Raw genomic sequence first — 123,249 nt, forward strand, 5'->3', positions numbered from 1 at the left:
CCTCAGTGCCATATATGCCCCCTCAGTGCCTCCCCAGTACCATATATGCCCCCTCAGTGCCCCCCAGTGCCATCTATGCCCCCTCAGTGCCCCCCAGTGCCATATATGCCCTCAGTGCCCCCCAGTGCCATATATGCCCCCTCAGTGCCATATATGCCCCCTCAGTGCCCCCCGCAGTGCCATATATGCCCCCTCAGTGCCATATATGACCCCTCTGTGCCCCCCCAGTGCCATATATGCCCCCTCAGTGCCCCCAGTGCCATATATGCCCCCTCAGTGCCATATATGCCCCTCAGTGCCACCCCAGTGCCATATATGCCCCCTCAGGCCATATATGCCCCCTCAGTGCCCCCCCCCCCCCGTTCCATATATGCCCCCTCAGTGCCCCCCCAGTGCCATATATGCATACCTCCCGCAGTGTCCCGCGATGGGGGGGGGCAGTTGGGAGGCTCCTACAGTCACTGCTCTGCATAGCAGAGCAGTAGTGAATAGACGCTGTGCGCATGCGCACAGCGTCTATTCAGCGCAGACAGTGGGAGAGAGGGCATGCCAGCAGCTCACAGAGCGCTGGGCATGCCCCCTCAGTGACGAAACGGGGGCGTGGCCAGCGATCGCGGGTCCTCCGCGAAGCCACGCCTCCTTTTCATAGGACACGCCCCCGACACGCCGGAGACTCAGAGGGACACAGGAGAGGCGCACGGTGTGCCCTCCGTGTCCCTACTTCACAGCGGGGGGCTAGTGACAACAGATTGACATGCGGACGTTCGTCCGCATGTCAATCTGCTCTAAATCAGTGGCGGCGCCCCCGCAGCCCCTCGCCCCCAAGCCACCGCGAGGGCTGCGGGGGCAGTAGTTACGCCACTGATGGCATGTATCATGGATGGGATATGTCATATAATTAGATGGCCAGAGAGTATACCAAACGGAGACCACAGCTATGGGGCCCATTTATCATAGATTGCATATTGAATGCGATATGGGTGAGATCTTACAGCACAGGATCGCATTGCAATCTGCAATCCTATTGGGTTAATGTATCACCCAGAACCCGCAGGGGATTTGCGGGCTGCCGGGGCAAACGCAGCATTTCTAAAGGGGTGTTTCTACAGGCAATCTGCAATCTCCCACTCTGCGGAACATTGCAGCGAGTGTGGGAGTCTGGGGGAGCAGTAGAAGAACTTCGTACCGACCCTGGACATTAATGTACACATTATACACTCGATACTGTATGGAATACAGCATTAATACATAAACAATATAGGTCTATAGTATAGGCTGTATCAAACATATTTAACTAATATAAATAAAATAAGTGGTCAGGAAAAGTTCAAGTATCCCATAATGAATAAATACACGAACATAATACAACCAGTAGGAGACAGAACTGCGCTTTCTTTTTTTAATTCAATAATTTTTATTATAAGTTTTGCAAGGTAGACATATAAATCCACACAAAGAAACCCGTACAGTAGCAAATATGTTGTGACAGAGAAGGTACACATGTACAATAAACAAAGAGGATCGACACCCATACACAAAAATAGTCATACTATACACGTCAGGATATATAAATTGCCCATATACAGTAAATAGATAGGCTCAATGCGGCAGGGTGGCACCCATAAGCAAATGCCATAGATCATTCAAAAGGATAATCACACTATATGCAACACATATTGGGGGTCATTCCGACCCGTTCGCACGCAGCGGTTCTTCGCTGCGGTACGAACGGGTCTGGAATGCACATGCACGGCGTGCGCATTGCGCACCCGCGTCGTTGCTCGGCAACAGATGTCGCCAGGCAATGACGCTGACAGAGAAGAAAGCGGTCGCAGCGGCGACAGCAAGGAGATGGACAGCAAGAGGGCATTCCGGGGCGTCAACTTACCGTTTGCTGCCATTTTCAGGGAGTGGTAGGTAAAACGCAGGCGTGTCCAGGCAAACGGAGGGCGGAGGTGTGACGTCAAAGCCAGCCCCATCATCGCTGGATCAGTCGCACAGGGTAAGTATGTCCAGGGCTGGTCTTGTTTTGAGTGAAACTTTTTTAGCATAGCAGGGCTGCACAAGCGTTCGCAGCCCTGCTATGCTAAAATACACTCCCCCATAGGCGGAGATTAGTTGATCGCACCAGCAGAAAAAAGTTGCTTGGTGCGATCAACTCGGAATGAGGGCCACTGACAGGTATTAAATCACCCAAAGCCGCCATTCGGGTTCACTGTATAAGGATATGAAAGTATAGTATAAATTGCTTCAAGAGAAAGGGAATACACTGTACACTTGCCAAACCCGAATAGATGGATTGCATATTCAAAAAGAAAGAAGCAACAAATATAAGATTATCAAAAGCTGACCTAGGATAAGTCGTCAATCCCTGTATCTGCCCAAAATCAACACCAACCTAAACAAAATAAAACAAGATAAAATATAACACCCAAAGCAAATCAGCCCACACACCTCACCCTATATGACCTACCCCCAACTTAGGTATACTTGGATCCCTAACAAACCCCCACTAACTATCTAGTGTAGTAGCCTACCCAACCCCTTTCTCCCTACTACACTAGTAAACCCGAACTAACTACACCCTCCCCATAATTTCCATCATGGATTTACATTTATGGAAGTCTTTCCACCTCTAATCACGGTGACCGGTAATTATCCAACTGCCGAACTGTGCTGCTTAATATTGTGTCCTCAGTGGGACTAGTGGACTTACCTGGGTACTTATTCAGGAACAGACACCAATCGGTCTGATTACAAAAAGATTTTTGTGAGAACTGTAAAAAAGGTGCATTTTCTCTATTGTCACCTGACATATGAGGAGAGAATTGTCTTTTAAGTGTTTTTTAAATGTTTTTTTAACTTAATAAATTGTTATATTATTATTATTATTATTATCATTATCAGTATATCTATCCAATCACTTCATTTTAGTGCAGCTACACCCTACAAATTTGCATTTTCTCGGGAGTGACTCTCTTGTTTCTTTGCTTGGTGCAGCGATTTCATATTGAGCGTCTGTTTCTTCTTGATAAGAAGTTCTTTACAGGAAGGGAGGGTTAGGTTGCGGGAAGTAAGGGTTATGGGTAGGATAAGGAGTAGGGTTAGTCTAGTTGCTCCAACCTATCGGTATAATGGCAATTGGAATACTGCTGTTGATATTCTGACCATTGACATCCTAACTGACGGTGTTCCGTACCCAACCCTGTGCAGGGGCAGGGGCTCAGGAAGGAGCCTGTCATTGCCATGTGTTTACGGACCTCTATCAATCTACAGCCATCTACATCTATACGGCACACTAAGGGGCTGTTAAGACACTGACAGAAAGTCCGTGGGCTGAGGGTCTGGAAAATATTGCTCTTGTCCCGGGAGCTTTTGTAACTGCCGCAGTCTGGTCGTATACGTTGGGGGCCTGTATGAACGCCAGGACCTCTGACGCGAAAACTAGAGTGGGCACCGAAGAAATTCGACTGGCCCTGCTCCCATAACTACAATCCATCCAGCCTGGGCACCCGACATCACATCACCCGACAGGCTGCTGACAGGCGGAGGATCGCCGGTGGCCCTGTGTTGGACGGAAGCTATGGGACTGCTCGTCGCCTTCGGGGAGCCTGTAAGTAAGATCCCTCCTCCCCTCCGCATCCTTAGGAGCTACCTGCTCGCTTACCCGTGGCCCGGATCCCCTGTGGAGGCTGCTGCAGGACTTTACCAAATCTCCGCTCTGGGTCCTGCTGCCCGGAGGTGTTGTGGTATAGGATTGCGGGCGGTGATTGCGGACATGTGGTGGTCACTGCCACTGGTGGGCCCAGGCTCATAGTCTGGTCTGGATGCCTGCGGACTTCACTGGCCTACTGATCTTTGGCTTGCTTGCCTGGGTGGGGGCAGTCGTGGTTGCCTATCATCGGAGACCAATTTAAATATAACTATCCACCACAGCCTATACTCACCTGGAAAGACTCTCTGGCGGGCTCCAGCAAACGGGAGAACTCAGGACCGCTGCTACAGGTGAATCGGGCTGTGGAAGGATGGGACATTGGGGGTCATTCCGACCCAATAGCTCGCTGCAGTTTGTTGCAGTGCATCAATCGGGTCAGAACTGCGCATGCGCCGGCACCACAGTGCGCCGGCGCATGGCAGTCGTCATTGCCTAGCGATCGCCTCTGAGACAGAGGCGGTCGCTGGGAAGGAGCGGGCTGGACGGCGGCATTAAGCCGCCGTTTAGGGGGAGCGGTCTGGCCAATGCAGGCATGGCCGGACCGTTGGGGGGGCGGGTTGCGGTGGCTGCGTGATGTTTCATGCGTCCAGCGGCAGTGGCGAACAACTCCTGGCCAGCCGCAGGAGCTGCGCTGGCCGAAAGTTACTCCAAAAATACAAAAGCATCGCTGCTGTGCGATGCTTTTGTATTTGTGCGGGGGGGGGGGGGGGGGGCACTGACATGCGGGCGGACTAGCCCTGTGCTGGGCGTCCCCCTGCATGTCAGGGAAGATGATCGTAGCTATGCTAAATTTACATTTAAAATGACACCCATACTCGGGCCAGTCCGTGCTGGCAGAGAGTGGGGGAGAGGAGACTGAAGGGGAGAGACTCTGTCAAGATTATTTACCTGTGCTCTGGAACTTTTTTTACAGTGTACACTGGCGCATATCTGAACCGGTGGTGAGAGATACATAGAGAGACAGGGGAAGAGCAAGCGGGACCACGTCAAAGTTTTGGACACTGTGGGGCAGATGTATTAAGCCTGGAGACGGCATAAGGAAGTGATAAACCATTGATAAGTGCAAGGTGATAAACGCACCAGCCAATCAGCTCCTAATTGTTAATTTACATATTGGAGCTGATTGGCTGGTGCGTTTATCACCTTGCACTTATTACTGGTTTATCACTTCCTTATGCATGTTCAAGGTTAATACAAATGCCCCAGTATTCTGAGACTGACTGGCAGTGCATGTGGACACGTGGTATTTCACAAAAGGGCACGGGACCTGGTTGTTCTAAAGAAGGGACTCTAAGGCTATATGTACCTCTAAACCACCGTACCAAGAGACATTACTGATAATCAAACCTCAGGTGTTTCTCTGACTATATTTATGTGCTGAGTCGGTAACTATAACCATATGAACCAAAAAATGACCTATATACTAACTGTTTTCATTTTTTCTAACTGATCTAATATTCCTTTGTACTACAATATCTGTTTAGTTTAAAGATATTAACATCAGGCGTACGCTTCTTATTTTACTGCAAACGTATAATACTGTAGCAAGTTTCCTTATACAATAGGCTTGAGGAGCCATCTTGTGGTGGTTTATGGCAATGCCTTTGATATTTCTGAACTAAAAGTTCTTGTTCAGCTCATTAGCTATTTTATCAGATGTGAAACTCTGTCTGAATTACATAAGCATAGCAGACTCTAACAGCATAATTTTGCATATAATTACTAGAGAGCCCATATTGTGGTGACTTTTGTTCTCACTATTGAAGTTTTTGACCGTTTCCTCCTGTTTGGCTATTTGATAATATTGCAAGGAGAGTACCTCCCCCCCTCCCCCCCAAGTATTAATGATGAACGTCACCACACAGATGCTCGTTTGCGCACATAGAAGGCTTGTACAGCCATTTTGTGCTGGTTTCAGATATTATCACTGTCATTTCCAACTTTATGCACCTGTTTAGCCTACCATTAATATTGTCAGGAGTGTAATAATTTTTTCTCTCTGAACCACGTGTATATTGATGTGCACAGAAGTGACTTCTTCCATATGACAGTACTGTGTGGCCATTTTGAGGTAGCTTCTGCTATTACAACAGATATCCATACACCCTGCCATAATATTACACTGTTATACTTACAAACTTGAGGGAAGTTCGTTCCCTATTGTTGACTATAGATGTGATTGCCCTGATTTGTTTAGGATTACTTATCTCTACTTCATATTTCAAATATTGTTGTTTATAGGCGTAGAGTGATCTCATGATCAGTTAATTATACCTGGGTCTTGAATTATTATATATTGACGATAACATCTAACTAGCTGAAATTCTCAGTTATTCCATAACCTACAGTACATACTGTGATCTCTCCTGATGCTGGGGGTGACGCACCCATAATTTAGTGGTTAATCTTTTTCTTAAAGGGTATTAGAGACACTTTTTTGTTAATTTAAACACAGCCAACAACAATTGTACATTAGCTTCGATAAGACCTAACAACGGTAGACTGAGGTGTAAAGTAAATATTCCCTTAGTGTGGTCCATACTAGAGTATGGACAGATTATTGGAGAGGCACGCATCATCCAGTAACTCCCTTACACCGGCTGATTCCAATATGGTTAGAAACAGACATAAATCTACAGCATATGTTACACCACCCTCCCCTCCACTATTCCCAATAGAGGGTACGGCAGGGGAAAGAATGGCAACTTCTTCTCACACACCACTAATACCTACCCCAGAGGATAATGCCAAAGTGACGATTCAGATGCTGATGCCCTTACTAGACGAAACATTTGAGGACCTTCATACTAGACTGGAAACTTCACTCACGAAAATTGACTCTAATATGTCCAGAATAGTCAAATTGGAACAACGCCTCAGTGATAATGAGGACTTGGCCCATGCCTTACAGGCGATTGTTGATCAAAAGGACCAAACTATTCAATCATTAGTAGCCAAAATGGACGATTTGGATAACAGGGATTTTCGCAGTAATCTCCGATTTGTAGGTATACCAGAGTCAGTAAGAGGTCCTCAACTGGTAGAATTCATAAGTGTACGCATTCTACAGGTGTTAGGGATACATGATGCTGCTGCCATTCCTCAAGTCGAAAGGGCACATAGGTTAGGCCCAGAAAGACTGGATCAGTCGGCTTGACCTAGGCCTGCCATAGCCAAGTTCTTGGACTTTAGGGCTAAATAAAAAATACAAACAGCCTATCGCACTGCCCAATGCCTTACTATGGATGGACAGAAGATCTTGATATTTCAGGATTTTTCTATTTTGGTGCCACAAAAAAGAAAAGAGTTTTCAGAGGTGTGCAGAATACTAGTGGAGCGTAATACACGCGTTGGTGTACTCTGCTAAACTACGAATTATGGAAAATGGACATCCTGTATACTTTATGGATCCGAAACAGGCCAAAGAACACCTACGTAGGGAAATGGCTCACTTTCCAGAACGTTCTGATGAATGATTTCTCTACCTAGGGGTATAGGGGACTAGGGAATATGATAATTCACCATAAGCAGCTTATTAACCACACTTGATTAGAAGTGATAAAATCGATCCTAGGTCCCCAGGATTTCCTAAAATAGCTATGAGGAAGAGTGTTATATTAAAATTAGCTGATTTTGGCATACTAATGGTCTCACACGAGTCGGTGACTTCCTTGACTCTAGAAAAAAGCCACTCACTTTCATGGACGCGTCAGCCAAATACGACATTAACCCTAACCATGGCTTCTTCTTCTTTCAAGCTTCACATTATATACACACTCAGTCCTCTCTCATCTTGGCTCATCAGATTATGTTAACAGTTTAGACACGCTTCTACGCTCTGGGACATGTTCCATCTCATCCTATATGCCCGTATTCGTATAGAACACTTCCCCACTACTGATTTGCCCCAAATACAGACATGGTATTCTCACATTCCCTCTATGTCCCCAGAAGCCATAATAGACAGTTTCACAACCTCCCTCAAGCTCATCCCAGCAAGTCTATACCAGGAAATGTCCTACAAAATATTACACAGAGCTTACATCTCTCCGAAGAGGAGTCATCTGATGGGCTTATCTGACTCTGCAAAATGCCTGAAGTGCTCTGCGCCAGTCGCGGATCTCATGCATTGTTTTTGGCACTGTCCCCACGTTCAGACGTTTTGGACTGAACTGCAGACATATGGTGCCTCCGAGTTGGGTTTGCACTTCCGATGCACTGCCCCTTGGGCTCTTTTTGGTCATACCTTGGATCAACCTGACCTCTCTCCCCAGGACACAAAATTGATAGTGATTCTCTCAGCGGTAGTCAGAAAAGCCATTCTTCAACAATGGATCTCTGACAACCCTCCCACACTACCGTTAGCTACCTCTAGACTCCTCTTCCTATTCACAATGGACTGGCTAGAAACGTCCATGAATAAGGAACTACTAACTCCCACACTGTTTAAATGTTGGGGGCGATTTATAAATAGATTACCCACCCTGACTAAACTGGCGGTTAAACAAAGTTTTCAAAGCACCACGTGGTATGGACATCAACTCTTATCTGATGGCCCTCCCATATCCCTCCCATAACTATGTAATTCTCTCCACTTTTCTGATATTCTGGCTTTCCTCTTCCTAGTGCTACATCTTGTACTGCTACCTCTCCTGGCCCTCTCTATCCCTCCCTTCCTCATCCTCTCTACGATTCTCCGCTGCCTACATAACCTCTCTTGCTTGATTGGTATCTCCATGGATGGGTCGGCGGTCTCCTCACCCTGGCAGGTATTGTTTTTCTTTTTGTTTTTGTTTTTATTTTGGTTTGTTCTGTATTTGTTTTGTTCTCCCTTCTCCTAGGTCTGTTTTTTTTGTCTTATTTACTCCTAGTTACACGTTCCCCATCGGGGAGAACGTATTGATATGTTATTTGGTTTGTACTGTTTACAACTTTATTTTATATCGAATTGATGATAGTCAATTTTGAGGCTTGACTTTTCCAAGATCTGTATTATACTGTCATTTACAGTTTTTCATGTTTTGTACTAAAAATGTAAAAATGAGGTATTGTCCTAGACCCTGACACCTACGTGACTTACGGGTCTTGGACCTTATTGTTCCATATTTTTGAATGGGTGTTGAACTTATTTCTGACGCTGATTGTAATATTCTCTGAACCTCAATAAATTATATATTGAAAAAAAAAAAGATTAGCTGATTTACTTGGCTTTGTTTTTTCATGTTGTAACTGAGTACTGTTTTAGATTTGTTTGTTGATGGCTTAAAATCCATCTATTAAGTGGCTCTTTGCTCCCGTTTTCTAAAAATTATTTGTAAGAAGAATAGCAGAGAGTTTAACAAATGTACAGAGCACCCAAATGATGTTGTTGGGGTCCTCAGATATGATTGATGGGTTAAACTCACTACATGTTACTTACAAAAAAAAAAGAAACACAAAATCAATAATATTTTACTAACATCTATGTTATATTCATTGTATCTATTAGTTCACATTTGCAAGTCTTACTCATTTCATGCTTTCAATCGCTTGTCTCTATATGTTCATTTTCGTGTTGTGGCAAACACGTTATTGTTCTAAATGTATGTCTGATCCCATGAGACTGATGTGTCACTCCGCAGTTGCCTCAATCCATGTGTGTACATGCACAGGTAGCAGGTTAGGCCTTCGGTTCCTCCACACTTTAACCCAGTGTTTTTCAACCACTGTGCCGTGGCACACTAGTGTGCCCTGAGCAGTATCCAGGTGTGCCGCCATAGAAACACAGCCAGGCCCGTCAGTGTTTTGCCGCTACCGAGGCCCTGGAACGATCAATACTGGTGGGTTTAGTGGTTGCAGAGCCAGTTCTTATTTTGGACCCGGGCAGTGTTGGGCTCTTCTGGCTTTCTCAGATGTGGCTCAGGCATTACCTATGGAGAAGCTGCGACATGACATCCTAGGACATGCAACTACACCATGTATCACCATTATATTTGAATGTGCCTTGGCAATATATAGATCTTGTTCAGTGTGCCGCGAGTTGTAAAGGGTTGAAAATCTCTGCTTTAACCTAATCTCTTAGAATGTCACTGGTCTCAACAACCCAATTAAATGGAAGATAGTGGCGCATTTGAGGAGATTGAGACCCGACATTGCCCTATTACAAGAGACGCATTGGGTGAAAGATGATAATTCGACTCTCAGGGCACGTTGGATCGGGGGATGTGTTACGGCCTCCTATAGAACTAAGTCTAGAGGAGTAGCCATCATATTTTGTAAGGATTTACGATATAACATATTGGATACGGTTGCTGTGTGGCGTAATGTGAATTATGGCTCATACTGTGCGGCATAATGTAAATACGGCTAATACTATGTGGCATAATGTGACTTTGGCTCATACTGTGTGGCATAATGTGAATTTGGCTCATACTGTGTGGCAAAATGGGAATTTGTATAATTATCTGTTGCATAATGTCAATTTTGGCTCATACTATGCGGAGGAATGTAAATTCGGCTCATACTTTGTGGTGTAATGTGAATTTGGCTTATTCTCTATGACATAATGTAAATTCAGCTCATACTGTGTGGCGTAATGTGATGTGGGGTCTGTTTTGTGTATTGCCATGTGGCCCCACCCTCCACATGACAGGCAGCCTACTGCATAGATACAAGACTGACGTTTAAACGCCACACAAGCATTTTTCTCAAGGTGCAGAAGCACTAAAAACGACAAAACAAACAAACATTTTCATATATATATTGTAACACAGGTACTGAAATAAGGACTCGCAGGCAGGTTTTCCTGATTACAACCACAGTGTCTTTACTGGCATCAGACACTGTAGAACAGCATACTCTCCCTTGGGTCTGGTCACAGAGGTACATACATAAAATAAAGCAACAAACATAAAAGGTCCTAGCATTTCCTGTGCTCAATAGCTATTCTGCTGCAGTGGCTGCAGCCACACATGCCATGCTCAACTGGCACAGGCAATGGTGGTCATTCCGAGTTGATCGCTCGCTGCCGATTTTCGCAGCGCAGCGATCAAGTGAAAAAATGGCAATTTTGCGCATGCGCATGGTACGCAGCGCGCATGTGCTAAGTACTTTCACACAAAACTTTGTAGATTTACACAATCTCGAGCGACGTTTTTCATTGCTTGAGTGATCGTAGTGTGATTGACAGGAAGTGGGTGTTTCTGGGCGGAAACTGGCCATTTTCAGGGAGTGTGCTAAAAAATGCAGGCGTGCCAGGTAAAAACGCAGGAGTGGCTGGAGAAACGGGGGAGTGGCTGGCCGAACGCAGGTGGTGTTTGTGACGTCAAACCAGGAACTAAACGGACTGAGGTGATCGCAGTCTAGTAGTAGGTCTGGAGCTACTCAGAAACTGCAGGGAATTATTTCGTAGCAGTTCTGCTAATCTTTCGTTCGCTATTCTGCTAAGCTAAGATACACTCCCAGAGGGCGGCGCCCTAGCGTTTGCAATGCTGATAAAAGCAGCTAGCGAGCGAACAACTCGGAATGAGGGCCAATGTCCACAGTCCCTGGCTCTATAAACTGATCCCTGCTCACTGTCCCCTAATAGGCATCAGCGCCCAGTGCAGTGTGGGTTTGGGATTTTTAAACCCCCTCTTCTGCAGCTGACTTCCTGTTGTCTCTGGGTGAGTTATAAATCCCGGACCTCCGTTTCTCCAGCTGCAGCTGTGCAGAATGTGCAGGTCTTGTTTTCTACTCTTCCTAGGAAGGAGCTGATTCCATCAGAATGTGGACAATTCTGGTGAGACACAAGACCTCTAACCACAATATATATATATTAGGGTTGACATATATTTGGAGAGCAGCGGGTTACCTGTGGTCAGGCTTGGACTGGCTCACAGGGGTACAGGGGAAACCACCGGTGGGCCCCACTGCCTGGGGCCCCACCTCTTGTGCTAAGGATCAGGTTCTAGACTGTGCACTTGAATTATACATTATACATGTTACCTTATACTGGACTATGGTGTATTTTCTACAGTGCATTGCTGTTATTAATCTGGTACATTATCATGCATGCAGCAGCTGAATTTTCTGTATATATTTATGAAGGGGCCCAGGCGTTGCACTCTCTTATGGTTAGTCAAACCAATAAGGTGGCAGGCCACACCCCCTCTGCAGACTGGCCACACCCATAAACATGGACACTTAACACTGCATTTCCCCGGTGTGCCCTACATGTCCCAGTCCGACACTGCCTGTGGTGATTTTAGACCAGTTATGTGTCCCTCTCCCAGCTGTTGGATCTCGTTGCAGAGAGTGATAGCTGATAGCCCTCTCCCAGCTGTTGGATCTCGTTGCAGAGAGTGATGCCAGTTACCGCCAGTGCAAAAATTCTTAATAATGTTTTTGTGTTACGGAATACTGGTTATAATTCAGGGATTACATAGAAAGGGCAAATGGGATAAATCAATTATTTCAGTGTCTTCCATCAGGTTTTATAAAACCGCAGCCGGATCTGTGCACCTGCAGATAAAGATTTATCAAACGGTTCTGCTGAACCAAGAGGTGGTGGACGCAAGTCAGCTGTGATTGGTTCTGCATTATTGTTAGCGGAAATACATGCGCGTTTTCATCTGTGGGCAGAGATGTGTGCATTTCCGAGACCCGACTGACCGCATCCGTATGCATGGTTTGATACCTATCATCATTAGCAGCGCCCACTTACATCAGCCCTATCCTAGGCACAAAAAGGGGCTGAAAGCAGGAAACCCTGCACAGGCCACAATTCTATCTCCGTACCATCACTGAACTTAGGCTAGATACAGCACATTTACACGCCCAGATACAGCGCCCAGATACAGCGCATTTACACGCCTTCAGTTGCAAATTGTCACAGTCGCGTACCTTTGGTTCCAGACTGTCTGCAGAGCAAACACGCAAATTATCAATTGCAAGTGGATTTGCATTCAACTCTTCATTGGCCCCTCAGTGTTAACAAACAGAAGTGAAATGCAGTGGTCGTCAGTCATATAATTATAGCACAACGCAACAAGCCTTCTTTCTATGTTAATGTACCAGAATGCCTTCTGATTAGAGATATGCGCCGGACCATTTTTTGTTGGCTTTGGATTTTACTCTGATTCGTCGTCCGGCTTTGGATTTGCCAAACCACCGTAACTGTTTTAGGATTTTAATTTGGATTTATATTTTTCTAAAGTGTACAAAAAAAAGCTAAAATCTCATAATTTGGGCATTTTCTTGTTCCTAGAGTATTGTTAACATCAATAACATAAATTTCCAGTAATTTTCAGTCAATTTTGACCACCTGACAGCTCACAATATTGTTTTCACCAATATTGGCCAAAGGCTGCAGTGGCTGGCTGGTTACTAAGTGACAGAGCAGCGGCACAAACACACGCCAGTTTATAGCACATGTATGAAACATTGCCACACACTGCGCGGATCAAAGCGTACTAGAGTAAAGCGCACCAACCAGTACAAACAATAGATATATACGTGTATGATACACTGCGGTCTAACCGGCAGTTTCACAGAAAAATAATAGTATAGTACACTGGGGTATAGCACAAAAATAAATATACATATTTTTTCCAATTTCATTTGTGGCTTACATTTTTTCCCCTGGATGGACAACACAGCACCCCTGGGGATGACCAACTACAGTGTCACACAATGCGGTCTGACCACCAGTGTCACAGAAAAATGATAGTATAATACACTGGGGTATAGCACAAAAATAATATATATATATATATATATATATATATATATATATATTCCAATTCCATTTGTGGCTTTAATGTTTTTTTTTTACACTGGGGTCGCATACCTAGTGTGTCAGAGCACCCATGGATGGACAATACAGCACTCTTGGGGACAGGCCACCTACAGTGTCACACAAAACGTGCATGATACACTGCGGTCTGACTGGCAGTATCACTGTAAAATAATAGTATAGTACACTGGGGTATAGCACAAAAATAAATATACATATTTTTTCCAATTTCATTTGTGGCTTACATTTTTTCCCCTGGATGGACAACACAGCACCCCTGGGGATGACCAACTACAGTGTCACACAATGCGGTCTGACCACCAGTGTCACAGAAAAATGATAGTATAATACACTGGGGTATAGCACAAAAATAATATATATATATATATATACAAACAAATATAGAAAACCACAGCACTCGCCACCCCAGAAGCGGGGTGCAGTGTCTGCACTCACCACTCATAGGGTGGGGTGCATGCAGCCCATGGCCACCTACCCAAATACATACAAAATAGAGAATTCAGCACTCACCATAGCAAGCTCACTTGTCCTCACAACATCAATAAATAAATGATGGGGGTTTAGTTGGTGGATTGGCCAATGCACGGAAGCCCGCATACCGATTTTCAAGGTACCCCACCTTCATGCAGGTCCTACACTATCACAAAGCCTAAAGAATTAAAACCTGGCAACTGTATCACATATAATATAACTGCAAATATGCCCACTAGGTTTAATGTATGCCTGCCACATATTTATTGATGTTGTGAGGACAAGTGAGCTTGCTATGGTGAGTGCTGAATTCTCTATTTTGTATATATATATATATATATATATATATATATATTCCAATTCCATTTGTGGCTTTAATGTTTTTTTTTTACACTGGGGTCGCATACCTAGTGTGTCAGAGCACCCATGGATGGACAATACAGCACTCTTGGGGACAGGCCACCTACAGTGTCACACAAAACGTGCATGATACACTGCGGTCTGACTGGCAGTATCACTGTAAAATAATAGTATAGTACACTTGAGTATAGCACAAAAATAATAATCATTTTTTTCTTCAAAATTCTATTTGTGGCTTTCATTTCATTTTACAAAGGGGTCGCACCCATAGTTTGACAGAGCACCCCTGGATGGACAACACACTAGGGACGGACCACCTACAGTGTCACACAATACGTGTATAATACACTGCGGTCTGACCGGCAGTGTCACAGAAAAATGATAGTATAGTACACTGGGGTTTAGCACAAAAATAAATATATATTTCGTTTTTTCCAATTCTAGTAGTGTCTTTTATTTATTTTTTTACACTGGGATCGCACCCCTAGTTTGACAGAGAACCCCTGGATGCACAACACACGCCTGGGGATGGGCCACCTACAGTGTCACACAATACGCGTGTGATACACTGCGGTCTGACTGGCAGTTTCATAGAATATAGGAGGTCATTCGTAGCTGTGCTAAATTTAGCACAGCTACGACCGTATACTCAGACATGCGGGGGGACGCCCAGCACAGGGCTAGTCCGCCCCGCATGTCAGTGCCAGCGCCTCCGCACAAATACAAAAGCATCACACACAGGCGATGCCTTTGTATTTTAGGAGTAACTCCCGGCCAGTGCAGCTCCTGTGGCTGGCCGGGAGTTGCTCGTCGCTCCCGCTGGCCGCAGCGGCTGCGTGACACATCACGCAGCCGCCGCGGCCCGCCCCCTCAACGGTCCGGCCACTCCTGTGTTGGCCGGACCGCTCCCCCTAAACGGCGGCTTAACGCCGTTGTTCTGCCCCCTCCCGTCTCTGTCTCTGTCTCAGAGGCGATCGTTGGTAACGAAAGCTGCCATGCGCCGGCATAGTACACTGGGATATAGCACAAAAATAAACATATTATTATTATTTATTTATTTTTGTCCAATTCTATTTGTGGCTTTATTTTGTTTTTTACACTGGGCTCGCACCACTAGTTTGACAGAGCACCCCTGGATGCACAACACACCCCTGGAGACGGACCACGTACTGTGTCACACAATACGTGTATCAGGGCCGTAACTAGTAGTGTGCCAGGGATGCCTGGCACACAGCACATATGCACTGTCGGCGCAGGACCACTGGCAATACTTGCTCGGCCATGCCGCCGCATTGTGGGGTCTCACACATACCCGCCCACCGTGAAGTTCACCATCACCGCTCAGCATTGCCCGGCTACCTCTTCTCACATAGGTAGCTGGGCAACGCTGAAGCTCCTCCACCCCCCTCCCGGCTCCACCCCTCTGCATCTTCTGGGAGAGGTGACATCTCTCCCAACCCGCCCCCAACCCACCCACAGTGCCCTGCACTGCGAAGAGCCGCAGCATTAGGGCGGGAAGGAGAAGAGGTCTGCCGGCTGGTGGAAGCTGCTGCCCCAGAGCCAATCGGAAGTATAACACTCTCTCTCTCTCTTTCTCCCTCCCTGGTTTTATAAATGGGGGCTTTGCCTGCTGTAATGAATAAAAGGGGGCTGTACCTGGCATAATGTGTAAAAGGGGGCCCTGCACCTCGTGTTGGCACCCAACTGAGCAATGCAAGTGTCGCTTCGTTCGGGCATGTATAGCCGCCGGCACTGACGTTACTGTTATGCTGCTCTGACATTTTGACCTTGCATCTTGGTAAAACGGGTTGGGGCTGTAATGCCGGCGGTTGAGATCCCGGAGGTCAGCATCCCGACCACCGGATCCCGGCCGCCAGAATGCCAGCGGGGGCAAGTGCAACGGAGACCCTTGCAGGCTCGCTGCGCTCGCCACAGGTTCTATTCCTACTCTATGGGTGTCGTGGACACCCACGAGTGTGAATAGCCCATTTTTGCCGGCATTGTAAGCGGTTGGGATTCTGGCGTTGGTATCCTGACCGCCGGGATCCCGACCGCTGGTAAAGTCACTACATCCTGGTAAAACCATGTTGTACTGCAGGTGGGAGAGATTTAAAATATTCAGAGACACTTGAGATGAAGTCTATGGGGTGTATTCAATTCTAGTCGAAACTGCCGTCTTGTCGGAAAGACAGCAGTTTCGGACTATTTTAGGTCAGAAGGGGTTCCGACCTATTCAATCGGGCTTCATTTTGTCCAACAAGTCTGGAAATCCGTCTTGTCGGAAACCTGTCGGAAAGCACCTGGTTTGGCAGCTTAAGCCGCGGATCTACATGTATTGTCAGAAGCGCGGCCAAACCCGACAGGTTTTGGCAGAGCCGGCCCTAACCAATATGATGCCCTAGGTACGATTTTAGCTAGTTGCCCCTAGCACCGCCGCCAGTTCCACCACTGGCCCTGCACCCTTTCCCAGCACCATCACCCCTCACCCACAGCAGTCCTCATTTTGGTGTTCCTACCCAATATATTTTAAATAGGAACAGTGTGCACATTTTGCGCACAGCCCAAAAAGGTTTGTATTTTTGCTAGGAAGGGGCATGGCCACACAGTAGTACAACTTTATTCACATTTTATCATGCGATAGTGTCCCTTACTCACATTACATCACACAGTAGTACCACTTTACCTTATAAACGTTATTCCTCACAGTAATACCCCTTATTCACATTACATTACATTGAATTGCTCCTCATTCACATTACACCACACCATATTGCTCTTTATTTACATTAGACCTTATACACATAATGCCACACAGTAATGTCCCTTACACATGACACAAATTATTAATGTCCTTATAAACATAATGCGCCTTACACATTATGCCAACCTTTATTAATTCCCTTATACACACAATGTCCCTTGCACATATGCCGCACATTCTTAATGCCCTTATACACATAATGATACACATAGTGCCCATTACACATTTGCGGCACATTATTAATGCATTTTATACACATGACACACATAATGCCCCTTACACATATGCAGAACACTACTGCACAACCAACCCACCCGCACACAGCACTCACATGGCTGCTAACACTGTGACCTCTGCCTGAGCTTGGATACAGATGTGCCCTCATACATCCTGCCTCTATACGCCATGCAGCAAGAAATGCCTGGAGTGAGTCAGCTGGCAGTTCTGCTAAAGTCGGGAGCCTTTTTTTGATGAAAATGCATCTTAATTGCATTACTATGTGGCTAGGATGCATAAGCAGCTTCTCCTGATTAAAATGATATGCGGTATGACTTTATTCGACTGTGCGACTGTGACTGTATCTGTATGCGAATTGCTACGTTACAGTGATTTCCAGGAATACACTGTAACGTAGAATTTGTATGCAGATACAGCTGCAGTCACACACAGAATATAGGCATGCCGCATATCATTTTAATCAGCAGAAGCTGCTTTTGCTCCTAGGCATAACAAATGCCCTAGGCATTTGCCTAGTTTTCCTATGCCTAGGGCCGGCTCTGGGTTTTCGGCCCCGTTTCCGACAATGTCAATCCGACTTTATAACAAGTCGGATTGGCGGGGGGACGTGGCTTGGCTGCCGAGCTGAATGGAAGCAGCTTGGGAGAGCTCCGGGACAAGTGTTGGAGTGCTGCTGCGGAGCCAAGGGACGAGTTCATCGTGCCCCTGCAGTTTGCAGATCACCCCTTCCATAGACGCCGTGGCCAAGAACTCCCTGTCTACTCGGGACAGTTACCACGACCCGGCGTGTGCCTCCCTCCGGTCTGTCTGTCTGAGGTCGTGCCAGCGGACCTCCTCTCCGCTCACCGACGGCTGCCTCTGACTGGCTGGGAGTCCCTGACCGCCGGCTTTGGAAGTTCTGCAAACGCCACCACGAGCACCCGCGAGGTGAGCTACCCGCACCACACCACGGTAATTATCAGCGGAACGCCTGGACACTGGTGCTCTGGTTGCTTCTCCCCTCTCCATGACAGGGCTCCCAGACCTACTTCATCTCACTGGTGCCCAGCACGTCTTTTTGTTTTCCAGCTCCATTGTGAAGAACGGCCAATAGTGCTTTATCAGATCCTTTCTGACAATGCTTGTTGGAAAGGAACCGACTTGAATTGAATATACCCCTAAATCTCAGTGTAAAAATAAAGCTGTCCAGCATCTGTGGGCTACATCCAACTAGTGCTTGGTTCCTGATGCCTGCCCTGTATTATAGTCTACAATCAAAGCTAACCAGAGGTGGCTGCAGTCCCTGGACTGCAGCGCCTCCTACCTGGTACTGTGTATATTACAGTCTCCTTTTTTATTTTAGAAGAGAGCCTTCAGCATAGTATTTGTGCCATCATTGTGCAGCTAGATACTGCATGCTCCATTACACCATGAACCCAGATACCCAGCAATTTGTCTATTCTCCTAATGCCCAATAAGCCCCTACCGCCAAAACTTTATATAGCCCTCATATTCTGGGATATTACATATCCTGATATTATTCAGCTTGCATCGCAATCGCGATGCAAACGCATTCCTTGGCTTCTGTGAGTGTGCATGCGCAGGTTCCGTTCTCTGCGTGCGCAAGCCGAGAAATGCGTTAGCACTGCAGTGATGCGAACGCCTCTGCCTGATTGACAGTCAGAAGTGTTTGCGGGGCAGGGAAGTGGTGTTGCGGGGGCAGGGCATTGGAAACAGGGGCGGGTCCAGCCCATTTCCAGGGCAGCCGCGTGATGTCACATGCAGCTGCTGTGACAGGAAACATGACCGCTCTGGGCCTGCCTTTACCAGACAGGGGCCTTCCCTTATTTTGTGGGGACAGCGATGCGATCGCAGTTGAATTGCTATCGCATCGCTGGTGGCCATTAGCATGCTGGGTGGCTTTGCCCTGTGCTGGGTTGCCCACAGCATGCGAGTAATGGCAGTAGTAGAATCTGCTACTGGAGCTGAATAGGGTCCATAACTAGCCATATTCCATCAATAGTTCTCAATGTCTGCGTGTCACATGCGATCACGTGCTCCACGATTCCCTTACATGCTCTCAATCCCTGTCACAAAATGCTCCCAAACGCCACTCCGGCCTCCCATTTGCAATAAAATGCCCCCAAATGCCACTCTGGCCTGGCCTCCGATTTACCATAAAATTCCTCTAAATGCCATTCCGGCCTCCAATTTACCATAAAATACTCTCAAATGCCATTCCGGCCTCCAATTTGCCATAAAATGCCCTCAAATGTCATTCCGCTCTCCCATTTGCCACAAAATGTCCCCAAATGCCACTCTGGCCTACGATTTGCCATAAAATTCCTCCAAATACCATTCCAGCCTCCCATTTGCCATACAATGACCTCAAACGTCACTCTGGTTTCTCATTTACCATAAAATGCCTCCAAATGCCACTCCAGCCTCCTATTTGTCACAAAATGCTCCCATTAACCCTAAAATAATTTCCCACATACTCAGATCAGATATCACATGTAGTCGAAAACTCCTTTCAGTAGATCCTATTTAACTTAAACTACCCACTTCCAGCACATGTCACTCGGCTCCTGACCGCCTACTAATAATATTGCAACCCATGCAGAACTGTTAAGGTGGCCATACATTGTTACGATTAGGCATCCTTACGATTTCCCCCGCTGCTCTCCCGGCAGCTCCAGGAGTACGATATAGTTAAGTCAGAAAAAGTACCTAAAGATCTATCATAGGACCGGTGAATCACCGCTACCCAGATCACCGGATTTTGGGGGTAATTCAGACCTGATCGTAGATGTGCTAAATTTAGCACATCTACGGTCTGTTTCTCTGACATGCGGGAGGACGCCCAGCACAGTGCTAGCTCAGCCCACGTCAGGCCCCCCACCCCCACACACAGGTACAAAAGCATCACATGGCGGCGATGCTTTTATACCTGACAAGTAGCTCCTTGGCAGTGCAGCTCCTGTGCACTGGCAGGGAGAAAACCGCCACGTCCTGGGTCGCAGCGGCTGCGTGTGACGTCACGCAGCCGCCACGGCCCGCCACCCCAATGGTCCACACACGCCTCCGTTGTCCGGACCGCGCCTCGCCAATGGCGTTCTAACACCGTTGGCACACCCCCTCCTGCCACGCAACCGCCTCTGTCAATCAGGCAGAGGCGATCGCACCAGTGAGATGCTTTCGCATTTCGCTGGCTACACATGCGCAGTGTGCCTGCGCATAGTAATTCAGACTGCGATCACTGCCGCAGCAGCGATGCAGTCTCAATTACCCCCCTTATGTGCAGCACATGAGATCAGGGATCCAGCATACGACCCACAGGATCGCGCATCGGATTGTCATTGTTAGTGAAATGCAAACAAACGATTTGCACTTTCACTAACGACATATCGGTCCAATATATATGTATTATGCATGTCAGCCCAATGGTCTTTCTGGTGTGTGGAGGGGGCTTTAGTCCTTCCATAGAACACAACAGGTGTTGCCTGCAGGTATTGTAGTCCTATTACAATAAGACTACACACAGGGGGTAATTCAGACCTGATCGTAGCAGCAAATTTGTGAGCAGTTGGGCAAAACCATGTGCACTGCAGGGAGGGGGGGGGGGGGGCAGATATAACGTGCAGAGAGAGTTAAATTTGGGTGGGTTATATTGTTTCTGTGCAGGGTAAATACTGGCTGCTTTATTTTTACACTGCAATTTATATTTCAGTTTGAACACACCCCACCCAAATCTAACTCTCTCTGCACATGTTATATCTGCCTCCCCTGCAGTGCACATGGTTTTGCCCAACTGCTAACAAATTTGCTGCTTTGATCAGCTCTGAATTATCCCCCCCCCCCCCGACTCTCCATCTTTCACACACCCATCTTACCACCCCCATTATTCCCAGCATGTGCACCCTACCATGCCATCTCCTCTATGATATAGTAGGGGACATCTCCTATATGGGGTATCCTAGGCAACATTTCCCCACACTTTATTTTTCTCCTGTTACCAGGAGTCTATTCCTATCATCGTGCCTGAAAATTCATTATCACTGAGGTTCAGTATTTGCCACAGAAGAGAGAAGAGTGCACTGCACTCACTCTTCATCTGATTCCGTCTGCTGCCTGACGTACGTGCCTTGTGTATGGGGAAGCCAGCTATATGGACGCTAATGGGCATCCACTGTGTGTGATAATATACAAATGTTGCAGGAGGAGTCCTGTGTAAATAGATGCCTCCTGACAGCTTCTGTGATCAGCTGCTGTGTCCGAGGACCCAGCATCGGATCATCTGCGGGAACATCGGTCAACTGAATAACCGTTGCTGATGCCAGATTAGCTGCATAAATAGACGCAGCCACTGACTTCGGCATGCCCAGAAAATGTATCAGACACACCCCTGTTTTCCTGGACCGCTTCATAGGCAAATGCGGGAGTGGGGTGGTGGGGGGGTGGGTGGGTGGGGTTTCCGGTTGCCCGGAAACCCCCCTGCTCTTGGCAAGTGGATCAAATTATGACAATAGCAATGGTATTTAATACAATTACTAGAACTGCCGTCACATAATGCAGTTTAGGGAACAGAGCAATCAGTGTTCAGGACCAGAGAGTAGCTACCAAAAAGAAAAGACAGGAGCCTTACCATGAGGTGGGAGAATGTGTGCTTAGAAAGACAAGTACTGGTTCTGTTATTGTTGTGTATTTCTTTATTATGGGATGTTGAACCTTTTCCTGACCACTTATCTAATTTATATTATTTAAATATGTTTTATACAGCCTATACTATAGACCATCTATACTGTTAGATATTAATACTGTATTCCATACAGTATCCAGTGTATAAAAAGACCAATGTTTACATTAATGTCCGGGGTCGTTACTAGGTTCTTCCACCACTCCCCCAGACACCCGCACATTTGGAAACTCCCCCTATAGAAATCCTGTGTTTGTCACTGCGCTTGCTGCCACCGCCCCTTCCCTGAACCCAAAATGGGTGCGGTATGTCACCCATACTTCGGCATAGGGGGCACTGAGACCATCATCACATTCACTGATCAGCAACTGCACAGTACAGATCCTACACACACCTTCGGATCAGACAGGGCTTAGATTAAGGGATCGCTGGTGGACACTCACGGGACACCTATGGTCAGTCACCGGTTATTTTTTAGCAATGCTCAATTTGCCAACATACAGTACTGTAGATTGATATTTTCTTCTCAGTGTGATAACCCGAATAAGAGTAAAAGTGTTACATGGACAGTTCATGAAATAACGACACCACATATTATTTTTGTTATTTTTTTTAATCTATAAAAATTATGAAATGTAAAAATAGATTTGTACAAAGCTTTTTTTGACAAAAAACATGAGATCATTGTTAACACCCCAAAATGGCTCTTTCACACGCAGTTTACATACAGACAGTCCAAAACTTGTACCATTTTTGTACATGTAAAAACAATCTTACAAAAACTAATAAAAACATAATTAAAACATAAATCATTGTTTGAGCTCTTTTTGAAACATCCTAACAGCAAACGTACTTCACAGCCGATGAATAATAAATAACTTGGAAATAACTTGAAGACCTTTTAGCTGAATACGCCACTAGCTACAGTAATTGTGACTCAGTATTAACGTGCTATATACTCACATTATCAGTCACCATGGCAACGCAACTTAATTAGCGCTCATTATATGACAGACATCACATACCCACACACAAAGGAATGTAAGTTCTGGGTTAGAACCAGCGGGTGAGACATAATATTCCCTGTAACGCCTCAGGAGTAAGAGCACTTTCTCAGACAAGCGATCACACTTAAATACTTCCTAACTTTCATTTTCGTACCAAAACTCTGGATACAAAAATATAAATATCTAAAAAATAAAACAACACCTTCTATTTACCTGTGTAATCTGTAACCTGTGCTTGTGTGAAAACTTTCTTCTCTGCTACATTTCAAAATCTATGTGGTACCAAAGTTAATAAGGGGTATCGGTAATTAATAGTAACTTTGTACCGTCCCATGTGATCCATCACTATAGGTGGGGAGGGGGTCAGCAGCCGTACTTGTGTACTAGCCTCTAATAGAAAAAAAATATTATTTCCCATTATTATTTTGTAAGTTCGTAATTGTCCATTGATTATATTTTTATTTTAAAATTATTAAGGAAGAACTCCGCTCACAATGGGTGAGCGTTCCTCCCTGTAAACCCTATAACTTATTTTACTTTTGTTGCTGGAACTAAATGCCCTTCTCTAATGGCGTGTACACACGGTGCGATGCCTGTACAGCCCGACATGGGGCCTAATTCAGACCTGATCTCTAGCAGGCGATTTTTGCACCGCTGCGATCAGATAGTCGCCGCCTACAGGGGGAGTGTATTTTAGCTGTGCAAGTGTGCGATCGCATTAGCAGAGCTGTACAAACAGATCTTGTGCAGTCTCTGCGCAGCCCAGGACTTACTCAGCCGCAGCGATCACTTCAGCCTGTCCAGGACCGGAATTGACGTCAGACACCCGCCCTGCAAACGCTTGGACATGCCTGAGTTTTTCCATACACTCCCAGAAAACGGTCAGTTGCCACCCACAAACGCCTTCTTCCTGTCAATCTCTTTGCGAACGCCCGTGCAAATGGATCCTTTGCACAAACCCATCGCTGAGCTGCGATCCACATTATACCCGTGCGACGTGCCTGCGCATTGCGGTGCATATGCATGTGCAGTTTAGACCTGATCGCCCGCTGTATGAGAATGCAGCCTAGCGATCAGGTCTGAATTATCCCCATTGACTATTCGATGTGGCTGGAGCCCGGCCTCACCGATATAGTCTATGTTGGGCTGCCTGCACAGTCTATTTTTCATTGCAATGCCGATCCCGCAAGACCGCGCATCGGCATCGCAAGGACTGTACACACAGTGCTATATTTTCTTCCGATTTTGACTATATAGTCAAAATTGTAAGAAAAAACGCACCATGTGTACACATCTAAAGACTAACAACAGCCAGAGGCTGACATATAATAGGACAGGTGCAGCCAATACTGACCTGAGCAACTGTATGAAGTTTAATGGGTGGCAACACTCTATGGCCAGCATATGAAGAGAACTGGTGTGATTCCGCTCCGGTCATAGGAAGTAGCAAGGAAGATATTAGTCGACGAGGAACATTTGACTAGTATTGAGACCCACTGTTTCCATTAGGTTCATTGGTTGTGCACCATGAAGTCAGTAATGGATTACTGGGTAGACTCAATGCACACTATTGCTGGTTTCAGATCGCAAATGCCGGATCCCACCCGGTAAGAGAAACGTGTCCTTACCGGGTGGGATCCGGCATTTGCACTCCTTTGCTGGCTTTCCGACCCGGCAATATACCGGGTCGGTTGCCATAGCAGCGGGGGGGGCGCGGCAGCAGCAGGGGCGGGGGTGGAGGCGGCGCCGGGAGATGAGCTCATCTCCTGCGCCGCCTCTGCCTATGCTGTGAATGGGAGCCGTGTCGCATCGGAACGGCTCCCATTCACACTGCACCTGACCCGGTATTCAACCCGGTAATAACCCTTCTTTTTTACCGGGTTAAATTACCGGGTCAGGCGACCCGCTAATTCAACAAAGGACCTTTCACATCGCACACTGACCCGTTTCGACACGGCAATATGCCGTGTCGATACCGGGTTATTTGTGCGATGTGAAAGGGGCATAACAGTGCAGGTTTTTGTGATATCCAGGCTACAGCACAGATGGATAAGTCAAAGTAAATGAGGTACTAATTAAGTCACCTGTGCGCAAGCATGGATATCACTAAAACCTGGACTGCCAGTGTGCCTTGAGAACCGAGGTTGGGAATGCCTGCTCTATGGGGTCTATGTACTATGCCTTGGAGAGAGATAAAGTGGAAAGAGATAACGTTCCAGCCAATCAGCTCCTCACTGCAATGTTACAGGTTGTGTTTGAAAAATGACAGTTAGGAGGTTGATGGGGCAACTTCTCCACTGGCTCACTTCTCCACTCTTATCACTGCTTAGTAAATGTCCCCCTAAAAGTCAAGAGAAGGGAATCCAAAAGGGCGCTACCACCTGGCACAGTTTTCCTTAGAGAATAATGTGTATGATGTTCAGATTTCATGTGTATACAGGAAATCTGCAATTAATAGGGAGCACATTATTATCTGTACATGGAATCAGGCCAAGAGGATGAATCACAGACATCATTTGAGTGACGGACAAAATAAATGCTATGTAGATGTCTCCATACTAGAAAAGACAGGATCCCCGCAGATTCCGCTGTGAGCTGAGATCCATCGTAAGCGACCGGCACATACGCCTGCTGGTTACTTTCAGTTCCTTGGCTGCCTCTAGTGCTCGATTCAATGGCCAGCTGAGGTCCTCCAGCTCTAAGAGGTCTGGTTTAGGGGGAGACGTCACAGTATACGGAGGTCGCTGCTCAGCTACGTTATATCCCATGGGAACATAGAGACTGGGTGAGGTGCCATATCTAGGAGGAGAGGTAGAGAACCTAAATACAGTATGCATGCATGAAATACGTAGGAAAATACAATCACTTCTAACTTTTATGATTAGATCGGATAAGACAGAAGAAAAGAACAATTATTGTTAGCCCTCTATGTAACTATAAACACATTCAAGATGGAAAACTCACATTACTGGAGGGCTGTAAGGGACAAGGGGGGTCTGAATATAGCCCACGGGAGGAGGCACAATTCTGTGCCTGCACTGCAAGTGCCTCCTGCGCTGGTGGTGTGGACGGCTGTCTCCGTGAGACATTCCTGTAAAGACAAAATGTAGTCAGACGCAGATCTCATCCTGAAGACATAAATGCACTAGGTAGGGGGCTGCTTGTCAGGATCTGCAGTGGATGTTCTCAGTCCAGCAACCTTTGACTCATGCATGGAAACTTGAGTGGGTTCAGCAAGTTCTGACTGAGCTAATGGGAGGGCCTAGGAGAATGGGGGAGGAGTGTTCCTTATAACCTCGGATTGGGGCAGGCATGTACTGTACTACGGGCCCGATTCGGTATGAATCGCTGAAGTGCGAAAATCGGTCTTGGCCACTGCGCGCATGTGCGAGGACTGAAGCGAAGTCCTGGAGGGAGGCAGGAATGAGGTGTGTCCGGACCATTTGTGGGGCAGGCCGCAGCGGCTGTGTGACATCGCATGCAGCCTTAACATGGCGGATAGCCGTCTGCCTTCGCTGTCTTGTGATGCGCTCGTTGTTTGTGTGTGGGGAGGCAGGACCAGGCATGCGAGGCGGACCTCCCTTGTGCTGGGCGTCACCCCGCATGTTTGAGTAAAGGGTTGTAGGGAGTGTGTCTCTGGAAATGAATGTGATCCTGCAGCATATAATACCCTCACCATTTCTTGGTGTATTATCAGAGTCATTGTTCCCATGGCAAAGAGGACAGGCTGGATGTATTGGAAGAGCGTTTTCATCCTTCCCTGATGTTTTCATGGACACTGCAGAGCACAGGAGTTATGGAATATGTTATTACAGGTTACATAGATAAAAAGGCATCCTATCATATTCTAACAAGGGCCCAAAACGAGGGCCACATCTGCACCCGCACTCAGCAGTGCTTCTTTAACTAATTTCTCCCGTTCACTCACTCATCACCAGCACTAAGGGGGAGATTTATCAAAGCTTGGAGAGAGAACGTATGAACCAATCAGCCCCTAACTGTCAATTTTTCAAACACAAGGGGGGTAATTCCAAGTTGATCGCAGCAGGAAATGTTTTAAGCAGTTGGGCAAAACCATGTGCAATGCAGGGGGGGCAGATATAACATGTGCAGAGAGAGTTAGATTTGGGTGGGTTATTTTGTTTCTGTGCAGGGTAAATACTGGCTGCTTTATTTTTACACTGCAATTTAGATTGCAGATTGAACTCACCACACCCAAATCTAACTCTCTCTGCACATGTTATATCTGCTCCTCCTGCAGTGCACATGGGGGGTCATTCCGAGTTGATCGCTCGTTATTTTTTTTTCCGCAACGGAGCGATTAGTCGCTAATGCGCATGCGCAATGTCCGCAGTGCGACTGCGCCAAGTAAATTTGCTATGCAGTTAGGTAATTTACTCACGGCATTACGAGTTTTTTTCTTCGTTCTGGTGATCGTAATGTGATTGACAGGAAATGGGTGTTTCTGGGAGGAAACTGGCCGTTTTATGGGTGTGTGAAAAAACGCTGACGTTTCTGGGAAAAAACGCGGGAGTGGCTGGAGAAACAGAGGAGTGTCTGGGCGAACGCTGGGTGTGTTTGTGACGTCAAACCAGGAACGACAAGCACTGAACTGATCGCACTGGTAGAGTAAGTCTCGAGCTACTCAGAAACTGCACAGAGAAGTATTTTCGCAATATTGCGAATCTTTCGGTCGCAATTTTGATAAGCTAAGATTCACTCCCAGTAGGCGGCGGCTTAGCGTGTGCAATGCTGCTAAAAGCAGCTTGCGAGCGAACAACTCGGAATGAGGGCCATGGTTTTGCCCAACTGCTAACACTGGCCCTCATTCCGAGTTGTTCGCTCGCTAGCTGCTTTTAGCAGCATTGCACACGCTAAGCCGCCGCCCTCTGGGAGTGAATCTTAGCTTAGCAGAATTGCGAACGAAAGATTAGCAGAATTGCGAATAGACACTTCTTAGCAGTTTCTGAGTAGCTCCACACTTACTCGGCATCTGCGAATAGTTCAGTGCTTGTCGTTCCTGGTTTGACGTCACAAACACACCCAGCGTTCGCCCAGACACTCCCCCGTTTCTCCAGCCACTCCCGCGTTTTTCCCAGAAACGCCAGCGTTTTTTCGCACACGCCCATAAAACGGCCAGTTTCCGCCCAGAAACACCCACTTCCTGTCAATCACACTCCGATCACCAGAACGAAGAAAAATCCTCGTTATGCCGTGAGTAAAATACCTAACTTTTGTGTAAAATAACTAACCGCATGCGCTCAGCGAACCTTGCGCATGCGCAGTAAGCGACTAATCGCAATATAGCGAAAATCGGCAACGAGCGAACAACTCGGAATGACCCCCATAGTTCCTGCTGCGATCAACTCAGAACTACCCCCAAGGACTGGAAGTGACAGTAGTCACTGGCACCTATCACAGTATCCTGTGGCAAATGCTTTAATTAGGATGCACAGTTTGCACGCAAGTCGACGTCATCTACAGCTGCATTGCAGGCCTGATTCAGATGGGGTTGGAGTTGCTATCGCTGCTGCTTCTGTGTAAGCACTAACATGGTAATGCAGCAGGGGGCGTCACGCCTCCTTCTGCATTACTGATCCCACATGCGTCCACGGACACAGTATCGGATCTTCCCCGGCAACCACTGGGCGGCTTGCAGCATTCATGGGGGTGCGCAAGCTGCCCGTCATAGAGGCCAGGAAATCTCTGTGCAACCATGGAGATCCCTGGCCTCTTCCCTCCCCCTAAACGGCGGCTATACGCCTCCATTTTCGCAAACCGAGCCCGTCGCCGCCCCCTACCCGCCCCCAAACGGCATCAGACTGTCAATCACTGACAGTCTGATGCCATTCCTGCATCCTGTGTTACAGAACCCATGTGCAGAACAGGTCCTACCGAACATCAGTACTTTGTGCACCTCCGACCACACCTGAATCAGGACCTGGGTGCAGGAGCTAAACACGGATATCTGCCTGCATGCTGCCGAGTGGTACACATCTATGTGACTGCACCGGCCCTACACATATGCTTGGTTACATAGCAGTAATCATTATCACTGCACACTTGCGTTAGCCCTATCCTTAGTACACAAGATCCATCAGAAAGACCTGGGGCCTGCCAGAGGACTATCCTAAGAGAAGGTAGAAATGTGCAGTACTCTGGACCTGGTTTAAATAGGGGTGCTCCCAGAGTTAATTGGATCATCAGATCATGTGAGCGCAGCTTCTGAAATCTAGTTGAACTGGGAAAATCACATTACAGAATCCAATATGGCCGCACCCATGCAGCCATACTGTTTATTTACCACAGTGACACAGGACTCGGGAGTGCCACAGGAAGCCAAAAGGGGCATAGATGGCTGTGAGATGACACAGCAGGACCAGGTAGTAGGGTTTAGGCCTTGCTGTGTGACAGACAGGCCTGCAACACTCAGGATCATGAGATGGACAATCGCTCAACTAGTTGTCAGCGTTTCATGTGGACTGCATGCGACTCTGAATCAGGCCCAGTAAGGTGTAATAATTACCCCACAACCATCCTTCCACCTGTATCTTACTGTAGTTTTCCTCTAACTAATTTATAGACAGTAAGCCTGCATACGGTTTGTCATTGTATGGACCAGGGGACATTCTCATACCAGCACTCTCTCTCTCAGCTTCCTGACACCTCTGACAGAGCGGGACGGTGACATGTTGAGCGCGGCTTGGGGAAGGGTATCCTGGAAGTTGGTATCGTGACCCTAAAAATAAAAAACATGGATAGATTAGATAAAGACTGACATTTAGGGTGCTATGAGATAGGTTCCAAGATAAAGGACCACATGCGCATTTGGCAAGTCTGCCACTAAATATGAACAGACAATCAGTTATAAGGCTGGTATTGCCTCATAACTGACTAACGATTTCAGTTTAGCGATTAACTAAATCATGCTGATTTCTTACTCGCAGAGCCGATTGCAGAACCCCCGTTATCCCAATAGCTCACCTGTGTATGCCCCCCGGACTCCTCTTCCACCCTGTGCAACTCGCTGAGCAGGATCGCGGCCACGTGACACGGAGGTGCCCATCAGGTCCTCTGTGCGGACAAAGAAGAACACTAAGCTCAGTTTCTACCCTGGACCAGATCAGCTGCAGCTGACAGTGACCCTGAGACACTTACCCACTCTTGGTTCCTTTGTAGCAGCCTCGCGCCTAGATATAGGAGAACCCAGGCCATGGGCAGCGTGACCAGCTTTCCCTTCATGTCGTTTCCTGCAAACAATCAACAATGTTTGTCATCAAGCCTATATGCTCATCATGCCTATATGGTCACCATGCCTATATGGTCACCATGCCTATATGGTCACCATGCCTACACAGTCACCATGCCTATACAGTCACCATGCCTATATGGTCACCATGCCTATACGGTCACCATGCCTATATGGTCACCATGCCTACACGGTCACCATGCCTACACAGTCACCATGCCTATATGGTCACCATGCCTATACAGTCACCATGCCTATACAGTCACCATGCCTATATGGTCACCTTGCCTATACAGTCACCATGCCTATATGGTCACCATGCCTACACAGTCACCATGCCTACACAGTCACCATGCTTATACAGTCACCATGCCTACACAGTAACCATGCCTATACAGTCACCATGCCTATATGGTCACCTTGCCTATACAGTCACCATGCCTATATGGTCACCTTGCCTATACGGTCACCATGCCTATATGGTCACCATGCCTATACAGTCACCATGCCTATATGGTCACCTTGCCTATACAGTCACCATGCCTATACGGTCACCATGCCTACACAGTCACCATGCCTATACAGTCACCATGCCTATACAGTCACCATGCCTATACAGTCACCATGCCTACACAGTCACCATGTCTATATGGTCACCATGCCTATACAGTCACCATGCCTACACAGTCACCATGCCTATATGGTCACCTTGCCTATACAGTCACCTTGCCTATACAGTCACCATGCCTATATGGTCACCATGCCTACACAGTCACCATGCCTACACAGTCACCATGCCTACACAGTCACCATGCCTATACAGTCACCATGCCTATATGGTCACCATGCCTACACAGTCACCATGCCTACACAGTCACCATGCCTATATGGTCACCTTGCCTATACGGTCACCATACCTATATGGTCACCTTGCCTATACAGTCACCATGCCTATATGGTCACCTTGCCTATACAGTCACCATGCCTATATGGTCACCTTGCCTATACAGTCACCATGCCTATATGGTCACCTTGCCTATACGGTCACCATGCCTATATGGTCACCATGCCTACACAGTCACCATGCCTACACAGTCACCATGCCTATATGATCACCATGCCTATATGATCACCATGCCTACACAGTCACCATGCCTACACAGTCACCATGCCTATATGGTCACCTTGCCTATACGGTCACCATGCCTATATGGTCACCATGCCTATATGGTCACCATGCCTACACAGTCACCATGCCTATACAGTCACCATGCCTATACAGTCACCATGCCTACACAGTCACCATGCCTATACGGTCACCATGCCTATACGGTCACCATGCCTATATGGTCACCATGCCTATACAGTCACCATGCCTACACAGTCACCATGCCTATATGGTCACCATGCCTATACAGTCACCATGCCTATATGGTCACCTTGCCTATACAGTCACCATGCCTATATGGTCACCATGCCTACACAGTCACCATGCCTACACAGTCACCATGCTTATACAGTCACCATGCCTACACAGTCACCATGCCTACACAGTAACCATGCCTATACAGTCACCATGCCTATATGGTCACCTTGCCTATACAGTCACCATGCCTATATGGTCACCTTGCCTATACGGTCACCTTGCCTGTATGGTCACCATGCCTATACAGTCACCATGCCTATATGGTCACCTTGCCTATACAGTCACCATGCCTATATGGTCACCATGCCTATATGGTCACCATGCCTATACAGTCACCATGCCTATACGGTCACCATGCCTATATGGTCACCATGCCTATACAGTCACCATGCCTACACAGTCACCATGCCTATATGGTCACCATGCCTATACAGTCACCATGCCTATACGGTCACCATGCCTATATGGTCACCATGCCTATACAGTCACCATGCCTACACAGTCACCATGCCTATATGGTCACCATGCCTATACAGTCACCATGCCTATATGGTCACCTTGCCTATACAGTCACCATGCCTATATGGTCACCATGCCTACACAGTCACCATGCCTACACAGTCACCATGCTTATACAGTCACCATGCCTACACAGTCACCATGCCTACACAGTAACCATGCCTATACAGTCACCATGCCTATATGGTCACCTTGCCTATACAGTCACCATGCCTATATGGTCACCTTGCCTATACGGTCACCTTGCCTGTACGGTCACCATGCCTATACAGTCACCATGCCTATATGGTCACCTTGCCTATACAGTCACCATGCCTATATGGTCACCATGCCTATATGGTCACCATGCCTATACAGTCACCATGCCTATACGGTCACCATGCCTATATGGTCACCATGCCTATACAGTCACCATGCCTATATGGTCACCATGCCTACACAGTCACCATGCCTACACAGTCACCATGCCTATATGGTCACCATGCCTAAACAGTCACCATGCCTATACAGTCACCATGCCTATACAGTCACCATGCCTACACAGTCTGAGTCACCATGCCTATACAGTCACCATGCCTATATGGTCACCATGCTTATACAGTCACCATGCCTATACAGTCACCATGCCTATACAGTCACCATGCCTATATGGTCACCATGCCTATACAGTCACCATGCCTACAGAGTCACCATGCCTACACAGTCACCATGCCTATACAGTCACCATGCCTACACAGTCACCATGCCTATACAGTCACCATGCCTACACAGTCACCATGCCTACACAGTCACCATGCCTACACAGTCACCATGCCTATATGGTCACCATGCCTATACAGTCACCATGCCTACACAGTCACCATGCCTTTACAGTCACCATGCCTATATGGTCACCTTGCCTATACAGTCACCGTGCCTATATGGTCACCTTGCCTATACAGTCACCATGCCTATATGGTCACCATGCCTACACAGTCACCATGCCTACACAGTCACCATGCCTATACAGTCACCATGTCTATATGGTCACCTAGTTTATACAGTCACCATGCCTATATGGTCACCATGCCTACACAGTCACCATGCCTACACAGTCACCATGCCTATACAGTCACCATGGCTACACAGTCACCATGCCTACACGGTCACCATGCCTATACGGTCACCATGCCTATACGGTCACCATGCCTATATGGTCACCATGCCTATACAGTCACCATGCCTATATGGTCACCATGCCTACACAGTCACCATGCCTACACAGTCACCATGCCTATATGGTCACCATGCCTAAACAGTCAGCATGCCTATACAGTCACCATGCCTACACAGTCTGAGTCACCATGCCTATACAGTCACCATGCCTATACAGTCACCATGCCTATATGGTCACCATGCCTATACAGTCACCATGCCTACACAGTCACCATGCCTACACAGTCACCATGCCTATACAGTCACCATGCCTATACAGTCGCCATGCCTACACAGTCACCATGCCTACACAGTCACCATGCCTATACAGTCACCATGCCTTCACAGTCACCATGCCTTCACAGTCACCATGCCTACACAGTCACCATGCCTATATGGTCACCATGCCTATACAGTCACCATGCCTACACAGTCACCCTGCCTATACAGTCGCCATGCCTATACAGTCACCATGCCTATATGGTCACCTTGCCTATACAGTCACCATGCCTATATGGTCACCTTGCCTATACAGTCACCATGCCTATATGGTCACCATGCCTACACAGTCACCATGCCTATACAGTCACCATGCCTATACAGTCACCATGCCTACACAGTCACCATGCCTACACAGTCACCATGCCTATATGGTCACCATGCCTACACAGTCACCATGCCTACACAGTCACCATGCCTACACAGTCACCATGCCTATACAGTCACCATGCCTACACAGTCACCATGCCTACACGGTTACCATGCCTATACGGTCACCATGCCTATACGGTCACCATGCCTATACGGTCACCATGCCTATATGGTCACCATGTCTACACAGTCACCATGCCTATATGGTCACCATGCCTATATGGTCACCATGCCTATATGGTCACCATGCCTATACGGTCACCATGCCTATACGGTCACCATGCCTATATGGTCACCATGCCTACACAGTCACCATGCCTACACAGTCACCATGCCTATATGGTCACCATGCCTATACAGTCACCATGCCTATATGGTCACCATGCCTATACGGTCACCATGCCTATATGGTCACCATGCCTACACAGTCACCATGCCTACACAGTCACCATGCCTATATGGTCACCATGCCTACACAGTCACCATACCTACACAGTCACCATGCCTATACAGTCACCATGCCTACACGGTTACCATGCCTATACGGTCACCATGCCTATACAGTCACCATGCCTATACGGTCACCATGCCTATACGGTCACCATGCCTATACGGTCACCATGCCTATATGGTCACCATGCCTATACAGTCACCATGCCTATACAGTCACTATAACTACATGGTCACAATATATATACGTCATTATATCCATATGACCACCATAGCTATATAGTCGCCATATCTATATGGTCATCATACATATTTGGTCATTATAAATATATAGTCACCACAGCTCTATGGTCACCTATATCATCATATCTATATGGTTACTATACTAATATTGTCACTATAACTGTGTGGTCTCTGTACAAATATATTTACTATACCTATACAGTCACCATACATACAAGTATACAAGCAATACCTATATAGTTACTATACCTACACGGCCATCATACATATAGGGCCTAATTCAGACCAGATCGCTGCTGTGCGTTTTCACACAGCAGCCGATCAGGTCTGAACTGTGCATACGCCGACGCCGCACTGCACCGACGAATTCCAGACAGCCTGACGGCCATCTCAGCCCTGCGATCGCCTCTGCCTGATTGATAGGCATAGGCAGTCGCTGGGCGGGAGGGGGCGGGCCGTCTGCAATTGGCCACCATGTTATGGGTGCAGTCTGGGAAACGCAGGCGTGCCCGGACCGTGCGGGGGGCGGGCCGCGGTGGCTGCATGACGCAGCTGCTGTGACCCGGACAGCGACAAGTAGCTCCCTTCCAGCGCGCAGGAGCTGCGCTGGTAGGGAGCTACTTGTCAAGTACAAAAGCATTGCCGCTGTGCGATGCTTTTGTACTTGTGTGGCGGGGCAGAGCCAGACATGCGGGGCGGACTAGCCCTGTGCTGGACGTCCCACCGTATGTCTGAGTAACTGATCGTAGCCGTGGAAAATTTTGCACGGCTGCGATCAAGTCACCATACCTATGCAATCACTATACCTATACAATCACTATGCCTATACAGCCACTATACCTACACAGCCATCATACCTATATAATCACTATACCTATACAGCCACTACACCTACACAGCCATCATACCTATATAATCACTACACCTATACAGCCACTATACCTACACAGCCATCATACCTATATAATCACTATGCCTATACAGCCACTATACCTACACAGCCATCATACCTATACAATCACTATGCCTATACAGCCACTATACCTACACAGCCATCATACCTATACAATGACTATACCTATACAGCCACTATACCTACACAGCCATCATACCTATACAATCACTATGCCTATACAGCCACTATACCTACACAGCCATCATACCTATATAATCACTATACCTATACAGCCACTACACCTACACAGCCATCATACCTATATAATCACTACACCTATACAGCCACTATACCTACACAGCCATCATACCTATATAATCACTATGCCTATACAGCCACTATACCTACACAGCCATCATACCTATACAATCACTATGCCTATACAGCCACTATACCTACACAGCCATCATACCTATACAATGACTATACCTATACAGCCACTATACCTACACAGCCATCATACCTATACAATCACTATGCCTATACAGCCACTATACCTACACAGCCATCATACCTATATAATCACTATACCTATACAGCCACTACACCTACACAGCCATCATACCTATATAATCACTACACCTATACAGCCACTATACCTACACAGCCATCATACCTATATAATCACTATACCTATACAGCCACTATACCTACACAGCCATCATACCTATATAATCACTATACCTACACAGCCATCATACCTATACAATCACTACACCTATACAGCCACTATACCTACACAGCCATCATACCTATATAATCACTATACCTATACAGCCACTACACCTACACAGCCATCATACCTATATAATCACTATACCTATACAGCCACTACACCTACACAGCCATCATACCTATATAATCACTACACCTATACAGCCACTATACCTACACAGCCATCATACCTATACAATCACTATACCTACATAGCCATCATACCTATATAATCACTACACCTATACAGCCACTATACCTACACAGCCATCATACCTATACAATCACTACACCTATACAGCCACTACACCTACACAGCCATCATACCTATATAATCACTATACCTATACAGCCACTATACCTACACAGCCATCATACCTATATAATCACTACACCTATACAGCCACTATACCTACACAGCCATCATACCTATATAATCACTACACCTATACAGCCACTATACCTACACAGCCATCATACCTATACAATCACTACACCTATACAGCCACTATACCTACACAGCCATCATACCTATATAATCACTATACCTATACAGCCACTATACCTACACAGCCATCATACCTATGCAATCACTATACCTATACAATCACTATGCCTATACAGCCACTATACCTACACAGCCATCATACCTATATAATCACTATACCTATACAGCCACTATACCTACACAGCCATCATACCTATATAATCACTAAACCTATACAGCCACTATACCTACACAGCCATCATACCTATATAATCACTATACCTATACAGCCACTATACCTACACAGCCATCATACCTATATAATCACTAAACCTATACAGCCACTATACCTACACAGCCATCATACCTATACAATCACTATACCTATACAATCACTATGCCTATACAGCCACTATACCTACACAGCCATCATACCTATACAATCACTATACCTATACAGCCACTACACCTACACAGCCATCATACCTATATAATCACTATACCTATACAGCCACTATACCTACACAGCCATCATACCTATATAATCACTACACCTATACAGCCACTATACCTACACAGCCATCATACCTATACAATCACTACACCTATACAGCCACTATACCTACACAGCCATCATACCTATATAATCACTATACCTATACAGCCACTATACCTACACAGCCATCATACCTATGCAATCACTATACCTATACAATCACTATACCTACACAGCCATCATACCTATATAATCACTATACCTATACAGCCACTATACCTACACAGCCATCATACCTATATAATCACTAAACCTATACAGCCACTATACCTACACAGCCATCATACCTATACAATCACTATGCCTATACAGCCACTATACCTACATAGCCATCATACCTATACAATCACTATACCTACATAGCCATCATACCTATACAATCACTATGCCTATACAGCCACTATACCTACACAGCCATCATACCTATACAATGACTATACCTATACAGCCACTATACCTACATAGCCATCATACCTATATAATCACTACACCTACACAGCCACTATACCTACACAGCCATCATACCTATACAATCACTATACCTATACAATCACTATACCTATACAGCCACTATACCTACACAGCCATCATACCTATACAATCACTATACCTATACAATCACTATGCCTATACAGCCACTATACCTACACAGCCATCATACCTATACAATCACTATACCTATACAGCCACTATACCTACACAGCCATCATACCTATATAATCACTATACCTATACAATCACTATACCTATACAGCCACTATACCTACACAGCCATCATACCTATATAATCACTATACCTATACAATCACTATACCTATACAGCCACTATACCTACATAGCCATCATACCTATATAATCACTACACCTACACAGCCACTATACCTACACAGCCATCATACCTATATAATCACTACACCTACACAGCCACTATACCTACACAGCCATCATACCTATACAATCACTATACCTATACAGCCACTATACCTACATAGCCATCATACCTATATAATCACCACACCTATACAGCCACTATACCTACACAGCTATCATACCTATACAATCACTATACCTATACAGCCACTATACCTACATAGCCATCATACCTATATAATCACTACACCTACACAGCCACTATACCTACACAGCCATCATACCTATACAATCACTATACCTATACAATCGCTATACCTATACAGCCACTATACCTACACAGCCATCATACCTATATAATCACTATACCTATACAGCCACTATACCTACATAGCCATCATATCTATACAATCTACAATCACTATACCTATACAGCCACTATACCTACAGAGCCATCATACCTATACAATCACTATACCTATACAGCTACTATACCTACACAGCCATCATACCTATACAATCACCATACCTATACAATCATCATGCCTATATTGTGACCACACCTATACAGTCACCATAGCTATACAATCACTATACCTATGCACTCACTATACCTATATGGATATTTAATCTAAAAAAACCCGAAACAATTGTCCATCAAGGTAAGCAGTCAATCATCCTACTCCCTAGTCTAATGGTTCCCAAACTGGGTGCTGTGACACCCTGGGGTGCCTCGGGGCACATGAAGGAGAGCCCTGGGTTGGTGTTCCTGGACCAATTCAATTTATTTATGGTCGACGTGATAGACACAACCAGTGCTGACTCCCGTCCCTCACCACATAGCAGAACCTAAGCATGACATATAAACACAATTTACTTAAAGATTTTTTTCTGAATTTCTCAATAAGAAACTTTTGGCCTAGGGGTGCCAAGACAAAAATTCTCATACTCTAGGGCACAGTTACTCCAAAAAAGTTTGGGAACCACTGGTCTAGTCAATTGTTTCAGAGGTAGAAACAATATGCTAGTTTATGTAGGGTGGTCTTATGTTTTGCTAAATAAATAATAAATTTATATTTTCTGGAACCTTATTACAGTGTTTGCCTCTACCAATGCTTATGGGTGTGCATTCCATAGACCATGGCTCTTATTATAAAGATCCCTTTCTGCAGCTAAAAGTCACACCATTTGTTGTCTACTAGAACCTGGTAATTGCTAGGTGGTCAGAGACATTCGTCAGGATGTATTGAAGTCCGAGCTCTCTGGAGATGCGAGATGCCAACAGAGCTCGGACATTTTATTTAAAGGGGCGTTCACTTACAAGGCATGGCATCAGTGATCTCGGATTGCTCAGATTGTAGATGCTGGCAAGAGGCGTGTTTTTCCTACAGACGCGTCTTGCTTAGTAAGTGATTGCCCCTTAAAAAAAAAAGTCAGAGATCATCCGGCATCCCGCCTCGCGGATTCCATTACATCCCGCCCAAACTGGGCCTAATTCATGTTTGTAAGTAAACTATCAAGCAATGTTGCACTGCAGGTGGGGCAGGTGTAACATGTGCAGAGAGAGTTAGATTTGGGTGGGGTGTGTTCAAACTGAAATCTAAATTGCGGTGTAAGAATAAAGCTACCAGTATTTACCTTACACAGAAACAATATAACCCACCCAAATCTAAGTCTCTCTGCACATATTATATCTGCCCTGATGTAAACACACCCTAAATATCAGCCCAAGCCCATAAATCTGCACTCACTGATTGGAAGCAAGCGGCCCCGGGGTTCCTCGTGTCGGTGACCGGTGCAGGCTGCTCTCTAGATGTTGCCGGAGCTGAATCACCTCCTTCTGCAGATTGCTTATAGCCTGACTGGAGGGAGAGAATGGAGAGTAAATGGAACATAGGTGAAGACGCTGGGAGTTTTCTTTGCAGTTGTTTTTGGCACACTGCCTGTATAAATTGTAAACCACACTGTGCCAGACACATCCCAACACCAATCTGCTGATATTGGTGGTCTATCCGAGTTGTTCGCTCGCTAGCAGTTTTTTGCAGCCGTGCAAACGCTATGCTGCCGCCCACTGGGAGTGTATTTTAGCTTAGCAGAAGTGCAAACGTTTTTATCGCAGAGCGCCTGCAAATTTTTTTTGTGTAGTTTCAGATTAGCTTAACACCTACTCAGCGCTTGCGATCACTTCAAACTATTCAGTTCCGGATTTGACGTCACACACCCGCCCAGTGTTCGCCCAGCCACGCCTGCGTTTTCCCTGGCATGCCTACGTTGTTCCGAACACTCCCTGAAAACAGTCAATTGCCACCCAGAAACTCCCACTTCATGTCAATCACTCTGCGGCAACCAGTGCGACTCAAATGCATCTGCTAGACCCTGTGCAAAACTGCATCGTTCGTTGTGCCGTACGTTGCACGTGTGCACTGCGCCGCATACGCAGGCGCAGAACTGCCGTTTTTTAGCCTGATCGCTGCGCTGCGAACAAATGCAGCTAGCGATCAACTCGGAATGACCACCCTTGTAACAGATAAACATTGATGAACCCCAAAGTATAGGTCTTGTTGCAGGAAAACCCAATTTTGTCATTCATTGAATCCAGATCATCATCGGGGTCTTCCGCAGTAATTGCGTAGTGGCCTCAGTAGCCACACCCCAGAGTCTCTTGTGATGTTTTCTCATGTTATGCAAACTGAGGAAAGCATTCTGCACCTACAGATGGTGAATAAGTCACATTTGTGACATTAAATTGAGAAAATGATAAGGGAGTCTCATGTGTACTAAGAACACATGAAAGTATACATACGCATCTAACGGCAAGCTCATTTCCTGTACAGACAGATAGACGGGCCGCTCTCCTCTACCATAAGAATAGATGGGAAAGAGTTTCTCGGGGATATGACAAATAAAGAAAAAAAATACTAACTGTAAAAATATGTAAAACAAAACATAGAAAAAGAGGGAAAAAAGTGGCATGTAAGCAGCGGCGAACTGTACGTATAGTCTGGCCGGTGATCAGGTCTTTCCATCCCAGCTCCATGTGACCGCGATGGAAAATATTCTTATGATGAGGGATTTGCAGTATATGCACTTGGGGCCTAATTCAGACCTGATCGCAGCAGCAAATTTGTTAGCTAATGGGCAAAACCATGTGCAGGGGGGGCAGATGTAACATGTGCAGAGAGAGTTAGATATGGGTGGGGTGTGTTCAAACTGAAATCTAAATTGCAGTGTAAAAATAAAGCAGCCAGTATTTACCCATCAGAGAAACAATATAACCCACCCAAATCTAACTCTCTCTGCACATGTTATATCCCCCCCCCCCCCCCCCTGCAGTGCACATGGTTTTGCCCACTAGCGAACAAATTTGCTGCTGCGATCAGGTCTGAATTAGGCCCTTGGTCTCTCCCCCAGACCCTCCTCCAGTGCTTTGGTCTGTGATCAGCTACGGAATAAGTATAAGGAGGGGGAAAACATCGCTTCAGGGCAGCCAGGGCCCACTACAATGTAATGCTGGGTGCACAATATGCCGACAGAACCCCCAACCACCTGTTCTATCAACAGAGTGGCTGATTTGGTAAGCATATATATTTACCAATTGGCCACTTGATGTGTGTCTGGCAAGACATCACAACAACTGCAACGCCTTTGTTCGCGGTTCCTGCTTCCAACCAGAGCCTGTCGTACGCGTAGGCAAACTAGGCAATTGCCTAGGGCACCCGATGGTCAGCGTTGCACATCTGAGGTGCGCACTGTCCCCATTTTAAATTTTGGGGGTTGGGGGAGCCAATGCTGTTGCTGGCACAGGCCTCCACAATGAGGATTGCTGGGGGTGAGGAGTGATGGGTGTTGCTGGCTACTGCTGTGATCTGTGCTGCCAGGTGATGGGTGCTGTGCTGGTAGAGGGGTGATGGGTCAGAGGCAGAACTAGCGGCAATGCTGGGGGCACCAGCCAAAATCTTGCCCAGGGCATCACATTGGTTAGGGCCAGCTCTGTTTACAACATATTGGTGCGGTCAGCGGGTCAACCATACACACAGCCAGAAATACCAATATATCTGCAAGATACAGTATATCATCATCGGCTGTCTTGCGGGACCGACTCCATACAAATGGGGCCCCTCGTCCATTGTTGCCGCAATGCGTTCTTATGTGATCACGCAACGTGACAGCGACTATTCACATCAACTCACGTATAGTCACACTCGCAATCTTACACTATATTCTCTATGGATCGTAGGTGCCACTATTCATGCATGCCCACTTGATTTATCGCTTGAATGAACGATAAATCATTCAAGTGTGTACCCAGCCTAAGGGGGTCATTCCGAATTGATCGCTCGCTAGCTACTTTTAGCAGCCGTGCAAACGCATAGTCGCTGCCCACAGGGGAGTGTATTTTCGCTCTGCGAACGCGTGTGCAGCCGAGCGGTAAGAAAAAGTTTTTAGCAGTTTCTGAGTAGCTCTGGACTTACTCAGCTGCTGCGATCACTTCAGTCTTTTTGGTCCCGGAATTGACGTCAGACACCCGCCCTGCAAACGCTTGGACACGCCTGCGTTTTCCCAAACACTCCCTGAAAACGGTCAGTTGACACCCATAAACGCCCTCTTCCTGTCATTCTCCTTGCGATCGGCTGTACAAATTTATTCTTCGTTAAATCCATCACCCAGGAACGATCCTCTTTGTACCTGTATGACGCGCGCGCGCGCATTGCGGTGCATACGCATTGCGTAGTAGTAACCTGTTCACTGCGCTGCGAAAAACTTCAGCGCGCGATCAACTTGGAATGACCCCCTAAGAGAGAGATACTGGAAGAGAATTACACAAGGGAACAAAAAGGTGGGATATAATGATACCAGTTATTTCTGAGAACAGACCCAGGAGGACATACTGTAGGTAAAAAGCTGGTATTGCCTTTTAAATGATTGCCACTTTCAAACATCGGGCAACTCACTGGGATTTCATCGATGTCTGCAAATCTCAGGCTGTTACATATACCCCAAAGCCTTGTCTGCTATTACTGCTTGTCTATCATTATCACTATCTCTTCCTCTAATCCTGCAAGATCATTAACAGATACATTAACAGGGCCTGCATTTGCGTATCAATATATTTTTATCTATTCATTTTTTATTTATTTTCACAGTGAAACACATAGAACAGATAGAGATTTGGAACAAGCATCTATAATAGATCACGGATTAGTCATATATCCCACTGTGAAATAATCACTGGCCTAGCGCTAATTAGACTATTTGTAACATATACTCAGGTGCGGTAGCAAACGGAGGAATACCGTGGGGAGCCAATTAGATGAAAGCTTATTGCCAATCTACCTGGTTCTCTGTCTATGGTCTGGCTGATCATGTTATTTGTTTAGAACAATACTTATTCACATGAATATAATCTAATGCTCTGGGTGTCATAGAATAAAGCTCAGTATTATTTAGGTCAGCTTGCTTTGAGATTTGTGATTCCTTGCAGTGTTTTTATTTTTGTGTATGATCAATTCTATAATAAGGCACCAAACTTAGCGGCTGATATAGAGGTGGACGTAGTGGATCTTTTTTTTCTATCATCTACGTCACACCACGCCTGCGTCCCTACAGAGTCACAGCTGCGATTTCAGGCGCACGCAAGGAGATTGGTTTGCAGTGAAAATGTAGCGGGCGTTCCTGGACAGTGACGGGGGTCTGGGGTATGCAATGTGCGGTATTCAGCTGCTGTGGAACTACACATCCCAGCATGCTCTGCCACAGTTTTGCTGGTAGGGCATGCTATATCTGTGGCAGGGCATGCTGGGCTGTGTAGTCCAACAGCAGGAGGGAGTGTGTGTGTGTGTGGGGGGGGGGGGGGAATAGAGAGATTGTGATAAGCAAAGCAGAGAGTCCTATATTAGATACCACTTCCTTTCTCACCTCCAAGTATTATGTTTTAAATGCAGTTGTTCCAACAGAAATGTCTGGGAACAGCCGATGCAATGGGCTGGTGGGGTGAGAGACATAAACGTAATGAAAAAACAGGCAAGTAACAAGAAGGACGTATAAAGGAGAATAAATGAGCTTGCCCTGACTTACTCTCTCGCTGTACGAGACTCCACAACGTTTCCATCATGCGGGGATAGTTCCTCAGTAGGTGACAGTAATGGGGAGGCTCCAGAGGAAGGATCCCCCATGACATCATTAAGAGCTTCCTGCTCGGAGTCAGATTCATCTGCAATGGAGAGAAAGATGGGTGAGTATGCAGCAACCACTGCTGTAGTGCAGACATGCCGGGGGTTATTCAATTGTCCCCAAAAGCCATCACTGTCCCCAAAAACTGAGCCGTTTTTGCGATCTTGGAACCTATTACAGATCCACGTGTTTCCACCCAAAAGCTGGCCATTTTTTGTGCGAAAATAATGGGCTGGAATTTAATTGCCCAAAAACCATGATCGGGCAAAAATTGTGAAAATAGCCCATTTTAATTTTTTATTCTTTGGGGGGTGTAAAAATCATCGAGAACAACTGGATTCCCCCCAATGTATAGTTCTTGTCCATAGGAAATATGACCCATCTCACTATAATTACTATTACTACATTAATGATGATAATAATATTCTTCAGATGCTCTCAGAATTATTTGAGCGCATATGAAGAATGAATCGGGCGCACAAACAAATTTTATATAGCTACCTGTATAAACAAAATCTATGAATTATATTAAAAGACTTCAATTCACATTGCAGCTCCTATAAGACATTCTGGATGTCAATTAAAATAGAAATATATATCTTTGATAAACTATAGACAAAGATAAGGAGCGCTAGTTGTAGTATATGTAATAATACATTTAATAGCAATTTAAAAACACATATACATATAATAAGACCTCAAAATAGAAATCTAAACAAGCTGGTACTTCAATAAGCTTATCGTTGTGCACATAGCTCTAATTTTGAACTCAAAATTGTTATATCCAATAGTAACGAGTTCCAATTAAGGAACACAGAAATAGGTATCAAAGATTATGCCGGCCAAAGCTCTTTTATGGATCCGGATATCCTTTTAAAGCCTGGAAATTATAAAGTGTCCTCCAGATGCATAGGCAATAATTAACGTGTAGACAGCTTCAGGACAATTAGTAGAAACAATTAGTAACAGTTCAAAGAACAGTAACGTGTGTCTATACAGACAATACTCTGAAGCTGTATTATGCCCACCAGATACACAGATGTTAATTGTCGTACTAACGGCTTAAGGATAGTTTGTAATAGTATTTAATACCAATTAGGTAGCAGTAAGTGATGTCCATGCAAACAGTGCTCTGCAGCTTTATTATGTCCTCCAGATACACAAGCGTTAAATAACCGTACTAGCAGCTTCAGGATAATTTGTTATGGTACTCAGTGCCGATTCAGATCACAATATAGTGTATTCATGCAGACAATGCACATTTAAAGATGGAATTACCAGACCAGGCTGTCACGGAACTTTATACACCAAGTGCTGTTTGTTTTTCAAGCTATCACTGCTTAGATGTTTTAACGGTACCGTAGTAACTCTAGCGGTCAAAGAGATCCAAAGGAGGATTCGCCGGATCTGGCAATCACGGCATTCGGTCCTTGCGGCTGGTCGGCACGGTGAGTACTTGTACACACAGGAGGCGGCTGGAGTATAAATGAGCTGGCTGCAGCTTGCAGAGTGCACAACGGAGGGTCCTCTACGCGTTTCTCCGATATAGTAATGAGCGGTTTCCTCAGGAGATTAGTACAGGTGTCCACAACAGGTGTGCTTTTAAGGTCCATTTGACCAATGAAGGAATCCCATTCCTTTAGAGTACACCTGTATCTAATTAGCGCACCAGCTTAATAGTTTAGAAAATATATATATAAACCTAACGATTTTTATATCATAATAAAGAAAAATAACAATATCTAAAATATTCATTAATACATATATATTTCTCATACAGGTATATAAATTATAAAGATCTATAAATCACGTTTTTTGGCATCAAAGAGAAAGTCGATGTGATCTAAACAGACCTCGCATCACATAATACTAACATAGAACTCTATCCCAGACATGAGTCTCCATAGCTCACATGGTAAGCAACCAGACCACGACTAACAAGGTCACAGGATCGAATCCCAATGGAACCCAACCAGAGCTCAAAGTCCAGAACTAGTCTCTATTATAATTAAGTTTTAATCAATGGTTGCTTACCATGTGAGCTATGGAGACTCATGTCTGGGATAGAGTTCTATGTTAGTCTTATGTGATGCGAGGTCTGTTTAGATCACATCGACTTTCTCTTTGATGCCAAAAAAACGTGATTTATAGATCTTTATAATTTATATACCTGTATGAGAAATATATATGTATTAATGAATATTTTAGATATTGTTATTTTTCTTTATTATGATATAAAAATCGTTAGGTTTATATATATATTTTCTAAACTATTAAGCCGGTGCGCTAATTAGATACAGGTGTACTCTAACGGAATGGGATTCCTTCATTGGTCAAATGGACCTTAAAAGCACACCTGTTGTGGACACCTGTACTAATCTCCTGAGGAAACCGCTCATTACTATAGCGGAGAAACGCGTAGAGGACCCTCCGTTCTGCGCTCTGCAAGCTGCAGCCAGCTCATTTATACTCCAGCCGCCTTCTGTGTGTACAAGTACTCACCGTGCCGACCAGCCGCGAGGACCGAATGCCGTGATTGCCAGATCCGGCGAATCCTCCTTTGGATCTCTTTGACCGCTAGAGTTACTACGGTACCGTTAAAACATCTAAGCAGTGATAGCTTGAAAAACAAACAGCACTTGGTGGATAAAGTTCCGTGACAGCCTGGTCTGGTAATTCCATCTTTAAATGTGCATTGTCTGCATGAATACACTATATTGTGATCTGAATCGGCACTGAGTACCATAACAAATTATCCTGAAGCTGCTAGTACGGTTATTTAATGCTTGTGTATCTGGAGGACATAATAAAGCTGCAGAGCACTGTTTGCATGGACATCACTTACTGCTACCTAATTGGTATTAAATACTATTACAAACTATCCTTAAGCCGTTAGTACGACAATTAACATCTGTGTATCTGGTGGGCATAATACAGCTTCAGAGTATTGTCTGTATAGACACACGTTACTGTTCTTTGAACTGTTACTAATTGTTTCTACTAATTGTCCTGAAGCTGTCTACACGTTAATTATTGCCTATGCATCTGGAGGACACTTTATAATTTCCAGGCTTTAAAAGGATATCCGGATCCATAAAAGAGCTTTGGCCGGCATAATCTTTGATACCTATTTCTGTGTTCCTTAATTGGAACTCGTTACTATTGGATATAACAATTTTGAGTTAAAATTTAGAGCTATGTGCACAACGATAAGCTTATTGAAGTACCAGCTTGTTTAGATTTCTATTTTGAGGTCTTATTATATGTATATGTGTTTTTAAATTGATATTAAATTTATTATTAAATATACTACAACTAGCGCTCCTTATCTTTGTCTATAGTTTATCAAAGATATATATTTCTATTACTACATTAAGTAATAGTGATGTTGGGTCAAATATTCATTTTCAGGGGCACGGCCAGAACTTTGAGGGCCCCATAGCAACATTTTGAAGGTGCCCCTTTCCCAATGCTTCTAGAGACACATCTCTCCACAGCAGCTGTTCATTTTCTGATCCGTAGTAGTGCCCTTAGCTTATTTTATGCCCCACAGTAGTGCCCTAGTAAACTGTATGCCTCATAGCAGTGCCCTAATTATGCTGCATTGTAGTGCTGCCAGTATACATTATACCACACGGTGCTCCTAATTCGTATTATCCCATACAGTGTCTCCATTACATATTATGTCAGACTGTAGTGCCCCAGTTCATAATATGCCACATTGTACTGGCCCCAGGTAATTACATGCCACATTGTGATGCTCTCAGTTCCTATTATACCACACTGTAGTGCCCCCTGGTCATGTTATGCCACATTATAGTGCTTTCAGTTCATATTATGCCACATTACAGTGCCCACTGGTCATACTACGCCACACTATAGTGCCCCAGTTCATAATATGCCACATTGTACTGGCCCCAGATAATTACATGCCACATTGTGATGCTCTCAGTTCCTATTATACCACACTGTAGTGCCCCCTGGTCATGTTATGCCACATTATAGTGCTTTCAGTTCATATTATGCCACATTACAGTGCCCACTGGTCATACTATGCCACACTATAGTGCCTTCAGTTCATATTGTTCCACATTAGAGTGCCGAGTTCAGATTATGCCACGGTAGTGCCCCCTTACCATTATAACATCCACTACACACACCACTCAATGATAATGGAATGTCACCCCATTCAGGCCGGGCCGGTCAGATTGGTAGAACACTATATAACTTGATCATGGGCCCCATACACTAAGCCTCTGGGCCCCATAGCAATGCCGCCCCTTGCACCAACTACAGCTACGCCCATGTTCACGTTCAATATACATTTCTAGGGCATGTTCCGGAAAGTTTCCAAAGATAGAAACTATACTATGTTACTTATATTGAAAATAGCAGGAGAAGTGCAGCAGCAAAACACACCGGGTCTAATTTAAAGAAAAGTAAAAAGCCAAGGCTCATCCCAGAATCCTCTCTGGCAGAGCCGTCACGTTCCGCACGCTCACGTTCAAAGAGACTTCCGCCACTGTGTGTAGGGTTACTCAGCAAGATGGCTACGTTTGCGAAGGAGCACCAGAACAGCCAGTGGATGGAGTGAGGGTATTGTAAAGCACAGACTGGGCACGCTGGTAAAGGGCAAACATGACCTGGGCAAGCCTGAGATTTCACTGTGCAGAGTAAGATTAGTGACATGAGCTAAAGGCACGGGGAGGATGCATGTGTAGTGGCGGCCCATTCTCTGCGGGGAGGTGTACGGCCTTTCCCACTGTGTAATAGAACTGGACTGTTGCACCAGCTCCGATCTGGGGACATCAGGTCTCATCTTATGGTTTTAGCGGAATGTGTTTTGTGCCTGTCTGCTGAATTTGGGCAGAGACCTGCAATTCCACTGTGGGGCTAATTCACACCTGATCGCTATTTTTGCACTACTGCGATCAGATAGTCGCAGCCCATAGGGGAGTGTATTTTCGCTGTGCAAATGTGCGAACGCATGTGTAGCAGAGCTGTACAAACACATCTTGTGCAGTCTCTGCGCAGTCCAGGACTTACCCAGCCGCTGCGATCACTTCAGCCTGTCCGGGACCGGAACTGACATCAGGAACCCTCCCTGCAACCGCTTGGACACGCCTGCATTTTACCAAACACTCCCAGAAAACGGTCAGTTGTCACCCACATACGCCTTCTTCCTGTCATTCTCCTTGCGATCGCCCGTGCGAATGGATCCTGGTATCCGTTTGGATGGTCGACCATGTTATGGTCGACAGTCATTAAGTCGACCTCTATTGGTCGACATTGACATGGTCGACGTGGACACATGGTCGACACATGAAAGGTCGACACATGAAAAGGTCGACATGCGTTTTTCAAATTTTTTTCCTTTTCTGTAACTTTTCCATATTTTACGATCCACGTGGACTACGATTGGGAACGGTAACCCGAAGCTGCGAGCCATGCGAGGGGATGCAGTGCACTAATTGGGGTTCCCGTCGCTTTACGCAAAAAACGACACCAAAAAAGTAAAAAAACTCATGTCGACCTTTTAATGTGTCGACCATTTTCATACGTTGACCATTTGTCCATGTCGACCATGCAAATGTCGACCAATAGTGGTCGACCTAATGACTGTCGACCATAACATGGTAGACCAGGCATGTCCAAACTGCGGCCCTCCAGCTGTTGAGAAACTACACATCCCAGCATGCCCTGACACAGCTTTAGCATTATCTGACAGCAAAACTGTGTCAGGGCATGCTGGGATATGTAGTTTCACAACAGCTGGAGGGCCGCAGTTTGGACATGCCTGTGGTAGACCATTCATACCGGAACCATGGATCCTTCGCACAAACCCATCGCTGAGTGGCGATCAGCTTTGTACCCGTGCGACGTGCCTGCGCACTGCGGCGAATACGAATGCGCAGTTTAGACCTGATCGCTCGCTGTATGAAAACGCAGCCTAGTGATCAAGTCTGAATTTCCCCCTGTGTCCAATATAAAGGGCCTAATTCAGACCTGGCCGCAAGCAGGCATTTTTTGCACTGCTGCGACCAGGTAATCGCCACCTACAGGGGGAGGGAGTAATCGATGTGCAGGGGTGCGAACGGATGTGCAGACAGCTGCACAAACAAAAGTTTGTGCAGTCTCTGCACAGCCCAGGACTTACTCAGCCGCTGCGACAATCCGGACCAATGCTGACATCAGAGACCCTCCTTCCGAATTGATGGACACGCCTGCGTTCTCCCGGACACTCCTAAAAACGGTCAAATGACCTCTTCCTGTCAATCTTCTTGCGATCACACCCGCTTTCTTCACAAAATCCGTCGCTGTACGGTGATGCCCGTCGCTGGCGGCAGACGCGCCTGTGTATTGTGGTGCATACGCATGCGCATTTAAGACCCGATCACACTGCTGCAAAAAAAGCTAGCATGCGATCGGAACTGAATGACCTCTAAAGTCTCAAACACACCAAGGTGGTTACAAAGCGGCAGGAGGGTGGACCTCTGCACATTGTTACACCCCATCTAGTAAAGCGGCAGGACGGTGGACCTCTGCACATTGTTGCACTTCACCTAGTAAAGCGGCAGGAGGGTGGACCTCTGCACATTGTTACACCCCATCTAGTAAAGCGGCAGGACGGTGGACCTCTGCACATTGTTGCACTTCACCTTGTAAAGCGGCAGGAGGGTGGACCTCTGCACATTGTTGCACTTCACCTAGTAAAGCGGCAGGAGGGTGGACCTCTGCACATTGTTGCACTTCACCTAGTAAAGCGGCAGGAGGGTGGACCTCTGAACATGCTTGCACCTCTCCTAAAAAAGCGGCAGGAGGGTGGACCTCTGCACATGGTTGCACCTTACCTAGTAAAGCGGCAGGAGGGTGGACCTCTGCACGTGGTTGCACCTCACCTAGTAAAGCAGCAGGAGGGTGGACCTCTGCATTGTTACACCTCACCTAGTAAAGCGGCAGGAGGGTGGACCTCTAGTTTGAGATGCACCACCCAAGGTGTGAGAGAAAGCATGCTGTGATTGGCTTGATAAACCATTTAGGTGAATGGCATATGGGGTGCATGTTAAGGGGCTGATTGTAAACTGGAGGCAATTTAGATTTGCGTTTGGACACGGAGAGCAGGGTGGGGGAGCACAGTAACTCTGGAGGCAGCCATTTTATAGACTAAGCCAATACTGATGATAGCTCAGCCTGTCAGTTCACCAGGGGCTACAGATATCGATGAAACACATGTTAAGGCGCCAGGCCTCTATTTATTAAAAAGCAAAAAAAAAACATATCTGCGGCGAAACTGAGCGATTTGCACTATTTATCCCGGATGCGCTGGTGAGGGTAAACCTACTTAGCACAGATCGCGTCAGTACAAGTACAGACGCAATCCTTCTTCCGTTATAAGATATATGAAAAAAAAATGCTTTATTATTTCAATAAAACCTTTTTGGTAGCCATCAATAGCTTCAAAACTGTTTCTCATGTTTTTATATACAGGTTGAGTATCCCTTATCCAAAATTCTTGGGACCAGAAGTAAGTTGGATATTGGATTTTTCTGTATTTTGGAATAATTGCATACCATAATGAGATATCATGGCGATAGGACCCAAGTCTAAGCACAGAATGCATTTATGTTTCATATACACTTTATACACACAGCCTGAAGGTCATTTAATACAATATTTTTAATAACTTTGTGCATTAAACAAAGTTTGTGTACATTAAGCCATCAGAAAACAAAGGTTTCACTATCTCAGTCTCACTCAAAAAATTCCGTAGTTTGGAATATTCCGTATTTCGGAATATTTGGATATGGGAAACTCAACCTGTATATGTTTTTTAGTAATTTTATTTGTATTTTTCCTTTAGTAGAACTGCTACTCAAGTCACGCATAAGTGGATCTTCTAGCCAAGTCGCGTATGTGCATATTCCCAGAGACTATGGGGCTAATTCAGACCTGATCGCTGCTGTGCGTTTTCGCCCAGCGGGCGATCAGGTCTGAACTGCGCATGTGCCGCAGTCCGCATGTGCATGCCAGAGATACGATCGGCATCTCAGACCAGCGATCGCCTCTGCCTGATTGACAGGCAGAGGTGTTCGCAAGGCGGGAGGGGGCGGGCCAGTGGCGTTCGGTCGCCGTTTTGGGGGCGCGGTCCGGGAAACGCAGGCTTGCCCAGACTGTGCGGGGGGAGGGGCGCGGCGGCTGCGTGATGTCACACGCGGGGCGCGGCGGCTGCGTGATGTCACGCGCAGCCACTGCGACCCAGTACGTGGCGAAAAGACGCTATCGCACCCGTGCGGCGGGGGAAGGGCCAGACATGCGGGACGGACTAGCCCTGTGCTGGGTGTCCCCCCGCATGTCAGGGTGGCTGATCGTAGCCTATGATCATGTCTTAATTAGGCCCTATAAACAGTAATCAGGGGAGTAGAGAGCAACATCGGGCCCCAGTAATGAAAGGGGATGTGGCCTAAAAGGGGGCATAAACTAAAAATAATACAATGGGAAAAATGAATTTCTGGCCCCGCAGTGAAAGCCATTCTAATCCAGGGGTGCGGGGGTGGGGAGAGTGTCTCTCCTCCTCGGTCAGCACCATCTTCCCAGTGATATTTGGGAAGATGGCGCATTAGCACTAGAGATGAAAGACTGGCACAGTGTCAGAGTATTTGCTCTCAATGTGCGGGCGCCATCTTCCTGAAGATATCACTGGAAAGATGTCACTGACCTTTAGTATAGGTATACTTGGTAGCTGGGTAGTGGACGGTATCCATTTGGATGGTTGACCATGTTATGGTCGACAGTCATTAGGTCGACCACTATTGGTCGACATTGACATGGTCGACATGGACACATGGTCAACACGTGAAAATGGTCGACACATGAAAAGGTCGACATGAATTTTTCACATTTTTTTTCTTTTGGGGAACTTTTCCATACTTTACGATCCACGTGGACTACGATTGGGAACGGTAATCTGTTCCCAATCGGGCACCTTGCCCGTGCGAGGGGACGCGGTGCACTAATTGGGGTTCCCAGTCACTTTACGCAGAAAACGACACAAAAAAAGTTAAAAACCTCATGTCGACCTTTTCATGTGTCGTCCATTTTCATGCGTCGACAATTTGTCCATGTCGACCATGCCAATGTAGACCAATAGTGGTCGACCTAATGACTGTCGACCATAACATGGTCGACCATTCATACCAGAACCGTAGTGGACCCGGACCCCTCCAGAATCCTAGACTGGGGTAATTAGTACCAGTTCCCGCCCCTCTTGGCGCCACTGACTGTGACAGCAAATTAATATAAAATATTCCCTGATTTAGCCGTAGTGATAAATGAACCCTTAATGCTACTGGCCAGTATCGTCCAGAACACTGATTATCACTCTGCTGTCCTGGCGATATCTTAATGATAAATTGTGGTGATAAGTGAAATCAAACTTTACTCTTCAGCTTGACAAATACCCAACAGAGAGGCAATAATTATACCAGATGAAACAATATATTATAGAGTCACTGTAAACAAGCCTAAGCCTAGGGGCATGTTTACTAAAACTTCTAAAGAGGAAAAGTGGACAACCAATGAGATGCCAGCTAACATTTATCTAATACAGTCTAGAATCTGGTAGCTAGAATCCGGTTGGTTCGGCAACACTGCCATTTTTTACATGTTTCAGTAAATCTACTTCCTAGTTAATAAAAAGATTATGGCTACAGATAGTCTGGGGAAAAACCCAACGGTACAATTTAAAGAATGAACCCTGATGTGTGAATACATTCATCAAAACCACTCACCAGGTTCACTCGATTCCCTGTTCTCACTTTCAGTCAGGCTCTTGGGGCCTGGGGAAGGAGAGCTGGCTTCCGAGAGACCTGTCCAGTGACCGTTCTGTTTCCTCTTCTCCCATACGGGTTTGCGTACACCAGACAAGTGGTCACTTTCGGCTTTAGAAGGTTGTCTCCCTCTGTTCATGGGAGAAGTGGCTGAACAGTCTGGTAATTCAGGATGGTCCCTGAGAGGAGATGGAGAGTGAGATGAAAGACGCTTGGTGTATGGAGAGGAAAAATAAATGGTGTGGAGGGTATCATGGCTTCCGGGGTGGTGTCCAATGGTGCGTTGTGGTTTTTGTTTTTTCATATAATACTTTGGGAACTGGTCACTTTTAGTATTAGAAGCATATGAAAAGAAGGGAAATGGCAGAAGTACTAATAGCATACCTATGATCACTCAGAGTTACACCCCTTTCACACATCCTGCTGGGAATTTGGGGGGGATCTAGCAAGCCGGAAATTCCCAGGTCTCAGCCCCGACCCTGTTAAAGAGCAGGCTCGGGGAGCCGGTAGTTTGCTTTCACGCAGAGCAAAATCCCAGATTGCTGTGCATACACGTACAATAACCCGGGATTTTGCATGTAGTGTGAAAGGGGTAACCGTATAACACAAGGTTTTGCATCACCAATGTCAGATATTTTGCTTTGAAGAATCTTCAGCTGTAACCCATCGCATATAGCTGAGCAAAGTTTAGCATATTGCTGCAATGCAGTGAACAGATGGGTGTAGTATGGTATGCCGGCGGCCGGGCTCCCGGCGACCAGCATACCGGCGCCGGGAGCCCGACCGCCGGCATACCGACAGTGTGGCGAGTGCAAAGGAGCCCCACGCTGCGGGCACGGTGGCGCTCTATGCGCGCCACACTATTTATTCTCCCTCCAGGGGGGTCGTGGACCCCCACGAGTGAGAATATCTGTCGGTATGCCGGGTGTCGGGATTCCGGCGCTGGTATACTGTGCGCCGGAATCCCGACATTCGGCATACTGAAGACCACCCGAACAGATGTATAATGGCAAAATGAAGTGACACCTCTAAAATATACCAATAGTTCTGCAATAAAAGTGAAGTAACTTATATTTCCTATAAGCATGAAGTATCCAGAAGGTCAGTGAAAGGGTAAGGATTTTTTGTTCAAAGTCTGTATTAGTGAAGGCTTAACTAATTTTCTCTATCGTCCTAGTGGATGCTGGGGTTCCTGAAAGGACCATGGGGAATAGCGGCTCCGCAGGAGACAGGGCACAAAAAGTAAAGCTTTAGGATCAGGTGGTGTGCACTGGCTCCTCCCCCTATGACCCTCCTCCAAGCCAGTTAGATTTTTGTGCCCGGCCGAGAAGGGTGCAATCTAGGTGGCTCTCCTAAAGAGCTGCTTAGGAAAGTTTAGCTTAGGTTTTTTATTTTACAGTGAGTCCTGCTGGCAACAGGATCACTGCAACGAGGGACTTAGGGGAGAAGAAGTGAACTCACCTGCGTGCAGGATGGATTGGCTTCTTGGCTACTGGACATCAGCTCCAGAGGGACGATCACAGGTACAGCCTGGATGGTCACCGGAGCCTTGCCGCCGGCCCCCTTGCAGATGCTGAAGTAAGAAGAGGTCCAGAATCGGCGGCAGAAGACTCCTCAGTCTTCTAAAGGTAGCGCACAGCACTGCAGCTGTGCGCCATTTTCCTCTCAGCACACTTCACACGGCAGTCACTGAGGGTGCAGGGCGCTGGGAGGGGGGCGCCCTGGGAGGCAAATGAATACCTATTTTGGCTAAAAATACCTCACATATAGCCTCCGGAGGCTATATGGAGATATTTAACCCCTGCCAGAATCCGTTAAGAGCGGGAGACGAGGCCGCCGAAAAAGGGGCGGGGCCTATCTCCTCAGCACACAGCGCCATTTTCCCTCACAGAAAGGCTGGAGGGAAGGCTCCCAGGCTCTCCCCTGCACTGCACTACAGAAACAGGGTTAAAACAGAGAGGGGGGGCACTAATTTGGCGATATGCTTATATATATATTAAGATGCTATAAGGGAAAACACTTATATAAGGTTGTCCCTATATAATTATAGCGTTTTTGGTGTGTGCTGGCAAACTCTCCCTCTGTCTCTCCAAAGGGCTAGTGGGTCCTGTCCTCTATCAGAGCATTCCCTGTGTGTGTGCTGTGTGTCGGTACGTGTGTGTCGACAGGTAGGAGGACGATGTTGGTGAGGAGGCGGAGCAATTGCCTGTAATGGTGATGTCACTCTCTAGGGAGTCGACACCGGAATGGATGGCTTATTTAGGAAATTACGTGATAATGTCAACACGCTGCAAGGTCGGTTGACGACATGAGACGGCCGACAAACAATTAGTACGGTCCAGACGTCTCAAAAACACCGTCAAGGGTTTTAAAACGCCCGTTTACTTTAGTCGGTCGACACAGACACAGACAGGGACACTGAATCCAGTGTCGACGGTGAATAAACAAACGTATTCCTTATTAGGGCCACACGTTAAAGGCAATGAAGGAGGTGTTACGTATTTCTGATACTACAAGTACCACAAAAGAGGGTATTATGTGGGATGTGAAAAAACTACCATAGTTTTTCCTGAATCAGATAAATTAAATAAAGTGTGTGATGATGCGTGGGTTCCCCCCGATAGAAAATTATGGGCGGTATACCCTTTCCCGCCAGAAGTTAGGGCGCGTTGGGAAACACCCTTTAAGGTGGATAAGGCGCTCACACGCTTATCAAAACAAGTGGCGGTACCGTCTATAGATAGGGCCGTCCTCAAGGACCAGCTGACAAGGCTGGAAAATATAATAAAAAGTATATACACACATACTGGTGTTATACTGCGGCCAGCGATCGCCTCAGCCTGGATGTGCAGAGCTAGGGTGGCTTGGTCGGATTCCCTGACTAAAAATATTGATACCCTTGACAGGGACAGTATTTTATTGACTATAGAGCATTTCTATATATGCGAGATGCACAGAGGGATATTTGCACTCTGGCATCATGAATAAACGCGATGTCCATAACTGCCAGAAGATGTTATGGACACGACAGTGGTCAGGTGATGCAGATTCCAAACGGCACAGTATGGCCGTATACAGGAAGAGGACTTGTTTGGGGTCGGTCCATCGGACCTGGTGGTCACGGCAACTGCTGGAAAATCCACCGTTTTTTACCCTAAGTCACATCTCTGCAGAAAAAGACACCGTCTTTTCAGCCTCAGTCCTCTCGTCCCTATAAGATCATATCTGCCCAGGGATAGAGGAAAGGGAAGAAGACTGCAGCAGGCAGCCCATTCCCAGGAACAGAAGCGTTCCACCGCGTCTGACAAGTTCTCAGCATGGCGCTGAGACCGTACAGGACCCCTGGATCCTACAAGTAGTATCCCGGGGGTACAGATGGGAATGTCGAGACGTTTCCCCTTCGCAGGCTCCTGAAGTCTGCTTTACCAAGTCTCCCTCCGACAAGGAGGTAGTATGGGAAAAAATTCACAAGCTGTATTCCCAGCAGGTGATAATTAAATTACCCCTCCTACTACAGAAAAGGGGTATTATTCCACACTATATTGTGGTACTGAAGCCAGAAGGCTAGGTGAGACTTATTCTAAAAAAATTTTTTTGAACACTTACAAAGGTTCAAATTAAGCTGAAGTCACTCAGAGCAGTGATAACGAACCAGGAATAAGGGGACTATATAGTGTCCCGGGACATCAGGGATGCTTACCTCTATGTCCCAAATTTGCCCTTCTCACTAAGGGTACCTCAGGTTCGTGGTGCAGAACTGTCACTATCAGTTTCAGACGCTGCCGTTTGGATGGTCCACGGCACCCTGGGGTCTTTACCAAGGTAATGGCCGAATTGATGATTCTTCTTCGAAGAAAAGGCGTCTTAATTATCCCTTACTTGGACGATCTCCTGATAGGGGCATAGTCCAGGGAACAGTTGGAGGTCGGAGTAGCACTATCTCGGATACTGCTACAATCAGCACGGGTGGATTCTAAATATTCCAAAATCGCAGCTGATCCCGACGACACGTCTGCTGTGCCTAGGGATGATTCTGGACACAGTCCAGAAAAAGGTGTTTCTCCCGGAAGAGAAAGCCAGGGAGTTATCCGAGCAAGTCAGGAACCTCCTAAAAACAGTGCATCATTGCACAAGGGTCCTGGTAAAAATGGTGGCTTCCTACGAAGCAATTCCATTCGGCAGATTTCACGTAAGAACTTTTCAGTGGGATCTGCTGGACAAATGGTCCGGATCGCATCTTCAGATGCATCAGCGGATAACCCAATATCCAAGGACAAGGGTGTCTCTCCTGTGGTGGTTATAGAGTGCTCATCTTCTAGAGGGCAGCAGATTCGGCATTCAGGATTGGATGCTGGTAACCACGGAGCCCAGCCTGAGAGGCTGGGGAGCAGTCACACAAGGAAAAAATTTCCAGGGAGTGTGATCAAGTATGGAGACTTTTCTCCACATAAATATACTGGAGCTAAGGGTAAATTTATAATGCTCTAAGCTTAGCAAGACCTCTGCTTCAAGGTCAGCCGGTATTGATCCAGTGGGAAAAACATCACGGCAGTCGCCCACGTAAACAGACAGGGCGACACAAGAAGCAGGAGGGCAATGGCAGAAACTGCAAGGACTTTTCGCTGGGCGGAAAATCATGTGATAACACTGTCAGCAGTTTTTCATCCCGGGAATGGAAACTGGGAAGCAGACTTCCTCAGCACGACCTCCACCCGGGAGAGTGGAAACTTCATTGAGAAGTTTTTTCCACATGATTGTAAACCGTTGGGAAATACCAAAGGTGGACATGATGGCGTCCCGTCTGAACAAAAAACGGGACAGGTATTGCGCCAGGTCAAGAGACCCTCAGGCAATAGATGTGGACGTTCTGGTAACACCGTGGGTGTACCAGTCGGTGTATGTGTTCCCTCCTCTGCTTCTCATACCTAAGGTGCTGAGAATTATAAGACGTAGAGGAGTAAGAACTATACTCATGGCTCCGGATTGGCCAAGAAGGACTTGGTACCCGGAACTTCAAGAGATGCTTACAGAGGTCTTATGGCCTCTGCCGCTAAGAAGGGACTTGCTTCAGCAAGTACCATGTCTGTTCCAAGACTTACCGCAGCTGCGTTTGTCGGCATGGCGATGGAAAGCCGGATCCTAAGGGAAAAAAGGCATTCCGGAAGAGGTCATTCCTACCCTGGTCAAAGCCAGAAAGGAGGTGACCGCACAACATTATCACCACGTGTGGCGAAAATATGTTGCGTGGTGTGAGGCCAGGAAGGCCCCACAAAGAAATTTCAACTCGGTCGTTTCCTGCATTTCCTGCAAACAGGAGTGTCTATGGGCCTCAAATTGGGGTCCATTAAGGTTCAAATTCGGCCCTGTAAATTTTCTTCCAGAAAGAATTGGCTTCAGTTCCTGAAGTCCAGAAGTTTGTCAAGGGAGTATTGCATATACAAACCCCTTTTTTGTGCCTCCAGTGGCACTGTGGGATCTCAACGTAGTTCTGGGATTCCTCAAATCACATTGGTTTAAAACCAGTCAAATATGTGGATTTGAAGCATCTCACATAAAAAGTGACCATGCTCTTGGCCCTGGCCTGGACCAGGCGAGTGTCAAATTGGTGGTTTTTTCTCAAAAAAGCCCATATCTGTTTGTCCATTCGGACAGGGCAGAGCTGCGGACTCGTCCCCAGTTCTCTCCCTAAGGTGGTGTCAGTGTTTCACCTGAACCAGCTTATTGTGGTGCCTTGCACCTACTAGGGACTTGGAGGACTCCAAGTTGCTAGGAGTTGTCAGGGCCCTGAAAATATGTTCCAGGACAGCTGGAGTCAGAAAATCTGACTCGCTGTTTATACTGTATGCACCCAACAAGTTGGGTGCGCCTGCTTCTAAGCAGGCGATTGCTCGTTGGATTTGTAACACAATTCAACTTGCACATTCTGAGGCAGGCCTGCCACAGTCTAAATCGGTTAAGGCCCATTCCACAAGGAAGGTGGGCTCATCTTGGGCGGCTGCCCGAGAGGTCTCGGCATTACAACTCTGCCGAGCAGCTACGTGGTCAGGGGAGAACACGTTTGTAAAATTCTACAAATTTGATATCCTGGCAAAAGAGGACCTGGAGTTCTCTCATTCGGTGCTGCAGAGTCATCCGCACTCTCCCGCCCGTTTGGGAGCTTTGGTATAATCCCCATGGTCCTTTCAGGAACCCCAGCATCCACTAGGACGATAGAGAAAATAAGAATTTACTTACCGATAATTCTATTTCTCGGAGTCCGTAGTGGATGCTGGGCGCCCATCCCAAGTGCGGATTATCTGCAATACTTGTACATAGTTACAAAAATCGGGTTATTATTGTTGTGAGCCATCTTTTCAGAGGCTCCGCTGTTATCATACTGTTAACTGGGTTTAGATCACAAGTTGTACGGTGTGATTGGTGTGGCTGGTATGAGTCTTACCCGGGATTCAAAATTCCTCCCTTATTGTGTACGCTCGTCCGGGCACAGTACCTAACTGGCTTGGAGGAGGGTCATAGGGGGAGGAGCCAGTGCACACCACCTGATCCTAAAGCTTTACTTTTTGTGCCCTGTCTCCTGCGGAGCCGCTATTCCCCATGGTCCTTTCAGGAACCCCAGCATCCACTACGGACTCCGAGAAATAGAATTATCGGTAAGTAAATTCTTATTATAAAAATGATCAATTTAATTAAACATAACAAAAATGTATTAGCTCTATTCACACTTCAACATGTATGAAGAAAATGGAGAAATACTGTGGCCATAAGGAGTATTCAAAACTGATTTATTTGGCATTTTTTTATCACTTCATCAACACAAATCTGCAATGTGTGAAGTAATTAAAATGCTCCACATTTGGTAATGGATTATATAAATAAAAATAAGTGATACTTTATTACATTAGTATTCACCTTTTTGGGTATATCTGATTAAACCCTGCATGCAATTAGTTGTTTTCAGAGTCCAAGAAATTAACTGGAGTCCAACTATGGTGGTCATTCCGAGTTGTTCGCTCGCAAGCTGCTTTTAGCAGCTTTGCACACGCTAAGCCGCCGCCTACTGGTAGTGAATCTTAGCTTCTTAACATTGCGAACGAAAGATTCGCAATATTGCGAAAAGACATCTCTGTGCAGTTTCTGAGTAGCTCCAGACTTACTCGGCATCTGCGATCAGTTCAGTGCTTGTCGTTCCTGGTTTGACGTCACAAACACACCCAGCGTTCGCCCAGACACTCCTCCGTTTCTCCAGCCACTCCCGCGTTTTTCCCAGAAACGGTAGCGTTTTTTCCCACACGCCCATAAAACGGCCTGTTTCCGCCCAGAAACACCCACTTCCAGTCAATCACACTACGATCGCCTGAACGAAGAAAAAGCCGTGAGTAAAAGACCAAAGTTCTTAGCAAATTTACTTGGCGCAGTCGCAGTGCGAACATTGCGCATGCGCACTAAGCGGAAAATCGCTGCGATGCGATGAAATTTACCGAGCGAACAACTCGGAATGACCACCTATGTACAATGAAAGTATTACAATTGTTTTGAATATAATGCATCTGAATGCAACAGGCTCCACAGCTTATTAATGCATTTTCAAACAAAAGCTTCATCATGAAGATAAATGGACTATCAAAGCAAATCTAAAATTGTGCATTGTACTAAGAACACCATAAAGCACAGTGACAGAAACCTAATGCAATGGGTGGGTGTCTTCCCTGCTTTTAGGGCTGGCCCAGTCCCAGACCTCAACCCAACAAAAATCTGTGAGATGATTTGGCAATTGCTGGTTATCCCATTCCAAGTCCCACTCAAATGATGTCTAAATAAAACTAAAGAAGTATTATTTGCAAAGAAGGGTGGATGTGTAACACTGGCAGAGATTTACCCAAGTAGACTCATAGCCGGAACTACAGATAAAGATGAGTCTTCCAGAATTAAAGCGAGATTACTGAACAATAACGTCATTAATTAATTATTGCTTACTTTAATTTTGCAACTAACAAAAAGCTTTGGAGGGTTTTGTTATATCCATCAGTGATAAGAATTCCTGAATAAAATACATTTTGGTCCCATGATGTAAACAAAATAAAATACAAAAATCTTTACTAAAGCTTTTAAAACAGACAAGTGCAGGTGTTGTCCCTAGCAACCAATGTGATTCTCACTCTCATTTTCTAGGAAGCAATAGAGAAATGGTAGTTGGAATCGGATTGGTTGCTATGGGCGATGCCACCACTTTTCCGTTTTCGAAGCTTTAGTAAATCTACCTGTAAATGTGTGAATAATATGGTTCCTAGAAAATGCAGGCAGTGTTACCTGGTGAGGCTGGGCGGATGTCTCTGCTTTTGGAGAGGTGACCGTCCACTTTCTGACCCAAGAAATCCGCTATCAGTTTCTGGGGACAAGATCCTTCTCTGTGGAACATAAATCCCACCATAAAGCCATTTGTTTGAAATTCAAGTAATTTTTAATTTCCAATTTGGGCCGAAAAATGACAATAATGTAACAATAGAAAAACACGAGAGGCACAGGAACACTAACAGCGAAACGGGGTTCAAATATCAGACCATATACTGTATATTAATGGATGAGCATTACTTTGATCCAAGTGTATAAACAGAAACCATTAACAGCAGCCACAGAAAACTTTATTCACACAAACATAATAACATCCAATTGTATAGAAACCAAATGGAACTTGAGCACACAAGACTTCCTTTAATACAGTAGTTAGGCTTACCATACTATCCCTTTAAAGTGGGATACTCATGAATTACACAGGTTCTGTGGCTGGCTGACCAAGCCTGCATTTCACCTGGTTTTAAATCTGCCACAGAACCTGTGAAAATCCCGGTTTAAAGCCATTTTTCAATGTAGAACGTGAGATGAGAGATACATTTCTTCATTATTTTGGTAGGAGACATGCCACTGAGGTATGTAAAGCCACCAGGGGAGGGATTATGTTTCAGCGGGAACGTATGGACACTCTTTGTTTGGGGAAGGTAATGCTACTGTGGGGTTCTATTACCAATGTGGCGGGAGGTTTAATACCACAGGGGTATCTATTGCAACTGGAGTAGGATTGGGAATAATAATGCTATAGGGGTGATGGGAATGTGTGTGTGTGTGTGTGTGTGTGTGGGGGGGGGGGGGTATGTGGCTGGGTGATAATGCTACAGGACCGGTGGAAGAAAATGCTACAGGGGTCCATAGCTACAGGGGGATCTACAAGGCTCATAGGGTGTGTTCACCACTGTCACAGATAAATTGAAAGTGAATGAAAGACACAAGACCACTGCGGAAACTTGTACTTACCTAGTAGTAAACATCACTGCATATATATAGTCCCTGCCTTACCTGAGCAATGTTTCCTTTCATCCCTTTCTGGGCTGAGGGGCTAGCACTCTTGCTGCTGCTGCTATTCTTACGAGACTGGGATTTGTGAGTGTCCTCCTCATTGATAGACAGTATGCCTTTCGGAGTACTGGAGGATTGCTCTCTTAGCTGGGGAAAAGAAGACTTCATAGGAAGACGCTGTGGAAATGTCTCTGAGCCATGGGAGGTCCTGATAGAACACAGAGAGGTGCAGATATAATACACCCGTGGCTGTAAGAGTGCAGTGTCAGCCTACAGATTACATACTTGGGTATTATTTCTTCTCATCATGGATGGATACAGAATAAGAACAAGCCTTAAACAGGGGTCTGGTCAAAGCCAATGACAATATATTTTACTGATGCTTTATATTCTCATAACATTTTCCTAGAAAATAGGTAATGATATATAGGGAATACAGAAATATATATAATTATGGCCCTCATTCCGAGTTGATCGCTCGCTAGCTGCTTTTAGCAGCATTGCACACGCTAGGCCGCCACCCTCTGGGAGTGTATCTTAGCTTAGCAGAATAGCGAACGAAAGATTAGCAGAATTGCGAATAGAAAATTCTTAGCAGTTTCTGAGTAGCTCCAGACCTACTCACAAATAGCGATCAGTTCAGTCCGTTTCGTTGCTGGTTTGACGTCACAAACACGCCCTGCGTTCGGCCAGCCACTCCCCCGTTTCTCCAGACACTCCTGCGTTTTTCTCTGGCACGCCTGCGTTTTTTAGCAGACTCCCGGAAAACGCTCAGTTACCTCCCAGAAACGCCCCTTTCCTGTCAATCACTCACCCATCTGCAGTGCGACTGAAAAGCGACGCACGAACACCAGCAAATCTACTAAGTTTTGTGTTAAATAACTTAGCGAGTGCACACTGCGTACCATGCGCATGCGCATTTTCCACCTAATCGCTGCGTTGCGAAAAACGGCAACGAGCGAACAACTCGGAATGACCACCTATATACGATATATAGGGAATACAGAAATATATATAATTATATACTTACTGCTATGTTTTCCACACCTTTTATAAGACTATTAAGGGGAAGTTTCAACTAAGAGCAAGGTTCTGTCAGTACCTCATGTTATATACGGCTGTGAGCAGGATTACTAACCAGAGGCCCAGGCACGCTGGGGTTCTCCGGATTGGGGATGAACTAGTGCACTGAAACATTCCTCCCTGTGAGGGAAGAAGGTGGAGCAGGGGGAGGGGGGCATAGTGTAACGTGTGTAGTAGGAGAGGGACAGGCCCTGCGGGCACCACTCACATAATCCCTCTCCTGTGTCACTAGTGCCAGGGGTTGCCCATACCCATTCTATACTCAATGGTATGTGCATCACCAAAAGACAAGAAGATTAAATAAATGGGATAGTCTCAGGGGGGAGATTCAATGAAGTGCAAACAAAATGGGGGATGTTAGGTCTTATATCACGATAAGTGAATGGGATCAGTATGAGATCCCGACTTTCGAAATACCGACGCCGGGATCCTGCTGATTAAAAAGCCGACAGGAGTGATTAAGGGGTGTTCTCAACTCTATACACCACCCTAACCCTAACCCTCCCTACCCGCAGCCTAACCCTAACCTCCCCCCTTAGTGCCTAACCCTAACCAACCCCCGGAGGTGCCTAAACCTAACCCCTGTCCCCACTGTCTAAACCTAACCCTCCCCCTCTCCCTGTAGCCTAACCCTCCGAGAGGGGTGCCTGACCTAACCACCCCTCCCCACAACCTAACCCTAACCCCCCGGGACACAGCCTAAACCTAACCCCCTGGAACGCAGCCTAAATCTAACCTCCCCTCCCACCCCACCCACGGCGTCTCTTCGTTCGGCATCCTGGCTGTCGGGATTCCGACACCGGGATGGTGCAACCATTCTGGATGCCAGTGTTGGCATTCAGAATAGTGTCGGGATTTCAGCGTCGGTATTCTGTCTGCCAGGATCCTGACTGCTCCCCAAGTGAATTGGTCTCTGCACTTTAACCGTGGTAACGAGCACTTAATTTAACCCCCCTGAATGTGTAGTAGACATGATATAGATGATAGAAGTGTTTCTTTTCGTTATGTACATTTTCATGACATAGGTAGAGCACAGTATTGGGCAGATGTACTAAGCCTTGGGGAGTGATAAAGTGGAGAGAGATAAAGTACCAACCAATCAGCAACTAACTGTTGTTTTCAAACAGTTAGGAGCTGATTGGCTGGTACTTTATCTCTCTCCAAAGCTTGGTACACCTCCCCTTAAATGCATTAAACAGGTCTCAGTTCATTACATATACAGAGATGACTTGTGATCTCCATTCAGTGTTGGCACCCGTACCTTCTCACTGAGTATTTCCCTTCCTCTGGAGAGGTCCTCTGTCTGCTGGCTACAGGAGGTGTTCTGCCCTGGTCAATTGGAGATGGTGAGTGCTGATCGCTGGTCGCACTAGTTGGTCTGCTCTCATGCAGGTTGTCCTTGGAGCTCCCGGCCGGCTGGCTGCTCTGCAGTGTAACAGTCTTGGGATGCCTCTGCGGGTAAGCTGTATGTGAGTGCCACTTAGTTTTAGGAGCTGCCTGGTGATCCTGTGGACTTACAGCCTGTAGATCATCCCGATGAACCGCGGGCCTGTCGGATGTCCTGGGATCTAGAAGTGGCCTCGTAGCATGTGCATGCTTCTGTGACCTCGCTGGTTGCCCCTGAGAACTGACATCCAGGGGTGGGTTGTGTGGTCGGGCGTTCTGCGGGAGCTGTTGCGGCCACTCTTCTTGCTCTACACCCAGAGCGTCAGGAAGAGACTTGAAGCTGCTGTATCTGGGGTATGAATAACAGGGCAAATGGCAATAGGCCTCGCAATGTAATAATACTTAAAACTAGAGAACATGTGAATGATGGTGATAACGAATAAACAAAATGAGGACAAAATGGACACCTATGAGGTAAGTTAACGTACCTACACTCTTTTGAATGAACGCAAACCCTTGGTTTAGTCTAGTCCCACCATTACTTGGCAGAAGAAAAGTCTGCAAATACATTACACATGTGCCCAAAACATAGACACTTGGCTTATACACCCCAGGAGATCAGTATCTTGGAACACTCACGTGGACAGCAAGGTGCCATAGTCTCTCTCCACCTGCATGTGCTTGTAGCGCAGAGGCTGAGGTAAATACTCCGCAGGATCCTCCTTATTCTGTGCCTCAACAGCTCCAGCAGAGAGTCCGGGGGGCTCTGGAGAGGAGTCCTGCAGGAATAGTTATGTAAGGGTTATAGTGTGACATGGGCCTAGTACTGGAGCGTAGGTTGCTGGGTGATGCACCACCAGGTCTGGATTACAGGAAGTATAGAAAGACTGTTGTATGTGACAGTTTTACACACCTGTGGGTAGGGGGTCTGAAGAGCTGGAACGGGCACCACAGCTGACGGCACTGGGGCGATTCCTAAATGGTGAGTCGTAATTGTGTCCCCTGAACTCTTTTTTAATTGGCTGTTTGGAGAGGACAGGGCAGAACTGTGTACTCTCTCCTGCAGCTCATCAAGTTGGACTCCCAGTTGGAATATGACTTCTCCTAGTTCCCTGTGGAGACATAATTCAAATTAGAGGAGCAAGCGGAAGTGGAGCAAGAATGGTCACATGGTGCTGAAATTGGTGTCTCGGGTGATGACGCAGGGATTTGCTTATACTAACAGACAGGGGTGGTCATTCCGAGTTGTTCGCTCGCTGCCGATTTTCGCAGTGCAGCGATCAAGTGAGAAAACTGCAAAAATGGTACGCAGCGCGCATGCGCTAAGTACTTTCACACAAAACTTTGTAGATTTACACAAGGTCGAGCGACTTTTTTTCATCGCTCAAGTGATCGTAGTGTGATTGACAGGAAGTGGATGTTTCTGGGCGGAAACTGCCCGTTTTCAGGGAGTGTGCTAAAAAACGCAGGCGTGCCAGGTAAAAACGCAGGAGTGGCTGAAGAAACGGGGGAGTGGCTGGCCGTACGCAGGGCCTGTTTGTGACGTCAAACCAGGAACTAAACGGACTGAGGTGATCGCAGTCTAGGAATAGGTCTGGACCTACTCAGAAACTGCAGGGAATTATTTAGTAGCAGTTCTGCTAATCTTTCGTTCGCTATTCTGCTAAGCTAAGATACACTCCCAGAGGGCGGCGGCCTAGCGTGTGCAATGCTGCTAAAAGCAGCTAGCGAGCGAACAACTCGGAATGAGGGCCTGGATGTAGTCCGGATCCTGGCAGTCAGAATAGCGACGCTAGGATTCCAACCGCTGGGATCCCGTACCTAACCTTAACAGACAACTCAACCTAAAATACAGGTTTCTTTATATAAGAGTCAACATTAATACTGACAAATACTTTATACATGCACTTAAGATAACACGCCTTGATAGTACATTTGCCACATAGTTGAGGACAAGATATTTTTCTCAGCAGCAAAGCACTCGCTGTAAAAGGACGACTGCAGTGTTATTTGATAAGTTTACAAACAATGCTAGGTACACACCATACAATAATTGTACCAATTTCCCAATAATCAGGGAATCGCCCTGATTTCTTGTGTATGAACAATCGTTTTAGCGATAAATCGGGAAAATGTGCCCACGCGACTGTTCAATAATCAGCTCGATCGGTAAGGAGCGACAATCTCTGCCATAATCTCCCAATATCCTGCAGTGTGTGAGCATTCTCAAAAATCTGACCACGTTTTTCCATGACTACGTCTTCTTCATTGTAGAGGCAGGCACATGCAAACTCATTGAGGTGTGCCGGAAAATTGGTTACTTAAAAAAATATCTTGGTGTGTAACTCAGATATTGGAGTCTTCAATTTGTCAAAAAAATGCCCCGATTGTCATGACAACCTAAAAAAGCTGACGATGTGTACCTAGCTGCTCTGCATAGAAAAATTGTCTTGCCCCAATACAATTTATATCAAAATGGTCTCCCGTTCTCCGGCGCCGGGATCCCAATAGCCGGCATACTGAACACCACCCCTTGGCTGCACCGCCTACACTAACTGATGTTCATCTTCCACCCTCACCTTTGTGGATCTAGCTCCATAGGCAGGTGACCAGTACCATTGTGTCTCTGCTCCTGGCGATACTGCTCCTGTGCCTTTAAATATCTCCGTTCCAGCACATCCAGGGAACTGCGGAGCTCTCTCACTGCCTGGAGGAATCAGAGAGAACACAGTATGAATCCCAGCATGTAGACATCAGGTGATAGAGCATGAGGCATAACTTGATATGCCAGGTATAATTGATAAGGAGCATGTAAGATATTCAAGGTATAATTCATGGATTTGGATAAGTATAGCTTTCATGATGATAGAAAGGATGATAAAAGAATTGGATATTATAGCAAATATGTAAAAGCTGCACTTGTAATGTAAGAAATTGTAGTATAAATGGTATAAGGCAGCATTTTCCAAACTCTGTCCTTTAGGCACCCTAACAGTCCAGGTTTTAAGGATATCAATGATTGAGCACAGATGGTTAAATCAAATTGACTGATGTACTGATTAAGTCACCTGTGCTATCCATAAAATCCTGAACGGTTAGGGTGACTTGAGGACTGAGTACTGGGAATCATTGGTTCACACGTAGAAGGGCTGAGTCAGACATGTCATGTTCATGTTCCTTACGATGGGCTTTCATAATGGAAAGCTTGTAGACAACAGAAGACAAAGCTGCATGCAAAAGCAGCGAAACGCGTCAGTGATGCCCATCCACATCAGGACTGTAGAGACTACAAGAGCCCAAACCAGCCCCTGGAACCTCTGGAAGAATCTGTGACATGTTTTGAGAGGATTCCAACTAAATGATCTACTAGTGTCAGCTGTACCGTACTATGGTGGTCATTGCAAGTTGATCGCAGCCAGCAACTTTTTGCTGCTGCTGCGATCAACAGTCCACGTCTATGGGGGAGTGTATTTTAGCTTAGCAGGGTTGCGATCGCTTGTGCAGCCCTGCTAAGCTAAAAAAAATTCAAGCAGAAGTAGACTAGCCCTGGACATACTTACCCTGTGCGACGATCTCTGCGATGCTGGAGTCGGCTTTGACGTCAGACATCCGCCCTCCGTTCTGCTGGACACGCCTGCGTTTTCCTCACCACTATCCGAAAACGGTCTCCAACGCTCCGGATCCGCCCAGGTACGCCTTCTTCCTGTCAATCTTCTTTGCGGTCCGCTCTGCGATCGCTACCTTCTTTAGACGCGACGTAACCCGGCGACAGGCAACGTCGCGCACGCGCACTGCGGCCGCCGCGCATGCGCATTCCGCCCCCGTTCACACCGCAGCGATAAACCGCTGCATGCGAACGGGTCGGAATGACCCCCTATGTGAGTACGATACCTGGAAGTAAGCACTCCTCTAACAGTGTATCTGTCACTTGGAATTATCCGGATTTATTCTAGTACAGGGGCATCTCTAGGAATGGACTCCATATAAAGTCTATTTGTTGTCCTGGTCATGATTATTGGGTAATATTTTATCCACTGTGATTGCATATCTTAATCTACTTCACTCTCTGGTTAATATTCATTTGACATATTGCTTTAAGCGCAGCCCTTCTCTTCTTCTATTGTCTACAGTGGCGTAACTACCAGACCCGCAGCCACTGCAGGGGTTTGGTGGCGCAGGGCTGTGGGGTCGCCACCGCTGATTTAGTACTGACTGACATGCGGGCTAGCTGTCCGCATGTCAATCTGGTAAAATGTCCCTCCCAAAATGGCCGCCTCCATGGAGGAGACAGATGCTAGAGGTCATACTTGACCTCTAGCATCGTACGGCCAGGAAGTTCCAGGACCTAGGAGCTGAGCGCATAGCACCGGGTAGCACTGGTGCCGTGGCATCCTTAAACCCCTGGCAACAAGCATTACCCCTTGGCAACGAGCATTACACGCCTAGCACATGAAAGCCCTGCAACAAGCAATACCCCTTGGCAATGAGCATAACACGCCTAGCATATGAAACCCCTAGCAACAAGCATTACCCCTTGGCAACGAGCATTACACACCTAGTGCATCAAACCCCTGGCAACAAGCATTACCCCTTGGCAAAGAACATTACACACCTAGCACATGAAACCCCTAGCAACAAGCATTACCCCTTGGCAACGAGCATAACACACCTAGCGCATGAAACCCCTGGCAACAAGCATTACCCCTTGGCAACGAGCATTACACACCTAGCGCATGAAACCCCTGGCAACAAGCATTACCCCTTGGCGATGAGCATTACACACACAGCGCATTAAACCCTTGATAACAAGCATTACCCCTTGGCAATAAGCCATACACGCCCAGTGCATGAAACCCCTGGCAACAAGCATTACTTTTTGGGCAGCTGCTAGGTAAAGCAACTCACATCAAAGCCCCTATAGTATACCTTGGTATAACAATTTTTCCATATTTTTCCAATTTTTACCTGTTGCTGTTCTTCAGGAGTCAAATTACCCCCGTGCAACAATTCTTCAAAAAGTTCAACCTGCAAATAAAGCAGCATTTCTGAGGATTACTGGTCCACGGCAGAAATATACATGTCGGCAAAAGTTAAAATGCCACCTAAAAGTACACTGGAAGCACAGGGAATCACAGAGCTGGCACCATGGGTTCATTTCAGATCATGGGCAGGATGTAATGACACCCCAAGTTCGGGGGCCGTGCCGAACTCTGATGTTTTTTTTAAAGGGGCAATCACTTATAAGCCAAAACCAGGCGGAATTACATCCGGCCTCATATGTCTTCCTGTGTGCAGTTTGTATGTTCTCCCCAAGTTTGCTTAGTTTCCACCAAAGGTCCAAATCATCCAGGTAGGTTGCCTGGATGATGACAAAAATAGGACCTGTGTGTGCCAGAGAATTTAGTGTAAATCTCTGTACAGCGCTACAGAATATGGCGGTGTGATAAGAAGACAATAACAAATAAATTGCCTTCGATCATGTTTGGACTGCTCCCTAAAGTGAAATGAACAAATGGGGAACAGGGTGGACAATCTTCCAGGTGCTCCCTTCACAGGTGGAGCAAACTGGAAATCACTGGCACAAAATCATGTATAAAATTGGCTATTTTCCCATTATCCCCAAGTTATTCCGTAAGGAAATTAGTGTTAAAGAATCATAATAGTTAAACGATAAGTGTAGTGATAGCAGAACACCTGCAGCACATATGTAAGTACAATAAAATAAATAAAACCGCGCTGCAGCTGGGATTTGTATGTTTGAGCAGCCCTGAAAAAATAGGGAAAGTATTACATATGTAGGTACGGAGACATTTTATGCCTATACATTTATACATAAAAGCACTTTGCGCATTGCAATTGATGGCAAATGTGACCTTGGCAAAGGACCAAGTGGCGGCTGTAAAAGCTGCTGCTTCCTTGGATGTTTAAACCCGAAAATTTAAAAGGCCAATGCTTTTAATAGCAAATCAAGGGGTGTTCTGCAATTAAGAGCATTGCCCTTTTAAATTTCGGGCTTACACACGCCGGGAAGTGGCAACTTGCACATTGAATAAACCCCTAAGTCTTAAACAATGACAATAAATGCCCCAGACAAACTCCAGCTGAGACAGTACTACGTTTTTTTTACTACAGACATTAATGATTATAGCACCAAATAATAATGACTGGAGTCAAAGATGCAGAAAACAATACGCGCAGCACTAACCTCTTGGTGAAGGGTCTCCAAGTGTGACATAAGGGTGGAAGTGACGTCTTCAGGTGGATGTAGGGACGGCAACAAACCAGAGGTGTTATCGTGAGTGGGCTCAGTGGGTGACCCGGCAGGTATTGCAGGGGGGAAAGAATCTACATCTACATAAAGAAAGTCTTCATTAATTATATTTTTGTGACTCTATACAGCGACACAATATCTGACAGGATGGCACAAGAACTGCATAGTGTGTGCCCAGCTTACAGAGCAATAAGGAGCCAGGCTATTTCAGGAGGAATTCAGAGGAGTTAACACATAATGATGAAGGGGCAGCAATCCATCCAGGAAACAGGATATGATGGAAGCTGCCATACCAGGTAAATAAATCTCTGCACTCTGGCCCTCATTCCGAGTTGTTCGCTCGTTATTTTTCCTCGCATCGGTGCGATTAGTCGCAAACTGCGCATGCGCAACGTTCGCAATGCGCCTGCGCCAAGTAAATTTGCTAAAAAGTTTGGTATTTTACTCACGGCTTAACAAGGAAATTTCTTCGTTCTGGTGATGGGAGTGTGATTGACAGGAAGTGGGTGTTTCTGGGTGGAAACTTGTCGTTTTATGGGTGTGTGGGAAAAAATGCAGCCGTTTCTGGGACGCGGGAGCGTCTGAAGAAACGGGGGAGTGTCTGGGCGAACGCTGGGTGTGTTTGTGACGTCAAACCAGGAACGAAACTGACTGAACTGATCGCAGTGGCAGAGTAAGTCCTGAGCTACTCAGAAACTGCAAAGAAATTTCTATTCGCAATTCTGCTAAGCTAAGATTCACTCCCAGTAGGCGGCGGCTTAGCGTGTGCAATGCTGCTAAAAGCAGCTAGCGAGCGGACAACTCGGAATGAGGGCCTCTGATTGGTGGATAGCTGTTGCGGCAAGCTATTAGCATCTCATCAGACTAGATGTTCCAAATGGTTCCTATCTGCCGTCAAATTCTATGTTTCTATGCAACTCCGCAGTGGAAAAATAAATGTTTCCAAAAACGTATACTGACTTGATGACTCTGCGGTTGGGGCGGGAGACTATTGCTACCCATAAAGCACATACCCACTGAACCAACAGCGGAGGATAATTGTTGCATGTTTCAGGAACCAATAAGCAAACTCTACGAGAGAATATATTTAGCCAGCAATGTAAGATATGTTAAGGGGTTAAGTTAGAATAACAGACACATCAGCTAATTAACACTGAAATTTGCCAAAAATTGTCCATAAATAGTTAAGATAGGCACAAGAGTCTTACTGCAGCAGTGCCGTAGCTACGTGTGTGGCATAATCTATCACGGACATTGCGGTGTGTCATAATGTGTCGGGTATTACGGTGTGTGGTATACTATATCACGGGCATTGTGGTATAATGTCTCAGGGTCATTGCGGTGTGTGTCATAATGTGTCACAGGCATTGTATGTGTATAATGTATCAGTGGCATTGCAGTGTGTAGCATAATGTATAACGGGCATTGCTATTCCTGTCATAATGTGTCACAGGCATTACGGTGTTAGGCATAATGTGTCGGGGGTATTACGGTGTGTGCATATTGTGTCATGTACATTATTGTGTGTGGCATACTGTCTAAGGGCCATTGCAGTATATTGCATAATGTATACTGGGCATTACTATAAAGAGGAAAAATTACAAATAATGTAAGGGGCATGAATCAGGATTATTTTTCGTTCCTGTGGTGGCTAACGTCTGGGCGTGCAGGTTGCAAAACTGGGGTATAAGGTAGTCTTTTCCGACAATGCCACGCCCCTTTATGTGAAGCCACGCCTTTTTTTGTGACATGTTCATCGCATTACTAGTGCCAAATATGGGGGATGGGGGGGGGGGGGGGGGGGTGCCGGAGGCTGTGTGCTGTAGTGTATGACAGGCAGCATACGGCAGTGTTACAATGTAGCGCCTATGCGCTCCATTATAACCAATGGTGGGAACTTTGTGGTCAGCGGTGAGGTTACTTTCGGTCAACCGCTGACCACAAAGTTCCCACCATTGGCCCTCAGTCCGAGTTGTTCGCTCGGTAAATTTCATCGCATCGCAGTGATTTTCCGCTTAGTGCCCATGCGCAATGTCCGCACTGCGACTGCGCCAAGTCAATTTGCTATGAAGTTAGTATTTTTACTCACGGCTTTTTCATCGCTCAGGCGATCGTAGTGTGATTGACAGGAAATGGGTGTTTCTGGGCGGAAACAGGCCGTTTTATGGGAGTGTGTGAAAAAACGCTACCGCTTCCGGAAAAAACGCGGGAGTGGCTGGAGAAACGGGGGAGTGTCTGGGCGAACGCTGGGTGTGTTTGTGACGTCAAACCAGGAACGAAACTGACTGAACTGATCGCAGTGGCAGAGTAAGTCCTGAGCTACTCAGAAACTGCAAAGAAATTTCTATTCGCAATTCTGCTAAGCTAAGATTCACTCCCAGTAGGCGGCGGCTTAGCGTGTGCAATGCTGCTAAAAGCAGCTAGCGAGCGGACAACTCGGAATGAGGGCCTCTGATTGGTGGATAGCTGTTGCGGCTAGCTATTAGCATCTCATCAGACTAGATGTTCCAAATGGTTCCTATCTGCCGTCAAATTCTATGTTTCTATACAACTCCGCAGTGGAAAAATAAATGTTTCCAAAAACGTATACTGACTTGATGACTCTGCGGTTGGGGCGGGAGACTATTGCTACCCATAAAGCACATACCCACTGAACCAACAGCGGAGCATAATTGTTGCATGTTTCAGGAACCAATAAGCAAACTCTACGAGAGAATATATTTAGCCAGCAATGTAAGATAGGTTAAGGGGTTAAGTTAGAATAACAGACACATCAGCTAATTAACACTGAAATTTGCCAAAAATTGTCCATAAATAGTTAAGATAGGCACAAGAGTCTTACTGCAGCAGTGCCGTAGCTACGTGTGTGCTAGGTGTGTCTGGCTCACAGCGCAGTCGCCCTGAGGGCGCAAGTTCCCGCATTCCCTAAAGTCAGCGGCACTGTAATGAGTCAAATTGACTCATTACAAGCCGCCTGTGCTGTGTGCTGCGCTTCCCTCATCCCAGCATTCACAGCAGCAGTGGCCAGCCAATGTGGAAGCAGAGGGACAGCTGCAGCGGCGCCGCCACCAATTACAGCGCGCTGCTGCGGCTCCCTCCTCCTCCTTCCCTGTCTGCCCGGGATCTGCCTGACTGACTGCCTGCACCGAAGGACCTGACTGCCTGAGTCAGCGGACACAGTAAGTATAATCTATTCTGACTGTCTGTCTGCCGTAATGTGTAATAAGCGGGACGCTGTCTGCCGTAATGTGCAATAAGGGGGACGCTGTCTGCTGTAATGTTTAAAAAGGGGGACCCTGCCTGCCGTAATGTGGAAAAAGGGGGATGGTCTGCCGTAATGTGTAAAAAGGGGACGCTGTCTGCCGTAATGTGTAAAAAGGGGGACGCTGTCTGATGTAATGTGTAAAAAGGGGGACCCTGCCTGCCGTAATGTGTAAAATGGGGGACCCTGCCTGCCGTAATGTGTAAAAAGAGGGACGCTGTCTGCCGTAATGTGTAAAAAGGGGACGCTGTCTGCCGTAAAGTGTAAAAGGGGCTCTACCTGGTGTAGTGGCGCTACTGTGTGGCGTAATCTGAATAATGGAGACTACTGTACACCGTAATATGAATTTAATTATTTTATGGAAAAAGGGGGACGCTGTCTGCCGTGATGTGTAAAAAGGGACGCTGTCTGCCGTAATGTGTAAAAAGGGGGACGCTGTCTGATGTAATGTGTAAAAAGGGGGACGCTGTCTGCCGTAATGTGTAAAAAGGGGGACGCTGTCTGCCGTAATGTGTAAAAAGGGGACGCTGTCTGCCGTAATGTGTAAAAGGGGCTCTACCTTGTGTAGTGGCGCTACTGTGTGGCGTAATTTGAATAATGGAGACTACTGTACACCGTAATATGAATTGAAGTATTTTGTGGCCACACCCCTTCCCCATGAAGCCACGCCCCTATAGCGCGCACTGCCCCTATCTTACATAAGGAGGGCGCCGATACCGTTTCTTGCACACATCGCTAAAAATGTCTAGTTACGGCACTGTACTGCAGTCACAGCATGCACTTATTTATGGCGGAGGTTGGGACCTGAACATTTTATTCCCAGGGAAAACCTTTAAGCATTGAGGAGGGGGATCCGATAAGTATGCTCTAACAGAGAATGTACCTAACCGATGCAAGCAGCCCATTGGTCACTCTTTTGTCACCAGCAGAGAGGAAAGTTGTTATTGGTTGTATGCAGGCATACTTATACACCAATGGGCTAACTACTGATCACTTCACTTACCAGTGTCCCCTCCTGTAACCCCATGATGGCCATTTGCTGGGGTGAGCGTCGCTGTCTGTATGTGGGGTATAGTGAACTCCATAACCTTTGAACCCTGGAAGACTGCTCCCATCTGAACACTGTGACTGGGCTGTGCAGGGTCTGAGTAGAGATGCACCTGAGAGAAAGAGAGGATGGTTTATAGGTGCAGTTACTGATGTCCCACTGCTTTTAGATGCAGTGTGGTCAGTCTGGACAGCACAGGGGGTGATCTGTGGGAGTGGGTACACTAGAGCATGGCGACCTACCTGCTGACTGACAGCTGGGATTAGCAGAGACGCACAGCACAGGAATGGATAAGTACATCTTATTGTAAGTACATTGGTCCGGATATCAGATGTGGTGTTATAAAGTATCATGGCTGCTTCCTTGGATATGGTAATGCAGCAGGAGGTGTCCGGTATAAGTACACGCCCCCTGCATGCATGTGTGATCCAGTCCTGCGTTCTAGGATGTAGCAACAGATCACTCTGCGACACCATTGGCTGGCTGAGTAAGGCTCCGGATACGCAGGCTGGCGGCTGCAGCTCCGTTGCTGAGGCCAGGAAACCTGCCTTGTAAGATGGAGATCGCGGCCTCGGCACTCCCACAAGGAAAAAGGAGATCCTGTCCTTGGCACTCCCACAAAACGGAAACGATACGCCCCCTCCCCACCCCAAACGGGTGCAGACTGTTAATCACATGACTTCTGCAAGCGACGTCACAGGACCCGTGCTACACATGCACAGTTACGGGTCCTGCATCTGCGCAATGTTCCGTACATTGCGTAGTTTACAGAATAGCGATGGGACCTGAATCGGGACCATTGTATGTAAGTGTATACAGTTCTACAAAGTAGCCAACACAATGATATTATAAAACCAATGTGACGGGTACATAATACCTGTTTAATAACATACTGCAAACAGGATGCAGTTAATATACCTGACGCCGGAATCCTGACAGCCGGTAAAATGACGGCGGTCGGTATACCGACAGCTCCCTGGTATTCCCTCTTGGGTGGTGAGTCCACGCCACCACACGAGGGAGAACAGAACTCTCCACTGGGTCAGAAGCATGGCGAGGGGACTCGCTGAGCTCGCTGCCGGTATTGCAGCTGCCGGGATGCCGATGTCGGGATCCTGACAGCCGACATCCCGTCAGCTGGGATATCATACTGAACCCCTGCAGACATACACAGTTGCTGGACCAGCCCAGTTCACCTAATGAAAACTACCATTTGATTAGTTGTCAAGGATTGCCGCAGAATTGAGCTCTCTGTACGTCATTATGAAAGGGCATCCGCATAGAATACTAGATGGAATGGGATCCGGTCTCTAGGTCGACAGTAACTAGGTTGTCACTATCTAGGTCGACCACTATTGGTCGACAGTAACTAGGTCGACAGGGTTTCTAGGTCGACAGGTCAAAAGGTCGACGTGAGTTTTTCACACATTTTTTTCTTTTTTTTAACCTTTTCATACTTAACGGTCCACGTGGACTACGATTGGAACGGTAAACTGTGCCAAGCAAAGCGGTAGCGGAACGAGGCACCTTGCCCGAAGCATGGCCAGCGAAGCGAGCCATGCGAGGGGACACAGTGCACTAAATGGGGTTCCCGGTCACTCTACGAAGAAAACAACACCAAAAAAACATAAAAAACTCATGTCAACCTTTTGACCTGTTGACCTAGACCCTGTCAACCTAAAGACCCTGTTGACCTGGAGACACTGTCAACCTAGTTACTGTCGACCAATAGTGGTCGACCTAGACACTTTCGACCTAGTTACTATCTACCTTCCATACCACACCCAGATGGAATCTATTTCTCTCTTATGTGCTACAATATTATTTATCTCGTCTGAGACGTTAGCTATGACTGGAACAGTGCAACCAGCGCAACCTCACAGGAAGCCTTTATATGAAGTCTGGTGGTTTCCCCACACCTTTCACAAGTGATATAACGAGCCCATTGTGCTAGGCACCATCAAGAGCTACTGATGCCACAGTGTGCCTACCATGCCAATGCAAACGCCAGGATATCTGCAGAGGATCTCCCCTTCCGCCAGTGTGCCAGGTAGGGGGGAAAGCTATGAAGCATACTCAGAACCTGACTTTCCACCGCCAGCTCCATGCCAGCGCTTCTCCCTGGACTATACTGCTGATGTACAGCCGAGGGTCTGGTGGGCAGAAGTGGCAGCCGATGACGCCTGACACATCAGGGAAGTGGGGAGACTTCTTTCCTTTAGAGTCTGTTACTCAATGATATGTAAATGGGTGTGGCATAGAGGATCTTCAGTAATTAGATATGTAGACAGTCATTAGGGCAACGCCATATGGTCGACGTGGAAAAGGTAGACAGTACAAAAGGTCGACAGGGTCAAGAGACGACATGAAAATAGTAGACACACCAAAAAATGTGCCACACTTTTTGGGTGTCAGTTTCTATGTTTCATCACATGTGACCGCAATTATTGCATATGTATACCCTTCTGGGCTCGCCATAGTCCGTGTGGATGGTAAATCAAGAAACAGTTGAAAAAACTGTGAAAACCCAAAAAAACTTGTGTCGACCTTTTGTTCCGGTCGACCTTTACCACTATCTTTTACCTGTCCACCTTTTGATCGTGTCGACTTAATGCATATCGACAGTATGAGGTCAACCTGTTGACTGTCATTGGAACCCATGCAAACAAGGCTCTATCACTTTCATGATTTCTGCAGAGCGGTATCTGTATGTGAAGTGCATCCGTTGCACTGGCAGTGGGTACAGCTGTTTTCTGTGTTGTGCCAGTATTGATACACTAGGACACAGTGACACTACTGAGCCACTGGGGCTGAGTCTGCAAAGCGTCTGTAGCTGCGGAAACCTGATTCACTTCGGCTTATGCTGAGGAAAGAATATGTAGGACTAATGCAGGGATTCGTGTGCACGCAATCGGGAACCCATGCCGCTCATTGGCCCTCATTCCGAGTTGTTCGCTCGTTCTTTTTCATCGCATCGCAGTGAAAATCCGCTTAGTACGCATGCGCAAAGTTCGCACTGCGACTGCGCCAAGTAACTTTACTATGAAGAAAGTATTTTTACTCACGGCTTTTTCTTCGCTCCGGCGATCGTAATGTGATTGACAGGAAATGGGTGTTACTGGGCGGAAACACGGCGTTTCAGGGGCGTGTGGCTGAAAACGCTACCGTTTCCGGAAAAAACGCAGGAGTGGCCGGAGAAACGGTGGGAGTGCCTGGGCGAACGCTGGGTGTGTTTGTGACGTCAACCAGGAACGACAAGCACTGAACTGATCGCACAGGCAGAGTAAGTCTGGAGCTACTCTGAAACTGCTAAGTAGTTAGTAATCGCAATATTGCGAATACATCGGTCGCAATTTTAAGAAGCTAAGATTCACTCCCAGTAGGCGGCGGCTTAGCGTGTGTAACTCTGCTAAATTCGCCTTGCGACCGATCAACTCGGAATGAGGGCCATTGATTTTATGGCTGTTGCTTCAATCGTCATAATTAGTATCTGCATTTGCACTCAAGGGGTAAGAGAGCCATCAGACACTGGGGTAAATTTACTAAGGTGGGAGATTTTTAGAACTGGTGATGTTGCCCATAGCAACCAATCAGACTATATGTATTATCTGCTAGAAGCAGCTAGATAAATGGTAAGTAGAATCTGATTGGTTGCCATGGGCAACATCACCAGTTCTAAAAATCTCCCACCTTAGTAAAATTACCCCACTGTCTTCCCTTCCCCATACGCTCAGAACTTTGTAAATCCCCCCCCCCCCCCCCATCCCCCCCAACACTCCCACAAAACAGTTTGGCTTAATGCGATTGCATTCTGCACATCTTAGGATAGGACAGACCATAGGCGTGCGCAAGGGGGGTTCCTTGTGCGCACAGGCACCCCCTAATGTCTGGCACCCGATCTCACATGCCTGATGCAGCGATCGCCGACCAGGCTGATTACTGTTCCCTCTGCGCTTCACCCTGTCAGGACTGCATTACTGACTGGACGCCTGGGTTAGCAAGGGAGCCACTGCCACTGGCTTTCAAACTCCCGGCTCCAACTTAATGTACAAAAACAGCGTGATGTGACATGACATCATGCTGCTCGCACGCCCACCCGTCACACACGCCCACCTCTCTCCTTCTATTCTATGCCAATGCCAGCCACTGGTAAGGAGCAGCATGCAGCCAGCGTTCCTTTTAGGAAGACAAATTCAATACTGGCAGGCGGTCGGCAGCAGCATTGACACGTAACGCGTTTTTTCCAGCAGCAGCAGTACTAGTCTGCGTCTGTCAGTGTCAGTGATTGACTGATTTGTAAGTAAGATGCTGCAGCTTGCAGGGGAAAGAGAGGGGGAGCCAGACCAGGCTGAGGAGGAGCAGTGTAATTGCAGTGAGTGCCATCAGGGGTGTTTGTTTGGTGCACACCACAACATCTGACAATGCATCTGCATATATCCAGGGTGGATATTTTATATTGCGTTGACCGTCAATAGATGGTGCTAGACATGCCCAAAAGGCGGTGCTAGACACACCCCTCCAAAAGTGCACCCCCTAATAAAATGTGCTGCGCACGCCTATGGGACAGACATACGCATAGATATGTATAATCGCATCTGCACATTCGCTGTACGCTAATCCTCGTCGTCTGTGCGCACAGACCCGTCCCTATCAGGGTCAGCCTCGTTGTGGGTAGACAAAGGACTTAAAACAACAGCAAAAAAATCTCCAAAAACAGGACACACTGATTAATAAACCTCACTGAGGTCAAAGGACAAACAAAATGGCTGCCTCCCGCAACCAATTACAGGCAAACATATTTTCCAGTATATACTACAGGCACAGATGCACTGACAGCTAGACAATCCATACTGTCCAGGTTACATTTCTTACTTTAGCTCCAAGTCGCAGACGGTCAATAGTATTTTCAGCTTCTGCGTACTTAGTGAGCAGCTTGTGGTAATCCTCCTGTCAGGAAATGAGAAGGGGGGAGGGAGGTTAACGAAGGGAGATTATATATTAAGGGTAATAGTCAATTAAAGAAATGAGAGTAAAGAGAGCAGGTAGGAGAGGAAATAGAACTTGCTATTCGTACGTTATTTTCTATTAGTCAGACTTTGCAAACAATGTTATAAGGAACAACAAAATATTACACCCTGAGGGCCACATTCACAGTAAGGAGCAAATCACACAAACACCTTGATGCACTGCAGGTGGGGCAGATTCAAACTTACTGAGAGATTGAGAGTTGGGAGGGGAGGTGTCCTATTGTAGGTCCATACTGAATTTCAGTGTAAAAACAAAGCTGCCCAGATTTGGCCCGCTACATGTAAAAGCATCCAGTATCTTCTCTGCATGCAAACGTATAAGTGGAAAATGCACTGCAACATGGTTCTAAAAGCGTAACTAAATCATTGATGCTTATTTCTATTTCCTAAACCGCACTACAAATGCCAGGTAGAAAATAATTATTTGTGTTTGGTTGTAGCAACTTTTAAGGGTCCTACACACCTAGTGACCCGCCACCGAGCTGCCTGACGGCCGATACGGCAAGGAGACCCGGCGGCGTGGTAGAAGTGACGGGGGGAGTGAAATTTCTTCACTCCCTCCGTCACCCGGCTCCATAGCACTGCATGCTAATATGGACGAGATTGTCCATATTGGACTGCATATTTAAATGAGCCGACACCAGCGATGAGAGGGCGGGGCCGCGCATCGTTCATCGTTGGTGCCTACACACTGAAAGATATGAACGGTATCTCGTTCATTAATGAACGAGATGGTTCATATCTTTCACTGGTATCGGCCAGTGTGTAGGGCCCTTTGGTCTTTGCACCAATTCTCATAAATACTGGGATAAACATTATGATTTATTAATTAGCATTATGGAAAAGGAAGATTAAAGCTAAAATCTATTTAGTGGCTACAGATTAAAGTGCCATGATATGTGTAACCGTATAAATTAGAAAACGGATGCTATAACGTATACTATGATTTTTCAATATCAAACTCAATTTATATGGAGGGCGCTTAGCATGGGGAGAGGAGGCTAAAACAAGGGCGAGTGAGGGAGGGTAAATGGGAGATACAAAGGGGTCAATCTAATTAGCGGCAAAGGGTGAGACGTGCCATTGCCACGGTGTTCAAACGTCGGCAACGGCACCTGATCTTGCACCCTCGCAGCCTGAATTCGTCCAAAATTTCTCGCTACCATATGGGTCAACAAGCACTTTTGAGCAAGTTTGGGCCGCCGTAAAGTCTAGCCGCTACCGCGATGTCATCCCAGCTAATTGGATTGACCCCAAAAGTCTGGATAACAGATGATATAAATACAAAACAAAAGGGCGCAATAACCAAGAGACTCAAGATAGGAAATCACAAACCTATAATCAGTAGAATAAAGGGGAACATCATTACATTTGGAACTAGACTAATGACAAGAAGTGATAGCCTTCGCAGCACTCATAGGGCCTAATTCAGACCTGATCGCAGCAGCAAATTTTTTTCTCAAATGGGCAAAACCAGGTGCCCTGCAGATGGGGCAGATATAACATGTGCAGAGAGAGTTAGATTTGGCCACTATAATAATCACCTGCAGCTGATGAACCAGCTGAGTTGCTTGTTGAGGGGTCTTGAATTCTTGCGGTACACTGGGAGGTGCAACTGGCTCCTGAATAGTTTTTTCGGTGCTGCTCAACAGTACCTCTCTCACTATCTCTGCTGGTGATTTGAAGATAACAGGAGCTCCTTGAGTTTGTTTTATTACTTTACGGGGCTGAGGAGGTTGATAACCTGGCTCATCACGAGGGAATCTGACCCGGGGTCCAACTTTGGATAAATCAGGCAAGGGGTAGTTAAGTTGTCCTTTCCCATAGAGGGAAATATTAGAACGTTTAGTTTTCTTGACATTTAGGTCATCTGTATGCTGGTTTCTGACGGATGGAGAACTTGACCTGGTGGGTTTAGTTCTTAATGGTCTGTCCTGTTTGGAGACCTTTGTAAGGCTGGAGACATTTGGAGAGTCTCCAGCAGGATTGGCACCTGGGTTTTCCACACTGTCTGTGCAAGAAGATTCTGGAAGAGTCTCATCTTCTATACGAGGTGACAGGCTCAGCCGACCAAAATGGCTCATAAGTCTGGTGCCCCAAGTGCTGGGAATGGGAGGAGAAGACGGGGATAAAGACTCCCCGAGAGAGTCATCTTCCTGAATCTCTTGACTTTCAGAATAGTCTTCTTCATGTGCCCCGAGGTAGTTATTCCATTGTTTTTGTGCTGAAGTTTGCTCGTATTTGCCAAACCTTTCATTTCCAGGACTTTCATCATAAAGAAATTCTGAAGGCTCCTGATTCCAGTTCTCCTCTTCATCTCCTTCACATGCTCCCACGGAACTCCCTCGATCCACCTCGTCTTCGGTCATATCCAGCTGTTGGTCTCGGCTTGGAGGACGTCGGCCTAATGCAGAAGGCAATGTGACTGACAAGCTGGGTTGTTCAACAGAGCTGCGATCATCTGGAAAAGGTAAAAAGAGACAATAGGTGAGCGGCTGACATAAATCTCCCTTTCTCTAGTACCTCTAGTTTTTCAATTGGGAAAATCAGACTGATGCAAAGAACTTACTTTCATCACGACTGATGGTAATCTCACTGTTCCTCAAGGCTTCTCTATCTGTCATGTTATGACTTCTTTCTTCTACCATTTGGGAGAAGCTGAATTCTTCTTTCCAGCTCTGAACGCCTGACCCGTCTCCTTCAGACATGGATTCTGGATATGCCAACCCACCTTCATAGGGCTCCACCATCTCCTCCTCACCTAAGTCCAACATCTTCTGTTCCTCATCTTCTTCCAGTTCTAGAACCGCTTGGTAATGCAGTTCCAAGTTCCCATCTTCCTCCAACCCAATGATTCCATTGTCATCCATGTACCTCGTAAATTTCTCCTCCTCATCCTCACTGCTCTCGCTCCGTACCGGTCTGTTGTGGCTGTCCATGGTCAGGGAGTGTGTTGCGTGCCCCCCATGTCATCCCACAGTGACATATTACCTGTAGACACAAACACACATCCTTATCGTCCGAGACTCATTAAGCATTCTGGGCTGCAATCTGACATTGCTCAATAGCTTCGAAAGAATGACACACTTGTACTTATCACAGATGCATAAACCTTTCTGCTCAGTTCTTTCTTCCTGTTTCTCCCCCCTCACCACTTTCTTCCTGTCTACTTCTTCCTCTCTACTCTCTCGATTCTTTCCTGTTAGCTCAGAACATTTTACATTCTTTATATTTCATAATTCTCTTTTTAATTATTATTTTTTTGCTTTCTTACATTAACCGCTTCATCACGTGAACCTTCTGCACTTTCTCAAACAATTGCTCACGAAGATTTCACTCTTTTTTCCTTTACGTCTGTGCGTGATCTTTGCAACTCTCTCATTCTCTCTCTCTCTTTTTCGCTCCCTGTCCTGCTGTCTCTTACATACCTCTGCCCCTTTTCCCAGTGCTTTCTGCAGCTCAGAGCCATTTCTGTTGATTCTCCCGGCTAAGTCAGCTGACAAAATAAAAGCTTCTTCTAAGCAACCCTCCTCCTTTCTTACCACATCCCCTGCTTCCCCCCCTTTACTTCCCCTCCACCAGAGATGCAACAGTTACTATACCCACAAAACCTTACGGCTGCCCTGCGTAGACTGCAATTACAAAAGCCACGTCCTGTCACTTTTTATGTGCGTGGAGAGCGGTCGTGACGAATACACTAGCCCATCTAATAAGCAGCATTTCTTATAAGCAGACATTTAAAAGCATTGTTCATTATGTGTAATTAGCTCAAGGCTCCTGCAATACAAAGGAACGATTCTAGGGATACTGAAATCATGCACAGTTTTTTAAGAGAAAGGGCGTTCACACATAACGCAAAAGAGTATGCAAATCCAAACACCCATTGTACAGGCTTATGGTGCTAAGGCTTTCATGCCATCTGGTCCATTGAAAAGGTTGGAACCAGTAGATAGATACAATTAATTAAAAAACATTTATTTATTTTTGTTTCTACAGGACATTATTATTAAAGAAAATATTTTTCTTTATAACGTTCTGAAAGTGTACAGACAACCAAATATTTGTAATGAGATATTATCTCTGTAGTAAGGAATTATGTAGAGAAAATGAAAGGAGACAGCAACTTAGAGGACAGAGAATTTCACACACTGAAAATAAACTCAGTACTGAAGACCAAACCCCATTACTGCAGTCTGCATCCGCCGGTCAGCCATACTACACCCGTCTGCGTCATGTGTCACTTTGTAGCATTACTGAGCATATTATTCTTACTAGTCTGGATTTTGTACAGACAAGCAAAAGTTCAATCGGTTTTACAGCCTGTTAGCATCCATGATTTGTGATACGCCTCCTTCCTCTTAACAGTTAAATATGGAGTATAATTTTTTTGTAAAAATTTTTTGTTATTGCATTTTTTTTGCATTTTTAATGCTGGGTGTATTGTTCTAGTACTATAGCCATACAAAGCAGAAATTACGTTTTTTTTTATTACACAGCATTCAGAAGGCAGAGCTGGCTGGAGGGCACAGATCAGCTTTAGTATTGTGTACTGCGCCGCTTACAATAAGACACAGTCATGGCTTGCAGCCACTATACACTGCCCTATATAAATCTGTGGCTGGGCTACCAGCTGTATACATAACACGGTCCCCACAGCCTGGGCAGCTGGTGTTTAATAAACCAGTGTGCTCATATCTGGCTTTCCTGTTTGTGCATGTCTCCGTAAGTGATTTAATAATGGTACTTTATGTTTTTTTGGGGTAATGGGTAACATTCACATTGACAAAAGTGACTATTTTTATATGGTCATATTCACACCATATAAACATAGTCACTTTTGTCAACAGTATTGCATTGGCAAGCAGACACAAGTGTGACCTTATTACAAGTTCACTAAAACAAAGACCTAATTATAGCATGCACAATAAATTAAATCATTCAGGCTTCAATGATTATAAATCCTTTGTCTATCACAACGTGGAGCTCATTATCTAGGGGCGCTCTCTATGGCACTTACACATGCCCCCTCTCTATATGGCAGTTACACATGCCCCCTCTCTATATGGCAGTTACACATGCCCCCTCTCTATATGGCAGTTACACATGCCCCCTCTCTATATGGCAGTTACACATGCCCCCTCTCTATATAGCGGCTACACATGCCCCCTCTCTATATGGCAGTTACACATGCCCCCTCTCTATATGGCAGTTACACATGCCTCCTCTCTATATAGCGGCTACACATGCCCCCTCTCTATATGGCAGTTACACATGCCCCCTCTCTATATGGCAGTTACACATGCCCCCTCTCTATATGGCAGTTACACATGCCCCCTCTCTATATGGCAGTATCACACATGCCCCCTCTCTATATAGCAGTTACACATGCCCCCTCTCTATATGGCAGTATCACACATGCCCCCTCTCTATATAGCAGTTACACATGCCCCCTCTCTATATGGCAGTTACACATGCCCCCTCTCTATATAGCAGTTACACATGCCCCCTCTCTATATAGCGGCTACAGATGCCCTCTCTCTATATAGCAGTTACACATGCCCCCTCTCTATATAGCAGTTACACATGCCCCCTCTCTATATAGCGGCTACAGATGCCCTCTCTCTATATAGCGGCTACACATGCCCACTCTCTATAAAGCGGCTACACATGCCCCCTCTCTATATAGCCGTTACACATGCCCCTCTCTATTTAGTGGCTACACATGTCCACTTTCTATATAGTGGCTACACATGCCCCCTCTCTATATAGCAGTTACACAAGCCCCCTCTCTATATGGCAGTTACACATGCCCCTCTCTATATGGCAGTTACACATGCCCCCTCTCTAAATAGCAGTTACACATGCCCCCTCTCTATATAGCAGTTACACATGCCCCCTCTCTATATGGCGGCTACACATGCCCCCTCTCTATATAGAAGTTACACATGCCCCCTCTCTATATAGCAGTTACACATGTCCACTCTCTTTATAGCAGTTACACATGTCCCCTCTCTATATAGCGGCTAAACATGCCCCCTCTCTCTATAGCGGCTACACATGCCCACTCTCTATATAGCAGTTACACATGCCCCCTCTCTATATGGCAGTTACACATGCCCCTCTCTATATGGCAGTTACATATGCCCCCTCTCTATATGGCAGTTACACATGCCCCTCTCTATATAGCAGTTACACATGCCCCCTCTCTATATGGCAGTTACACATGCCCCTCTCTATATGGCAGTTACACATGCCCCCTCTCTATATGGCAGTTACACATGCCCCGCTCTATATAGCAGTTACACATGCCCCCTCTCTATATGGCAGTTACACATGCCCCTCTCTATATGGCAGTTACACATGCCCACTCTCTAAATAGCAGTTACACATGCCCCCTCTCTATATAGCAGTTACACATGCCCCCTCTCTATATGGCGGCTACACATGCCCCCTCTCTATATAGAAGTTACACATGCCCCCTCTCTATATAGCAGTTACACATGTCCACTCTCTTTATAGCAGTTACACATGTCCCCTCTCTATATAGCGGCTAAACATGCCCCCTCTCTCTATAGCGGCTACACATGCCCCCTCTCTATATAGCAGTTACACATGCCCCCTCTCTATATGGCGGCTACACATGCCCCCTCTCTATATAGCAGTTACACATGCCCCCTCTCTATATAGCAGTTACACATGCCCCCTCTCTATATGGCAGTTACACATGCCCCTCTCTATATGGCAGTTACACATGCCCCTCTCTATATGGCAGTTACACATGCCCACTCTCTAAATAGCAGTTACACATGCCCCCTCTCTATATAGCAGTTACACATGCCCCCTCTCTATATGGCGGCTACACATGCCCCCTCTCTATATAGCAGTTACACATGTCCCCTCTCTATATAGCGGCTAAACATGCCCCCTCTCTCTATAGCGGCTACACATGCCCCCTCTCTATATAGCAGTTACACATGCCCACTCTCTATATGGCGGCTACACATGCCCCCTCTCTATATAGCAGTTACACATGCCCCCTCTCTATATAGCAGTTACACATGCCCCCTCTCTATATAGCAGTTACACATGCCCCCTCTCTATATGGCAGTTACACATGCCCCCTCTCTATATAGCAGTTACACATGCCCTCTCTCTCTATAGCGGCTACACATGCCCACTCTCTATATACCCGTTACACATGCCCCATCTCTATATAGCAGTTACACATGCCCCCTCTCTATATGGCGGCTACACATGCCCCCTCTCTATATAGCAGTTACACATGCCCCCTCTCTATATAGCAGTTACACATGCCCCCTCTCTCTATTCCGGCTACACATGCCCCCTCTCTATATAGCGGCTACACATGCCCCCTCTCTATATAGCAGTTACACATGTCCCCTCTCTATATGGCGGCTACACATGCCCCCTCTCTATATAGCAGTTACACATGCCCCCTCTCTATATGGCGGCTACACATGCCCCCTCTCTATATAGCAGTTACACATGTCCCCTCTCTATATGGCGGCTACACATGCCCCCTCTCTATATAGCAGTTACACATGTCCACTCTCTTTATAGCAGTTACACATGTCCCCTCTCTCTATACCGGCTACACATGCCCCCTCTCTATATAGCAGTTACACATGCCCTCTCTCTATATAGCAGTTACACATGCCCCCTCTCTCTGTTCCGGCTACACATGTCCCCTCTCTCTATACCGGCTACACATGCCCTCTCTCTATATAGCAGTTACACATCCCCCCTCTCTCTATTCCGGCTACACATGTCCCCTCTCTCTATACCGGCTACACATGCCCCCTCTCTATATAGCAGTTACACATGTCCACTCTCTTTATAGCAGTTACACATGTCCCCTCTCTCTATATAGCAGTTACACATGCCCCCTCTCTAAATAGCAGTTACACATGCCCACTCTCTATATAGCAGTTACACATGCCCCCTCTCTCTATGGCAGTTACACATGCCCCCTCTCTATATAGCAGTTACACATGCCCCCTCTCTATATGGCGGCTACACATGCCCCTCTCTATATAGAAGTTACACATGCCCCCTCTCTATATAGCAGTTACACATGTCCACTCTCTTTATAGCAGTTACACATGTCCCCTCTCTATATAGCGGCTAAACATGCCCCCTCTCTCTATAGCGGCTACACATGCCCCCTCTCTATATAGCAGTTACACATGCCCCCTCTCTATATGGCGGCTACACATGCCCCCTCTCTATATAGCGGCTACACATGCCCCCTCTCTATATGGCAGTTACACATGCCCCCTCTCTATATAGCAGTTACACATGTCCACTCTCTATATAGCGGCTAAACATGCCCCCTCTCTCTATAGCGGCTACACATGCCCCCTCTCTATATAGCAGTTACACATGCCCCCTCTTTATATAGCAGTTACACATGTCCACTCTCTATATAGCGGCTAAACATGCCCCCTCTCTCTATAGCGGCTACACATGCCCACTCTCTATATACCCGTTACACATGCCCCATCTCTATATAGCAGTTACACATGCCCCCTCTCTATATGGCGGCTACACATGCCCCCTCTCTATATAGCAGTTACACATGCCCCCTCTCTATATAGCAGTTACACATGCCCCCTCTCTCTATTCCGGCTACACATGCCCCCTCTCTATATAGCGGCTACACATGCCCCCTCTCTATATAGCAGTTACACATGCCCCCTCTCTATATAGCAGTTACACATGTCCACTCTCTTTATAGCAGTTACACATGTCCCCTCTCTCTATACCGGCTACACATGCCCCCTCTCTATATAGCAGTTACACATGCCCTCTCTCTATATAGCAGTTACACATGCCCCCTCTCTCTATTCCGGCTACACATGTCCCCTCTCTCTATACCGGCTACACATGCCCCCTCTCTATATAGCAGTTACACATGTCCACTCTCTATATGGCAGTTACACATGCCCCTCTCTATATGGCAGTTACACATGCCCCCTCTCTAAATAGCAGTTACACATGCCCCCTCTCTATATAGCAGTTACACATGCCCCCTCTCTATATGGCGGCTACACATGCCCCCTCTCTATATAGCAGTTACACATGCCCCCTCTCTATATGGCAGTTACACATGCCCCCTCTCTATATGGCAGTTACACATGTCCCCTCTCTATATAGCGGCTAAACATGCCCCCTCTCTCTATAGCGGCTACACATGCCCACTCTCTATATACCCGTTACACATGCCACCTCTCTATATAGCAGTTACACATGCCCCCTCTCTATATGGCGGCTACACATGCCCCCTCTCTATATAGTAGTTACACATGCCCCCTCTCTATATAGCAGTTACACATGTCCCCTCTCTCTATACCGGCTACACATGCCCCCTCTCTATATAGCGGCTACACATGCCCACTCTCTATATGGCGGCTACACATGCCCCCTCTCTATATAGTAGTTACACATGCCCCCTCTCTATATAGCAGTTACACATGTCCCCTCTCTCTATACCGGCTACACATGCCCCCTCTCTATATAGCAGTTACACATGTCCCCTCTCTATATGGCGGCTACACATGCCCCCTCTCTATATAGCAGCTACACATGCCCCCTCTCTATATAGTAGTTACACATGCCCCCTCTCTATATAGCAGTTACACATGTCCCCTCTCTCTATACCGGCTACACATGCCCCCTCTCTATATAGCAGTTACACATGCCCCCTCTCTATATAGCAGTTACACATGCCCCCTCTCTATATAGTAGTTACACATGCCCCCTCTCTATATAGCAGTTACACATGTCCCCTCTCTCTATACCGGCTACACATGCCCCCTCTCTATATAGCGGCTACACATGCCCACTCTCTCTATACCGGCTGCACATGCCCACTCTCTATATAGCGGCAACACATGCCCACTCTCTATATGGCGGCTACACATGCCCACTCTCTCTATACCGGCTGCACATGCCCACTCTCTATATAGCGGCAACACATGCCCACTCTCTATATGGCGGCTACACATGCCCACTCTCTCTATACCGGCTACACATGCCCACTCTCTATATAGCAGTTACACATGCCCCCTCTCTATATAGCAGTTACACATGCCCCCTCTCTATATAGTAGTTACACATGCCCCCTCTCTATATAGCAGTTACACATGTCCCCTCTCTATATACCGGCTACACATGCCCCCTCTCTATATAGCAGCTACACATGCCCACTCTCTCTATACCGGCTGCACATGCCCACTCTCTATATAGCGGCAACACATGCCCACTCTCTATATGGCGGCTACACATGCCCACTCTCTCTATACCGGCTACACATGCCCACTCTCTATATAGCGGCTACACATGCCCACTCTCTATATAGCGGCTACACATATTTATGAATATACTGATACTCAGTGGACGCAGGGCCCAGGGTAACACACAGCGGAGACAGGGACCGCACAGAGTAATAGACAGGAACAGAGTTATGCTCCTAGATGGGAGTGAGAGCAGAGGACAGGGTGAGGGAGGACTGTGCAGGGCAATAGGGGCAGCAGGAGGAAGGGGCAGTGCGTGTATACATATAACCCAAAGCACAGAGGATGCAGAGTGGGGCCATAGGGGCAGGAAGCAGAGGTAGTCCATCTGCATACTGTACATATAATAGAGGACAGGAGAGCGAGGACTGAGGAGGGCAATAGGGGCAGATGGAAGGGGTAGTGCCTGGATAAACATAACAAAGCATACCACATGGATAGAGGGGGCAATAGGGGTATGAGGTACAGGCAGTCTCTCAGTATACATATCACAGAGAGGACAGTGCGTGGTATTAGGGGCAGCAGGAGGAAGGGACAGCGCCTGTATAGGAAAGTCACAGAACAAGAGCTGGAACACAGAGGTGAGAAATGAATCACGCCGGAGCCCAGCCATAGAGCAGCGCTGCCCGGGGGAGGCAGGAGGAGGGATGCTGGGGGAGTCCGTGCAGGAGAGGGGCTGCGAAGGGGAGACCGGGGTCAGGCAGGAGAGGGGCTGCGGAGTGGAGACCAGGGTCAGGCAGGTGAGGGAGTGCGGGGAGAGACCGAGGTCAGGCAGGAGAGGGGCTGCGGAGGGGAGACCGGGGTCAGGCAGGAGAGGGGCTGCGGAGGGGAGACCGGGGTCAGGCAGGAGAGGGGCTGCGGAGTGGAGACCAGGGTCAGGCAGGAGAGGGAGTGCGGGGAGAGACCGAGGTCAGGCAGGAGAGGGGCTGCGGAGGGGAGACCGGCATCAGGCAGGAGAGGAGGGGGGGGGGGGATTTGGGGAGACCGGGGTCAGGCAGGAGAGGGAGTGCGGGGGGAGACCGGCGTCTGGCAGGAGAGGGAGTGCGGGGGGGAAGAGAGAGACCGGGGTCAGGCGGGAGAGGGGCTACGGAGGGGAGACCGGCATCAGGCAGGAGAGGGGGATTTGGGGAGACCGGCGTCTGGCAGGAGAGGGAGTGCGGGGGGGGGGGGGGGGGGGGGGGGAGAGAGAGACCGGCATCAGGCAGGAGAGGGGCTACGGAGGGGAGACCGGCATCAGGCAGGAGAGGGGGGGAGACCGGCATCAGGCAGGAGAGGGGCTACGGAGGGGAGTGCGGGGTCCGGCAGGAGAGGGGCAGTGGAGGGGAGACCGGGGGTCGGACAGGATAAGGCTGCGGAGGGAGAGACCGGGAGAAGGGGCGGAAAATAAAGTGAAGCGTCCGCAGAGAGAGCACGGTGACAGCTGCAGCTTCTAGCGGGGAGAAGGTTGTGGAGTATGGGAGAATAGGAAGCTGTGACCTGCGATGAGGGTCCTGTCTGCTCCTGGTGCCCCAGCTCCGTCCAGGTTGCCAGGAGCAGCGCAACACAAACCAGAGCTTGGGATGGAGGATTGTGTCTCCACAGTAACGTGTACACACAGCACAGCACTAGCTGCTCACACACACACTAGCACTCACTGATACATGTACACACAGCACTAACTGATCACTCACACACACACTGCCACTCACACTGATACACACACACACACACACACACACACACACACACACACACACACACACACACACACACACACTGGCACTCACTGATACATGTACACACAGCACTAACTGATCACTCACACACACTGCCACTCACTCATACTACACACACACACACACACACACACACACACACACACACACACACACACACACCACAGCCTCTAACTGCTCACACACACACTGCCACTCACACTGATACATATACAGTACACACAGCCTGCTACACACGATAGCCATATGTACACACACACACACACACACACACACACACACACACACACACACACACACACACACACACTGTCACTCACTGATATACATATACACAGAGCACAGCCAGGGGGTAGCCAGAACTTTGTGGGCCCCATAGCAACATTTTGAAGGAACCCCTGTCCCAATGCTTCTAGAGAGACACCTCTCCACAGCAGGTGTTCATTTTATGCCCCATAGTAATGCCATAGTTCATATTCTGAACCATAGTAGTGCCCTAGTTTATTTTATGAGCCATAGTAGTGCCCTAATTCACATTATGTCACATTGTAGTGCTGCCAGTACACATTATGCCACACACTACCCCCAATTCACATTATGACATAGTGTCCCCAGTTCAGTTGAAACCACATTGCAAAGAGAAGGTCCAGGGGCCAGAATTAGATATTTGTAGGCCCCAAGGAAGATGTTTGTAAGTGCCACTATGCACCTCCAATGGTAGAAAATGTACAGGTCACATTTATCTTTGACAGGGAAGGTGGCCCCTCTCAGCTCTGGGCCCCATAGCAACTGCACTGCCTGCACCTATGGTAGCTACGCCCTTGTATATGACACATGTAACAGGGAAGGTGGCCCCTCTCAGCTCTGGGCCCCATAGCAGCTGCACTGCCTGCACCTATGGTAGCTACGCCCTTGTATATGACACATGTAACTGTGGCAGGGAAGGTGGCCCCTCTCAGCTCTGGGCCCCATAGCAGCTGCACTACCTGCACCTATGGTAGCTACGCCCTTGAGCACAGCACTAACTGCTCACACATACACTGCCACTCAAGCCTTCTACACACAGCCATATGTACACACACACTGGCACTTACTAATACATGTACACAGCACAGCACTAACTGCTCACACACTGCCACTCAGAGCTGGATTAAGGCTCCAGGAGGCCAGGGGCACTAAAGAGCAGGGGGCCCCTATGGACTAAAATAGAAGTTTTACATATACCAGGCTTGATCCGGCACTCCACCCTCTGCTATGAATTACCTTGCTCTGGTGCCCTATAGTTTGAAATGTCACTCCATAGATATACAGTATATAGCAATGCAGGCGACACTCAGAGACTTACAGACGGAGAGGCACTCAGAGACTTGTAGCGTTTATAAATGCTGTGTTTGTTGACGTAGGGGACTCGATCCCCAAAACGTTGAAATAAACATTTCACAGTTTTATTCACTAAACGCTACATGTCTCTGCGTGCCACCTTTATTGTTATATATATATATATATATATATATATATATATATATATATCATGGGGCGCCACACACACAGAGGTGCAGGGGGTGCGAAGTTGTTCAAACATAGGGGAATGGGGGCACAGGGTATCATGAACACAGGGGCAGGGGATACACAATGCATCACACATGGGGGAGCACAGAATATTATGCACACAGGAGTAGGAGGGGCACAGGGTGACACACACACACACACACACACACACACACACACACACACAAAGGCAGCGGTCACAGGGGGCCACACAACAACATGAAGGGGGGGTAGATGGTGCCACACACACATAAGACAGGGGGTAGAGGGGCCACACACGGGGCAGGCGGGCACAAGGTGTCAAATTCACACATGCAGTGGGGCACAGGGGGCCACTCACCAGGGTGAGGGGGTTAGATGGTGCCACACGCACAAAAGTCGGGGTAGAGAGGCCACAACAGGGTCATACACACAGGGGGCCACACACCAGGCTGAGGGGGGTAAAGGGTGCCACACGCACATAAGGCAGGGGGGTACATGGGGCCACACACAGGGGGGTGGGGAGCAGGAGGGCACAGGGCTCTCTGGTCACTCACCGTTAGTGAGGCCCGCAGACCCAGGCACAGGATGAAGAGGAGGCCGGTGGCTGGAGGATCAGAGTGCCCGCGCCAATTCAGCACCATGGCGCCGCACTGTAGTGTGAGGCCAGAGTCGAGGACACTCCTGGAACTGTCTGGTAACTGCTTCACCCCCAACACAGGGCGGTTGCTGGAGGAGGGAGGGTGGCGGGGCCGCTGATGTCGGGCATCACGGATCTTCGGCGGGGGGGGGGGGGGGTGGCGGCTGCTGTGTGGTGTGAGAGATCTCCGGCGCACGGGCGGGTGGGGGGAGCGGAGGAGGGAAATGCTGTATAGTCGTGTGTGACAGGGTACAGGAGGAGCGGCGGCTCCTGAAGGCAGTCTGGGGCCACGGCAGCCGCAACCCTGCAGCCACCACAGTCACACACAGCCTGCACCCTCGCGTCACGCAGTAGCAGCCGGAGGGAGCACTGTCCACACACCCTGTGGTAGACGGCAGGGATGGGTGGCCCCTGGGAGAGGGGGGTCCATGGTAATGTACCCCCTGGGCCCCCCTTAATCTGGCTCTGCTGCCACTCACATATACACGTACACACAGCACAACAACTAACTGCTCACACACACTGCCAGTCACTAATATATATACACACAGCACAACAACTAACTGCTCACACACACTGCCAGTCACTAATAATAAGAATTTACTCACCGGTAATTCTATTTCTCGTAGTCCGTAGTGGATGCTGGGAACTCCGTAAGGACCATGGGGAATAGCGGGCTCCGAAGGAGGCTGGGCACTCTAGAAAGATTTCGGACTACCTGGTGTGCACTGGCTCCTCCCACCATGACCCTCCTCCAAGCCTCAGTTAGGATACTGTGCCCGGACGAGCGTACACAATAAGGAAGGATTTTGAATCCCGGGTAAGACTCATACCAGCCACACCAATCACACCGTACAACTTGTGATATGAAACCCAGTTAACAGTATGAAACAACTGAGCCTCTCAACAGATGGCTCAACAATAACCCGATTTAGTTAACAATAACTATGTACAAGTATTGCAGATAAACCGCACTTGGGATGGGCGCCCAGCATCCACTACGGACTACGAGAAATAGAATTACCGGTGAGTAAATTCTTATTTTCTCTGACGTCCTAGTGGATGCTGGGAACTCCGTAAGGACCATGGGGATTATACCAAAGCTCCCAAACGGGCGGGAGAGTGCGGATGACTCTGCAACACCGAATGAGAGAACTCCAGGTCCTCCTCAGCCAGGGTATCAAATTTATAGAATTTTGCAAACGTGTTTGCCCCTGACCAAGTAGCAGCTCGGCAAAGTTGTAAAGCCGAGACCCCTCGGGCAGCCGCCCAAGATGAGCCCACCTTCCTTGTGGAATGGGCATTGACAGATTTTGGCTGTGGCAGGCCTGCCACAGAATGTGCAAGTTGAATTGTACTACAAATCCAACGAGCAATAGTCTGCTTAGAAGCAGGAGCACCCAGCTTGTTGGGTGCATATAGGATAAACAGCGAGTCAGATTTTCTGACTCCAGCCGTACTGGAAACATATATTTTCAGGGCCCTGACCACGTCTAACAACTTGGAGTCCTCCAAGTCCCTAGTGGCCGCAGGCACCACAATAGGCTGGTTCAAATGAAACGCTGACACCACCTTAGGGAGAAACTGGGGACGAGTCCTCAATTCTGCCCTATCCATATGGAAAATCAGATAAGGGCTTTTATAAGACAAAGCCGCCAATTCTGATACTCGCCTGGCAGAAGCCAAGGCCAATAACATGACCACCTTCCACGTGAGATATTTCAGATCCACGGTTTTTAGTGGTTCAAACCAATGTGATTTTAAGAAACTCAACACCACGTTGAGATCCCAAGGTGCCACAGGAGGCACATATGGGGGCTGAATATGCAGCACTCCCTTTACAAATGTCTGAACTTCAGGTACTGAAGCTAGTTCTTTCTGAAAGAAAATCGATAGAGCCGAGATCTGTACCTTAATGGAACCCAGTTTTAGGCCCATATTCACTCCTGCTTGCAGGAAATGCAGAAATCGACCTAGTTGAAATTCCTCAGTTGGGGCCTTTTCGGCCTCACACCATGCAACATATTTCCGCCATATGCGGTGATAATGATTTGCTGTAACCTCTTTCCTGGCTTTAATAAGCGTAGGAATGACTTCCTCCGGAATGCCCTTTTCTTTCAGGATCCGGCGTTCAACCGCCATGCCGTCAAACGCAGCCGCGGTAAGTCTTGGAACAGACAGGGCCCCTGCTGTAGCAGGTCTTGTCTTAGCGGCAGAGGCCACGGGTCCTCTGAGATCATCTCTTGAAGTTCCGGGTACCATGTTCTTCTTGGCCAATCCGGAACACGAGAATTGTGTTTACTCCTCGCTTTCTTATTATTCTCAATACCTTTGGTATGAGAGGCAGAGGAGGGAACACATAAACTGACTGGTACACCCACGGTGTCACCAGAGCGTCCACAGCTATCGCTTGAGGGTCTCTTGACCTGGCGCAATACCTCTCTAGTTTTTTGTTTAGGCGGGACGCCATCATGTCCACCTGTGGACGACTCCACTGATGTACAATCATTTGGAAGACTTCTGGATAAAGTCCCCACTCTCCCGGGTGGAGGTCGTGTCTGCTGAGGAAGTCTGCTTCCCAGTTGTCCACTCCCGGAATGAACACTGCTGACAGTGCTAGTACATGATTTTCCGCCCATCGGAGAATTCTTGTGGCTTCTGTCATTGCCATCCTGCTTCTTGTGCCGCCCTGTCGATTCACATGGGCGACTGCCGTGATGTTGTCTGACTGGATCAGCACCGGCTGGTGTAGGAGCAGGGATTTTGCTTGACTTAGGGCATTGTAGATGGCCCTTAGTTCCAGAATATTTATGTGAAGGGAAGTCTCCTGACTTGTCCATAGTCCTTGGAAGTTTCTTCCCTTTGTGACTGCCCCCCAGCCTCGCAGGCTGGCATCCGTGGTCACCAGGACCCAGTCCTGAATGCCGAATCTGCGACCCTCCAGAAGATGAGCACTCTGCAGCCACCACAGAAGAGACACCCTGGTTCTTGCAGACAGGGTTATCAAGCGATGCATCTGAAGATGCGATCCGGACCACTTGTCCAACAGGTCCCACTAAAAGATTCTGGCATGGAACCTGCCGAATGGAATTGCTTCGTAAGAAGCTACCATCTTTCCCAAGACCCGCGTGCAGTGATGCACCGATACCTGTTTTGGTTTCAGGAGGTCTCTGACTAGAGAAGACAACTCCCTGGCTTTCTCCTCCGGGAGAAACACTTTTTTCTGGACTGTGTCCAGAATCATCCCCAGGAACAGTAGACGTGTCGTCGGGACCAGCTGTGACTTTGGGATATTCAGAATCCAGCCGTGCTGGTTCAGCACTTCCCGAGATAGTGCTACTCCCACCAACAACTGTTCTTTGGACCGTGCCTTTATTAGGAGATCGTCCAAGTACGGGATAATTAAAACTCCCTTTCTTCGAAGGAGTATCATCATTTCCGCCATAACCTTGGTAAATACCCTTGGTGCCGTGGAGAGTCCAAACGGCAGCGTCTGGAATTGGTAATGGCAATCCTGTACCACAAATCTGAGGTACTCCTGGTGAGGATGGTAAATGGGGACATGCAGGTAAGCATCCTTGATGTCCAGGGAAACCATGTAATCCCCCTCGTCCAGGCTTGCAATAACCGCCCTGAGCGATTCCATCTTGAACTTGAATTTTTTTATGTACATGTTCAAGGATTTCAAATTTAAAATGGGTCTCACCGAACCGTCCGGCTTCGGTACCACAAATAGTGTGGAATAGTAACCCCGGCCTTGTTGAAGTAGGGGTACCTTGATTATCACCTGCTGGGAATACAGCTTGTGAATTGCCGCTAGCACCGCCTCCCTGTCTGAGGGAGCAATCGGCAAGGCAGATTTTAGGAACCGGTGGGGTGGAGCCGCCTCGAATTCCAGCATGTATCCCTGAGATACTACTTGAAGGATCCAGGGATCCACCTGTGAGCGAGCCCACTGATCGCTGAAATTTCTGAGGCGGGCCCCCACCGTACCTGGCTCCACCTGTGGAGCCCCACCGTCATGCGGCGGACTTGGAAGAGGAAGCGGGGGAGGACTTTTGTTCCTGGGAACCTGCTGTCTGTTGCAGCCTTTTTCCCCTACCTCTGCCTCTAGACAGAAAAGACCCTCCTTTTCCACGCTTGCTTTTCTGGGTCCGAAAGGACTGAACCTGATAAAATGGCGCCTTCTTAGGCTGTGAGGGAACATGGGGTAAAAATGCTGACTTCCCAGACGTTGCTGTGGAAACTAGGTCGGAGAGACCATCCCCAAATAATTCCTCCCCTTTATAAGGCAAAACTTCCATGTGCCTCTTGGAATCTGCATCTCCCGTCCACTGACGAGTCCATAAGCATCTCCTAGCAGAGATAGACAATGCACTTACTTTAGATGCCAGCCGGCAAATTTCCCTCTGTGCATCTCTCATATATAAGACTGAATCTTTTATATGGTCAATCGTTAGCAGAATAGTGTCTCTGTCTAGTGTGTCAATATTTTCTGACAGTTTTTCTGACCATGCAGCGGCAGCACTGCACATCCAAGCTGAAGCACTAGCTGGTCTAAGTATAATGCCTGAGTGTGTGTATACAGACTTCAGGATTGCCTCCTGCTTTCTATCAGCAGGCTCCTTAAGGGCGGCCGTATCCTGAGAGGGTAGTGCCACCTTTTTTGACAAACGTGTGAGCGCTTTATCCACCCTAGGTGGTGTTTCCCAACGTGACCTATCCTCTGGCGGGAAAGGGAACGCCATTAGTACCTTCTTAGGAATTACAAATTTTTTTATCAGGGAAAAGCCACGCTTCTTCACACACTTCATTTAGTTCATCTGATGGGGGAAAAACTACGGGTAGTTTTTTCTCCCCAAACATAATACCCTTTTTTGTGGTACCTGGATGTAAATCAGAAATGTTTAACACCTCTTTCATTGCCTCAATCATGCAGTGAATGGCCCTGACAGGCATTAGGTTTGACTCATCGTCGTCGACACTGTTATCAGTATCCGTGTCGACATCCGGGTCTGCAAACTGAGGTAGCGGGCGTTTTAGAGCCCCTGACGACCCCTGAGGCACCTGGACAGGCACGAGCTGAGATCCCGGCTGTCCCACATTTGGCATGTCGTCAAATTTCTTATGTAAAGAATCTATACGTGCACTCATTTCTTTCCATAAGTTCATCCACTCGGGTGTCTGCCCCGCACGGGGTGACGTCCCTTCAAAATGCATCTGCTCCGCCTCCACCTCATTATCCTCATCAAACATGTCGACACAGCCGTACCGACACACCCCACACACACAGGGAATGCTCAACAGAGGACAGGACCCACAAAAAGCCCTTTGGGGGGACAGAGTGAGAGTATGCCAGCACACACCAGAGCGCTATATATATACAGGGACTAACTGAGTTATGTCCCTAATAGCTGCTTTTCATATAATATATGTATATATACTGCCAAATTTAATGCCCCCCCCTCTCTTTTCCCTCTTACTGTTACTGTATATTGCAGGGAAGAGCCAGGGAGCTTCCTTCCAGCCGAGCTGTGAGGGAAAAATGGCGCCAGTGTGCTGAGGAGATAGGCTCCGCCCCTTTTTCGCGGCCTATTCTCCCGCTTTTTATGGAATTCTGGCAGGGGTATTTACCTCATATATAGCCTCTGGGGTTATATATTGAGGTATTTTAGCCAGTCAAGGTGTTATTATTGCTGCCTCAGGGCGCCCCCCCCCAGCGCCCTGCACCCTCAGTGACCGGAGTGTGAAGTGTGAGAGGAGCAATGGCGCACAGCTGCAGTGCTGTGCGCTACCTTGGTGAAGACAGAGTCTTCATGCCGCCGATTTTCCGGACCATCTTCTTGCTTCTGGCTCTGTAAGGGGGACGGCGGCGCGGCTCCGGGACCGAACACCAAGGACTGGGCCTGCGGTCGATCCCTCTGGAGCTAATGGTGTCCAGTAGCCTAAGAAGCCCAATCCGGCTGCAAGCAGGCGAGTTCGCTTCTTCTCCCCTTAGTCCCTCGCTGCAGTGAGCCTGTTGCCAGCAGGTCTCACTGAAAATAAAAAACCTAAATCTATTCTTTCTAAGAGCTCAGGAGAGCCCCTAGTGTGCATCCAACCTCGGCCGGGCACGAATTCTAACTGAGGCTTGGAGGAGGGTCATGGTGGGAGGAGCCAGTACACACCAGGTAGTCTGAAATCTTTCTAGAGTGCCCAGCCTTCTTCGGAGCCCGCTATTCCCCATGGTCCTTACGGAGTTCCCAGCATCCACTAGGACGTCAGAGAAATATATACACACAGCACAACAACTAACTGCTCACACACACTGCCACTCACTAATATATATACACACAGCATAGCCATTAACTGCTCACACACACTGCCAGTCATACCCCTTTTACACCTACGAGCACGGGTCGCAGCCGGGAGCCTGACACGGGAGCTGCCCCCTGCTGCGACCCGTGCTCGGTCCCTTTCCCATCAGCAGTCACAACCCGGCATATGCCGGGTTGGTGACGCTTCTATCTACACGGCAGGGGCGGCGCAGGGAGATCACATGATCTCCCAGCGCCGCCCATCCATACAGTGTAAACGGGAGCCGTGTCGCATCGACACGGCTCCCGTTTACACTACACCCTACCCGGATCATTCCCGTGTCCTACCCAGGTAAATAGCCGGGTAGGATTCACGGGTCACTTGATCCGGGTTTACCCTTTTCCACTTGCGCGCCCCCGTGCATTTACCCGTGTTTTTTGAGCTAGTGGAAAAGGGGTATTACTGATACATGTACACATACAGTGCATCTGGAAAGTATTCACATTTTCAACGGGATACGGTCGTTAGGTCGACTCAACTTAGGTCGACAGTCATTAGGTCGACCACTGAAGGTCGACATGAGCATTGGGTTGACATGTACTAGGTCGACATGTGCATTAGGTTGACATGTACTAGGTCAACAGGTCAAAAGGTCGACATGAGTTTTCACATTTTTTTTCTTCATTTTTTGGATTTTTCCATACTTGACGATGCACGTGGACTACGATTGTAATGGTAACCTGTGCCAAGAGAAGTGGTAGCGGAGCGAGGCACCTTGCCTTCGCTCGCCATGCGAGGGGACACCATGCACTAATTGGGGTTCCCCATCACTTTATGAAGAAAACGACACCAAAAAAAGTCCAAAAACTCATGTCGACCTTTTCACCTGTCGACCTAGTACATGTCGACCTAATGCCCATGTCGACCTAATGCTCACGTTGACCTTCAGTGGTCGACCTATTGACTGTCGACCTAAGTTGAGTCGACTTAACGACCCATACCCTTTTCAACATTTTGTTATGTTATAGCCTTATTCCAAAATGGAATACATTCATTTCTCTAACGTCCTAAGTGGATGCTGGGAACTCCGTAAGGACCATGGGGAATAGCGGCTCCGCAGGAGACTGGGCACAACTAAAGAAAGCTTTAGGACTACCTGGTGTGCACTGGCTCCTCCCTCTATGCCCCTCCTCCAGACCTCAGTTAGAATTTTGTGCCCGGCCGAGCTGGATGCACACTAGGGGCTCTCCTGAGCTCTTAGAAAGAAAGTAATATTTAGGTTTTTTATTTTCAGTGAGATCTGCTGGCAACAGACTCACTGCTACGAGGGACCTAGGGGAGAGAATCGAACCTACCTGCTTGAAGCTAACTTGGGCTTCTAGGCTACTGGACACCATTAGCTCCAGAGGGATCGAACACAGGCCCAGCCTCGGTCGTCCGGTCCCGGAGCCGCGCCGCCGTCCCCCTAGCAGAGCCAGAAGCAAGAAGACGTTCCTGGAAATCGGCGGCAGAAGACTTCGGTCTTCATTAAGGTAGCGCACAGCACTGCAGCTGTGCGCCATTGCTCCCCAGGCACACCACATACTCCGGTCACTGATGGGTGCAGGGCGCTGGGGGGGGGGGGGGGGGGCACCCTGGGCTGCAATATAAGTACCTTACTTGGCAAATTAACACATAATATAGCCTTTAAGACTATATATGTGTGTAAAATCCCCTGCCATAACTGTATAAAAAAAGCGGGTGATCCAGTCAGACAACATCACGGCGGTCGCCCATGTAAACCGACAGGGCGGCACGAGAAGCAGGACGGCGATGGCAGAAGGCACAAGGATTCTCCGATGGGCGGAAAATCACGTGTTAGCAATGTCAGCAGTGTTCATTCCGGGAGTGGACACCTGGGAAGCAGACTTCCTCAGCAGGCACGACCTCCACCCGGGAGAGTGGGGACTTCATCCAGAAGTCTTGCAGCTGATTGTAAATCGCTGGGAACGGCCACAGGTGGACATGATGGCGTCCCGCCTCAACAAAAAGCTAGAAAGATATTGCGCCAGGTCGAGAGACCCTCAGGCAATAGCTGTGGACGCTCTAGTGACACAGTGGGTGTACCAGTCAGTTTAGGTGTTCCCTCCTCTTCCTCTCATACCCAAGGTACTGAGGATAATAAGACGAAGAGGAGTAAGAACTATACTCATTGTTCCGGATTGGCCAAGAAGAGCTTGGTACCCAGAACTTCAAGAGGTGATCTCAGAGGACCCATGGCCTCTGCCGCTCAGACAGGACCTGCTGCAGCAGGGGCCCTGTCTGCTCCAAGACTTACCGCGGCTGCGTTTGACGGCATGGCGGTTGAACGCCGGATCCTGAAGGAAAAGGGCATTCCGGAGGAAGTCATCCCTGCGCTGATTAAAGCTAGGAAAGAAGTGACCGCAAACCATTATCACCGCATATGGCGAAAATATGTTGCGTGGTGTGAGGCCAGGAAGGCCCCAACGGAGGAATTTCAGCTGGGCCGTTTTCTGCACTTCCTACAGTCAGGGGTGACTATGGGCCTAAAATTGGGTTCCATTAAGGTCCAGATTTCGGCTCTATCGATTTTCTTCCAGAAAGAACTGGCTTCACTACCTGAAGTTCAGACATTTGTTAAGGGAGTGCTGCATATTCAGCCCCCTTTTGTGCCCCCAGTGGCACCTTGGGATCTCAAGGTGGTGTTGAATTTCCTAAAGTCACATTGGTTTGAACCACTTAAAACCGTGGATTTAAAATATCTCACGTGGAAAGTGGTCATGCTGTTGGCCTTGGCTTCGGCCAGGCGGGTGTCAGAATTGGCGGCTTTATCATGTAAAAGCCATTATCTGATTTTCCATATGGATAGGGCGGAATTGAGGACTCGTCCCCAATTTCTCCCAAAGGTGGTTTCAGCTTTTCATTTGAACCAGCCTACTGTGGTGCCTGTGGCTACTCGTGACTTGGAGGATTCCAGGTTGCTGGACGTAGTCCGGGCCCTAAAAATCTATGTTTCCAGGACAGTTGGAGTCAGAAAGACTGACTCGCTATTTATCCTGCATGCACCCAACAAGTTGGGTGCACCTGCTTCAAAGCAGACTATTGCTCGCTGGATCTGTAGCACGATTCAACTTGCACATTCTGCGGCTGGACTGCCGCATCCTAAATCTGTAAAAGCCCATTCCACGAGGAAGGTGGGCTCTTCTTGGGCGGCTGCCCGAGGGGTCTCGGCTTTACAACTTTGCTGAGCAGCTACTTGGTCGGGGTCAAACACATTTGCTAAATTCTACAAGTTTGATACCCTGGCTGAGGAGGACCTAGAGTTCGCTCATTCGGTGCTGTAGAGTCATCCGCACTCTCCCGCCCGTTTAGGAGCTTTGGTATAATCCCCATGGTCCTTACGGAGTTCCCAGCATCCACTTAGGACGTTAGAGAAAATAAGATTTTACTCACCGGTAAATCTATTTCTCGTAGTCCGTAGTGGATGCTGGGCGCCCGTCCCAAGTGCGGATTGTCTGCAATACTTGTATATAGTTATTGGTTAACTAAAGGGTTATTGTTGAGCCATCTGTTGAGAGGCTCAGTTATATTTCATACTGTTAACTGGGTACAGTATCACGAGTTATACGGTGTGATTGGTGTGGCTGGTATGAGTCTTACCCGGGATTCCAAATCCTTTCCTTATTGTGTCAGCTCTTCCGGGCACAGTATCCTAACTGAGGTCTGGAGGAGGGTCATAGAGGGAGGAGCCAGTGCACACCAGGTAGTCCTAAAGCTTTCTTTAGTTGTGCCCAGTCTCCTGCGGAGCCGCTATTCCCCATGGTCCTTACGGAGTTCCCAGCATCCACTACGGACTACGAGAAATAGATTTACCGGTGAGTAAAATCTTATTTTTCCCCCACAAAATTCTACACACAATACCCCATAATGACAACGTGAAAAAGTTTTTTGGAGATTTTTGCAAATTTATTAAAAATAAAAAACTAAGACATCACATGTATATAAGTATTCACAGCCTTTGCTCAATACTTTGTTGATGCACCTTTGGCAGCAATTACTGTACAGCCTCAAGTATTTTTGAATATGATGCCACAAGCTTGGCACACCTATCTTTGGGCAGTTTCGCCCATTCCTCTTTGCAGCACCTCTCAAGCTCCATCAGGTTGGATGGGAAGTGTCGGTGCACAGCCATTTTCAGATCTCTCCAGATCAAGACCGCTCTGGAGCAGGTTTTCATCCAGGATGTCTCTGTACATTGCTGCATTCATCTTTCCCTCTATCTTGACTGGTCTCCCAGTTCCTGCCGCTGAAAAACATCCCCACAACACGATGCTGCCACCACCATGCTTCACTGTAGGGATGGTATTGGCCTGGTGCTGAGCGGTACCTGGTTTCCTCCAAACATGATGCCTGTCATTCATGCCAAAGAGTTCAATATTTGTCTCATCAGACCAGAGAATTTTGTTTCTCATGGTCTGAGAGGCCTTCAGGTAAACTCCAGGCGGGCTGCCATGTGCATTTTACTAAGGAGTGGCTTCCGTCTGGCCACTCTACCATACAGGCCTGTTTTGTTGATTGCTGCAGAGTTGGTTGTTCTTCTGGAAGGTTCTCCCCTCTCCACAGAGGAATGCTGTAGCTCTGACAGAGTGACCATTGGGTTCTTGGTCACCTCCCTGACTAGGGCCCTTCTTCACCGATCGCTCAGTTTAGTCGGCCGGCCAGCTATAGAAAGAGTCCTGGTGGTTCGGAACTTCTTCCATTTACGGATGATGTAGGCCACTGTGCTCATTGGGACCTTCAAAGCAGATCTTTTTCTGTATTCTTCCCCAGATTTGTGCCTCGAGACAATCCTGTCTCGGAGGTCTACAGACAATTCCTTTGACTTCATGCTTGGTTTGTGCATGTCAAGTGTGGGACCTTATATAGACAGGTGTATGCCTTTCCAAATCATGTCCAATCACCTGAATTTACCACAGGTGGACTCCAATTAAGCTGTAGGAACATCTCAAGGATGATCAGTGGAAACAGGATGCACCTGAGCTCAATTGTGAGCTTCATGGCAAAGGCTGTGAATACTTAGGTACATGTGATTTCTTAGTTTTTTATTTTTAATAAATTTGCAAAAATCTAAAAAAAAAAAAAAAAAAACTTTTTTCACTATGTCATTATGGGGTATTGTGTGTAGAATTTTGAGGGAAAAAATGAATTTATTCAATTTTGGAATAAGGCTGTAACATAACAAAATGTGTAAAAAGTGAAGCGCTGTGAATACTTTCCGGATGCACTGTAGTCTACTACGTATAGCCACATGTAGACACACTGTTATGCACACCAGTGCCAGCAGGAATGTACTGGTGTCTGAACGGTGAGGGATGCAAAACAAATGAACTCACAGACAGACTGGGGAATATGACATTACATACACAGAAGGTGATAGGGTAACAAAATAAATACAAAGTGAACAGAGAAGCCCAAAGGCTAAGAAACTGGGTGTCTCCCTAGTATTAGGAATGCTCAGATGGAAAGAAGCGAGATGTAGTGATTTAATACGTAGAGAACCCGAAATGCTGTTGCTAAGGGCAACAGCAAAACCCTAAAGGGTTACCAACGGGTGTGGCAGTAAACTCCTTGGTCAGAGATGGAATAATAGACACAAGGAGAGTCTCCACAATCCTAGTCCTCACTTGCAGTGCACTGGTTCAGCTTACTGCCACTAAACTGACACCTGAACACCTTGCACAGTGAGAAAGGATTTAGGCAGGCAAGTCTGAGAATACAGCCGCAAACCTGCTAGGTTCACAGAGTAGCAAAAGAACCCCAGCAGGTTAAACGACTGACTCCAGTCTTACTGCTAGGTCTGGATTGGCAGAGTGTAATACCAAATCCCCAGGCCTATTTGCAGTAAGCAACAAACAAATACAAAGTTTACACAGTACTAGCTAGCTTTCAGGAACTGACTAACCAACAAAGATTCAGCAGCATCTGCCTAACCTGAGAAGAGGGTTTATATAGCAGGTGCTGTCCACGCCCCACTCAGACCTCACAGACTGTGAGCACAAAAACCAGCACCGGATCCCCTGCCGTGCACAGAGCCTGTAACCACTGCACAGCAAAAGACCCGAACCGGAGTATCAGCTACGCTCAGGTTACTCCGCTAGCACTTGTCTCCCGGTTGCCATGACGATGTGGCAGCACAGAGCAGGAGACCCTAACAGTACCCCCCCTCTGACGAGGGGTCAAAGAACCCCTACCACCGGGTTTATCGGGGAACTGCGAGAAGAAAGAGCGTAACAGTCTGGGGGCATGAAGATCACAACTGCGCACCCACGACCGCTCCTCCGGGCCATACCCCTTCCAGTGCACCAAAAATGACAGCCGACCCCGAACCATCTTGGAGTCAAGAATCCTTTCAACAACAAACTCCCTCTGGCCACGTATCAGAAGAGGGGAAGGTCTTCCACTGGAAGAAGGATTACTAATCGCCCGTTTTAAAAGGGAACAATGAAATGTTTTATTGATACCCAAAGAACGGGGTAGATCTAACTGAAATGCCACCGGATTGATAACCCTAGTGATCTTATAAGGACCGATGAACCGGGGGCCTAACTTATGAGATGGCTGTCTCAACTTCAAATTCTTAGTAGACAACCAGACGAAGTCTCCTTATTTGAAGCTGCAGGGTCTTTTCCGCTTATCAAAAACCCTTTTGGTCACTAATGACACAGACACAAGGGCTTTCTTCACTTTCCTCCAAATACCTCTAAGGACCGAAACCACAGAGGAACCACCAGGCGTGGAATCCAGGGGGTCAAAAGAATTGGCCTTAGGATGATGCCCATACACACAAAGGAAGGGAGAGACCCCTGTAGCAGAGTGAGCCGCGTTGTTATAGGCAAACTCCGCCATGGACAGATGAGCCACCCAGTCAGTCTGACACTTGGAGACATAACACCTGAGGAACTGCTCCAAGGACTGGTTCACCCTTTCAGTCTGCCCATTAGACTGCGGATGGTAGCCTGACGACAAGCTGACAGAAATCTGGAGATCGGAACAAAATGTCCTCCAGAATTTGGCCACAAACTGGGATCCGCGGTCAGAGACCACATCAAGTGGCAACCCGTGGAGGCGCACAGCATGCAGCATAAATAATTCAGACAGGAGTCTGGCCGATGGCAACCCAACCAATGGAACGAAGTGCGCCGTCTTCGAAAACCTGTCAACGACAACCCAGATGGCTGTCATCCCCGAGGATTTGGGCAAGTCCACCACAAAATCCATTGAAATGTGGGTCCATGGCTTAGATGGAATAGAGAGTGGATGTAATGGGCCAACAGGAACCCCTCTAGGAGTCTTATTTCGGGCACAGATGTCACATGCCCGAACCCACTGATCCACATCCCTAGCCACCGAGGGCCACCACACCGCCCTAGATAGCAACTCCCGAGTTCTGGCAATACCCGGGTGACCTGCCGACTTCTTGGCATGGAATTCCAGGAACACTCGCTGTCTTAACCTAGGAGGCACAAACAAAAGACCTACCGGAAGGTCTGGAGGAGCCTGCTCCTGTGCTCTAAGGACTAATGACAAGAGGTCCTGGGTAATTCCCACTTTAATACATGATGGGGACACAATGGGCAATGGCTCCTCGGTGGTCTCCTGGATTGGAGCAAAACTCTGCGAGAGCGCATCAGCCTTGATGTTTTTTGACCCAGGGCGATATGTTATCAAAAAATTAAAGCGAGCAAAAAACAAAGCCCATCGTGCTTGCCTGGCATTGAGGCGCTTCGCTGACTCTAAATATGCCAAATTCTTATGGGCGGTGAGAATTGAGACCACAAACTTAGCCCCCTCAAGCCAGTGTCTCCACTCCTCGAGTGCATCCTTAATAGCCAACAATTCCCGGTTACCCACGTCATAATTCATCTCGGCAGGCGAAAATTTACGGGAAAAGTAAGCACAAGGATGAAGGCGATTATCAGACACCCCCATCTGAGAGAGCACTGCCCCAATACCCATCTCAGAGGCATCCACCTCCACCACAAAAGGACGCTCTGGATCTGGGTGTCGCAGCACCTTGGCCGAGACAAATGCCCTTTTAAGACGGGCAAAAGCCGCTTTGGCCTCACAAGACCAGTGAGCAACATCCGCCCCTTTCTTAGTGAGTGCCACCAAGGGCGCCACTATAGACGAAAATCCAGCGATAAATCGTCTAAAAAAATTTGCAAAGCCCAGAAAACGCTGAAGCGCCTTCAAACTAGTGGGCTGCACCCAATCCAGGACTGCCTGTACCTTGGAACCCTCCATTTGGAAACCTTCTGGGGAGATAATATATCCTAGAAATGCGATTTGCTGAACTTCAAATTCGCACTTCTCCAGCTTCGCCCCAAGCCGGTGGTCTCTGAGTTTCTGGAGGACTAAGCGTACATGCTTCCGATGTTCCTCCAGGGAATGGGAGAAGATTAGGATGTCATCTAAGTATACAACTAAGAATCTATCCAAATATTCCCTGAGCACATCGTTCATGAAGTCCTGGAAGACTGCCGGGGCATTACAGAGCCCAAAAGGCATCACCAAATATTCATAATGCCCTGAGTGGGTATTAAAGGCAGTCTTCCATTCATCCCCCTCTCTTATTCGGATTAGATTGTACGCACCGCGTAGGTCAATCTTAGAAAAAATGGTGGCAGTACGAAGCTGGTCAAACAAGACCGAAATGAGAGGCAGTGGGTATGAGTTTTTAATCGTGATACGGTTCAATTCCCTGAAGTCGATGCAGGGTCGCAACGAACCGTCCTTTTTACCCACGAAGAAGAACCCCGACCCAACTGGAGACTGTGAAGGACTGATAAATCCCTTAGCCAAGTTCTCCTGAATGTACTCTGCCATAGCCTGAGTCTCAGGACGTGACAGGGAGTACAACCTGCTCTTGGGAAGCTTAGCATTCGGCAACAAATCAATGGCACAGTCATAGGGGCGATGGGGAGGTAGTACCTCTGCAACTCTTTTGGAGAACACGTCCGCAAAATCTGCATAACATCCTGGCAAACTTAGCTGCGAAAGCCTGACTGGAAGGCTCAAGCAACTCCTGAAACAATCAGTACCCCAACTAAGAATCTCCCCAGAGACCCAGTCAAATTGAGGATTGTGGGCCCTTAACCAGGGTAACCCCAACACCAATGGGGCAAAAGTACAGACAGTCACATAAAAGGACAATTTTTCAGAGTGTGTGGCTCCAATAAACAAAGAAATCTGGCTAGTGCAAGAGGTAATTTTACCCTGGGATAATGGTTCCCCGTTTAACCCACAAATCTCAATTTCCGATGCCAAGGGTACTAAGGGAACAGAGTGTTTCAGGGCGAATTGGCGGTCCATAAAAAACCCGTCTGCCCCACTGTCCACAAAGGCCTCAGTCTTGACAGTTTGACCGAGGATCTTCAAGGTAACCGGAATGATAAAAGTCTTCTTGGGAAATTCCGACTTCTGACCTGACAGGATATTTCCCATCACCCTCAGGCCCTGAAGTTTTCCGGCTTTTCTGGGCATGATACTACCACATGACCTTTATTCCCACAGTACAAACATAACCCCTGCTGTCTCCTCCGCGTCTTCTCACGCGAGGAGAGGCGGGTAGCCCCAATCCGCATAGGCTCCTCGGAAAATTCCTCAGAGTCTGAGGTTCCCTTGGGAAAGAAGGAAACCTCGGTCTCCCTTTCAAGCCTGTGCTCTCTCAGCCGTCTATCCACCCGAATGGATAACTGCATGAGCTGATCCAAGCTATCAGGCAAGGGATATTGTACCAGTTGGTCCTTTAACTGGTTAGAAAGACCTCTTCGGTACTGGTGTCTCAGGGCTGGGTCATTCCACTGGGTATCATGGGCCAACCTCCGAAACTCCGTACAATAAACCTCAACTGGCCTTCGCCCTTGCTTAAGGATCGAAATCTGAGCCTCGGCTGAGGCCGTCTTGTCAGGGTCATCATACAACATGCCCAGTGCTGTAAAAAAAGCATCAACACTTTTAAGCGACGGACAGTCAGGCTGCAACCCATATGCCCAGACCTGTGGGTCTCCTTGTAGCAAGGAAATCACTATGCCCACCCGCTGAATCTCCGACCCAGAAGACTGAGGCCTAAGCTGGAAATATAGCTTGCAGCTCTCCTTGAAACAAAAGAACTGCGAGCGATCTCCAGAAAAACGATCCGGGAGATTTACTTTCGGCTCCTTAACCCCTGAAGGTACTGCTGCTGCGGGAGCTCCGCCAGCGGCCTGCGAGGTGTGCATTTTAATGGACAAATCATTAAATTGTCGTGTCAGGACCTGCACCTGATCGACCACCTGTTGCAAAGTATTTTGAGGGGTATGCTCCATATTCCCACAAAATTTCAACAGGAGTATTAGGCTGCTGAATATGTTATGCACACCAGTGCCAGCAGGAATGTACTGGTGTCTGAACGGTGAGGGATGCAAAACAAATGAACTCACAGACAGACTGGGGAATATGACATTACATACACAGAAGGTGATAGGGTAACAAAATAAACACAAAGTGACAGAGAAGCCCAAAGGCTAAGAAACTGGGTGTCTCCCTAGTATTAGGAATGCTCAGATGGAAAGAAGCGAGATGTAGTGATTTAATACGTAGAGAACCCGAAATGCTGTTGCTAAGGGCAACAGCAAAACCCTAAAGGATTACCAACGGGTGTGGCAGTAAACTCCTTGGTCAGAGATGGAATAATAGACACAAGGAGAGTCTCCACAATCCTAGTCCTCACTTGCAGTGCACTGGTTCAGCTTACTGCCACTAAACTGACACCTGAACACCTTGCACAGTGAGAAAGGATTTAGGCAGGCAAGTCTGAGAATACAGCCGCAAACCTGCTAGGTTCACAGAGTAGCAAAAGAACCCCAGCAGGTTAAACGACTGACTCCAGTCTTACTGCTAGGTCTGGATTGGCAGAGTGTAATACCAAATCCCAAGGCCTATTTGCAGTAAGCAACAAACAAATACAAAGTTTACACAGTACTAGCTAGCTTTCAGGAACTGACTAACCAACAAAGATTCAGCAGCATCTGCCTAACCTGAGAAGAGGGTTTATATAGCAGGTGCTGTCCACACCCCACTCAGACCTCACAGACTGTGAGCACAAAAACCAGCACCGGATCCCCTGCCGTGCACAGAGCCTGTAACCACTGCACAGCAAAAGACCCGAACCGGAGTATCAGCTACGCTCAGGTTACTCCGCTAGCACTTGTCTCCCGGTTGCCATGACGACGTAGCAGCACAGAGAAGGAGACCCTAACACACACACTGCCACTCACTCATACATGTGCACACACAGCACAACACTAACTGCTCACACACACTGCCACTCACTAATATATATACACACAGCACAGCCACTAACTGCTTACACACACTGCCACTCACTGATAAATTTACACACAGCACAGCACTAACTGCTTACACACACTGCCAGTCACTGATACATATACACACAGCCTGCTACACACAGCGACATGTACACACACAGCAAAACAACACTAGAAATGGGAATAAATGAACATACTGTAGTAATGATAAACAGTGAGACATAAACAACCTGACTGCACTGTTCAAAGGACAATTACCCTACCCAGTGTAGTAAGAGAATGAAAGGGGTTGTAATAAGGAATCTGTTATGGGTAGAGATGGCTTCCCTGTGAAAGTCCAATGAGACAGTAACCTGCTGAGGAAGTAGCGTCTATCTTCAGAACGGTCGTCAGACTCATACTGTATATCGTCGTATGTCCATTTTCCGTAAAATGTTTAGCAGGTAAGAGTAGGGCAAAGCGTTTTATATGTCCTACCAGATATGTGCAGAATATAATTAAAGAAGACTTGAAATAAAAATGTTTAATTTCCCTACACAATCAATTTTTTCCTTACACAATCAATTTTTTCTTAGTTGCATTCCCCTAACATTTTCTCTAGTGGAGGAATTTGGCTATTACCCTTTTCTGATCGATGTAGTGAGCCAGCCGGATCTGTGGGGTCTCTATCTCATCTCTAATGTAGATGGGGACATCACATTTATGTAGGGGATCCCTGTGTATTTCAGAATAACTTCGAATCTGAGATTATTCCCTTAGTTCCTATTCTCCAGGTCATCTAATGTATCCATTATTTATTTATTAACAGTTTCTTATATAGCGCAGCATATTCCGTTGCTCTTTACAATTAGAACAACAGTAAGATATCAGATCGGATCGTGTGTACACACTACAAACGATGTCTAGAAACAAAGTCATCACTGGAGTTTAAAACCACACAATATCGCCTCATCAAGACTGCATGCAGTCCGATGTACGACGTTGCATGCTACCCGCGGGAGCTCGCATCGTACGTTGGATTATTTTGTTGTGAACGATATTGCATAGTGTGTATGAGCCATTAGTTGAATGCATCGATCCTAGCCTGCACAGCCTGGTTGCGATAGCAGGTGCTCCAGCGCCATTTTTTCTCTGAGCGTCTGCTTGTGATGTCACGCAGCCACCTCAAAAATGGTCCAGATACGTTTTCTTTATCCGTACTGCGGCCACAAAATGCTGCATCGACGCACCCCACCATCGGCCACCCCTTTCAATCACCTTGCGGCTGATGTGGCTGTATGGTGAAGGGTCCAGCACACGCACTATGGCCAGTGTACGTGCGCAGCATTGATGGACGTGGCCGCTGCATACAGACAGTCTGAATAAGACTCAAATGTTTGGCATTGCTCATGTGCATGCATAGAACGGAGAATTGAGACAAGGGATGAGAGTGTAATCCTGCCACTGTATAAATCATTGGTACAGCCGCACCTTGAATATTGTGTACAGTTCTGGGTGCCACACCACAAAAAATATATCTTGGAACTGGAAAGGGTTCATAGGCGAGCCACAGAATTGATTAAGGGGTTAGAGGTACTGCATTTTGAGGAAAGGCTTACTAGGTTAGATATGTTTACACTAGAAAAGAGGAGACATTATTAATATTTACAAGTATATAAAGGGACAATACATGGAGCTATCGAGCAATTTGTTTATTGAGAGATCTCTACACAGGACTCTGAGAGAAAATTTCATACCCAACAAAGGAAAGGGTTCTTCGCAGTAAGAATTTGGAATTCTCTGCCAGAAAAGGTAGCAATGATGGACGCCGTCAATAGGTTTAAAAATGGATTCGATAAATTTCTATGTGAAAAAATATCCACGGCTATAACATTTAAAATGAATGTATTTTAGTAACATCATTATAGTTAGTTAGACTTAAAAACATAACAACAGCTTGCGGTGCCTCGGCTCCCACGTTACCCGCTCTGTTACCGTGTAGGTTGCTGCCTCACATCTCCCCCCGCCAGCTGTCCCACATGCAGCTGTCCGCACCAGCCACAGCAGGCAGCCATCTTGTCCGGAGTGGGGACCAGACCGGCTCTACCGGGAGCACCGGACGGAGAGCTGTGGGAGGGCAGTGTTGGCATTGGGAGAGTGGTGCAGGGTTGCCTCTATCTTCGCTATCGGGGCGTTCCATGGCCCACTGTGACAGCCGGCAGGAGAGAGGCACCGGCGCTCAGACAGGTGGGGAGCAGGAGTGAGAGCCGCAGAGAGTCAGACGAAGAGCCGCCTACCGGGCTCACATCACCGCCGCGGCACCGAGGTAACGATTGATCCGGCTGGACTGGACCTTGGTCGTAAGGGCCTGGTAGCTGGGGCCAATGTGCCGGGAGGCGAGATCCCGGTAACTGACCTGTGCCCAGAGCGCTCCAGGGAGACGGCGGCCACCATGGCCTCCAACTGCAGCAGCAACAGCGTCGCCGCCGGCACTACCAGCAAGACCAAGAAGAAGCATTTTGTGTGCCAGAAAGTGAAGCTCTTCTGCGCCAGCGAGCCCCTGCTGAGCGTGCTGATGTGGGGGGTCAACCACACGGTGAGCTGGTGCCCCTGTCTGTCTGTACGACGTACATGTACCCCCTCACACACCCCTGCCTGTGCCATGCCCGTGCCAGCAGCTCCTCATTGCCAGGCGTCACTGATGTGCTCCTAGTCTTCTACATATTTGCACAGATCTGTGACTCATTTTACTCTAACTCCGCCCAACTTTGTGACTCCGCCCAGCGTTAGAAAATGAGTCACAGAGTCACATGTCTGGGCTAATATATAGGAGATGTATGTTACTTATACCCCTTTCACACAGCACAAATAACCTGATATCGACCCGGCATATTGCCGGGTTGACACGGGTCAGTGTGCGGTGTGAAAGCGCCATGTCGGATTTCCCGGGTCGCCTGACCCAGTAATTCAACCCGGGTTATAAGCAATGTTGAATACCATGTCAGTGGCTCTGTAAACGGATTCCCAGATCGAGCCGATCCGGGACCCATTTACAAGATAGGGAGAGGCGGCGCTGGAGATGAGCTCATCTCCCAGCGCCACCTCCGCCCCCGCTGCCGGCTCCGCCCCCCCGCCGCTATGGCAACCGACCCAGCAATTTTCCGTGTTGGGAAGCCACCAGAAGAGGTATGAGAGTCTCCAATGCCGAATCCCACCCGGGAATGACCTGTTTCCTATTCCCGGGTGGGATCCGGCATTGGAGATGTGAAAAGGGTATAAGTGTCTTGCTTTGTAGTTGTATTTGACAACATTTTGCTGAAATTTAAAGTTAGCATCAAAGGAGATCTCCATGGGAGACTTCAATGCACCTGGATCTGCCTGTGACTGTACCTACAAGGGTCAGAGCAATTTCAGTTTGGTCAGAAGAAGCAGGAGGCGAAGGAGGGCCACCCACTTTGCTTACTTGCAATTTTGGGGCAGAATTGATTAAGCAAGGAACCAGCTGGAACCCATTCTCGCATTAGTGCAATGAAGTAAGAGTCACCTTGGTAGAGAATCAATGGCGCAAAATAGCGTGGTCTTTTTCAACGTGGACAAACAGTGCCTAATGTAGAGACCAGTTTCATACCTATCAAATCACAGTTTGAGCTTTGAGTACAAATCTCCTTTTGTATTCAAAAGACAAGCTGTGTATTTGTCACTTGCAGCCAACAGGTGGCGGTGTTGCCTCATGCAGAAAGTTTATCTTGCAGTGTTCCAAATCAGTAGCAGTGTAACATTCAGGAGGAAATGTAATAGGGTGTGAGAATGAGAAAGTGAGAGATTTTGGTAAAATTCTCCTGTTTTTTTAAAGTGGAAAATCAACCTGGTTTTGCTATGTAAATGATTGCCACTTAAAAAAAAAACCCAGGAGAATTATTTCACTTGCAATCCTGTGAGGAGACCTGGAAAACATGAACTGTTGGGGGTACATGAGGACCTCGGTTGAGAACCACTGTCCTATATATACCATGTATTCTCATAAAATATGCATCATCCCTTTAACTATAAAATGCAGACTTTGTATAATGTCATCAACCTAACTGTACCTTTTACCTAAGGTTTCTCATACTCAGAGGCGTAGCTAGGGTTTTTCGGAGCCCAGGGCAAGATGGAAAATGCCCCCCCCCCCCCACAAAAAAAAACCCACACAAAAAGAAGCATGTGCACGCCGAAGGCGTGTGCGCCAAAAACATGGGCGTGGCCACACACCAGAAGGGGTGTGGCCACTGAAAATTGCCCACAGTGCCAGTTACATTGCCCCACAGTGCCAGATACATGCCCCACAGTGCCAGTTACATTGCCCCACAGTGCCAGTTACATTGCCCCACAGTGCCGTATACATGCCCCACAGTGCCGGATACATGCCCCACATTGCCAGATACATGCCCCACAGTGCCATTTACATTGCCCCACAGTGCCAGATACATGCCCCACAGTGCCAGTTACATTGCCCCACAGTGCCAGATACATGCCCCACAGTGCCAGTTACATTGCCACACAGTGCCGGATACATGCCCCACTATGCCAGATACATGCCCCACTGTGCCAGATACATTGCCCCACAGTGCCAGATACATGCCCCACAGTGCCAGTTACATTGCCCCACAGTGCCAGATACATGCCCCACAGTGCCAGTTACATGCCCCACAGTGCCAGATAGATTGCCCCACAGTGCCAGATACATGCCCCACATTGCCAGATACATTGCCCCACAGTGCCAGTTACATTGCCCCACAGTTCCAGATACATGCCCCACAGTGCCAGTTACATTGCCACACAGTGCCGGATACATGCCCCACTATGCCAGATACATGCCCCACTGTGCCAGATACATTGCCCCACAGTGCCAGATACATGCCCCACAGTGCCAGTTACATTGCCCCACAGTGCCAGATACATGCCCCACAGTGCCAGATACATGACCCACAGTGCCAGATACATGCCCCACTCAGTGCCAGATACATGCCCCACTGTGCCATTTACATGCCCCACTGTGCCATTTACATGCCCCACTCAGTGCCAGTTACATTCCCCATTTAGTGCCAGATACATGCCCCACTCAGTGCCAGTTACATGCCCCACTCAGTGCCAGTTAAATGCCGCACTCAGTGCCAGTTACATGCCCTATTTAGTGCCAGTTACATGCCCCACTCAGTGCCAGTTACATGCCCCACTCAGTGCCAGTTACATGCCCCACTCAGTGCTAGTTACATGCCCCATTTAGTGCCAGATACATGCCCCACTGTGCCGCCGCTTCCCCCCCCCTTCCCCCTGTCACTCACCGCTTGTCGATGATATGTGAGGGGAGGAGAGCGCAGCGCAGCGCCTCTACTTCCCCTCACCGCTCCAGGTCTCCGGCGGCTGTCTAGCGCCGGTTCGCTAGCCAATCAGAGCTCGCGGACTGGCAGCCAATCAGGAGCCGGTTCGCAAGCTCTGATTGGCTAACGCCGGAGACCGGACACAGCAGCGCTGCTGGCAGCGATGCTAGGGCTTTCAGCGGCAGTGAGGGGAGGGAGAGACGCTGTGCTCTCCTCACCTCACATTTTGGGTTGACGGGGGCGAGTGGGGCATGATGCCCTGGCCGCCGGCGGCGCCCCCCTCTCCTGGGCCTGCCAAGGCGCCCAGGGCACGTGCCCCACTCGCCCTACCCTAGATACGCCTCTGCTCATACTGTAGACTTATTGCATAGCTCCATGTTGTTTGTTAAATGTGATTCTTAAACATTGCCAACATCATAACTGTGATGAGCCCCAGGTCGCCCTCTCTCAGCCCCCATTGCAATTAATACAGCCTGGCTGTAACCCCCTTTGTGTACGCGGTGCGAACTGCAGCCCCACACATTTTATACATTGTTTATTTTTTTTTTCTTAAAGAACACCTATTGCGGGACCAGCAGTAGTTGGAGGGGTTTGTGGGGACGGCTGGGCACTGCAGTCCGGACAGAGCAAGACTGGTGGTCCCATCATATAGAGGGCAGCCTCAGCCAAGCACTTGAAGAGTAACTGGCTGCAGCTATTTAGGCCAATATCTGCAGATTCAGTTATAGTGATGCAGATATAGGGGATGTATTAATTTAAATCTTCTAAAGAGTTCAGGTGGAGAAGTTGCCTTTATCAACCAGCCAGCATTAGCAAACATTACTTAGAATGTACTGGATAAGTGATAGCTAGAAGATGATTGGTAGCTACAACAGGCAACTTCTAAACTTTCAAAGGTTTGAAACCTCTTTCCCATAAAGACCAATTGGGAGCTTGACTTGCAGGGGCAATGAGATTGCTTCTCCTTCTGCGGCTGTGGCTGCTCTGATTGTCCTGAACGGGCACAATGTCACTTCCTGTTTGTTTACAACTGGAATCAGACTGAGGGTAGAAGAGGGGCAGCTGGTATCAGATGGAGGGTAGAAGAGGGGCAGCTGGAATCAGACGGAGGGTAGAAGAGGGCAGCTGGTATCAGATGGAGGGTAAAAGAGGGGCAGCTGGTATCAGACCGAGGGTAGAAGATGGGCAGCTGGTATCAGATTGAGGGTAGAAGAGGGGCACCTGGTATCAGACTGAGGGTAGTAGAGGGGCAGCTGGAATCAGATGGAGGGTAGAAGAGGGGGAGCTGGTATCAGACAGAGGGTAGAAGAGGGGCAGCTGGTATCAGACCGAGGGTAGAAGAGGGGCAGCTGGAATCAGATGGAGGGTAGAAGAGGGACAGCTGGTATCAGACTGAGGGTAGTAGAGGGGCAGCTGGAATCAGACAGAGGGTAGAAGAGGGGCAGCTGGAATCAGGCTGAGGGTAGAAGGGGCAGCTGGAATCAGGCTGAGGGTAGAAGAGGGGCAGCTGGAATCAGACTCAGGATAGACGAGGGGCAGCTGCAATCGGACTGAGGGTAGTAGAGGGTCAGCTGGTATCGACGGAGGGTAGAAGAGCTGCAGCTGGTATCAGATGGAGAGTAGAAGAGGGGCAGCTGGAATCAGACTGAGGGTAGTAGAGGGGCAGCTGGAATCAGATGGAGGGTAGAAGAGGGGCAGCTGGAATCAGACTGAGTGTAGTAGAGGGGCAGCTGGAATCAGACTGAGGGTAGTAGAGGGGCAGCTGGAATCAGATGGAGGGTAGAAGAGGGGCAGCTGGAATCAGGCTGAGGGTAGAAGGGGGGCAGCTGGAATCAGACTGAGGGTAGAAGAGGGACAGCTGGAAACAGATGGAGGGTAGAAGAGGGGCAGCTAGAATCAGACGGAGGGTAGAAGAGGGGCAGCTAGAATCAGGCTGAGGATAGAAGAGGGGCAGCTGGAATCAGACTGAGGGTAGAAAAGGGGTAGCTGGAATCAGACGGAGGTTAGAAGAGGGGCAGCTGGAATCAGACTGAGGGTAGTAGAGGGGCAGCTGGAATCAGACAGAGGGTAGAAGAGGGGCAGTTGGTATCAGATTGAGAGTAGAAGAGGGGCAGCTGGAATCATACTGAGGGTAGAAGAGGGGCAGCTGGAATCAGACTGAGGATAGAAGGGCAGCTGGAATCAGACTGAGGGTAGTAGAGGGTCAGCTGGTATCGACGGAGGGTAGAAGAGCTGCAGCTGGTATCAGATGGAGAGTAGAAGAGGGGCAGCTGGAATCAGACTGAGGGTAGTAGAGGGGCAGCTGGAATCAGACTGAGGGTAGAAGGGGGGTAGCTGGAATCAGACTGAGGGTAGAAGAGGGGCAGCTGGAATCAGATGGAGGGTAGAAGAGCGGCAGCTGGAATCAGGCTGAGGGTAGAAGGGGCAGCTGGAATCAGACTGAGGGTAGAAGAGGGACAGCTGGTATCAGACTGAGGGTAGTAGAGGGGCAGCTGGAATCAGATGGAGGGTAGAAGAGCGGCAGCTGGAATCAGGCTGAGGGTAGAAGGGGCAGCTGGAATCAGGCTGAGGGTAGAAGGGGGCAGCTGGAATCAGGCTGAGGGTAGAAGAGGGGCAGCTGGAATCAGACTGAGGATAGAAGAGGGGCAGCTGGAATCAGGCTGAGGATAGTAGAGGGTCAGCTGGTATCGACGGAGGGTAGAAGAGCTGCAGCTGGTATCAGATGGAGAGTAGAAGAGGGGCAGCTGGAATCAGACTGAGGGTAGTAGAGGGGCAGCTGGAATCAGACTGAGGGTAGAAGGGGGGCAGCTGGAATCAGACTGAGGGTAGAAGAGGGGCAGCTGGAATCAGGCTGAGGATAGAAGGGGGACAGCTGGTATCAGACTGAGGGTAGTAGAGGGGCAGCTGGAATCAGATGGAGGGTAGAAGAGGGGCAGCTGGAATCAGGCTAAGGGTAGAAGGGGGCAGCTGGAATCAGGCTGAGGGTAGAAGAGGGGCAGCTGGAATCAGACTGAGGATAGAAGAGGGGTAGCTGGAATCAGACTGAGGGTAGTAGAGGGTCAGCTGGTATCGACGGAGGGTAGAAGAGCTGCAGCTGGTATCAGATGGAGAGTAGAAGAGGAGCAGCTGGAATCAGACTGAGGGTAGTAGAGGGGCAGCTGGAATCAGATGAAGGGTAGAAGAGGGGCAGCTGGAATCAGACTGAGGGTAGTAGAGTGGCAGCTGGAATCAGATGGAGGGTAGAAGAGCGGCAGCTGGAATCACTGAAGGTAGAAGAGGGGCAGCTAGAAATCAGGCTGGGACAATGGAGGGCCGAAGGGTCACTGCATATTTATCTGTGCTACTGAAACAAGGGATTTATCATTTAATTAAACAAACATTATGAACATTCAGAAGTCACTTTGTATATATTTTTGTATTTTAATCACACTTATATAGCACTTCTGTGCTTCTTATTAACCCTTATTAACTTTCACCTGTGTGCTGACCTGGGGTAGCCGACCTGTGCCGACATTATGGGGTCCTGCACCCCGGACCCATACCTAGTATTAGGGACCCCCAGTGACGGAGAAGCCTTGTCGATCGGCCTAGGGGCTTAACCCTATATCTGCAGATATACGCAACTAAGATCTCCGTATTATCTGATTTATTATGTAGTATTATATTATTACTCACTCGGTGTGCTTTAGGGAACACAAATTGTTTTTTCTTACACAGAATTACCCCTCCCTTTTAGCACCTGACTGATATTACATCTGATTGAGCAGTTATCCAATATTTGTGCAGAACATTCAGAAGTGTTATTAGAAAATTGGTTGGGAAGTTACATGTTACTTTCTATAAGAAGTTCAGCTAACAATTTAAATATGTTAAAAATATATACTTCAGGTTTTGTCGTTAATAAAGGTTCCATCTGTAGTATTGCATTTCTGTGTGAGGACGTGTAGGTTACTATTCCCAATTCCCCTGTCTCCTTGTTTTCTCTGAGTGTGCCCAGTGACTAACTCTCTGCTGTCTGCCGTTCCTCCTGCAGGTGGAGGGGACCCATGTCTGTCTCCCCAACAAGCTGCCTGAGAACAGCAGAGGAAACAGCACACTGCTGAGAGACATCTGTCCTCCAGGTATTCCTGCATCTCGTAATGATGAAGATTGAGGGGTCTGCTTATCATATGTGTGCGCTAAGTCTATATCGCAGCTTATCGCAGCAATGCAAGTTACAAAATGGCGGCTGAGGGGTTTGCTGTAATTGAGTGGTGTTTATTTCACAGGACTGGGATGCAGATTAGGCCAAGGAAGCGTCAGACCTGG

General features: G+C 47.4%; 1 protein-coding gene across 2 annotated transcripts; it reads right to left on the minus strand.

Moving 5' to 3' along the window:
* Nucleotides 1-22,606: 22,606 nt before the first annotated feature.
* AKNA (AT-hook transcription factor) lies at nucleotides 22,607-93,663 on the minus strand. Of its 2 annotated transcripts, none has more exons than XM_063936426.1 (22): nucleotides 93,531-93,663; nucleotides 84,308-84,729; nucleotides 83,283-84,199; nucleotides 81,584-81,658; nucleotides 76,667-76,823; nucleotides 72,336-72,481; nucleotides 71,096-71,155; nucleotides 68,710-68,837; nucleotides 67,044-67,242; nucleotides 66,770-66,909; nucleotides 66,006-66,479; nucleotides 63,662-63,869; nucleotides 62,621-62,718; nucleotides 54,275-54,492; nucleotides 44,391-44,526; nucleotides 40,067-40,177; nucleotides 30,160-30,251; nucleotides 29,986-30,075; nucleotides 29,639-29,740; nucleotides 26,678-26,779; nucleotides 25,966-26,092; nucleotides 22,607-25,800 (listed from the first exon to the last, which is right to left on the minus strand). In XM_063936426.1, the coding sequence occupies exons 2-22, from the start codon at nucleotides 84,675-84,677 to the stop codon at nucleotides 25,560-25,562; spliced, it is 4,191 nt and encodes a 1,396-aa protein (XP_063792496.1). In that variant the 5' UTR covers nucleotides 84,678-84,729; nucleotides 93,531-93,663; the 3' UTR covers nucleotides 22,607-25,559. The 2 variants fall into 2 exon arrangements, with proteins under 2 accessions (XP_063792496.1, XP_063792497.1); XM_063936427.1 differs by lacking the exon at nucleotides 93,531-93,663 and adding an exon at nucleotides 85,167-85,224.
* Nucleotides 93,664-123,249: the final 29,586 nt, after the last annotated feature.

Source organism: Pseudophryne corroboree, chromosome 8 (genome assembly GCF_028390025.1).
Source record: "Pseudophryne corroboree isolate aPseCor3 chromosome 8, aPseCor3.hap2, whole genome shotgun sequence".
Taxonomy (NCBI): Eukaryota; Metazoa; Chordata; class Amphibia; order Anura; family Myobatrachidae; genus Pseudophryne; species Pseudophryne corroboree.

Excerpts from the sequence above, each read along its gene's own strand:
- AKNA (XM_063936426.1), bottom strand. The coding sequence starts at position 84,677 with ATGGACAGCCACAACAGACCGGTACGGAGCGAGAGCAGTGAGGATGAG. Across the intron at positions 66,910-67,043 it reads TTCAGACCCCCTACCCACAG|GACTCCTCTCCAGAGCCCCC; the intron begins GTGTGTAAAACT and ends CTATTCCTGCAG. Across the intron at positions 26,780-29,638 it reads AGCTGAGAGAGAGAGTGCTG|TGTCCATGAAAACATCAGGG; the intron begins GTATGAGAATGT and ends TGTGCTCTGCAG.